The 142,268-nt window shown below is 39.4% G+C and overlaps 10 protein-coding genes and 2 long non-coding RNA genes across 19 annotated transcripts; 11 read left to right on the forward strand and 1 right to left on the reverse strand.

The window, feature by feature from the left end:
- Nucleotides 1–2,279: 2,279 nt before the first annotated feature.
- LOC115729554 (plasmodesmata-located protein 2-like) lies at nucleotides 2,280–3,908 on the reverse strand. Of its 5 annotated transcripts, none has more exons than XM_048281950.1 (2): nucleotides 2,879–3,908; nucleotides 2,280–2,774 (listed from the first exon to the last, which is right to left on the reverse strand). In XM_048281950.1, the coding sequence occupies exons 1-2, from the start codon at nucleotides 3,630–3,632 to the stop codon at nucleotides 2,572–2,574; spliced, it is 957 nt and encodes a 318-aa protein (XP_048137907.1). In that variant the 5' UTR covers nucleotides 3,633–3,908; the 3' UTR covers nucleotides 2,280–2,571. The 5 variants fall into 5 exon arrangements, with proteins under 5 accessions (XP_048137907.1, XP_030516039.2, XP_048137908.1 ...); XM_030660179.2 differs by having other exon boundaries at nucleotides 2,280–2,622; nucleotides 2,879–3,907; XM_048281951.1 differs by having other exon boundaries at nucleotides 2,280–2,660; nucleotides 2,879–3,907.
- Nucleotides 3,909–7,514: 3,606 nt separating this feature from the next.
- On the forward strand, nucleotides 7,515–18,511 carry LOC125315870. Its single transcript, XR_007199150.1, has 3 exons — nucleotides 7,515–7,526; nucleotides 7,792–7,796; nucleotides 18,050–18,511. It is a non-coding gene; the product is annotated as an uncharacterized LOC125315870 (long non-coding RNA).
- A 638-nt stretch (nucleotides 18,512–19,149) lies between these two features.
- LOC125315868 lies at nucleotides 19,150–20,669 on the forward strand. Its single transcript, XM_048281956.1, has 3 exons — nucleotides 19,150–19,247; nucleotides 19,833–19,966; nucleotides 20,197–20,669. Exons 1-3 carry the CDS (start codon nucleotides 19,210–19,212, stop codon nucleotides 20,373–20,375), a joined length of 351 nt encoding a protein of 116 aa, XP_048137913.1. The 5' UTR covers nucleotides 19,150–19,209; the 3' UTR covers nucleotides 20,376–20,669.
- On the forward strand, nucleotides 19,193–77,503 carry LOC115730993 (probable inactive histone-lysine N-methyltransferase SUVR2). Of its 4 annotated transcripts, XM_048281946.1 has the most exons (8): nucleotides 19,193–19,209; nucleotides 31,284–31,312; nucleotides 35,347–35,425; nucleotides 36,594–36,863; nucleotides 36,975–37,007; nucleotides 37,091–37,321; nucleotides 37,382–37,508; nucleotides 77,038–77,503. In XM_048281946.1, the coding sequence occupies exons 2-8, from the start codon at nucleotides 31,284–31,286 to the stop codon at nucleotides 77,187–77,189; spliced, it is 921 nt and encodes a 306-aa protein (XP_048137903.1). In that variant the 5' UTR covers nucleotides 19,193–19,209; the 3' UTR covers nucleotides 77,190–77,503. The 4 variants fall into 4 exon arrangements, with proteins under 4 accessions (XP_048137903.1, XP_048137905.1, XP_048137906.1 ...); XM_048281948.1 differs by lacking the exons at nucleotides 19,193–19,209; nucleotides 31,284–31,312 and having other exon boundaries at nucleotides 35,345–35,425; nucleotides 36,623–36,863; nucleotides 37,091–37,508; nucleotides 77,038–77,500; XM_048281949.1 differs by lacking the exons at nucleotides 19,193–19,209; nucleotides 31,284–31,312 and having other exon boundaries at nucleotides 35,364–35,425; nucleotides 36,631–36,863; nucleotides 37,091–37,508; nucleotides 77,038–77,501.
- LOC115733885 (disease resistance protein L6-like) lies at nucleotides 23,349–25,096 on the forward strand. Its single transcript, XM_030664495.2, has 2 exons — nucleotides 23,349–24,078; nucleotides 24,190–25,096. Exons 1-2 carry the CDS (start codon nucleotides 23,447–23,449, stop codon nucleotides 24,527–24,529), a joined length of 972 nt encoding a protein of 323 aa, XP_030520355.2. The 5' UTR covers nucleotides 23,349–23,446; the 3' UTR covers nucleotides 24,530–25,096.
- On the forward strand, nucleotides 26,457–28,470 carry LOC115733897 (disease resistance protein Roq1-like). Its single transcript, XM_048281955.1, has 2 exons — nucleotides 26,457–27,004; nucleotides 28,147–28,470. The coding sequence occupies exons 1-2, from the start codon at nucleotides 26,825–26,827 to the stop codon at nucleotides 28,468–28,470; spliced, it is 504 nt and encodes a 167-aa protein (XP_048137912.1). The 5' UTR covers nucleotides 26,457–26,824.
- LOC115726773 (disease resistance protein L6-like) lies at nucleotides 54,070–94,615 on the forward strand. The gene is made up of 2 exons (XM_048282585.1): nucleotides 54,070–54,376; nucleotides 93,931–94,615. Exon 2 carries the CDS (start codon nucleotides 93,965–93,967, stop codon nucleotides 94,613–94,615), a length of 651 nt encoding a protein of 216 aa, XP_048138542.1. The 5' UTR covers nucleotides 54,070–54,376; nucleotides 93,931–93,964.
- LOC115726777 (disease resistance protein L6-like) lies at nucleotides 55,948–102,464 on the forward strand. Its single transcript, XM_048281954.1, has 4 exons — nucleotides 55,948–56,404; nucleotides 57,097–57,378; nucleotides 76,449–76,599; nucleotides 102,418–102,464. The coding sequence occupies exons 1-3, from the start codon at nucleotides 56,189–56,191 to the stop codon at nucleotides 76,548–76,550; spliced, it is 600 nt and encodes a 199-aa protein (XP_048137911.1). The 5' UTR covers nucleotides 55,948–56,188; the 3' UTR covers nucleotides 76,551–76,599; nucleotides 102,418–102,464.
- On the forward strand, nucleotides 85,375–86,428 carry LOC115726770 (probable inactive histone-lysine N-methyltransferase SUVR2). The gene is made up of 3 exons (XM_048282584.1): nucleotides 85,375–86,105; nucleotides 86,214–86,246; nucleotides 86,330–86,428. Exons 1-3 carry the CDS (start codon nucleotides 85,830–85,832, stop codon nucleotides 86,426–86,428), a joined length of 408 nt encoding a protein of 135 aa, XP_048138541.1. The 5' UTR covers nucleotides 85,375–85,829.
- LOC115733459 (disease resistance protein L6-like) lies at nucleotides 94,853–99,087 on the forward strand. The gene is made up of 3 exons (XM_048281944.1): nucleotides 94,853–95,806; nucleotides 97,389–97,673; nucleotides 98,810–99,087. The coding sequence occupies exons 1-3, from the start codon at nucleotides 94,883–94,885 to the stop codon at nucleotides 98,972–98,974; spliced, it is 1,374 nt and encodes a 457-aa protein (XP_048137901.1). The 5' UTR covers nucleotides 94,853–94,882; the 3' UTR covers nucleotides 98,975–99,087.
- A 17,898-nt stretch (nucleotides 102,465–120,362) lies between the features above and the next one.
- LOC115726771 (disease resistance protein RUN1-like) lies at nucleotides 120,363–129,223 on the forward strand. The gene is made up of 6 exons (XM_048282586.1): nucleotides 120,363–120,636; nucleotides 120,799–121,464; nucleotides 125,078–125,927; nucleotides 126,996–127,277; nucleotides 127,666–127,706; nucleotides 128,467–129,223. Exons 2-6 carry the CDS (start codon nucleotides 120,833–120,835, stop codon nucleotides 129,221–129,223), a joined length of 2,562 nt encoding a protein of 853 aa, XP_048138543.1. The 5' UTR covers nucleotides 120,363–120,636; nucleotides 120,799–120,832.
- Nucleotides 129,224–134,914: 5,691 nt separating this feature from the next.
- On the forward strand, nucleotides 134,915–136,517 carry LOC125315869. Its single transcript, XR_007199149.1, has 3 exons — nucleotides 134,915–135,212; nucleotides 136,135–136,375; nucleotides 136,485–136,517. It is a non-coding gene; the product is annotated as an uncharacterized LOC125315869 (long non-coding RNA).
- The last annotated feature ends 5,751 nt before the right edge of the window (nucleotides 136,518–142,268 follow it).

Genomic DNA, 142,268 nt, shown 5'->3' on the forward strand with positions numbered 1-142,268 from the left:
AATGTAATTCACTATATCGTCAAAATATACAGCCTTTCGAGAGATTTAATCTTACTTCAATAGGTTGGGACGGGTTTGGAGGAAGGAGGATATTATTCTTAGTTTTAATCCTCTCCTTTGCTATGGCAAATCCAACAAGGTGTAGATTGTTATGGATCCAAATTTGGATTGTTTTTGTGTTAGGATAGATTCATAGTTGGGTTTTTTTTTGGAGGAATGACTCCATATGTAGAAAATAGAAGTCGAAGACATACTTATTTTCATATCCTCTACCGGATGAGCTCAAGGAGATAGATTGAACATCTATGACCAAACCAAAGGTGTTTTGATATGCGTGCAGAAGGTGTGCACGTGTCTGATCAGATGACGCTCCATTTCTGTGTGTGTTTGTTCATGCGTGCTTGAGTTTATATGTTTGTGGTTCTGTGTGTGCCTGCGAGAGAGAGAGAGAGTAAACTAGAAGAGTATGTGCAAGGTAAGCGAGTGTCAAAGGGGAATTTTTCCTAGCCTTGAGTGGATCAAGCAGATGCATCTTAGCAGAGAAACATGGGGGAAAGTTCACCTTCGTTCTATAAATATGATTCACCTACCCTGCCTAAACTCTGCCTTCCAATTTATAACCCGGTAAAAGTACCGGTCTCTATCTGTCAACATTTATGGCGACCAAGAGGAAAATAACTGTGCATACTTGGCAGTGAGTTGCATACGTTCTTAGGATGAACTATTCTTTATTCTGCAAGTGATGTTTGGTATTGTTTTGCATGCATGGATTATATACGCACCTTTACCTTTAACTGGTAATGGTGGGAGCGGTTACTTAAGTCAAATTTGGTTTCTTCCCTCCTATGAAGCTGGTGAGGAAGGTGTTGTTCTTTAGATAAGGCTTTTTACTTCAAGACGATGCCAATATGGTAAAATTAAATTGGGTCATTGGAAGATGTGGATGGAGAGAAGAGCATGACAAGAATCTTCCTCTCCTCCCAATTCTAATAAGCTTACCTTGTACTTGTTAACTGATCAAATGTATTCCCGTCCTCGCCGTTATACTGCATTTCCAATAGACTACAGAAAATATATCCCCCCTCGAGGGTCTAGCAACTAATAGCATGTATCCATCCACTCCGAGCTCGTGTTTTCTCTTGTAATGCAACTTGAGTTTTGTCCGGAGTTGTCAATGCTTTCAATTGCTTTTCACCGTGAATCCGTACCCCACTGTCATTGGGTTATTTAATGCTTTCCATTGCTCTTTTTCCAGAAGTCTGTTTGGGTTGATTTGGCTGGAACCAGCATGGGTTAGTCATTGCAAAGGTAGATGCGTATCTTGAATTTCCTTCTTGATAGAAAATTATATGCAACTTAGCACGAGCAGTAGATGCGGTTGGAAACTTGCCTTGGACATTAGTCTTTGACTTTTTTTCACTGTACAATGTCTACATTGCCGTTGAGTAGTTGGCATACTCAGATGCGTCTTTTAGATAGAATCTTTTCTTCGCCCGAAGTTAGCTATTTGCTGGAAATTGCTCTTCTTTTAGGGTTGCAATTTGTGTCCTTGTTGCGTTCAGGTCGACGTTAGTGTTGATTACGCGGGCATAGCGTTGGCCAGGTTTAACTGGACACAACACGACTAATTCATCATGGCAACTTACGAAACACAGACCCAATCTAAGTATCGGCGTGTTAACCTGACCTGCCTCGCACAGCATTACTAAATAGCAGGTTGGCTGGTTACATAAATACACCACCGATTAGTCATGGTTGAAATGGTTTGGCCTGTATATGAACCTGCTCTCGAAGTGTGACCTATTTTGATTAGTGATCTATCCTTTGTACGAACAACTAAAACCCCCTCAATTACAACGAGCTGTCAATCTGTTAGACCAAGCTTGACCATGAGATTGGTCATATGACACTACAAAACGCATTTTTTTCAAACCGAAATTACAAAAGTTCAAGTCACAAAAGCTTCCAAATTCACATCATCATCAACAAAATAGATAGCTCGTGCCACATTGACTAATCGACAAACAATCATAACCATTCTTCGATTAATGAACCTTCGCGAGTATACCGGGGCCACGCGTTTAAACAGAGTCATTCTCTGGGCGTCGCTTAAGCTGTACGGGAAAGTCGAGAGCTCAAAGCGGGTTATCCTCATTGTATCCGATAAGACAACTAAATACAGATCCGAAGAGCAAGAGTTGTGTACGAAACAAAATGTCATTAAAAACAGCCCTAAATTCCTACTTTACTTTTAACACATAAAGAAGAAAGTGGGTCCGAATGCTAATGGCCTACCCCGCTCATCATCTTTCGAAAAAGAAAGCAATGCAATCTTTGAAACTTTTTCTATGTATATTTACTACTTCTTTGTCTGTCGTGACAAAAACCAAAAATGCACAAATCTCTTTCAATTTCGTTCTGTGTGTAGTCAATCTAATTGGGGACCGATCCACACATGAGGGCGGGGGTGACATCAACTATCGTACTTGCTGGCGTCCCGCTTCTTGAACAGTGACTTCGCGAAGAGCAAGCAGACCACGCCGAACCCCACCGCGGCCGCCCCTCCTACCACTACTGCCACTGTCTTCTGTGTGTGGCGGCCGCCCCCAGTGCCGCCTTCCCCTGTTCCTGGAACAACAACCCGCAAGCCGCTTTTACTCCTTTACTTGCTCGAATCATGTCGCATGCATTGTCGGTGTGCGGAAATGGTGAACTTATGTTACTTCTCGGTAAAGGAAAGATTTTTAAGCGCTTATATGCCTGAGGCCAATTTTCTGGCCAAAGCAACGTAGTTTTGGTGGCCATCGATCTTAAACAATATTCTTTGAAAATAAATTTAAGAGAACAAACTAGAGAGAGAGAGAGAGATTTCTTTTACCTGACAGCGACGCCGACGGAGGTGACACGCCGGCGACGCCGTTGGGGTAGTAGCTGAAGCTCACGTAGCACTTGTTCATGTACACTTGCCCTGAAATCGCCTCGCCGCACTCTGCCTCCACTCTCTCCAACGCATTCTTAACGCACCCCTCACAGTCGCCGCCAATCACAGCGTCGCCCTCGCACTGTCCCAACACATACACATTCCCGTAACTCCCCGTATAGAACCCGCCGCCGTCGACGACGCCGCTCTCCACCATCCCGAACGCCGTCTCCCTCTTCGCTCCGAACCCCGCGTCCTTCTCCGACCCGCAGACCTTGTAAACCACATCCGTGTCCGGCGCCTCCACGAAGCCGCTGATTTGGTACTTCAGATAGCACCCTTTGAGCTGGACCCTCGCGGCGGCAACGGCGCCCCCGCAGAGCTTCCGGGCCAGGTCGGGCGTCTTGCCAATGCAGTCGCCGCACTGGGCGGCGGTGAGGTCGCCCCTGCACTGGAAGAGCCCCGAGACGGCTGTTGTGCCGTCGCCAACGGTGGTGGAGTAGAAGGTCTTCTGGGAGGCCTGCGAGGTGAGTGTGGAGAGGAGGGATTGGAGGTTCTGGGCGGAAGCGTCGGTCGGGTCTGGGAGCTTCTGCTGGGCGCAGCCCTTGAACACCAGGCCGGTGAAGTCGGAAGAGGGCTCAGTGGGCGAGAGCGAGAGGAGGAGGGCGAAGAAGAAGACCCGGATGTTAATCCGAGACAGAAGCAAGCCCATCTCTTTAAGGGATGATATTGATCAGAATTTGGGTCCGGCCATTGATATGTGCTCTGTTCTTGTTGTAGGCTGACTCCTTCCTCGGGGAGTTTCTGGAAATAGGTATTCCGCTTCTTTGTCTCGATTGAAACCGAAAGCGATGAAAACAGAGCAACTTGATTGAAAACAGGGAAATTAGTAAGCGCGTATCCGATGTGTAATTCCAAATTGGTTCTGGCTTTCTCCACAGTACGGTAATTTGGGGTTTCACTTCACCTCTTTTTCGGGGGGGTCCCTTTTGCTTTGCTTTGCTTTGCTTTGGGGTGTTTTTATCTTTGCTGTTGCTTTTCCTCTCATTTTCTTCACAGGTCTGGTTTGACAGCTAAATGACTAAAAGACGATCTCTGTGCTTTGATTAATTCCGATAATGAACTGCTCAAAAGACAAGAACTTTGTGCGGGCTGAGTCTCGAGTTGGTGTGTGTCTCTCTTTTTCAATAATTGGAGTTGTTATTCGACCGCCTTTACTGATGTGGGGACGAAGATTAGTGCAAATCTTGCTGTTTGGACTCTGCAACAAAGCCATAGAGGGGGCAGAGTATGTATGGGAACGGTTTGATCCGATTCAGATTCGATTCTCTGTTTCTGATGCAGGGCTCTCCGGCTCAGGCCGTGACGCCTAACAAGCAACCTGGAATTTCGTTTGATGGGAGTCTGCAATTTCCATTGGAAAACAAAAGGAAAAGGCATGTTTCTCCGTATTGATTTTTGGGACGATGATTCAAATGGTCCCTGAATTTTAGCTCCCTGAATTTTAGCTCAATGTATAACTTTCTTGAACTTTTAATTTGTTCGATATGATTTCTAAACTATAGCTCAATAATCAATGTGATCTCTAAATTGTATGAACATGTACTAAAAGTTTAGTGACTATATTGAATATGTACCGAAAGTTCATAAATTATATTGAATAAATTAAAAATTTCAGGGATCACATTGCACGTTCAGTTAAAGTTAAGGGAATACATTGAACAAATTAAATTGAATTAAAATTCTGGGATCATGTGTATCATTTTCCCTAATTTTTTTTTTATTGCTTTGTGTATTTGCTCTTTTTAGCATGGGTTCCCGCAGTACAAATCTCCTGCTGCTACTAAAATATGCACTGTCTCTCCATTACCAAACAGCTGGGTTCAGGCACACTATCAAAACTCAAATCTAAGGTTCGAATGTTCCCAAAAGTTTCCCCCGTGTATTAAAACATCAATTGGAGACTTTAATAATAGTCATATACTTCAAGTTGCTGCACGAGACGACCGTCCCATGAAATTCCACGCCGATTTCGACGCGGGTGGCGAACCAAAGAAGGCTTATAGGTGCAGAACAGGGGTCCGGGCCAAGGTCTTGAGCTCAATGTTGCCGATCCGTGTGAAAGAAGTTAGTCCGGAAACTTATCGGTTGCGCACGTAACGTCACGAGGATCTTCCTGGAGATGGTCTAGTCAAGTTGCCCTGAACATGACTTTGATTAGCAGCATGCACCTGTCACCCAAAAAAAAAAAAAAAATCGCAGCAAGGATCTTTACCTGAACGAAAGAATAAAAGCGAAAAGTTGCTGAGAGCAACAAGCATTGGGGGGACCCTGATACGAAGAGGTGGCCAAAGAGCATCCCGATGTGTGGCTCTGAACAAAATTCTTGAATGTCACGAGTCGTTAAAGTTCCATGGCTTAACTTCTTATGCATGAAATGTCAACATTTTTAAGTAATGTTGTGTTAATTATTTGGTCATTGCATCCTTGGGCTTTGAAATTAAATCGATAATTAGATTTTTTTTTGTTGGTCGAACGATAATTAGATTTTTGAAAACCATAAAAAAAAAAATACTCTAACAGGGGCATGGGCTTAAACCAGCTCTCACATGATTTAGTTAATTTGATTTGAGCCGATCTAGGTCGATTCGGGCTTGAAACGAGAAAAACACATGACTAATTTAAAACCTATCGTACAAATGCTAATTCGTTTCAGAGTTTCTACTATTGCTATTTTAGTCTTATATCGTCCCGCAAAATTTCAGTATAGTTTTTCTGGCCTATTGACGCCAGAAATAATTGATTAATGGCAGTCCAGTCATTATCCGTAGTCTTACGTGTCATGTCTGTGGATCTGGTGTGTACAACTCTACTCAAAATGACACGGTTTTGCTTATTTTCCTCAATGTTTTTATTTTTTTTCTATTTTCTATTTCTTTGTTTTTTATTTTCTTGAACATCTTTTCCGAATCCTAGGTTCTCCTATTATCCCGGACACGCAGAATAGCTGCCTCTATTTCTTGAGGAAAACGGCGAAGCTGGAATTGTGCATGTACGTGAATGAATGTGCCTGTGCAAGTTGCTCTGTTGCAGATTTTCTGAAGGCTCGGCCATGGCTCGACTGAGACCTGAAAAGGCTTGGCCATGGCTTCTTGAAGCTCGACGGCAAGTCGCTTAGAGGAGGAGTCACCGAGCTCGCCGAGATCCGGAGGCTCGGTCATGGCCATCGAGCTTGCTGAGATCTCAACGACCAGAAGCCCAACAAGCATGCAGAGGGGTGTTGAGCTCACGAGATGGGGTCAAACCGCTTCGTTTGATGGAGGTTTTGCGATCGACAGTGGATTGGTCGTGCTCTACCTTTGTTTTGCAAACATCGTGGTTCTGTTAATCTAAATAGGAAAAAAAATTAGCGAAGCGACGTCGTTTAGTCTAAAATTATTCAAGTCAGATCGCTTGTCAGGTAACGTAGGACGACCCGCGATGGCCGGACGCCATGTCCGCAATTTCCGATGTCAATAGGAAGAATTATATTGAAATGCTGCGCAAATATTTAGGATTACGTTAGCAAAATTTTTAAAAAAATAACAAGTGGATTGTCATCCATATAATAAATTTATGACCAGTTAGATAATTTGGGATAAAAGCTTGGTCGAATCGGTGCGTAAATAGCCGCAGCCACCAAGTTTATGAGATCCGAAAGATGTTGGATATAATGTGATCGTGCCGTTCTATGCTAAATGCGTAATATCCAGGGACACAAAAAATGCCCTATGCAATCAAACACGATGAAGGGGTAATCTAGTCTGTCCCATTTTTTTCCCCTCATAAATCCTTCAACTTTCACTCTAGTCCCAAATCTACCTATACGTCCAAAAATCACCACTAGTATACTCAAAATTACGACATCAGAACCAATTAGAAGTTTATTATCGGAACCCACGTTTTCATCCACACGGGACGTAAAATTGATGTTGATAATAACAACCTTATGTTGTTGATAATATCGAAGAAATTGAATTGAGATTGGACCTAAAATTGATGATTTGTCAGGGAATTAGGCCTCTTATTTTCAGTTGCTAACATAGGTAAAAAGAAAATAAATTGATAAAGAAATCCCAAAAGATGACCTTTTGTGCCTGATTAGTTTTGATAATGAACAGATCAAAAGACAAGAACTTTGTGCGGGCTAAGTCTCGAGCTAGGTGTGTGCTTTCTTTTTCAAAAATTGGAGTTGTTCCTCGACGGCCTTTATTGATGGGGGCAAAAGTTGGTAAAGTGGTGGAAGATTAGTGCATATCTTAGCTTGTTAGTGCGTTGTTGGGACTCTGCAATAAAATAGGGGCAAAGAGCAGCCGTGTCATGATCGAACCGAACTGAAATTTCATGCATTTTCTGTTCAATTTGAGTTTTGGTTCGGATCATAGAAAAATGATCGTTCTTTTTTGCCGGTTTGGGTTATTTCTGTTCGGTTAATCGAACCATACCCGAAATTCTTAACAAAAACTGAACACCCAACTTAAATCTCTCTTCTTTCTCACCCTACTATTCGCCTCTCTTCTCTGTTACAAAAAGCGAAAATCCCGAACCGAATCAAACCTTTCGGTTCGTGTCGCGATTTGATTCGATTCAGCTACTCACCCTATCGGTTCGATTCGATTCAAATTTCTTGAAAATCCGAACCATTGACAGTCCTAGCAAAGAGTATGTATGGGAATGGTATCATCCGATTCGAATCTCCGTACTTAGATGGGTTGCGGTGATGTAATCGTTTCCCGCTATTCGGACACATGAACACCGATAAACAACCCTACAAAAGTAGACCAAGATCCAATAAGACATGAATCTTCTTAAAAGGATGTCAATCGGTTTAGTATATGTTTTCTGGGTACAGACTTTTGGTACTTGATAATAAGTAGGTTTAGCAAAAACCAAAAAAAAAAAATGGCAGAGTTCGTGCATGTATATATGTCTGTGGAAGTACAACATTTAAAATAGGAATAAGTACGTTAAAAGTTCTAAAACTTATCACGAAAGTGAAATCAAGTCCTGAAACTTTTAAATAATATAATTAAGTCCTAAAATTTGTCGAGAAAGTACAATCAAGTTCTAAAACTCGTCAAATTGGTGAAATTAAATCTTTTCGTTGATTGTACTTTTTGAAAGTTTTAGGACTTGATTGTATCTTTTTGATTTGTTGTAAGATTTGATTGCAACTTTTGAAAATTTTACGACTTGATTGCACTTTAGTGATAAGGTTTAAGACTTGATTGCACTTTTTGAAAGTTTTATGACTCAATTGCCTAAATTATACTATTGTGACACCAATGTTCCAAACCTTTATTGTATAGCCAACTATTCTAAGCTGTATTCGCAATGATTTGTCACATCGATATAAGTTTGAAGTACTTATGGCACAAAAACAATGTCGGGTATTGATGTCATCGATGGGCAAAGTTTATGACGACCTTATGGGTAACCAAAGGGCATTTTTATCAAATTTGGTGCAAGAATCTTGATGATGAAAAGAAAGTTTGGGGTATTCATGTCATCATAGACGTAATTTAGGATGTCTGATGATATCTTCTCAATAGTTTAAATAGCTTGGATTAAAGTGAAATTTTGCTTCGTCTATAAGAGTCGATTGATGCTAACAAAAGGCATGCTTTTCTCATTGATATTTTTTGGCTGCTTTGGGACTTCAATGATCAAATGCCATCTTTTGTGCTTTGGGTCCTTGGTTGGAAATCCCCATGTGCTATTTAAATATGCAAGTTGTCCCTACAACACCAAAAACTTTAGTTCGTGCACGCTATCAAAACAAAAATGACATAAAGTTCGAATGTTGCAATAAGTCTCCCCCGTGTACAAATATACAAATTGAACTTTAGAGATTTGGAGAACTACGATAATAATATATTTCATCCTGTTGCACGAGACGAGCCCCCGTGTGATTCTCTGGTGCTTTCGATGCAAGAAGTGAACGAAAGTAGGTCTGTGTATGACAAAAGGGTTCCGGTAATGATCGTAAGCTCCGGTTGCCGATTCACGTGAAAGAAGTTAGTACGAAAACTCATTGCATTGCAAGTAATGATACGAACATTTTACTGGAGGTCGTCTAATTAAGTTGTGCTGAATATGACATTGATTAGTAAAAATTGTACCGTGGTTGTGTTAAAACCGCAAGACTTGTCTCCATGCTTGGCTTCAACTCTCTCTCTCTTGCTCGTTGCTTCATGATTGTTCTCAATATACTCCAAGCGGGGCTAGGTCCAAATTCGATTGGGCCTAAAAGCCCACCAAGGCCCAATCATATTTAAAGAATTAAAGATGCCTTTAAAACGAATTAAAAAAAAAAAGAAAGCTTAGATATCTGAAAATAAGGCCATCTGTCTTTAACTTTTAGCATCCTGATGTGTTGCTTTGGACATAATTTGTGAAAGTCACGAGCCTTTAAAGTTAGATGGCACAGACTCATTAGCTCACAAATGTCTAAGTAATATTACATTAATTATTCGGCACGTGGACGGATTTAGAAACTACATTTAATACTTCGATTTTTGAAAAAGAAGAGATTTTGATTGTGGGCTGGGCTTAACCAGCTCTCACCTAATATGATTAAAATTGGCATACATCTCACATTAATGCATGCAGAATGATATTAGAAGTGTCAAAAATTAGGTACAATGCTCACTTTGTTGCTAATTTTTTTTGATAACTTAAGAGCTAGTTTTTTTTAAAAACAATTATTTAAGTGCCAACTTTGGTGAGCTTTGCTGGAAATCTTTCGTGGCTCGTTGAAGGCCCGGAGGATCCCACTCAACAGTAAAAAAATTAAAAAACTAAAAAAATGAGCTAAAAACTAAAACGATTCAGCTAAAACTAAAAAGAAATAAAAAAGGGTTCAGCCCTTGCTGCTGCTAGCAACCCCCTTTTATGTTTTTGCTTGTTTTAATTTTTTATTTTCTTATTTGTTTAAGCTTATTTTTAAGTTTACGACTATTTTTTTTAATAAAATTGCCACGTGGAGTCCACATGAGCTGATTTTTTTTTAAAAAAAATTGCCAAGTGGACTTATTTCTTAATTATAAATGATGTGGTACTAAAATTATTTAAATATAAGTCCCATGTATAATTTCTGGTTAAAATCTCTTGCCGTTGACACTTAAGTGATCGTTTTTTTTTTTTCGATTTGGTACTTAAGTGGGCTGGTAAAAAATTTTGGCACCAAAAAGAGCGCCTTACATAAATTTTTGACGCTTTAGGTGTCCTTCTGGCCCACTAATGCAGCGACAGAAAAGATTTCAATTGCTATAGATAGCTTTTGGAGAAAACGCCATGGATCATGTAGCTTGTTTTCAAAATCCCTCAGCTAAAATTTTCTTTCTCAACTACAAAAAGACTAAAATTGGCATGCATCTCTGCTTCATATATGCTTCTGGATTTGGAAGGTGTTCTCTAGTAGCATTTATGCCTTTCTTTGATCATGTTTTACTACTGTCTTTTCTCCTTGTAATAGTCAATTATCACCATTGTCGAAAGAGGATTGCCTCATGAGTATTTGATTAATAGCGGGGTCTTGAATCTTGATTGCCTGATTTGTGCCTGTTAAGCTTAAGAGAGTGGACTAGGAGAAAGGGGTTGACCATACCATCGTACATCTTTTTCCGAGTGTATTACGGTAATAACAATGCTAGCGTTGGGAATTGACTTTGAGGCTCAACCTAGCGACTTGTTTTTAAACCCAAACATACGTATGATTTCGTATAGTTTACTTGCCTCTCCTTTTCGGCTTTCCTATATTATTTTCTACTTAGATTTCGTTTGTTTCACGGAAAAAGTTTTCCTAGAAAAAAACATTTTCCACAACTTCTGCTGATTGGGGGGACGAAAATATGTGGTCGAAGAAAATATTTTTTGGTCAATGAAAAATATCTTTCTACGCCCGGAGAAAATGATTTTCATTTTTGAAAGAAGGAAATCATTTTCCTTTTGAGGCGCTTCTTTCGACCCGCAATATGATTTTGTCTTTGTACATGAACATGGCTTTTTGAAATTGTTATTGAATCCCGAACTACATCACAAATTGGTCAACAACTTTGTTGAGCAGACTCGGTCAACATCCCTAATAGGAGAGTACTCTTGAACTCGATTAACTTGTTTGTGTATGACCAGTTGAACTTGATTTAATTGTTATTCCATTCCAACTGATTGAACTAGAGGAATCGGCTTTATTTCGATCAGACTTGCATTGAGAGACTTCAAAAAAGATGCTTTCCACTCGATTTTGGCACTTTAGATTCGAGACTCAAAGCTCTTTGGCTTTTCGCCAAGCTGGTGATGTACACCTGATTGTGAAAACACAGTTATTGACGCGGACAATTCGACAATTATCGAACAAGTAATGCTCACGGCTGCTTTGGAACTTTTAATGGTTTTTTTTTTTTTTGAGACAGGGAACTTTTAATGATCAAATGCCATCTTTTGTGTTTCGGGTCCTGCGGTGGAAATCCCCTTGTGCTATTTGAATATGCAAGCTGTCCTTACGATACCAAAAACTTTAGTTCATGCACTCTATCAAAACATAAATAACATAAAGTTCGAATGTTACAGAAAGTCTCCCGCGGGTACAAACATATAAATCGAACTTTAGAGACTTGAAGAACTACGATAATAATACATTTCATCTTGTTCAACGAGACGAGCAGCCACATGAATCTCTGGTGTTTTCGATGTGTGAAGTAAACGAAAGTAGATTTGTGTGTGAAAAAAAGGGTGCTGTTAATGATCGTAAGCTCTGGTTGCTGATCCACGTGAAAGAAGTTAGAGCCTCAACTCATCCCTCGCATTGCAAGTAATGATACGAGCATTTTACTAGAGATTGTCTAATTAAGTTGTGCTGAATATGACATTGATTAGTAAAAATTGTGCCATGGTTGTGTTAAAACCACAAGACTTGTCTCCATGCTTGGCTCTGACTCTCTCTCTCTGCTCTATGATTGTTCTCAATACGCTAAAAGCGGGGCTAGATCCAAATTCGATTGGGGCTAAAAGCCCACGAAGGCCCAATCATATTTAAAGAATTAAAAATGCCTTTAAAACAATTAAAAAAAAAAAAAGAAAGCTTAGATAGCTGAAAATAAGGCCAGCTGTCTTTAACTTTTAGCATCATGATGTGTTGCTTTGGACATAATTTGCGAAAATCACGAGCCTTTAAAGTTAGATGGCACGGACTTATTAGCTCACGATGTCTAAATAATATTACATTAATTATTAGGCAAGCGGTCGGGTTTTGAAACTACATTCAATACTTCGATTTTTTAAAAAGAAGAGTTTTTGACTGTGGGCTATATGATTAAAATTGGCATGCATCTCATACTAATGCAGGCAAAATGACATAAGAAGTGTTAAAATTTATGTACAACACTCACTTTGATGCTCAAATTATTTTTGAATAATTTAAGTATCAATTTTTTTGAAAAATAATTATTTGAGTGCTAATTCTGAGTGAGTTTTATTGGAAATCTTACATGGCATTTACGTGGCTTGCCGGAAGATCCCAGTCAATAAAAAAATTAAAAAACTAAAAAATGAGCTAAAAACTAAAAGGGTTCAGCTAAAAGCTAAAAAAAAATAAAAAAGGGTTCAGCCCTTGCTGCTGCCAGGAACCCCCTTTTATGTTTTTTCTTGTTTTAACTTTTTATTTTTTATTTTTTTAAGCTTATTTTTAAGTTTAAGACTAATTTTTTTAAATAAAATTGCCATGTGGACTCTTTTTTAATAAAATTGCCGCGTGGAGTCCACATGAACTGATTTTTTTTAAAAGAAATTGCCACAGTGGACTTATTTCTTAATTATAAATGACGTGATACTGAAATTATTTAAATATAAATGCCACGTATAACTTTTGGCCAAAATCCCTTGCCATTGACACTTAAGTGATTGTTTTTTCTCCGATTTGGTACTTAAGTGAGCCAGTAAAAAATTTTGGCACCAAAGTGAGCACCATACACAAATTTTGATGCTTTAGGTTTCCTTCTATCCACTAATACAACTACAAAAAAGATTTCAATTGCAACAGATATAGTCTTTGGAGAAAACGCCATGTATCATGTAGCTTGTTTTCGAAATCTCTCAGCTTTCTCAACTACAAAAAAGATTCGACCAAAAAAAAAAACTACAAGAAAGATTAAAATTGGCATGCATCTCTGCTTCATATATGCTTCTGGATTTGGAAGGTGTTCTCTAGTAGCATTTGTGCCTTTCTTTGAGCATGTTTTACTACTTTCTTTCTCCTTGTGATAGTCAATTATCCCAATTGTCGAAATAGAAAATGCTTGCCCCCAAATTAGAACTTCAAAATTTTACATGTCAGCACATATGCATATAATGTCTTAGATATATAGATCACATATAAATTTGGTTAGATATTCTGAATTCATTTTGATGATATTTAAATTTTACAGGAAACCGAAAAATTTTGCCTAATCCTAAACAACATGCCCTTAATTAATTTTTGGTCATTATAGTTTATCTAGGGTTTCTATTCGACCATTGTGTCATTATCTTGTGGAGTGTATTACGGTAATAAAGATGCTAGCGTTGGGAATTGACTTTGAGGCTCAACCTAGTGACTTGTTTTTAAACCCAAACATACGTAAGATTTCGTATAATTTACTTGTTCCCTTTTTTTCAGCTTTCCTATATTATTTTTTACTTAGATTTCGTTTGTTTCACGGAAAAAGTTTTCCTAGAAAAACATTTTTCCACAACTTCTGCTGATTTGGGGGCCCAAAATATGTGGTCGGAGAAAATATTTTCTGGTCAATGAAAAATATCCTTCTAAGCCCGGAGAAAATGATTTCCATTTTTGAAAGAAGGAAATCATTTTCCTTTTGAGGCGCATCTTTCGACCCACAATATGATTTTGTCTTTGCACATGAACATGGCCTTTTGAAATTGTTATTGAATCCCGAACTACATCACAAATTGGTCAACGACTTTTGTTGAGCAGACTCGGTCAACATCCCTAATAGGAGAGTACTCTTGAACTCGATTAACTTGTTTGTGACCAGTTGAACTTGATTTAATCGTTATTCTATTCCAACTGATTGAACTAGAGGAATCGGCTTTATTTCGATCAGACTTGCATTGAGAGACTTCAAAAAAGATGCTTTCCACTCGATTTTGTCACTTTAGATTCGAGACCCAAAGCTCTTTGGCTTTTCGCCAAGCTGTTGATGTACACCGAAATGTGAAAACACAGTTATTGACGTGGTCAATTCGACAATTATCGAACAAGTAATGCTCATGGGGTCCAATGACATAGCGTATCGACTCCAACAGACATTATCGGGTGCATCAAGGTCATAGAAGCCCCAATGCACCACAATCCTAATATCACGTGGGTCCCGTGTGGGTTCCATGAAAATCAAATGTCATAGCTTATTTTGCCGAATGAAAATGATGTTATACTTAATAGATACAAAAACTTCGTTATAATAATAAGATGTTGTAGTAGTTATTTGCTTTAATTTCTAATCCGACTCTCGATAAAATGGAGGTCTTTAAACCTACTTGTAAAATACATTGGTTTCAGCCATCTATAATTTCAAAAATAATGATTCCATAGGTGTAAAACGTATTTCGAAATATGTGCCATCAATATTTTGAATTCAAACTCAATAACGTATTAAATTTGTGGAGTGCCAAATTTTTTATATCAAAATAACATTACATACTTTTCCTCAAAATACAAGAGAGGAACATCACAATTCAACCGCAAAACAAGACACATCCCGGACAACTTCAAACCAAAACAAGTTCAAGAAAATAAGAGGAATCATGAGAACAAAGTTATGGATCACACGCTCAAGGAGCAGATTTGTGATTTCTTCACGCCAAAATCGACAGCTGATCACCGAATCCGTCTTCAATAATGAGCAAACACCAAGATATTCATCTATTGCTATGGCTTTGTCTTTTGGCGGTGCGCGCCTAGGTTTGGCGTCCCCAACACTAGCATTGAGCTTGAGTAAAAAGGTCGAATGAACACAAATCTGACATATGTAAAAGTGAAATCTTCACGAAGCTCTTTTGATCTCTTTCAAAACTGGACTTATTCACCAACGAAACCCGAGGAAAGCGAAATCCCAAAATATGCATGCAAAAAACCCAAATCTAGACTAGAACGGGAGAGAAGCTTTTGGATCTAAACTAAATAGAAAGAGAAAATCTCCCAAATGGGAGGAAAGCAAGAAAAGGAAATAGAGAATCAAAACAACCTAAGAAAAAGAGGAGGGGAGGGAGAGATCTAGCTCAAACTCTCTTCTCCATGGAGGTTGAAAAAGGAAGTGTGTGAGAATAAGAGGGAGATGAGAGAAGAGGAGAGAGATACTAGGGCCGGCTAGGTTTTTTTTTTGGGGGTTTTGTGGAGTACTAAATCAATAAATTAAAACTTGGTTGAATGTGTGCAACTCTTTCTTCGGATTTAATTATTTGTGATTGGTCAATTATAAAAAGAAAGGTCATGCAACATGTTGAAAATTAATTCGAGGGATATCAAAGTGACTGGGGCAGAGGCATGATGACTATGCAATAAGCATGGCGTGGCATGGAGAAGCCTAGGCTGGAAAATAGTTTCAGACATGCCACACATGTATTTTGGAATTAGATTTCTATCTTGCATAATAAAGTCATCACAGTTCCTCTCGATTCTCACATGTCGTCTAACTAACATATAAAATATGGAATGACTTTCTTATTCAATGTGATTAACTAGTGCTCGTTAAGTACCGGTTAGAACATCTAATCATAGGAATCTCATATGGACCGCACATTTCTAACGGTTGAGATTAAGAAGATATTCTCTTATTATTATTTTTTTAAACAAGACTAATGCGCACCAAACTTCATGCATTTGATTACCGTTCTATTCATCTCACGAGAATCGAGATGTAGACAAATACAAACTCCGAAAGAAAGAACAAAACAATTGAGATGGGACTGTTAATCCCGTGCTTTTGTGCACGGCAACTTTGCCATTCTCTTGTTAGCCACTAAACGCAAGTGTTTTAATGTCAGTAATTAGCATTGTCAGTTGTTCAGGGGCTGGAGGATGAAATCCGGTCGGAGAGGGAGAGGCCGAGCAGGGGAGAGGGAGGATCGGCTGGGGCGAGGGTGGATCCTGCGGCGGAGAGGATGATCTTGAGCTTGTCGATGGCAGATTTGCATGCAGAGACAGCGATTGCGGAGTTACCGGAAAGCATCATGAGACTGCAGAAGTTTAGAATATTGAACGTTTACAGAACTAAGATAGCAGAATTGCCTCGTGACATTGGAATGTCGACAGAACTCCAGGAGTTGAGAGTTTTAGATTGCAAAGACATGGCAGGACTACTGAGTAGTATGGGCGAACTGATTTCGCTAAACAAGCTTGTATTAGACGGGACAGGCATTTCAGGATTGCCAGAAAGCATTTGTAAGCTCCCTTCTCTTCAAATCCTCAGCTTTCGATTTTGCAAGAAGCTTCAAGAAGTGCTGGAACTGCCCTCTGGCTCAAGAGATCTAGGTATAATCTGCCAAAATCGGCCACGGCCACATCTTTCCCAGCTGACCCTTCTCAACAAACTCACCTTGTCGGATTGCCCTTGGCTTGTATGTCTGCCAAATCTTCCAGTTGGACAATCTATGCTTTGCATTACAGATTGTAGCAAACTGAAAGTGTTGACGAATTTGTCAAAATTGGAGCACTTATCTGAATTGATTCTCAAGATGTGCCGTGAGCTAAGAGAAGTCACCGGCTTGGAAGGTTTAGGGTCCGTATCCAACTTACAGGGTCCCTATCCAACTTACAGGTACGGCAATGCCCTAAGATATGTAGGCTTGGTGCGGTCAAATCCTCGGAGTCATTGAGAGGCTTACACGTGGATGAGGCGCTCCAGGATTCTTCCAAGTTAACGAGCGCAAAGGTACCTCAGCTTGAAGGATCGCTACATCTTTCTAATTCAAAGATTCCGGAGTCCCTAGACTTTTCAAGTTTAAAAAGTCTGAGGGAACTACATGTTACAGATTGTACGAATGTAACTGAAATTCGTGGCCTAGATGGATTAGAATCCTTGCAAATTTTGGATATTTTTGGGTGCACATCACTCAGACAATCATTGATCCAGTCAAATTTAAAGAAATTGCATAAATTTTATGCTACAAACTGCCAGAACCTAATTGAAATTCGAGGCCTTGAGGGTTCGGAATCCTTGATAGATTTGGGAATTTCTGGGTGCACGTACCTTACACAATCACCGGACCTGTCAAATTCAAAGAACCTGTAGACATTCGATGCTGCAAGCTGCAAGAACCTAATTGGAATTTGAGGCCTTGAGGGATTAGAATCCTTGGTTGTTTTAAACATTTCTGGGTGCTCGTCCATTGGACCATCACTAGACCTGTCAAATTTAAAGACTCCATGGGAATTATACGCTGCAAACTGCGAGTACCTAAGGGAAATTTGAGGACTGGATAGCTTAAAATCCTTGAGAAAGTTGGATATTTCCGCGTGCACATCCCTCGAAAAATCGCTGAACCTTTCAGAGTTAAAGAAACTACAGGTTATTTGTGCTGCCAATTGCAAGAACATTGTTCAAATTCGAGGTATCGATGGATTAGAATCTTTGAAGAAATTGGATGTTTCTGGGTGCATATCCCTTAGACAATCAATCGACGTGTCGGATTTAAGGTATCTTGAGGAATTAAGTGCTGCAAACTGCAAGAATTTAGTTATATAATTCAAGGCCCTAATCCATCAAAACACTTGAAGTTGGATATTTCTGGGGGCAAGTCCATCAAACAATCACTGAACCAGTGATGTTTATAGAAGCTGAGAAAATTTCAAGCTGCGAACTGTGACAATCTTGTTGAAATTCGAGGCCTTGATGTTTAAGAATCCCTCGAAGATATCTCAGGTTGCTCGTCTTTTGCACAATCACTAGACATTTTGATTTTGTAACATTTTTTGTGGACTGCAAATTGCAATCTAAGTGAATTCCCTGGCCTTCACAGGTTGGAGTTGTTGGTTAGTTTGGCGGTCTTTGGGTGCACGTCCATTCAACAATCACCCGACCCTTCAAGTTTAAGGGTCTGAAGGAATTCTATGCTGCAAACCGCGGTAATCTAGCTGAATTTCGAGACCTTGACAGGTTAGAATCCTTGGAAAACTTGAACATCTCCGGATGCATGTCCATTGCACAATGACCTTTCAAGTTCAAATTATCTGAGGCTATTATGTGTTGCAGATTGCAAGATCTGGCAAGTTTGAATATATCTGTGATTGCATGTCCATCGATGCTTGACCTTTCAAGTTTAAAGAGTCTAAAAGAATTTGGTGCTGCCAACTGCGAGAATCTAATTGAAGTTCGAGGTCTTGACAGGTTAAAATCTCTGGAAAGGTTAAATATCTCTGGATGCCCCAAAATGATTACATGCTGCAAATTGCTGGAATCTTGTTGAAATTCGTGGTCTTTTTACAGTTTGGATTTACTGGCAAGTTTGAATATCTCTGGGTGCATATCTATTGAAAGATGACCAGACCTTTCCAGTTTAAAAAAATTCGACGGGATTTCACGCTGCAAACTGCAAGAATCAAGTTGAAGTTCTAGACCTTGGTTGATTAGAATCTTAGGAAAGCTTTTATCTGGATGCGTCTCCATTGAAAGATTATTACCAGACCTTTTTTATATACATAGAAATATGCTGAAATTCCTCAATTCTCTTTATCCGTTCTATTTCCCAAGTGGCTGGAATTATTTGCGGACGGACATGAACCACTGCTTAAAGCTGCATGAAATTCCAAGCCTACAGGAATTCTCATCCTTCAAATGTTTGTTATTCAGGGATGCAAGTCCTTAGCAAAACTTTCTCAGGAGTTGAAGTTTGGAGATTTAAGAAGCTTGATGGCGTCAGTTTGTTGGGAAACTTTCAGACATCCCACAGCTCGAAAGATTGAGGTACCTAGAAAGAACAGAAATTCCCTGATGCTTGTCAATTGGGACTTTACCAGATTTGTCTGGGTGAAAGAACTTGCTATATTTGGTCGCACAGCTGCGACAGATCTTGGAGATTCTACAAGCTCTGGTCATTTCCAGATGCAAGTCGCTAAAAGGGATACTTGAATTGTCTGGAGCTTTCCTCATACAGAATTATCAGCGCTTGTTACGTCAGGGTGTTCACAAGATCACATTCTGGTGATAGTTTGATAGTGAGATGTCCCCTGACAAAGCAAAATCTTAGTCCTGATAATGGCGGGAATGAAGCTGGCAGTCCTGGTGAATCATCTGTGAGTGATTCTTCTTTGTACTTTACTGAGCGATTCATGTTTCTTAGATAAAATGAAATCTCTCTTGATCATGGAAGGAATGTAACTGGCAGCCCTTGTTGGAGGACTAGATCGTCATAAGAGCGATTTTGTAGAAAATACTTAGTCATGTGTCATCCACTGTGATTCTTCATCCTCGACATGATACGGGAAAACCAGACTTTTGGATGAATAATCTTTTTGCGAGTTCTGTATTTAAAGGTGGTTGTGCTTGCTCGCAAATCATTATAACAGTTTTTTTTTTTGGGTTTATACGGTGAGTTAAATTTTTCTATCTTCCGTTTGATACTTACAATGCCAGGAGTAACAGTTATATATATACGGGTCAAAGGTTTATATCGATGTTGATATGGTGGAAATTACAAGAAGTTGAAAGAATAGGCAACTCTTTAAGGTGGACAATTGAAATATTCCCCTCAGGAATGACGTGAATTTTTCTTGCTTTTCCTGGATGCCTGAATTGGTTTTTCATTGTTAATTCTCCCTTTGATCTGTTCTCAGATAGCTTTTCTAAGGTAATTAATCATTAACATGTGGATTATTAAGGATGGTTCTGGATGCAAAGTACAAAAACACATGGACGAAGGAGAGAGATCATACTGCTGGATTATGGTGCTCTGGAACCCCAGTTCAAGCTAATTTCATAGGATGTGAATTTGATATGCTGCAAGTCTGCAAGAGTGAGTTCATAGTTTCATGGTCATTTTAAATTCTCACCAAACTGTTTATGTGCCGAGTTTTAATCCTAACAAACCGCTTAACCCGTTGGTCATTCCATTGCTGGGAATTTTTCGCCATGCCAGTGAGGACTTCGTTCTAGTGGTGCTCTCTGTTTCTGAATTTCCAGTATGCAATTTTTTGTCTTCTGCTGCTTCGAAATCTGTTAATAGTGTTGGTCTTCATGCTATAGGAACTGCAAATAGAGCCGAATTTTGGAATTTCGGAAGAGAACCAAGTATGTATTTCAAAGAAACTTATGATAAATATTACAAGTTTGAGCAATGTTATCTGTGTGAATCATGCTGGAATTGTGAGAGGAAGCGACCTATATCTTGTGGAAATAATGATCCCTCATGTTTTATGAACTGACACGATAAGCTTATGGCAATGGACATGAGAAGGACCAGCAGTGTGGCGTCGAGGGAGGAAGCATCACTTCTAGATGGGGGCTGACATGTGCTGGTGCCGGTAGTTGGGGCTAATAGTGGTGGGATCTGGCAGGACAGGAGGTCGGGCCATTGGAAGTTTCACTGACGATGACGGCTACTATTAAATTATGTCTCGAGCTTGAATCTCTGTATGAAAAGTGGACGTCTTTGTTCAAGCCGCGTAAGGGAGGAAATCTTCGGTGATTGGTCAACACATACTCGAGATTTTTCAGCACAGGAGACTCTCTCAATGTTAACAACACCTACTTCTCAGCCTTGGAGAGCAATAGTCACCGTTAGCAAAGATGTCGACGGAGTATGTTGGAATAATACAAAATTGGTTATTGGGCACATCAGTTGCTGGATGAGAAGATTGCAAGCGTTAAAGAAGAGCCATAAAGACTTTAAGGTGGCTGCGTTTTCCTAGACAGATTAAGCTGTTTTGGTGTTTAGTATTAATGTCGTCGTTACGTTTTCTTTATTTAATTCTCACTCTTGGCATTTGTAAGATCCAATTCATATATAAAGGAATATAATCATGAGTTGTAAATCAAGCCACAGCACAAAGCCACGTCGCTCAAAGCATTCTCAATAAGAAGCTCTCCCTCCAATTTCTGCTGTGCTCTTTTCCCTAGTTTTCAAAGTTTTAAATTATTCTATTGGTTCCAACAGAGTAATACTCGCCGGCATTTTGAGGATGGAGAAGCGGCAGTGCAGTTGTCATTTTGTCACCCTTTGACGCATTCGCAGCATCGTGTGACCCTTGAGTTGAAGTTGAACACTGCAAAAACGATGGAAGATCATCAGCATTAAAGAAACAGAAACTTGAGATTGATTTTGTTGGCCACTGAAGCTCGAGATTGATTGCACGTATAAGTGATAGAGAATGGAATGGTCGGAGCAAACTGCTTAAAAATTATAATAAAATCAGAAGCAAAAATGAAATCTGACTTACCAGAATCGAAAACACGCTGTAAAACCTTTCATTATCCAAAAACAAAAGCAAAAGCAAAAGAAAAATCTAAAATTTGTAAAAGCAATTTCGGTAACATGTTTTCTAGAGGGGTATGATATTGATCAGAATTTGGGTAAAGCCCATTGGCATGTGCTCCTGTTAATGCGTGTCTCGGAGCTCTCTGGCTTTGTCTCCTTTCGCAGGGAGTTTCTAGAAACTGAGTACTCTGCTCCTAATTCTCGATTGAAATTGAAACTGACGAAAACAGAGCAACTTCGGTTGGAAACAGAGGAATTAGTAACCACGTACTGATGTGTATGTACTTCCTTATTGGTTCCGGCTTTCTTTCACGTATGACTTGAACAGCTCCTCATCTTCATTTTCTTGCCAAAGCATCTATTGTACACTCCCAAATAGTTCCCTACTGTTAGACTTACTTGATTTCTTGATCCAATGATGCCCCTCCTGCGCAGAACTTTCACGTGGGTGTTTCCGTGAACATACTGATTGTGTCGGTGCTTTAAGCTTTCCCCCTTTTTTTCTTTTGTACCAGTTGCGTTTCGCATTGACGCTAAAAAGGAAGAGGTTCATGATGTCTTTGGATGGAGACTCGGAAAGGAGAGTGGGAACGCTTGACGGATTGAGCTTGATTATGTCTTCATTTGAAAACAATTTCAATCGGTGGCCGACATCTGACACTCTCCTAACATCCATTGTAACTTTTTTTTTTTTGAGAAATTTTCCTTTTACTTTTCCCACTTTAATTGAACTAAATACTTTTGCTTTGCTTGCTTTTTGGTGTTTCCATATTTCTGATTAATGAACTGTTCAAAAGACAACAACTTTGTGTGTGTTGTGGGAATGATATGATCCGATTCTCTTTTTCTAATTCAAGCATGGGCTGTGCTTGTGATGACCAGCAAGCATATGGGAATCACAAATAAATAAAATCCAAAGAAAGAGTTGAATATATTCAACCAAGTCCTAGTTTAAATTTTAAATGAACCATCGACTTTTGAACTTATAAATAGCTGAAAACAAATGTATTTTAAATAAAAGTAAGTTTAAAAGTCCCCATTTTTATCGGGAGTTAGACTAGAAATTAAAGCAAACTACTACTACATCTTGTTAATGAAACCAATTATGCAATTATTAAGTGTAACATCATTTTCATCCAGCAAAATCGCGATCCATTTGCATGCAAATTTGTGACGCACGACGAAGGAAAGAGGAAATTACTTGTTTGCCAATCCACCACGAAAATTTTACCAACAACTCCGTGACTCTTCTTGCTTAGATGGTTTTTCAAAGCAATCCGTACATCCTCGGTTGATCTTAATCATGAACTCCAATTGCCTCTTGCGGCGACCGAGTCTCGCAACAAAAGTACCAATTATGGATGTAGTTCGCGAAACAAATTTTTTTTTTTGGTGTCAGTATTCAAAAATAATTTAAAAAGCCATGTTGAGATTTGCACAAAAAAGAAAAAGGAAAAAAATTCATAAAATCCGCCGATTGATAAGCTTTTGTCGTTGGCTCAAGTGCGTTACAGCCAGGAGCATCTGCACACTTCTTCTTCTTCTTCTCTATCTATCTTTATTGACAGAAAAAAGCAAGTCTAAGTCTAAGTCTAAGTCAAGTCAAGAAGCACCTTCCGCGTTATGCAGTTAATTCTCCTTTCCGATGACCATCCATCGCACCGGTTCGATTTAGCGTGAAGATTCTTGTCATCGTTCAAGCACGCCGAACAGAGAGTGTTGCGTGTTAGTACTCCAACGTCCAAGGCTGAGACTAATATCTGGAGATCCCAGCAGTGGGTGGGAGTGGGACCTTGTTGTTTGAGCACTCCATAGGTAATCCATGACTCCTTTCCCCTCCTCTCCTCCTCCTCCTTCTGTTTCCTGCTTTGAGTTCTGAGAGACATTTCTGCATTTCCCAGATCTGGGATTCCATACTTCTCCTCTCTGTTTCCTGCTTTCTTTTGAGGCTCTGCTCCCATCAATCTCTTTTACCGCCTTTTTAGGTGAACTTTGAACGCGGAGCCAAGAAGATCCGATATGGTGGGCGTCTTCCTCAATTTCTTTTACTGGCTTTGTAGCATCTGCTCCACCAATTCTCTCGAGATGGAAAGAGAAGAACCCACTCCTTCAGCAGAAGATCCGACGTACAGGGCGTCTTCCTCGTCGACCTCTCCTAGTGCAGGTGACTATGAAGGCGGAACCAAAAAGACGAAAGGAGATAATTACGAAGTGTTCTTGAGCTTTAGAGGGAAAGACACCCGCAAAGGCTTCACCGATCATCTCTACACGAGCCTTGTCAATGCAGGAATTCACGTGTTCAGAGACGACAACGAGCTCCGTGTGGGTGAGGAGATTGGTCCGGAGCTTCTCTGCAGTATTACGCAGTCCAAGATCTCAATCCCGATTATCTCGGAGAACTACTCTTCCAGCAAGTGGTGCCTTCGCGAGCTAACTCAGATGTTGAAGTGCAGGAAAAGCGGAGGACAAATAGTGCTGCCCATATTTTACAAAGTGGAACCCTCACAAGTGCGGCATCTTACGGGGAGATTGGGAAATGCTATCAATGCACACAGACGGAAATTGGACGAAAATGTTGTGAAGGAATGGGAAGAAGCGCTCAAAGAAGTCAGTTCCTTGAAAGGATGGGAATCGAAGAAAATTGATAATGGGTACATTATTCTCCACCAACATATTGTTTAATTTGTCACAAGTAGATCTTTTTTCAAAACTGATTTAAACTATTTGCCATCCTATACTCAAAATTTTATGTTATTTGATAGGCATGAAGCAGCACTGGTTAAGATTGTTGTTGGGAAAGTCATGAGCGAATTAAATAGAAATTTTCAGCTAACTCTTCCCAAAGAGTTGGTTGGAGTTGATGATCGTGTGGAAGAGATTATGAGCCTGATAGATGCTAAATTTACAAATACAGCGATTATCGGAATCTGTGGAATGGGCGGCATCGGTAAGACAACTCTAGCAAAGGTCCTGTACAACAATCTCTCTAGTCATTTCGAACATCGTAGCTTCTTGACAGATATTCGAGAAACATGTGCACGCAAGGGTATTGAATGCCTGCAAAATCAGCTCATTCGCGATATACTAGGAAGCTCCATATGACGTGTCTAATGTCGAGGAGGGAATCAATGTCATAAGGTCTCGCTTTACAAGTAAGAAAGTCCTCATTGTCCTTGATGATGTGGATGATCATACTCATTTGAATGCTTTGGCCGGAGACAGTAGTTGGTTTGAAGCTGGTAGTATAGTCATCATAACAACTAGAAACAAGAGTATTCTTGAGGAGGCTACGACAAGCCACATCTACCAACTCAAAGAGTTGCGTTTGGCTCAATCGCTGATTTTATTCAGTAGACATGCTTTTCGAAAGGATTCTCCTGAGAGCGATTATGAGGATATCTCTGCTGATGTTGTATCGACTACTTGGGGGCTTCCCTTAGCGCTCGAAGTTATAGGTTCGTTTTTATGTGGAAAGGGAAAAGAAGTATGGAAAGATACATTAAAGAAATTAAAGAAGGTGCCTCAAAAGAAAGTGCAAGAGAAGTTGAGGATAAGTTACGATGCGTTAGATCGTGAGGACAAACAGATATTTCTGGATATTGCATGTTTTTTTATTGGGTGGCATAAACAAAGTCCAATTTATATGTGGGATGCCTGTGATTTTTTCCGGCGAAGAAGGAGATATCCCTAATAAGAATTGATGAAGACGGCAATCTAATGTTGTGACCAACTCAGAGATTTGGGAAGGAAATTGACAAAGAAAATGCAAAGGAGCTGGAAGTAGATGTATGGAATCAGATTAAGATGATCTTGCAAAGAAGGTAAGAGTTTTCTTTGCTTGTCTTAAGAATTAATCCAATGCGAGTCCTCCTCTTTCTGTTTGACAGCAAAATAGTTGTCAAGTTTTCCCAAATTGGGCTTATACCAAAAGAGCTAGTTCGATTAATTGCCCTTGAAGAATTCAAGGACATAATTGAAGAGCAATTTCTTGGTTATTGGTGGTAAGAGTTTTGTTTTGTTTTTTTTTTTTTATCTTAATGAATGAATGTGAGGCCATCTTCTTCTTTCCATTGTCGGTCTTTTTTCACGATCTGATTAATATGTTTAATGTTGGATTTTTTTTGATTTCTGTTAGGTCATTTCTTTTTTTCTTTTACTGAGTATCGACTTCTTATAAGTTGTTTAATGCAATAAATGAGTCCATCATTTCTTTCTTGATGATTTGCTACTGCTTTGTGCGTTTTCAGGTTGGGTCAATCTACACATTCAGTCCTTTTCAGTCTTACTGTTTTCCATTATAATTTATGATTTTTTTTTTTTTTGCATAATCCTTTATCTTTATGAATGTTCTTTATTGTACTTCTTACGTATTTGCTGTCTTTTTATTTTATATGGTTTAATACTTTTTATTGTTTCTTGACTTTATTATATTGTAATTTTTTTCTATGCATTTGCTATAAAATACTTAATTTTTTTGCGAACATGGATAAGTTTTATATCAATCCCCTTCTAACATTCATTTGTTAAACATAGGCTATCATGTGATTGCAATTATTTCTAAATTGTTCAGCTCTTATTCAGCATCTTATTTAGCAAATATTTAGTTAGTTTTGATATCATCATTTGTTAAATATGGTCTATCATGTTACATAAATGTGTTATGGATATTGTTTATGTCAAGTATTGACCACCACATGACCATAGATATTTCTACATGGATCACCTCTTGGTGATATTTAGCACATATTTAGTACATTTACATCATTTATTTGTTAAATATGGTTTATCATTTAAGATAATTTGTTTGTCCTTTTGTTAATGTCATTTACATATGAAAAACGAAAAAATATTTTCTCATAATGAGTATCCATAAAAATATCATACATTTGGTTATACTTATCATTGAAGATATGTAGCCAACCCTCTAAACATATGTTCTTTTATCTTTAACGATGGACACTTTTGTTATATTCTTCTCTTTGGTAACGCATGTTCAAAAATTTTTTGGTGGTCATCGTGTTCATCGATCTTTTAGTATTATTTAGGTTGTCAAATATTAGCCTAATATAATATTGATATTTTGATATATTTATTTGACCAATACGGTGTTTGTGTTATTTTTTTGTCCAATATGAGCCCATTTCACGTAATAAATTATAGCTCCATAAATTGTTTCAATTGCTATAAGATATGTATGTAACCATTACTTAATATAGACGTACAACTCAATGGCATATCTTATGTGGTAAGATTTATAATTCAAAGCTAACAGTCCGCAATGTTTCCTAGTTGCAGGGTACTAGAAAGATTGAGGCCCTTTGTCTTGACAAGTCTGATAGGGGAAGAAGTTATACGGCTGAACAATTTAAAGAGCTGGCCAACTTGAGGTTCATTCAAATGAAAGGTGGGAATTTCACTGGAGATTTCCAGAACTTGCTTCCTCAATTAAGATGGCTCCAATGGCAGAATTGTCCGTCAGATTTCGCAGCAGCCAACTTTCATCCGAAGAAATTAGTCGTGCTCGATCTATCGTATAGTCAGATTTCTGAGGATTGGGGAGGATGGGGTCCACTAAAGGTAAGATATAGAGAAGACATATGTCTTGTGAATAATTACATATTCTCGAAGGTCCAATTGCACCAAATTCTCCTTCTTTTTTTTTGGAATGGTTTTAATGTCCTTCCTCAAATGAAGGACTTTCCTCTATAAATAAGAGGAATTTATAGGCACCTAAATATACTGGAAGCTTATGCCCTTTAAAATCTTAACCAGTCATGCTTAACATTAGACATACTAATTACCATCTATTAAAATTATAATTACAATATTTGTGCCTATTTTGAATTTTTTTTTAATGATTTTTGGTCTTCTCTTTTTTTTTTGTTTTTTCAATTTCTCCCCAAGCAAAAAGTATGTCGTTTTTTTAGCGATTCTTGTTGTATGTCTATGTCCATCTTCTTTCATAGTTTCAAGGAGAAACAGAAACTCCGTCACAGTGGCTTGTGTTGTATATACATACTAAAATTCTAAATTCAATTTTATCTTAGAGAAACAGAAATCATTTATTAATTGCTCTCACTTCTTGCACGCATTATCTAATTATTTATTAATGTTGATTATTGAAATCACCGTATAACACATTCATAAGCTATTAATCTAACAAGAGTAACAAAATTATCCTTCCAGTGACGTTTAAATACTTTCGAACCTAACATTTTTTTTAAATCTTGCACATATAAAACTTAAAAATTGCTTTTCGTAATTAAACTACCTGTTTCTCTTTAATTTCATACTATTGAAAGAAAAAGTGGCGCCCAGTGAATGATTCTCTCTTCCATTTGAATTTCTCATCTGCTTTTTCATGATAAAATTTCCTTTATGTCTAATCAACAAAACAAGGCATCGCCATAACTTTTAAAAACTAATTATATTTTTTCCTCTGAAAAAAAAACAGTTATCCGTAACTAAATGCAGTTAGCATAACATTCTTTTCGCAATGGATATGCTTAAAAAACATTTATACGATGGTGTACCCAAATTCTACTAAAAGAAACACTTAAAAGTAAATAAGAAACTGTCAAAGAGTAGCGGAGCATGAATATTTTTGAGGAACTTTCAAAAGTCCAAAGGAAAAAAAAAAAACACACTAGTAGTGGAAAATCATAAGTTATAGTGGTCCAATCACAATGAGGTATTCTTTCTTTCTTTCTTTCTTTCAGGTGGCAACCGAACTCAAAGTTCTCAATCTCACGAGGTGTCACTCTTTGAAAGGAACTCCTGACTTGTCCGCTTTCAAAAGCTTGGAGATTTTGATTCTTGAATATTGTTGGTATCTGGAAGAGATTCATCCTTCTATTGGAGACCTCAAGACCCTCGTCTCCTTGAATGTCAGGGGTTGTCGTAGATTGAAGGAGCTACCGGCTGGAGTAGGCAAAATGGAAAATTTGAGGGAGCTTATCTTAGATGAAACTGCCATACAAGAGATTCCTATTTCGAGAGGTTGTTTGACGAAGTTGGAGAATCTAAGTGCCAGGCGATTGTGAAAAACTTGCTCAATTGCCAAAATCCATGGGCTCTCTTGTGTCGTTAACTTGGCTGGACCTATCTTATTCGGGGATCGAAGGATTACCCGAATCAATTGGTTCTTTGAAGGGGCTCGAGACTCTTGATGCCTCTTGTTGTGAATCGTTAACCCGCATACCTAGCTCCATAGGCCATCTAGCATCTCTTTTCGTCCTTGACCTAAGTGAATGCAGTAAACTTGCTCAACTTCCGGTCTCCATATTCTCCCTCACGTCTTTGATTGAATTGAATTTAGCATGGACAGCAATTGCGGAATTGCCCGAAAGCATTGTGAATCTGCAGAATTTGAGGATTTTGGACATTAGTGGGACCCACATAACAGAATTGCCTCGTGACATTGGAATGTTGGCGAAACTCCAAGAGTTGAGAGCTTGAGGGATGCAAAAATCTGGAAGGACTGCCTGATAATATAGCCCAACCGACTTCGCTAAAGGAGCTCGTATTAGAAAAGTCGGGCATCTCGGGCTTGCCGGAAAGCATTTCTAAGCTCTCTTCTCTCCAACTCCTCGCTTTCAACATCGCGAGAAGCTTCAAGAAATACCGGAATCGCCCTCTGGCTTGAGAGATCTACGGATAACTCCGCGTAGTCCGTCATTGCCACATCTTTCCCAACCGAGCCTTCTCAACGAACTCACTCTTTCTGATTGCAGTCGGCTTGATTGTCTCCCGAAGCTTCCGGTTGGACTATCAAAGCTTCAAATTAAAGGTTGCGGAAAATTGAAGGCCTTGCCCCATTTGTCAAGCTTGAAGCGCTTATCTCAATTGATTGTCGAGGAGTGCTATGAGCTAATAGAAGTCACCGGCTTGGAAGGTTTACAGTCCCTATCCACCTTAGAGGTACGGGAATGCCCTAAGATATGTAGGCTTGGGGCGGTCGAATCCTTGGAGTCATCGAGAGGCTTACACATTGATGAGGCGTTCCCAGATTCTTCCAAGTTAACGAGCGCAAAGGTATCTCGGCCTGAAGGATCGCTACATCTTTCAAATTCAAAGATTCTGCAGGAAACAATCGCTGGAAGTTGCGAAAATTTAGCAGAAATTGAAGGCCTTGGTGGATCAAAATCCTCACCGACGTCGGATATCTCTGAGTCCACTTCCGCTGGACAATCTCAAGACCTTTCGGGTTTGGAATGTGTGAGGGAATCGCATTTTACAAATTGCCTGGATGGATTAATATCCTTGAAAACTTTGGATGTCTCTGGTTGCACATCCCTTGGACAATCATTGGACCTGTCAAATTTAAAGAGTTTGAGGACATTTTCATGCTGTAGGTTGCAAGAACCTAGTTGAAATTCGAGGCCTTGATGGATTGGAATCCTTGGTAACTTTGTCAATTTCTGGGTGCACGTCTCTTGGACAATCACTGGACTTGTCAAATTTAAAGAATCTGCATATGCTCAAAGTTGCAAACTGCAAGAAACTAGTTGGAATTCGAGGCCTTGATATATCGGAATCCTTGAAGGATTTGGATATCTCTGGGTGCACATCTCTTGGACAATCATTGGACTTATCAAAGTTAAAGATATTTCGACAAACACTTGCAAATTGCAAGAAACTAGTTGGAATTCAAGGCCTTGATGTATTGGAATTCTTGGAGTATTTGGATATCTCCGGGTGCACATCTCTTGGACAATCACTGGACTTATCAAAGTCAAAGTATCTGCAGACACTCAAAGCTGCAAACTGTAAGAAACTAGTTGGAATTCGAGGCCTTGATATATTGGAATCCTTGAAAGAATTGTGAATATCTCCGGGTGCACGTCTCTTGGACAATCACTGGACTTTGTTAATAAAGAAGTTTTGTCGGACACTCAAAGCTGCAAACTGCGAGAACCTAGTTGGAATTCGAGGCCTTGATATATCGGAATTCTTGAAGGATTTGGATATCTCCGGGTGCACGTCTCTTGGACAATCATTGGACTTATCAAAGTCAAAGTTCTGCGGACACTCAAAGCGCAAACTGAGATAGTTGCTTGATGTATTAGAATCTTGATATATAAATCTTGAAGGATTTGAGATATTTTGCACGTCCCTTGGACAATCACTGGACTTGTCAAAGTCAAAAATTCTGCATACACTCAAAGCTGCAAACTGCAAGAACCTAGTTGGATTTCGAGGCCTTGATAGGTTAGCATCTTTAAAGAATTTGGATATTTTTGGGTGCACATCCCTTAGACAATCACTTAACATTTCAAATTTAAAGCATCTTCTTGAGACTATCCGTGCTGCAAAATGCACAAACCTAGTTGAAATTCAAGGTCTTGATGGGTTAGAATCTTTACGGATTTTGGATATTTCGGGTGCACATCCCTTAGACAATCACTCAACCTTTCAAATTTGAAGCATCTTTCGACTATCCGTGCTTTGCAAGGATGCACAAACCTAGTTGAAATTCGAGGTCTTGATGGGTTAGAATCTTTAGGAAATTTGGATATTCCTGGGTGCACATCCTTAGACAATCAAGTGGTAGTCAACTTTAAGATATTTGCGGAAATTCTTTGCTGCAAGCTACGAGAACCTAGTCAAAATTCAAGGCCATGATAGATCAAAATACTTGAGAGATTGGGATATTTCTGGGTGCAAGATCAAATGAACAATCACCGAATCTATGAAGTTTAAGGAAGTTGAGGATATTCCAAGTGCAGCAAAGTGAGAATCACTCGAAGCCTTGATATTTTGGGCATCTGTCGTTACACTTCCCTAGGAATATTACATGACCTATGGTGCTTGAAAACCCTCATACAGTTGAACATCAACCTCTATGAAGGCAAAAATGGCAGGAATGAAGCTGGCGGTCCTGGTGAATCATCTGTGAGTGATTCTTCTTTGTACATTACCGAGTGATTCATGTTTCTTAGTTGGAATGAAAACTCTGTTGATCATGGTAGGAATGTAACTGGCAGCTCTCGTTGGAGGACTAGACCGTCACAAGCGTGACTTTTTGTAAAATGCTTTTGCAAATCTTGTGTTTTAAGGATGTTGTGCTTGCTCGCAAATTATTATAACGTGTTCTTATTTTGTTTCCACGGTGAGTTGAGCTTTTCTATCTTTAGTAATGCCAAGAATGACGTAACTTTGCTTGCTTTTCCCGATTGCTTGAATTGGCCTTTTTTTTTTCCTTATTGTTCTGCGATATTTGAACTGTAATTCTCTCTTTTGTCTGTTCTTGTATGACTGCTAATTTAATTATTAACATGTGGATTATTAAGGATGGTTCGGGAGGCAAAGTGCAAAAGCACAGAGGCAAAGGAGAGAGATCATTCTGCTGGATCATGGTGCTCTTGAACCAGAATTCGTCGGGTTCTTTCAAGCTAAATTCATGTAGTCTGCAAGAGTGAGTTCACGGAATCATTGTCATTTTAAATTCCTCGCTGAACTGTTTATTCCTTGGGTTTTGATCCTAACAAGATTTACACCGCTTAGCCTGTTGGTCATTCCGATGCTGGGATTTTTTTTGCCATGCCGGAGAGGAATTTTTTCCTAGTGATGTTGTGTTTCTGACTTTCCAGTATGCGAGTTTTTATCTCCTGCTGCTTCAAAATCTGTCAATAGTCTTGGTCTTCATAGGAACTGCAAATAGAGCCGGATTTTGGAATTTCGTAAGAGAACCATATATTTTGCAAGAAAAGTTATGAACTATTACAAGTCCGATCGATTTTCATTGTGTTAATCATGCCGAAATTGTGAGAGAAAGCCTCCTATATCTTGGGGAAATAATGATCCTCATGTTTTATGAACTGACATGATAAGCTTATGGCAATGGACATGAACAGGACTAGCAGTGTGGCACCTGGAGATGAAGCCTCGCTTCTGGATAGGGGCGGAGATGTGCTGGCGCCGGTGGTTGGGGCGGACAGTGGCTGATCTAGCTGGACAGGAGGTCGGGCCATCGGAAGTTTCACCGATGATGACCGCTGCTCTTAAATTATATCTCGAGCTTGAGTCTGTGTATGGAACGTGGGCGTCTTTGTTCAAGTCGCGTAAGGGAGGAGATCTTCAGTAATTAGTCAATCTATAAATACTCGAGATTTTTTCTGCACGGGAGAGACTCTTAATTCAGCCACATATTGAAGTCCTTTATTGAGCTGCACAGAGTGGAGCGTTTCTTTGGGTCGTACATAAGAAAGCTCCGGACACATGGAAGATTTGTGCTGTAAATTCTACATTTGATTGAGTTGTTTTTTTGCACAGCGTGGATTTGGGCTTAATCTAGATGTGGGAAACACTCAAGTGTGTGAACGATTATAACTCTAATTCTTCGATTATTAGTGGATGATTTGCTGCTGGCTCTTCCCGTTGAGTAGGTACCGACACTCGAGGATCGAACCACGTAAATCTCTAATATCCTTTATGGTTCCTCGCTTATTTCTCTAGTGATTTTGCATCGACTTAAATTGCAAGACACTGTAAATTTCCGCATTAATGTTACAATAGCTACTTTTTCACCCTGAGAGCAATGGTCGCCATTAGCAAAGAAGTAGATGGAGTAATACTTCCTGGTTTTGCTGAGGGTGGCGGGTCTAAGTGGTCGGGATGGTGAACGGAGAGGCGGTCTTGCGGTTGTCATTAAAGATATTAATTTCCCAGCTATTTTCTCCCCCAAAAATCAAGGAAAAGAATAAAATCTAATTACCAGACAATCCAAACACTGAAAAAAAAAAAAATCTAAAATCTGTCTTACACGTTAGAGGATACAATATGTAGGAGATAGTATCTCTCCTGGTACTTCATGTAGTGTTTTTTTTTTTTTTTTGGGACCATGGTACTTCAAAGGACTGAGGCCACTGTAAATCAAATTGTAATTGTTATTTGAACTTCTTGCAAGACAACCTCCGACAATACGCCACACTTGCTAATTTGTCATCCATGTTAAAGCATCATAGCAGCGGAGATCAATTTATGCGACATTATGTGAATTTGGAAATTAACGGCAAGGAGTAATGAATTTGACGGAGTAAAATGCTCACTTAAAACCCAGCCGACCACGCGGTAACGTTATATTAAATGATAGTAAGTAAATATATAAGTTTTACATGAAAGTTTCGGAGAGCATGAACCAAAATGTTTTATCGTAGACATAGTCAAGCCCTTCACATACAAAGGGAGTTTGAAATGGAGTTGGGGATTTGTCTTAATGGGCTTTGAGAGTGTTGATCAAATAGGGCATTCTCACATTTGAAAGTGAAATTTCACAAAGGAAAAGAGAAAACAATAGATAATTTAATACGCATGTACTTTAATTATCAAATATTATATATGGTTCCTTATACCTTTCTATAGGGAACCTTGCAAACAACGTAGAGGGTGGGTGCACGGTGGTATCAGCCGAGACCTTGGAACCTATCGTATACCTACCGGTTTCGTAATTTTGGGAACTTGAAATTTACTCTGCAAGTTCTAATATTCATCCTGGAACCTACCCAATCATCTCATTAAGTAGATTTTGCAGATTTTCTACACATAAGAAACATTTTTAGTTCACGAGGCATTCATAATTGGAGAAATTCTAGCCAAACTAATTACGTGGCATTTATAATTAAAATTTTAATCTAACATGTTTTTTTAAAAAGATCAGTTCATGTGGATCGCGAAAACTAAAAATATGCTGGAAAAAATTAAAACGGGAGTTGCACAAGCGGCGAGGTTGGGGGATGGCCGGCCCTCGCTGTGATTAGCAACCCCCACCGGCCATTCCCCACTCTTGCCGCCTATGCAATCGGTCTCTCTTCTCTCTTTTTTTTTTTTTTAATTCTATCTTAACTTTAGATTATGTTTATTTTTTTAATCTAATTAATTTTTTTATTTTTAATATTTTTTGGAAATTTTATCTTTTTTTTTATTGCTTATCGGACTCTGGTGAGCCGGATAGGCTTCAGATATTAATAAAAAATATCACGATAGATTTCCGGCCAAGCTAATCAAAGTTGGCGGATCGTTCCGAAGGTAGTTGGTCATTATCCCATAAAAAACTCAAACCCTAATAGAGTTGAAGATCGGGAGTTTAAATTTTTCTGGATTCTTTATTTAACTTCCCAAGCTTTTAGGATCATTGAGAGCCGTCTCTTAGAATTTAATGCCAACTCTAGGAGAGAGAGGAGAGAGGTCGACAAGATGTTCCGTGATATGATAATCAACATAAAGAAGATGACGATTGTTTGAAACACACGACTCTCTCGCAAGTCTTATTACTATAGTTTAAAAAAAAAGTTCAAGATTTTTTTTTTTATGTCAAACGACACAAACCCATGTCTGTTTATGTACGTGATAATATTCTTATTATTTTTATCCTTTTCATGTTTCATTAAACTGTGTTTGGCTTTGCAACTTTTATTGTTATGAGCATACACATTTCTTTGTCCAAATTTGAACCCTGATGTCCAAACTACGATGCACTTCTTCCATGAGCTTTGTGCGATTTGAAAACTTAACTGCACTTATTATTGCAATTTGATTCGTTTCGGTTTCGATTGTAAAATGAATTGTTTTTTAATTTAGCCGGGTGAAATAAATTAGTCCGATTACTAATTTCGCCGGACTCTGATTCGGTTTGATCTTCAAAGCCAAACCGGGTGTGATTTTACGGTTCGGGACGATCCGGTTCACTGGCATTTTCAGATCATCCACGGAAAAACCTGCCCCAGCAACCAAACAGGGTTTGCACTTTGCACCACCGGATTGCGAGCCAAACAGAGCCGAGGGGAGTTGGACCGGGAATTGGAAGAGAATTTAAAGCAGGGACAAGACTATCCTTTTCCTGGTGTAGGTTTTGAAAAAACCGAAATCCAATCAGTGTCCTTCGTCTTCCTCTCGGAAGCGTTTTATATAGACAAGGGGAAGAAAATGTTAGTGTCCTTTTTGGCGAGTGTGGCCACTGCTGTTGGTACCCTATTAGACTCCCACTCTGCGCATGAACTGGTAAGCCTCGCCCTTCAGTCTCTCTCTCCTTCTCGTAGCTTTCTCTTTTCGATTTTTGCTTGCATTTGGGATGGGAGATGGTGCTTGTTCGAACGACCGATTGCTGTTCCTCCCGAAAGTTTCGTGTCGTTCGTGGGTTGGCTTGTCTCCGCTGGAGAGGTCTAGTTTCGCTGTAATTGCTTAGTACATTTGAGCTTTTGGGGAGAGTGGTTGCCGATCATTTGGTCCCTCTCTGGTCTGGCGAACGCATGCGCGCGAGAAAGTCGATAGCGGGTTAGTCGAAAATGTGGGTTCTCTGGTTTTGTTCGGTGGTGGAGCTCTTTTGCCTTGAGAAAGCCTAACGAGCTGCGTGTAGCTGTTTCTGAGCTCTACGTTCGGTCTCAAGTGTGGTCATTTATTGAGATGATCTTTTGGGTGGAAAGTCTGTGTTATGGTACTGCATTTACATTTCTGTAAAAACTTGAGGCAACACTCTTCCGGGGATTTGTTATGCAAAGTACTTTTGCTGACCCTTTTGGCCTTGCATTTACTGTAGAACTTTGGTGCTTGTTATATTTGTTGGTAACTTGGTAAGGGTGGAAATTATCTGGCTTTAATGTGTTGCAAGAAGATCGAAAGCAACTTTGGGAATTTTCATTAACATGCAGGAATCTGCCCCAACCCTCTCATGGCAATAAGCCATGTGTGCTCGGGAACCCTTTTCACACGAATATACAGAAATGGTCAACATTGTCACAATTGTCATCAGAATTCATTTAATATTTTCAAAACATGCTTCACTTCGTTGTCTTTTAATGCCTATCTTCTGGCACCTCTTTATGTTAATTTTTCATTGCTTAAATGAAACTTGCTTATTTAAACTGGTTGAGCTTTTTCCCTTGTGCCTCGTGGTGCATTGGGAAAGAATGAGAATGCAATGGAAGATAGTTTGAGGGATCAGAGTCTTCACATTCTTCAGCTTTTGCTTTGTAAAGCATTTATGGGATGCATGCTCTCGTCTCACTTAGTATTGGTGTTGTTGGGTTATTTAATTTTTCTTTTAAATGTTCTTATTGGTAATGCACCTTTTGATGGCTTTAAAAGGTCACTGCAGGCTAGCATTTTGATTTTTTCTTGGTATGATCTTTTTTGACTCGAAGTTGTGTGTTTTGTGAAATTATATATGGAGCTCTCTGAAGCTTGTATCTCACAATTCAGATATCTAGGCTCTTCCAACAATTGTAAGCCCTCTTTACTTCCAAGAGCTCGAAGAGTTATGGCACCTAACCCCAGAGTAAAGGCAGCCTTTATGGCAATGAGGGATATCGGAATCAGTGAAGACAAGTTGAAGCCAGTGCTGAAGAAACTCCTGAAAGTATATGACAAAAAATGGGAGCTGATTGAAGAAGAAAACTATAGAGTTCTTGCAGATGCTATATTCGATGAGGAGGATGATAAGGTGCAGTATACGCAGAACTGGTCTCTATTTACTTCATCAATGTTTCCCTCTCTTTTGCACCTCTTCTTTCCTGCTTGTTTTTCTAATCTTTGTTTATGATCTGCTGTAGAGGTTGAGGTGCAAAAGCGAAAAAGTACTGCAGATGTATGTGATCCACTCCATATTGTAACTACAACTTTTTGACCATCTTTAAAATAACCTTTGTTCTTCTCTTTTTGGCTCTGAAGGAGGATGACTTGGAGGAAGAAGCACAAATGCATGAGGTTGAACGCCCGTTAAAAAGACTGAGGTTGAGAAACCAAGAATCTCAGGGCTTAGCTTCTCCTAGTAATCAAAACTCTCAATTAGGTGGAACTTCGTTCCAGCCTGTGGTTGAGCAGCAAGAAATCCAATCTTCTTCAGTCCAGCAAAATAACATGGACAAGGGAAAACAACCCATTTCTCCCATGGCTTTGGCTGTAATTGAAAGAAACAACCTGTCACTGCTATCTACTATTAAAGCTAGTGGAACACGTTCAGTAATGTCCTCCGATACTTCTATCAGAATTCTCATAGACAAAGGAAAGGGGCCTCTCTCTCCCCATTTTATCGATAGAAGCTTTATACATGAGAGGCCATGCAACGAACCAAAGGATGAGACATATGGTGATGGTGAGCCCCTAAATGAAACTCCTATTGCAACTATACTTCCAGGTCCATGTTTACTTGATAATTTGTTTGTTTGACTGGCCTTTTAGTTTTGTTAACTCATCTGCATAATGACTATAGTTTGTCAGTTTCTTTCGGGTGAGGGAAGGGAATGATTACTGGGGCTTGTAGGTGAGTGAGATCACTGTTGAAGATGAGGAAAAGAAACTACGTTCTCCGGCTTTTCATACCCTTTGCCTGCTCCCCATCTCTTTCTTCCATGTTCCCTCCATCATTTTTCTGTTCCTTCTCTCGTGTTCTTGAGCAGAAGGAAATGCTGCCGGTGATGTCTATGCATGTTCAATGACAATAGAATCCTCTTCTTATATGGTTAAGTAGACTTTAGCAGCTCGATATCTTTCAATTAATTTATGGATCTACTGACCACTTAACAAAGACTAGTATATACGGTTCCTGGTTTTTCATTCACTTGGTGCTTTTGGTTCAGCTCTCAACTAATTCCACTTAGTCAGGATAGTCTCCCTTCTCACTTCAACTAGGAAGTTATTGAGCAAAGAGGCAAGGGGGTGCCCCTCATACATACTTAAACTGTCTGCAGGGTAAAGTATCGATCTATATGACAAAAGCATTTAGAATATGCCGTTCTGAAAGCAAAAATGTAGATGGAGTAACACTCGCCGGCCTTTCGAGGATGGAGAAGCGGTGGTGCAGTTGTCATTTTGCCACCCTTTGACACATTCCCAACGTCATGTGACCCCCAAGTTGAAGTTGAACACTGTAAAAATAATGGAAGATCATCGGCATTAAAGAAACGATTGCACGTATAAGTAATAAAGAATGGAATGGTTGGGGCAAACTACTTAAAAATTATAATAAAATCAGAAAGCAAAAGTAAAATTGAATTACCAGACAATCGGAGCACACTGTAAGAACCTTTCAATTCATTATCTCATGTTGCTCTGTCCCAAAAAAAAAAAACAACAAAAGAAAAATCTAAAATCTGTCTTACATGTCAGAGGATACAATAAGTAGAAAATTGTAATTGTTATTTGAACTTCTTACGATACCACCTCCCGCCTCCACGTCCACGGAACCTCCCATTGTATCATTCGTTGCTTTTGCACTCGATAAAAATGTTTTTGCAACCGCTCGGAACAATGGGAGTGTAAATGTTATGCTGAGATTGAAAATAATGGAAAACGTCATAGTCACTTTTACAGAAAGTTTCCAAAAGCACAGCAGAGTCATTTTAAGGCTTTTTCAATGAAATAGACTAATTAAAAGATTCTCGAACAAAACTTTCACACCGGCGTTTCTATGAACATACTGATTGGGTTGGTGCTTCAAGCTTTTCCCCATGTTTCTCTTTTGGCCAATTTGCGTTTCACATTAACGCTAAAGAGAAGAGGTTGATGATGGCTTTGGATGGAGACTGAGAAAGAAGAGTGGGAATGCTTGACGGATTGAACTTGCTTATGTCTTTATTTGAAAACAACTTCAATCGGTGGTGGCTGACATCCGAAGCTCTCTCGTAACATCTATTCTAACTTCCTTTTGAGAAATTTTCCTTTTACTTTTCCCACTTCAATTGAATTAACTAAATACTTTTGCTTTGCTTGCTTTTTGGCGCTTTCATATTCGCTGGTGCTTTTCCTCTCATTTTCCTCCCTCCTCGGGTCTGACAAAGAAATGACAAAATATGATCTCCTGTGCTTGATTAACTCCGATAATGAACTCTGCCCAAAAAACAGAAACTTCGTGCGGGCTGAGTCTATGTTGAGTGTCCGGTCTCTTTTACCATGTTGCTTTTTCTCTCATTTTCTTCACAGCAGTGTTGGTTTAATAGCGAACCGAATGCTAGATCAATTCTGATTGATGAACTGCTCAAAAGGCAACAACTTGGTGGTGTGGGACTCTGCACGAACCCCTGAGGAGCAAAGTGTGTATGAGAATAATATGATCCGATTTTCTATCCGGGCCTGTGATGAGTGACCCGTGAGCATATGGGAATCACGGAAAAATAAAATCTGAAGAAAGAGGTGCATACATTCAACCAAGTCTTAATTTATTGATTTGTTATTCTACAAATTTAATCGGTTATGTAGTTTGAATTCCAAATGAACCATCGACTTTTGAATTTATAAATGGCTGAAAACAATTGTATACTAAATAAAAGTAAGCTCAAACATCTCCTTTTTATCGGGAGTTAGACTAGAAATTAAAGCAAACGACTATCTACTACTACTACTACTACATCTTGTTAATGAAACAAATTAAGTATCACATCATTTTCATTCAGCAAATTCGCGACACATTTGCATGCAAATTTGCGATGCACGACGAGGGGAAAAAGAAGTTGCTTGCCAGCCCACCACGAGAATTTCAGCTAACATCTCCACCGTCGACCCTTCTTGTTTGGGTGGTTTTTCAAAGCAATCTACGTCGTTGAATTGGTACATCCTTGGTTGATCTTAGTCATGAACTCTACTTGCCTCTGGTGGGTCGGGGAGCACGTTGACCGAGTCTGCTCAACAGAAGTTGCTCGACCAATTACAGATGTAGTTCGAGATTCAAAAATAGGTTTTTTTTTTGTCAGTATTCAAAAATAATTTAAAAAGCCATGTTGATGTGCAAGAAAAAAAAAAAAATCACATAATTCGCCGATTGGTAAGTTTTTGTCGTTGGCTCTTGTCCGTTTTGCGTACTTTTTCTTCTCTATCTTTCTTTGTTAACAGAAATAGCCAGTCAAGTCTAAGTCAAGAAGCACCTTCCGGGTTATGCTGCTAGTTCTCCTTTCCAATCACCATCCGTCGCAGCGGTTCGATATAGCGTGAAGAGTCTTGAATCGTTGGACGGCAAGAGCAAAGCATCGTTCAAGCACGCCGAACATAGTGTAATCCATGGCATTTTTGAAATTCTTAGATTTGGGATTCCCGAAAAAGGACACTTTTAATGCCAAAAGTTGTGTACGGAGATCATTTCGGTGCCAAAAGTTTCCGCCGGATCACTTCAGTACTAAATCGGAGACAAAAGGGTCATTTTTGTGCCTTCGACCAAATATTCTAGCCAAAACTGCTACGTGTCATCAATAATAATTTTTTAATTTAAAATGATATTTAAAAAAATAAATCCACGTGGGCTACCACGAGGACTTCTACACTTTAAAATAAATCAAATTTAAAAATTAGATAAAAATTAAGTTCGTTTAAAATGCAAATTTTATGTAAAATAAAATTAAAAATAAGCTTAAAAGTTAACAAAAAAACCTTAATTTTTTAAACAAAAAAAGAAAAAAAAAAATTGGTTGCCAGGTGGCAATGACATTCACAAGCCCTCGCCCCCACCATCGTCGGCAATGGTCGGCGGTGTTGGGGCATGGCCATCAGGGGTTGCCAAGCCTTGGCCAAGGGCTTAGCATTGTTCAAGCACGCCGAACAGAGAGATCCGATATGGTGGGTCTTCCTCAAATTCTTTTACTGGCTTTGTCGCATCTGCTCCACCAATTCTGTCAACACTCATTCAGAAGATCTGATGTACAAGGCGTCTTCCTCATCGACCTCTCCTGGTGCGGGTGACTATGAAGGCAGAAGCAAAAAGCCGAAAGGAAATAATTAGGAAGTGCTCTTGAGCTTTAAAGGGAAAGGCACTAGCCAAGGCTTCACCGATTATCTCTGCACTAGCCTTGTCGATGCAAGCATTCGTGTGCTCAGAGTGGACCAGTCAAAATGGGTTCAAAATCCATTTAATAACTCACAAGCATTTAAATGGATCATAAATTGGTCATAACAAACTTAACAAATTAATATATAAGATAATTCATTTAAGAAGCCCAAATAAGTGGGTTGTAAATGGATCTATTATGAACCCATTTATAACTCATTTAAGACAATCCGCTTAATGCCTCTATCTTTCTTTTACTTTTCTTTTCACTTTTCTTTTTTCTTTCTTTTACTTTTTGTTTCACCTCAACGTGGAACTCGGATGAGACCATCTTTTCCCCCTCTGCCTCTTCTGCCGGAGACAGAATTCGCAACGAGGAGGCGGCGCTCTGGTGGGCCGCCCTCGAGTAGCTCCCCACCTAATAGAAGGTGAATTTGACCAGCCGCGTGAGCTCCACAGCGGAGCTTGGCCATGGCGGTTATGGCCAAGGGAGCTCTATAGCAAAGCTCAGTTTTAGTGGCCATGGACGCGAGAGCTCTGCCCCAAAGGTCGGGCATCATCGCGGAAGAAGAAGCAGATAAAGGGAATGAAGAAAAGTTGCAGTATGGAGAGAGAGAGAGTCTTACCAATGAAAAGGACAAAAGAGGAGACAGGGACGTGCACCTCTTCAGTTATTTTCATTTTTTTACCCATAAAAACTATTTTCTCTATTTTTTGAACAGAATTTTTACATGGGGACAACGATCATGTCGCGAAAACCATGGGAGCAAAGCAGGTTAAATCAGGTCAAAGTCATTAAAAATAAAAAAAATTATCCACAATGATTTAGTAACATAATTATTTCAAAAATTTATAAAAAGTAATTTTCCTTAGATTGGATTAAATATACTAATATTTTAATAATACGAGTCCGGTCGAGTATGGGTTGGGCATGAATCTGGTATGGGTCCGGTCCAAGATGGGCTAATAAATTGGCATTAAGCATAAATGAGTCATAAATAGGTTAATGGGTCAATTTGGGTCGAACCATTTATAAACGGACCCAAACTTGACCCAACCCATCTGTTTGACAAGTCTAGTTCAGAGTGAGGAGATTGGTCCGGAACTTCTCTCTAGTATTACATAGTCTAAGATCTCGATCCCGATTATCTCAAAGGACTACTCTTCCAACAAGTGAGGTGCCCTTGCGAATTGACTCGGATGTTGAAGCGCTAGAAAAGTGGAGGACAAATGGTGTTGCCCATATTTTACAAAGTGGAACCCTCGCAATTGCAACATCGTATGGGGAGATTGAGAGATGCTATCAATGCACACAAAGAGAATTGTGAAGGAATGGGAAGAAGTGCTCAAAGAAATCAACACCTTGAAAGTATGGGAATCCGAGAAAACCGATAATGGGTACCTTACTCTCCATCGAAAGAGGCTGGTTAGTTTCTCACACCTAGATCTTGTTGGGGCTCTCTTCAACCATCTCACTCTCGGTGCATTCACACGTCGTTCCCGCTGGCAAATCTACCATCCACAAGCTCGAGACCATCCCCTCCGCCGCAAGACCCACCCCTGCCCGGCCGATCCTCCCTCTCCCCTACTTGGCCTCTCCCTCTCCAACCAGATTTCGTCCTCCACCCTCGAACAACCGGCAACGCTAATTACCGACATTAAAACACTTGCGTCATATGGCTAACAAGAGAATTGCAAAGTTGCCATGCACAAAATCACGATATTATGTTGTCCGCCATGTTCGTATATATATAGAGAAAGTACAATACAAAATGAACATACAAAATCGAAATTACTAACCTGATTCAAAAGCAAACGCAGCAATCAGAATATTGATCCGAGCCCAACGAATTCTTTGTGTCCTTAAGACAAATTTGTCCCCTCAATTTGGTACCCGAGGACGTCGGACAATTGTCTCCCAGGATAGAACGGATCGCGTCCCTTTGAATCGGCACTTATTCAAAGGGCTCCGGTGAACTTAACTTTGTGGAACAGGATCGCACGGAATGGAAAATGAGAGTGCAGATTTCGGGAAAATGAAGTTACTTTTAAAAATGAAACTGCTTCCAAGACTATTTATATTGAAAGTTTGAGAAAAAAACGAAGAGGCACGAAGCTTGGGTCCGGATGATGGTTAACATAACCGAATATAACTTCTTCTTGAAATGACATAACTCTTCAAAAGAATTTCCGAACGAACGCATCTGTTCGTTTCAGGACGAATGTCCAACGGTTGTGTTAAGTGTCTATTTGGTAAAATAAACAAATGGGCAAATAAAAAATTAAATGGAATAAGAGAACCCAGGCCGGGCCGGAACCGGAACCGAGCCGAGCCGGCCGGACGGACGGCGGCGGCGGTGCGCGCGTGTGGGCCGAAGTCCATTTGTGTAGGTCCTCCCTCCTCCACAAAAGTGGGGTGCCCCTTGGGGCCCAAACCCATTTGTGAGGTTCCATTTAATAAACCCATCTCCCATCTACCTTTCATCCTATGTGGGACTCCCACATTTTCTTCTCATTCACCCTTAGAGGGATAAAATCCCCAACAATCCCCCACATGAATGAGATATTCGGATATCATGACTCTTCGTATATGCATGAAATGCAATGTGCGATTATTCCTTGAGAAATAGTTACATCGGGATAAGTAGTCCGAAACTTTGAACTTTCCTTAGTGAAACTTATCGGACTTACTCGGTCAATCAGTAGACTTGATGTCTTTGAACTGTCGACCTTTGGTGTAAGCCTAGACAATAAAAATCACATAACTTTCTCTCGAACAAAGTTAGTTCTCACCGTTGTGTTCGTTTTGGCCATGAACACCGCCTGGTCTCATGAGTGTTTTAGAGAATTCGGCCTTTCCAATTCTCACAGAAGCGGCCCTCACTTCACACTCACATAGGTGATTTCTGAACATATAGTATATCATATACTCAATTCGGAATCATTAAAAGTTTTTCGCTTAACCTTCACATATTAGTATTGTCTTCATCTAGGAATGAGTAATAAATTACAAGTACTCTGCCACGTCTTCATAACTTGGTTGTCCCTTTGAACCTAGATCTTGGGATCTCCAATCAACAAGGTAGGGTATCCGCTACGAGGACTTATTTATAGGCCTTAAACCCATTCCTTTCGATGTTTTCACAACTATCTCTCTAGTTAGGCCTTTTGTTAATGGATCCGCAATATTATCTTTTGACTTCACATAGTCAATTGTGATAATTCCACTAGAAAGAAGTTGTCTTACAGTATCATGTCTTCGACGTATATGTCGAGACTTACCGTTATACATGACATTCCTTGCCCTTCCTATTGCCGCTTGACTATCACAATGTATACACACGGCTGGCACTGGTTTAGGCCAATTAGGAATATTTTCCAGAAAGTTCAAGCCACTCGCTTCTTCACCGCTTTATCCAAAGCTATAAATTCTGATTCCATAGTTGATCTAGCAATACAAGTTTGTTTGGATGATTTCCATGACATCGTTGCCCTACCAAGTGTGAATACATATCCACTTGTCAATTTTGTGTCTTTAGTGCCGGTTATCCAATTTGCATCACAGTATCCCTCAAGTACCATTTGGATACTCTGTATAATGCAAAGCATAATCTTGAGTATGCTTCAAGTAGCCCAATACACGCTTCATAGCTTTCCAATGATTTTCATTTGGACTAATTGTAAATCGGCTTAGCTTGCTTACCGCGCAAGCTATGTCCGGTCTAGTACAGTTCATGACATACATTAAACCGCCTAGTATACTTGCATACTCATTTTGGGCCTTGCTCTCACCGGTATTCTTTGAAAGATGTAGATTAATATCTATCGGAGTCTTTACGGGTACGATGTCTAGATTCTTGCACTTTTCAAGAATATTTTTTATATAGTGAGACTGTGATAGTGCTAATCCTTCGGATGTTTTGAGAATTTTAATTCCTAAAACAACATCTGCAACCCCCATGTCTTTCATATCAAATTTGCTTGTGAGCATGCGTTTGGTCGTCTTGACGACCTCACTATCACTGCCCATTATAAGCATGTCGTCTACATAGAGACATAAAATGACAAAGATATTATGAGTGTTCTTAACATATACACATTTATCGCACTCATTAATCTTGAAACCATTCGACAACATAACTTGGTCGAATTTAGCATGCCATTGTTTTGGTGCTTGTTTCAAGCCATATAGTGACTTGATAAGCCGACATACCTTATTCTCTTGTCCCGAAACAATGAACCCTTCAGGTTCTTGTATATATATTTCTTCTTCCGGATCCCCATTTAGAAAAGCTGTTTTGACATCCATTTGATGAATTTCAAGTCTATATAAGGCTGATATAGCAATTAACATACGTATAGATGTAATTCTCGTGACAGTGAATAAGTGTCAAAATAATCCAAACCTTCACGTTGTGCGTAACCTTTACGACAAGCCCAGCCTTATACTTATCAATAGTACCATCTACTTTCATTTTCCTCTTAAATATCCACTTACATTGTAATGGTTTATTGCCAGGAGGAAGGTCAACCAATTCCCAAGTATGGTTTGACAAGATGGATTCAACTTCACTATTGATAGCTTCTTTCCGAGCGAGGCTTCCGGAGATGTCCCGACTTCCTTATATGTCCGAGGTTCATTCTCTAACAAATATGTCGAAACTCGGGTCCAAAAGACGTAGAAGTCCTTTGCCTTTTACTACGTCTAGGTTCATCCTCCATTGGATCACTTCTAGATGTAGTATCTCGAGACCTCTTATTATTTTCAATTGGCTCATATACTATGTTATATGGAAATATATTTTCAAAGAACGAAGCGTCTCTTGATTCAATGATCGTATTAACATGTATATCGGGATCTCTCGATTTATGAACAAGAAAACGATATGCATTGCTATTTTGAGCATATCCGATAAAAATACAATCAACAGTCTTTGGTCCTATTTTAACCTTTTTAGGCTTAGGAACCGCAACCTTAGCCAAACACCCCCACACTTTAAGATAATTCAGGTTAGGCATTCTGCCTTTCCATTTCTCATAGGGAGTTTGTTTTGTCTTTTTGTGGGGTACTCTATTTAAAATAAGATTTGCTGTCAAGACAGACTTCCCCCACAAATTCTGCGGTAAAACAGAGCTGTTTAACAATGCATTCATTGTTTCCTTTAATGATCGATTCTTTCTTTCCGCCACACCATTCGATTACGGTGTATAAGGGGCGGTAGTTTGGTGAACGATACCGAACTCAGTACAAATTTCCTCAAAAGGAAATTCATATTCACCTCCTCTATCACTTCTTAACACTTTTATTTTCTTATTCAACGATTTTCAACTCGGATTTATAAGTTCTAAAAGCATTCACAGCTTCATCCTTACTACTAAGTAGATAGATATAGCAATATCTCGAACAGTCATCTATGAACGTGATAAAGTATTTCTTACCGCCTCTAGAAGGTATTGCTTTCATATCACAAATATCTGTGTGTATTAAATCTAAAGGTTTTGTAACTCTATTATCTACGTAATGGAAATGAGGCTTAGAAAACTTAGATTCAACACATACTTGGCATTTTTCACTTGGACAATCAAACTTCGGCAATAGTCCCATACTAATTAATTTCTTTATCGACTTATAGTTAACGTGTCCTAGTCTAGCATGCCAAATATTAGGAGACTCCAACACATAAATAGAAGCGACTTTATTCATATCATCTTTGGTTACAACGGTCATTACATTCAACTTGAACAAACCATCACTCGGATAACCCTTTCCTACATACATCTCATTTTTGGAGAGTACAAACTTATCGGATACAAAAATCAACTTGAAGCCATTCTTACTAAGGAGAGATCCGGACACTAAATTCTTGCGAACATTTGGCACATGCAGAACATTATTTAGTGTCACAATCTTTCCAGATGTCATCTTCAGAGCAATCTTTCCGACATCTTCAACCTTAGAGGTTGATGAATTACCCATATAGAGTTTTTCATCACCCCCCACAGTTGTGTAGGACGAGAACATCGATCTGTTCGCACGTATATGACGAGTTGCTCCAGTATCAATCCACCACTCCTTGGGGTTTCCCACCATATTACACTCGGATATCATAGCAGTCAGATTGATATCGTCAACACCATTGGAAATCTCTTCCACCACATTTGCCTGAGTTTTCTGTCTTTTCTTGGCTCTGCAATCTTTGGCTCGATGTCCAGGCTTTCCACAGTTAAAGCATTTGCCAACAAACTTTTTCGGACCTTGGGTGAATCCCTCTCCAGACTTGGTAGGCATTTTCCTCTTCTTGTTGGGATTCGATCTTTCTTCGACAACATTGGCCCTTGAGACCTCCAGATTTTTTCCAACTTTCTTCTCGGAAGATCTATTATCTTCCTCTATCCTCAACCGAACAATCAAGTCTTCAAGTGACAATTCCTTTCTCTTGTGTTTGAGATAATTTTTGAAATCTCTCCAAGACGGTGGCAGGTTTTTCAATGAAGGCAGCCACTTGAAATGACTCACTTAGAGTCATTCCTTCAAGATGAATATCATGCATAATCACTTGAAGCTCTTGAACCCGACTTAATACGGTCTTTGAATCAACCATCTTGAAGTCCAGAAATTTACCGACAATGAATTTCTTCAGTCCGGCATCTTCGGTTTTATATTTCTTGTCCGGACTATCCCATAACTCCTTAGCCGTTTTTAGTGGACTATAGACGTTATAGAGTGTATTATCCGGACCGTTGAGGACATAATTGCGACACAGGAAATCAAAATGCTTCCATGCGTCTATCGCAGCAAACCTTTCCTTGTCTACCTCTCCTTCATCCAACTTAGGAGCATCCTCATTGAGGAACCTTGCCAAGTTCAATGTCGTAAGATAGAACAACATTTTTTGTTGCCATCTCTTGAAATCTATACCATTGAACTTTTCTGGCTTTTCTCCGTGATTCGGAATAGGATTGACCGGAGTCGAAGTCGAAGCCATTTCTATTATACAACAAATCACAGAATGATAATTATAAAACACAAACGAGTGCCGACAAAATAAACAAGCAACAGTCTCGGCACAAAACAGAAAAATAATACCGTGATTATGTTAGTTGCTCGGCAAGAATTGAACTAAGTGACAATGGACTATTAATATGTTAAGTGCACGAGAACAGAGATTCACCGGAACGAAAATCAATCTAATGAGGAATTATACGTTGAAGACAAAATGAGAAACAAATAGATTGATATTGAACGATGCAATAGAATTTTCGACAAAACATATGTGCACTAATTCTGATTCAGAACTTCCATGATATAGTAATGGAGGACAGAATATTTTCAACAAAAAATATCATACAACAGGCTTTGCACACGACACAATAACGGTTGAACAGAATACTTTCACTAAAAATATTATACGAACTAAGCACAATGATCATGAATGAACGAAAACAAAATTTGTCTTAAGATTGTTGTCTGCCATGTTCGTATATATATATATCGAAAGTACAATACAAAATGAACATACAAAATCGAAATTACTAACCTGATTCAAAAGCAAACGCAGCAATCAGAATATTGATCCAAGCCCAACGAATTCGCTGTGTCCTTAAGACAAATTTGTCCCCTCAATTTGGTACCCGAGGACGTCGGACAATTGTCTCCCGGGATAGAACGGATCGCGTCCCTTTGAATCGGCACTTATTCAAAGGGCTCCGGCGAACTTAACTTTGTGGAACAGGAGCGCACGGAATGGGAAATGAGGGTGCAGATTTCGGGAAAATGAAGTTACTTTTAAAAATGAAAGCGCTTCGAAGACTATTTATATTGAAAGTTTGAGAAAAAAACGAAGAGGCACGAAGCTTGGGTCCGGATGATGGTTAACATAACCGAATATAACTTCTTCTTGAACGGACATAACTCTTCAAAAGAATTTCCGAACGAACGCATCTGTTCGTTTCGGGACGAATGTCCAACGGTTGTGTTATGTGTCTATTCAGTAAAATAAACAAATGGGCAAATAAAAAATTAAATGGAATAAGAGAACCCAGGCCCGGGCCCGGGCCCGAACCGAACCGAGCCGGCGGCGCGCGCGCGGGCCGAAGTCCATTTGTGTAGGTCCTCCCTCCTCCACAAAAGTGGGGTGCCCCTTGGGGCCCAAACCCATTTGTGAGGTTCCACTTAATAAACCCATCTCCCATCTACCTTTCATCCTATGTGGGACTCCCACATTTCCTTCTCATTCACCCTTAGAGGGATAAAATCCCCAACATATTAATGGTCCCATCTCAATCTTTTTGTTCTTTCTTTCTTTAGTAGTTTGTATTCGTGTACATCACAATTCTCATGAGATGAATAGAACGGTAATCAAATGCATGAAGTTTGGTGCACATTACTCTTGTTAAAAAAAGAGAGACGTTGGAAATGTACGGCCCATATGAGATTCACATGATTAGATCTCCTTAACCAATACTTAACGAGCACTAGTCAATCACATTGAATAAGAAAGTCATTCCAGTTTTGATAGACTAGTTAGACGACATGCGAGAGTCGAGAGGAACTGTGATGAGTTTATTACTCAAGATAAAAATCTAATTCCAAAATAAATCTCTCCCGAAACTAGGCTTCTCCATGCCACACCATGCTTATTTCATAGTTATCATGCCTCCGTCCCGGTCACTTCATTATCCCTCCTCGAATTAATTATAATTAACCAATCACAAATAATTAAATCCGAAGAAAGAAGTTGCACACTTTCAACCAAGTTTTAATTTATCAATTTAGTACTCCACAAAACCCTCAAAAAGAACCTAGCCCCCAAACAGTCTAAAAAAGGAGAGGGAGGGAGAGATCTAACTCAAACTCAAACTCTCTCCTCTTCTCTTCTCTCCCTCTTATTTTCACACCCTTTCTTTTTCAACCTCTATTGAGGGGGGAGTTTCTGTTAGATCTCTTCCTTTTTAGATTGCTTTGATTTTCTATTTCCTTTTCTTACTTTCCTTCTGTTTGGGAGATGTTCTCTTTCTATTTAGTCTAGATCTAAAGCTTCTATCTCCCATTCTAGTCTAGATTTGGGTTTTTTGAGTGTATGTGGTTGGGATTTAGCTTTTCTCGGATTTCGTTGGTGAACAAGTCAAGTTTCAAAAGAGATCAAAAGAGCTTCGTGAAGATTTCGCTCTTCTAGATGTCGGATCTACGCTCATTTAACCTTTTTACTCCGCTCGGTGATGATGCTAGGGATGCCGATGCTAGGCGAGCAAAGCCGTAGCAATAAATGGATATCTTATTGTGTGCTCATTATTAAAGACGGATTCGGTGGTTAGCCGTTGATTTTGGTGTGAAGAAAATCATAGATATGCTCTTTGAGCTTGTGATCTATAATTTTGTTTCGACGATTTCTCTTATTTTTCGGAGCTTGTTTTGGTTTGAAGTTTTTCGGGATTTGTCTTGATTTGCGGTTGAATCGCATTGATCCTCTCTTGTATTTCGAGGAAGTGTATGAAGTGTTATTTTGATATAAAAAGATTTGGTACTCCACAAATTTAATACGTTTTTAATTCAAAATATTGATGCCGCACATTTCGAAATGCAGTTCACACCTATGGAATCATTAAGTTTGTAATTATAAATGGCTGAAACGTATGAATTTTAAAAGTAGGTTAAAGACCGCCATTTTATGGACAATCAGACTACCTATTAAAGTTCGACCAAAAAAAAAAGGACTACCTATTAAAGCAAATAACTACTACATCTTATCATTAGTTACGAAGTTTTTGTATTTATTGAGTATAACGTCATTTTCAATCTGCTAAATAAGATATTACATTTAATTTTCATGGGACCCACACGAGACCCACGTGATATTAAGATTGTGGTGCACTGGGGCTCATTATGACCTCGATGCATCCGATAATATCCGTTGCAGGCAATACACTATGTCATCGAAGCCCGTGAGCATCACTTTTTCGATAACTTTCGAGTCGACTAATTAAATAACCATGCTTCCACATTTCGGTGTACCTCATAGCTCGGCGTGAAGCCAAAGAGCTTTGTGTCTCGAATGTGTCCGAGGATCGACAACAGCAAGTGACAAAATAGAGTGGAAAGCATCTTTTTTTGAAGTCTCTCGATGCAAGTCTGACCGAAATGGTGCCGTTTCCTCTTGTTCAATCAGTCGAAATAGGATAACGATTAATCAAGTTCAACTGGTTACAGATAAATTAATCGAGTTCGATAGTACTCTTTTATTAGCGATGTTGACCGGATCTACTCAACAAAAGTCGGTCGACCAATTAGTAATATAGCTCGGGATTCAATAATAATTTCAAAAAGCCATGCTGTTGTGCAAAAGAAATCATATTTTGTAGGCAGAAAAACCATACCAATCACATTTATAGATGCCAAAAAAAATTTTGCGGTATGTTAGTGGAACTTGTGATCATGGAATTTTTTACTCTTATACCGACAATTTTAGTTTGGTTGGGTACATAAATAGTGATTGAGCTGGTGATGTCGAGACTCGAAAGAGTATTTTTGGAAACATTTTCTTTTTCGTACCAGGAGTGATTTTTTGGTCATCGAAAAAAAAACAAGTCGTTGAACTCTTGACAACTGAAGCAGAATACTTAGCGTTAGCTTCGGCGACATGTCATGTGGCTTCACAAGATGCTATGTGAATTGATGCATGAATAGACATGTCCTACCAAAATATGGACAATAATAAATAGGCTATGGCTTTATCTAAGAATCATGTTTTTCATGGCAAGAGCAAACACATTGACATCAAGTGATCTATATTCGTGAGCAAGTAAAAAGATGAAATTGCACATATTTTGACTAAACCATTGATGGCGGATTCGTTCGAAAAATTATAGATGATGCTTGGTGTTGTTGATTTCCAAAATCAATTTTGAGTGAGGCTATTGGAATAATACAAAATTGATTATTGGGCACATCAGTTGCTGGATGAGAAGATTGCAAGCGTTAAAGAGAGGCATGAAGACTTTAAGTGGCTACATTTTCCTAAACAGATTAAGTTGTTTTGGTGTTTAGTATTAATGATTTGTGGTTGTTATGTTTTCTTCGTTTAATTCTCAATTCTTTTTGTAAGATCCAATTCATAAATAAAGGAATGTAATCATGAGTTGTAAATCAAGCCAAAGCGCAAAGCCACATACCGCATTCTCAGTAAGAAGCTCTCCCTCCACTTTCTATTGTGCTCTTTTCCCTAGTTTCCAAGGTTTTAAATTATTCTTCTGGTTCCAACAACCTAATACCCGCCGGCGTTTCGAGGACGGAGAAGCGGCAATGCAGTCGTCACCCTTTGACACATTTGCAACGATGTGTGACTCCCCGAGTTGAAGTTGAACACTGCAAAAATGATGGAAGATCATCGGCATTAAAAAAACAGAAACTTGAGATTGATTTTGTTGGCCACTAAAGCTCGAGATTGATTAAACTTATAAGTGATAGAGAGTAAAATGGTCGGAGCAAATTGCTTAAAAATTATAATAAAACCCGAAGCAAAAATAAATTGGACTTACTAGAATCGAAACACACTGTAAAAACCTTTCATTACCGAAAAACAAAAGCAAAAGAAAAATCTAAAATTTGTAAAAGCAATTTCGGTAACATGTTTTCTAGGGGGGATGATATTGATCAGAATTTGGGTAAGGCCATTAATATGTGCTTCTGTTTTTGCGTGTCTTGGAACTCTATGGCTGTTTTCTCCTTTCTTAGGGAGCTTCTGGAAATTGGGTATTCTGCTTCTAATTCTCGATTGAAATTAAAACTGATGAAAACAGAGCAACTTTGATTTGGAAACAGAGGAATTAGTAAGCACGTATTGATGTGTACTTCCTAATTGGTTCCGGCTTTCTTTCATTGCAGTACAAATTTGGGTCCACATTTATATGTTTGGGGGATTGCTTTTGCTTTGCTTGCTTTTTGGTGTTTTCACATTTGTTGTTGCTTTGATTAACTCCGATAATGAAATGCTCAAAAGACGAGAACTTTGTGCGGGCTGTGTCGAGTTGGGTGTGTGTCTGTCTTTTTCAACAACTGGCATTGTTGCTCGATGGCCTTTATTGACGTGGGAAAAGTTGGTAAAGGGGACGTGGATTGAAATCTAAAGTGATGAAAAACAGAGCAAACTTTGATTGAAAACAGAGGAATCACTAAGCACGTATTTTTTGGGTGTTGCTTATCTTGGATTGCGGAATGGCAAAAGACGATCCCTTTGTGCTTGATTAATTCCCATTAATGAACTGCTCAAAAGATAGCAACTTTGTGGGGGCTGAGTCACAAATTTAATAAGTTATTAATTTGAATTTCAAATGTGGATGGCAACACAGTCTACAAGTGTGGAACCATCGATTTTTGAATTTATAATTGGACGACAACAAATGTATACCCAATAAAACTAAGTTTAAACGTCTCCATTTTATTTTATAGAGAGCTAGACTACAAATTAAAGCAAACAACTACCACTACATCTGCTTCTTGTTAATGGAACAAATTTTGCAATTATTAAGTATAACATCATTTTCTTTGAGCAAAATCGCGACCCGTTTGCGTGCAAATTCGCGGCGCACGACCAAGGAAAAAGAAGCTACTTCTTAGTCAGTCCACCATGTCAATTTTAGCCAACGTCTCCGATGTGGACTCTTCTTGTTTAGATGGTTTATCCAGCAATCTACGCCGTTGAATCAGTACATCCTCGGTCAGTCTTAATCATGAACTCCAATTGCCACTAGTGGGTCGGGGAGCACGTTGACCGAGTCTTCTCCACAAAAGTCGCTCAACCAATTTCGGATGTTGTTCGGGATTCAAAAATTATTTGAAAAGCCACGTTGATTTGCAAAAAAAAAAAAAAAAGAAAAAAAAAAAAAATCATATAATCCGCCGATTGATAAGTTTTTGTCGTTGGCCCATGTGCGTTACATCCAGGAGCATCTGCACAAATTTTTGCTCTCTTATATTTCTTTATTAGCAGAAAAAGCAAGTCTAAGTCAAGTCAAGAAGCACCTTCCGCGTTATGCTGCTAGTTCTCCTTTCCGATCACCATCCGTCGCAGCAGTTCGATTTAGCGTGAAGAGTCTTGAATCGTTGGACGGCAAGAGCGAAGCATCGTTCAAGCACGCCGAACAGAGTGTTTTGTGAATCTCTGGAGATCACAGCAGTGGGTGGATTGTGTTGTCTGAGCATTCCTCAGGTAATCCATGACTCGCTCTATTTTCTTCTGATGACTTCCGGATCGAGCTCCGGGAGACGTTTCTGCAATCCCCAGGTCTGGGGTTCCATATTTCTCCTCTCTGTTTCCTGCTTTCTTTTGAGGCTCTGTTCCCATCAATCTCTTTTACCGCCTTCTTAGGTGAATTTTGAACGCCGAGCCAAGAAGATCCGATATGGTGGGCGTCTTCCTCAATTTCTTTTACTGGCTTTGTAGCATCTGCTCCACCAATTCTCTCGAGATGGAAAGAGAAGAACCCACTCCTTCAGCAGAAGATCCGCTATACAGGGCGTCTTCCTCATTGACCTCTCCTAGTGCAGGTGACTATGAAGGCGGAACCAAAAAGCCAAAAGGAGACAATTACGAAGTGTTCTTGAGCTTTAGAGGGAAAGACACTCGCCAAGGCTTCACCGATTATCTCTACACGAGTCTTGACGATGCAGCAATTCACGTGTTCAGAGACGACAACGAGCTCCGTGTGGGTGAGGAGATTGGTCCGGAGCTTCTCTGCAGTATTACGCAGTCCAAGATCTCAATCCCGATTATCTCAGAGAACTACTCTTCCAGCAAGTGGTGCCTTCGCGAGCTAACTCAGATGTTGAAGTGCAGGAAAAGCGAAGGACAAATAGTGCTGCCCATATTTTACAAAGTGAAACCCTCACAAGTGCGGCGTCTGAGATTGGGAAATGCTATCAATGCACGTGGAGAGAAATTGGACGAAAATATTGTGAAGGAATGGGAGAAAGCACTTGAAGAAGTCAGCACCTTGAAAGGTTGGGAATCCGAGGAAATTGATAATGGGTACGTTATTCTCCACCAACATATTGTTTAATTTGCCACAAGTAGATCTTTTTTTTCAAAACTGATTTAAACTATTTGCCATCCTATACTCAAACTTATATGTTATTTGATAGGCATGAAGCAACACTGGTTAAGATTGTTGTGGGGAAAGTCATCAGCGAATTAAATAGAAATTTTCAGATAACTATTCCCAAAGAGCTGGTTGGAGTTGATGATCGTGTGCAAGAGATTATGAGCATGATAGACGCTAAATTTACAAATACAGTGATTATCGGAATCTGGGGAATGGGCGGCATCGGCAAGACAACTGTAGCAAAGGCCCTCTTCAACAATCTCTCTAGTCATTTCAAACATCGTAGCTTCTTGACAGATATTCGAGAAACAGGTGCACGCAAGGGTATTGAATGCCAGCAAAATCAGCTCATTCGCGATATACTAGGAAGTCGATATGACGTGTCTAATGCCGAGGAGGGAATCGCTGTCATAAGGTCTCGCTTTACAAGTAAGAAAGTCCTCATTGTCCTTGACGATGTGAATGATCGTACTCACTTGAATTATTTGGCCGGAGATAGTAGTTGGTTTGAAGCTGGTAGTATGGTCATCATAACAACTAGAAACAAGGGTATTCTTGAGGAGGCTATGGTAAGCCACATCTACCAACTCAAAGAGTTGGCTTCGGCTCAATCACTGATTTTATTCAGTAGACATGCTTTTCGAAAGGATTCTCTTGAGAGCGGTTATGAAGATATCTCTGCTGATGTTGTATCAACTACTGGGGGGCTGCCCTTAGCTCTTGAAGTTATAGGTTCGTTCTTACATAGAAAGGGAAAAAAAGTATGGAAAGATACATTAAAGCAATTAAAGAAAATGCCTCACGAGAAAGTGCAAGAGAAGTTGAGGATAAGTTAAGATGCATTAAATCGTGAGGGCAAACAGATATTTCTGGATATTGCATGTTTTTTTATTGGATGGCATAAACAAAGTCCGATTTATATGTGGGATGCCTGTGATTTTTTTCCGGCGAAGGAGATTGAACTATTATGTCTTTTGTCCCTAATTAAAATTGACAAAGACGGCAATCTATTGATGCATGATCAATTGAGAGATCTTGGAAGGGAGATTGTTCGTCAAAAAAAAGCCAATGGAGCCTCGAAGCACAGTAGATTATGGAATTATATGGAAGCCGAAGATGTGCTTGACAACAGCAAGGCAAGAGTTTTCTTTTTTTTATCTTAATGAATGAATGTGAGGCCATCTTCTCTTTCTTGTTTGACAGAAAGATTGTTGTCAATCTACACATTTTTTCTTTTCATTCTATAATTAATGAATGTGAGTCCATCTTCTCTTTCTTGTCCGACGGAAAGATTGTTGTCAATCTACACATTTGTTCTTTTCATTCTATGGACTTTCCATTATAATTTATGATTTTTTCCTATGCATTTGCTAATACTTAATTTTTTTCGACCATCGATAAGTTTTATATCAATCCCCTTCCGACATTTATTTGTTAAACATAGGCTATTATGTGATTACAATTATTTCTAAATTGTTCAACCCTTAGTGAGCATCTTATTTAGCAAATATTTAGTTAGCATTGATATAATCATGCGTTAAATATGGTCTATCATGTTACATAAATGTGTTATGGATATTGTATATGTCAAGTATTGACCACCACATGACCATATATATATATATATATATATATATATATTTCTACATGGATCACCTCTTGGTGATATTTAGCACATATTTAGTACATTTACATCATTTATTTGTTTCAATTGCTATGAGATATGTATGTAACCATTACTTAATATAGACGTACAACTCAATGGCATATCTTATGTGATATGATTTATAATTCAAAGCTAACTGTCTGCAATGTTTCCTAATTGCAGGGTACTAGAAAGATTGAAGCCCTTTGTCTTTACAATTCTGATAGGGGAAGAAGTTATACGGCTGAACAATTTAAAGAGCTGGCCAACTTGAGGTTCATTCAAATGGATGGTGTGAATTTCACTGGAGATTTCCAGAACTTGCTTCCTCAATTAAGATGGCTCCAATGGCCGTATTGTCCGTCAGATTTCGCAGCGGCCAACTTTCATCCGAAGAAATTAGTCGTGCTCAATCTATCGTATAGCCACATTTCGGAGAATTGGGGAGGATGGGGTCCACTCAAGGTAAGATATAGAGAAGACATATGTATTGTTGAATATTACATATTGTCGATGGTCCAATTGCACCAAGTTCTCCTTCTTTATTTTGGAATGGTTTTAATGGCCTTCCTCAAATGAAGGACTTTCCTCTATAAATAAGAGGAATTTATAGGCACCTAAATATACTGGGAAGCTTATGCCCTTTAAAATCTTAACCAGTCATGCTTAACATTAAACATACTAATTACCATCTATTAAAATTATAATTACAATATTTGTGCCTACTTTGATTTTTTTTAAATGATTTTTGGTCTTCTCTTTTTTTGTTTTTTCAATTTCTCCCCACGCAAAAAGTATGTCTTTTTTTTTAACGATTCTTGTTGTATGTCTATGTTCATCTTCTTTCATAGTTTCAAGGAGAAACAGAAACTCCGTCACAGTGGCTTGTGTTGTACATAGTATACATACTAAAATTCTAAATTCAATTTTATCTTAGAGAAACAGAAATCATTTATTAATTGCTCTCACTTCTTGCACGCATTAACTAATTATTTATTAATGTTGATTATTGAAATCACCGTATAACACATTCATAAGCTATTAATCTAACAAGAGTTACAAAATTATCCTTCCAGTGACGTTTAAATACTTTCGAACCTAACATTTTTTTTAAATCTTGCACATATAAAACTTAAAAATTGCTTCTCTTTAATTTCATATTATTGAAAGAAAAGTGGCGCCCAGTGAATGACTCTCTCTTCCATTTGAATTTCTCATCTGCTTTTTTCATGATAAAATTTCCTTTATGTCTAATCAACAAAACAAGGCATCGCCATAACTTTTAAAAACCAATTATATTTTTTCCTCTGAAAAAAAAATGTAGTTATCCATAACTAAATGCAGTTAGCATAACATTCTTTTCACAATGGATATGCTTAAAAAATATTTATACAATGGTGTACCCAAATTCTACTGAAAGAAACACTTAAAAGTAAATGAGAAACTGTCAGAGAGTAGCAGAGCATGAATATTTTTGAGGAACTTTCAAAAGTCCATAGGAAAAAAAAATAACACACTAGCAGTGTAAAATCATAAGTTATAGTGGTCCAATCAAAATGAGGTATTCTTTCTTTCTTTCAGGTGGCAACTGAACTCAAAGTTCTCAATCTCACGTGGTGCCACTCTTTAAAAGGAACTCCTGACTTGTCCGCTTTCAAAAGCTTGGAGATTTTGATTCTTGCAAGTTGTAGGAGGCTGGAAGAGATTCATTCTTCTATCGGAGACCTCAAGACCCTCGTCTCCTTGAATGTCCAGGGTTGTTGTGGATTGAAGGAGCTACCGGCTGGAGTAGGTAAAATGGAAAATTTGAGGGAGCTTATCTTAGACCGTACTGCCATACGAGAGATTCCTATTTCGAGAGGTTGTTTGACGAAGCTGGAGAATCTAAGTGCTAGGCGTTGTGAAAAACTTGCTCAACTGCCGGAATCCATGGGCTCTCTTGTGTCGCTAACTCGGCTAGACCTATCATATTCAGGGATTGAAGGATTACCTGGATCAATTGGATCTTTGAAAGAGCTCGAGACTCTTAATGCCTCTGATTGTAAATCGTTGGCCCGCATACCGAGCTCCATAGGACATCTAGCATCTCTTTCTGTCCTTGACCTAAGTGGATGCAGTAAACTTGCTCGACTTCCGGTCTCCATATGCTCCCTCACGTCTTTGATTGAATTGTATTTAGAATGGACAGCAATTGCGGAATTGCCCGAAAGCATTGTGAATATGCAGAATTTGAGGATTTTGGACATTAGTGGGACCCACGTAACAGAATTGCCTCGTGACATTGGAATGTTGGCGAAACTCCAAGAGTTGATAGCTCGGCGATGCAAAAATCTGGAAGGACTACCCAGTATTATAGCCCAACTGACTTCGCTAAAGGAGCTTGACTTAGACGGGTCGGGCATCTCGGGCTTGCCAGAAAGCATTTCTAAGCGCTCTTCTCTCGAACTCCTCTGCTTTCGACAGTGCAAGAAGCTTCAGGAAATACCGGAACTGCCCTGTTACTTGGGAGATCTGTGGCGTCCGTCATTGCCACATCCTTACCAACTGAGCCTTCTCAACAACCTCACTCTTTCTAGATGCAGTCGGCTTGAATGTCTCACAGAGCTTCCGGTTGGACTATCAACACTTTGGGTTACACGTTGCGGAAAATTGAAGGCGTTGACGAATTTGTCAAACTTGAAGCGCTTGTCTGAATTGGTTGTCGAGGAGTGCTTTGAGTTAACAGAAGTCACCGGCTTGGAAGGTTTACAGTCCCTATCCCACTTAGAGGTACGGGAATGCCCTAAGATATGTTGGCTTGGGGCGGTCGAATCCTTGGAGTCATCGAGAGGCTTACACATTGATGAGGCGCTCCCAGATTCTTCCAAGTTAACGAGCGCAAAGGTATCTCGGCCTGAAGGATCGCTACATCTTTCAAATTCAAAGATTCTGCGGGAAACAATCGCTGGAAGTTGCGAAAATTTAGCAGAAATTGAATGCCTTGGTGGATCAAAATCCTCACCGACGTCGGACATCTCTGAGTCCACTTCCGCTGGACAATCTCAAGACCTTTCAGGTTTGGAGTGTGTGAGGGAATCGCATTTTACAAATTGCCTGGATAGATTAATATCGTTGAAAACTTTGAGAATTTGGGGGTGCACATTCCTTGGACAATCATTGGACCTGTCAAATTTAAAGAGTTTGAGGGAATTTTGTGCTACAAATTGCAAGAACCAAGTTGAAATTCGAGGCCTTGATGGATTGAAATCCTTGGTAACTTTGTCAATTTCTGGGTGCATGTCTCTTGGACAATCACTGGACTTGTCAAATTCAAAGAATCTGCGGACGCTCGGAGTTGCAAACCGCGAGAAACTAGTTGAAATTCGAGGCCTTGATATATCGGAATCCTTGAAGGATTTGGATATCTCCGGCTGCACGTCTCTTGGACAATCACTGGACTTGTCAAAGTTAAAGAATCTGCAGACACTCAAAGCTGCAAACTGCAAGAACTAGTTGGAATTCAAGGCCTTGATGTATCGGAATTGTTGAAAGAATTGAGAATTTCTGGGTGCACGTCTCTTGGACAATCACTGGACTTGTCAAATTCAAAAAATCTGCATACACTCGAAGCTGCAAACTGCAAGAACCTAGTTGGATTTCGAGGCCTTGATAGGTTAGCATCTTTACAGAATTTGGATATTTCTGGGTGCACATCCCTTAGACAATCACTTAACATTTCAAATTTAAAGCATCTTCTAACTATCCGTGCTGCAAAATGCACAAACCTAGTTGAAATTCAAGGTCTTGATGGGTTAGAATCTTTACGGAGTTTGGATATTTCTGGGTGCACATCCCTTAGACAATCACTCAACCTTTCAAATTTGAAGCATCTTTCAACTATCCGTGCTGCAAGGATGCACAAACCTAGTTGAAATTCGAGGTCTTGATGGGTTAAAATCTTTACAGAATTTGGATATTCCTGGGTGCACATCCTTAGACAATCAAGTGGTAGTCAACTTTAAGATATTTGCGGAAATTCTGTGTTGCAAGCTACGAGAACCTAGTCAAAATTCAAGGCTATGATAGATCAAAATACTTGAGAGATTGGGATAATTCTGGGCGCAAGATCGAATGAACAATCACCGAATCTATGAAGTTTAAGGAAGCTGAGGATATTCCAAGCTGCAAACCGTGAGAATCACTCCAAGCCTTGATATTTTGGGCATCCGTCGTTACACTTCCCTAGGAATATTACATGACCTATAGTGCTTGAAAACCCCGATACAGTTGAACATCAACCTCTATGAAGGCAAAAATGGCGGGAATGAAGCTAGCGGTCCTGGTGAATCATCTGTGAGTGATTCTTCTTTGTACATTACCGAGTGATTCATGTTTCTTAGTTGGAATGAAAACTCTGTTGATCATGGTAGGAATGTAACTGGCAGCTCTCGTTGGAGGACTAGACCGTCACAAGCGTGACTTTTTGTAAAATGCTTTTGCAAATCCTGTGTTTTAAGGTGGTTGTGCTTGCTCGCAAATTATTATAACGTGTTCTTATTTTGTTTCCGCGGTGAGTTGAGCTTTTCTATCTTTAGTAATGCCAAGAATGATGTAACTTTGCTTGCTTTTCCCGATTGCTTGAATTGGCTCTCTTTTTTTTCCTATTGTTCTGCGATATTTGAATTGTAATTCTCTCTTTTGTCTGTTCTTGTATGACTGCTAATTTAATTATTAACATGTGGATTATTAAGGATGGTTCGGGAGGCAAAGTGCAAAAGCATAGAGGCAAAGGAGAGAGATCATTCTGCTGGATCATGGTGCTCTTGAACTAGAATTCGTCGGGTTCTTTCAAGCTAAATTCATGTAGTCTGCAAGAGTGAGTTCACGGAATCATTGTCATTTTAAATTCCTCGCTGAACTGTTTATTCCTTGGGTTTTAATCCTAACAAGATTTACCCCGCTTAGCCTGTTGGTCATTCCGATGCTGGGATTTTTTTTGCCATGCCAGAGAGGAATTTTTTCCTAGTGATGCTGTGTTTCTGACTTTCCAGTATGCGAGTTTTTCTCTCCTGCTGCTTCAAAATCTGTCAATAGTCTTTGTCTTCATAGGAACTGCAAATAGAGCCGGATTTCGGAATTTCGTAAGAGAACCACATATTTTGCAAGAAAAGTTATGAACTATTATAAGTCCGATCAATTTTCATTGTGTTAATCATGCCGAAATTGTGAGAGAAAGCCTCCTATATCTTGGGGAAATAACGATCCTCATGTTTTATGAACTGACATGATAAGCTTATGGCAATGGACATGAACAAGACTAGCAGTGTGGCACCTGGAGATGAAGCCTCGCTTCCGGATAGGGGCGGAGATGTGCTGGCGCTGGTGGTTGGGGCAGCCGGTGGCCAATCTAGCTGGACAGGAGGTCGGGCCATCGGAAGTTTCACCGATGATGACCGCTGCTCTTAAATTATATCTCGAGCTTGAGTCCGTGTACGGAACATGGGCGTCTTTGTTCAAGTCGCGTAAGGGAGGAGATCTTCAGTAATTTGTCAATCTATAAATACTCGAGATTTTTTCTGCACAGGAGAGACTCTTAATTCAGCCACATATTGAAGTCCTTTATTGAGCTGCACAGATTGGAGCGTCTCTTTGGGTCGTACATAAGAAAACTCCGGACACATGGAAGATTTGTGCTGTAAATTCTACATTTGATTGAGTTGTTTTTTTGCACAACGTGGATTTGGGCTTAATTTAGATGTGGAAAACACTCAAGTGTGTGAATGATTATAACTCTAATTCTTCGATTATTAGTGGATGATTTGCTGCTGGCTCTTCCCATTGAGTAGGTACTGATACTAGGGACCAAACCACGTAAATCTCTAATATCCTTTATGATTCCACACTTATTTCTCTAGTGGTTTTGCATCGACTTAAATTGCAAGACACTGTAAATTTTCGCATTAATGTTACAACAGCTACTTTTTCACCCTGAGAGCAATGGTCGCCACTAGCAAAGAAGTAGATGGAGTAATACTTCCTGGTTTTGCTGAGGGTGGCGGGTCTAAGTGGTCGGGATGGTGAACGGAGAGGCGGTCTTGCAATTGTCATTAAAGATATTAATTTCCTAGCTATTTTCTCCCACAAAAATCAAGGAAAAGAATAAAATCTAATTACTAGACAATCCAAACACTGTAAAAAAAAAAATCTAAAATCTGTCTTACACGTTGGAGGATACAATATGTAGGAGATAGTATCTCTCCTGGTACTTCATGTAATGTTTTTTTTTTTTTTTTTGGGGCCATGGTACTTCATAAGACTGAGACCACTGTAAATCAAATTGTAATTGTTATTTGAACTTCTTACAAAACAACCTCTGACAATACGCCCCACTTGCTAATTTGTCATCCATGTTAAAGCATCATAGCAGCGGAGCTCAATTTATGCGACATTATGTGAATTTGGAAATTAACGGGAAGGAGTAATGAATTTGACGGAGTAAAATGCTCACATAAATGTTATATTAAATGATAGTAAGTAAATATATAAGTTTTACATGAAAGTTTCGGAGAGCATGAACCAAAACGTTTTATCGTAGACATAGTCAAGCCCTTCACTTACGAAGGGCGTTTGAAATGGAGTTGGGGATTTGTCTTAATGGGCTTTGAGAGTGTTGATCAAATAGGGCATTCTCACATTTGAAAGTGAAATTTCATAAAGGAAAAGAAAAAACAATAGATAATTTAATACGCATGTACTTTAATTATCGAACATTATGTATGGTGCCTTATACCTTTCTATAGGGAACCTTGCAAACAATGTAGATGGTGCACGGTGGTATCAGCCGAGACCTTGGAACCTATCGTATACCAACCGGTTTTAGATTTTGGGAACTTGAAATCTACTCTGCAAGTTCTAATACTCATCCTGGAACCGACCCAATCATCTCGTTTGGTAGATTTTGCAGATTTTCTACACATAAGAAACATTTTTAGTTCACGAGGCATTCATAATTGGAGAAATTCTAGCTAAACTAATTACGTGGCATTTATAATTAAAATTTTAATCTAACATATTTTTTTAAAAAGATCAGTTCATGTGGTTCGCAAAAACTAAAAATATGTTGGAAAAAATAAAAAACGAGAGTTGCACGGGCGGCGAGGTTAGGGGATGGCTGGCCCTCGCCCGTGATTGGCGACCCCTGCCAACCATTCCCCACTCTTGCCGCCTATGCAATCGCTCTCTCTCTCTCTCTCTCTTTAAATTCTATCTTAACTTTAGATTATGTTTATTATTTTTAATCTAATTATTTTTTTATTTTTAATATTTTTTGAAAATTTTATTTTTTTTATTGCTTATCGGACTCTAGTGAGCCGGATAGGCTTCAAATATTAATAAAAAATATCACGATAGATGTCTGGCCAAGCTAATCTGAGTTGACGGATCGTTCCGAAGGTAGTTGGTCATTATCCCATAAAAACTCAAACCTTAACAGAGTTGAAGATCGAGAGTTCAAGTTTTTCTGGATTCTTTATTTAACTTCCCAAGCTTTTAGGATCATTGAGAGCCGCCTCTTAGAATTTAATGCCAACTCCGGGAGAGAGAGGAGAGAGGTCGACGAGATGTTCCGTGATATGATAATCAACATAAAGAAGATGATGATTGTTTGAAACACACGACTCTCTCGCAAGTCTTATTACTATAGTTTAAAAAAAAAGTTTGAGATTTTTTTTTATGTCAAACTACACAAACCCATATCTGTTTATGTACGTGATAATATTCTTATTATTTTTATCCTTTTCATGTTTCATTAGACTGTGTTTGGCTTTGCAACTTTTATTGTTATGAGCATACACATTTCTTTGTCCAAATTTTTGAACCCTGATGTCCAAACTACGATGCACTTCTTCCATGAGCCTTGTGCGATTTGAAAACTTAACTGCACTGATTATTGCAATTTGATTCGTTTCGGTTTCGATTGTAAAATGAATTGTTTTTTAATTTAGCCGGGTGAAATAAATTAGTCCGATTCGGTTTGATCTTCAAAGCCAAACCGGGTGTGATTTTACGGTTCGGGACGATCCGGTTCACTGGCATTTTCACATCATCCACGGAAAAACCTGCTCCAGCAACCAAACAGGGCTTGCACTTTGCACCACCGGATTGCGAGCCAAACAGAGCCGAGGGGAGTTAGACCGGGAATTGGAAGAGAATTTAAAGCAGGGACAAGACTATACTTTTCCTGGTGTAGGTTTTCAAAAAACGGAAATCCAATCAGTGTCCTTCGTCTTCCTCTCGGAAGCGTTTTATATAGACAAGGGGAAGAAAATGTTTAAGTGTCCTTTTTGGCGAGTGTGGCCACTGCTGTTGGTACCCTATTAGACTCCCACTCTGCGCATGAACTGGTAAGCCTCGCCCTTCAGTCTTTCTCTCCTTCTCGTAGCTTTCTCTTTTCGATTTTTGCTTGCATTTGGGATGGGAGATGGTGCTTGTTCGAACGACCGATTGCTGTTCCTCCCGAAAGTTTCGTGTCGTTCGTGGGTTGGGTTGTCTCCGCTGGAGAGGTCTAGTTTCGCTGTAATTGCTTAGTACATTTGAGCTTTTGGGGAGGGTGGTTGCCGATCATTTGGTCTCTCTCTGGTCTGGCGAACGCATGCGCGCGAGAAAGTCGATAGCGGGTTAGTCGAAAATGTGGGTTCTCTGGTTTTGTTCGGTGGTGGAGCTCTTTTGCCTTGAGAAAGCCTAACGAGCTGCGTGTAGCTGTTTCTGAGCTCTACGTTCGGTCTCAAGTGTGGTCGTTTATTGAGATGATCTTTTGGGTGGAAAGTCTGTGTTATGGTACTGCAGTTACATTTCTGTAAAAACTTGAGGCAACACTCTTCCGGGGATTTGTTATGCAAAGTACTTTTGCTGACCCTTTTGGCCTTGCATTTACTGTAGAACTTTGGTTCGTGTTATATTTGTTGGTAACTTGGTAAGCGTGGAAATAGTCCGGCTTTAATGTGTTGCAAAAAGATCGAAAGCAACTTTGGGAATTTTCATTAACATACAGGAATCTGCCCCAACACCCTCGTGGCAATAAGCCATGTGTGCTCAGGATACCCTTTTCACACGAACATACAGAAATGGTCAATATTGTCACAATTGTCATCAGAATTCATTTAATATTTTCGAAACATGCTTCACTTCATTGTCTTTTAATGCCTATCTTCTGGCACCTCTTTATGTTAATTTTTCATTGCGTAAATGAAACTTGCTTATTTAAACTGGTTGAGCTTTTTCACTCGTGCCTCGTGGTGCATTGGGAAAGAATGAGAATGCAATGGAAGATAGTTTGAGGGATCAGAGTCTTCACATTCTTCAGCTTTTGCTTTGTAAAGCATTTATGGAATGCATGCTCTGGTCTCACTTAGTATTGGTGTTGTTGGCTTATTTCATTTTTCTTTTAAATGTTCTTCTTCGTAATGCACCTTTTGATGGCTTTAAAAGTTCACTTCAGGCTAGCATTTTGATTTTTTCTTGGTATGATCTTTTCTGACTCGAAGTTGTGTGTTTTGTGAAATTATATATGTAACTCTCTGAAGCCTTTATCTCACAATTCAGATATGTAGGCTCTTCCAACAATTGTAAGCCCTCTTTACTTCCAAGAGCTCGAAGAGTTATGGCACCTAACCCCAGAGTAAAGGCAGCCTTTATGGCAATGAGGGATATCAGAATCAGTGAAGACAAGTTGAAGCCAGTGCTGAAGAAACTCCTGAAAGTATATGACAAAAAATGGGAGCTGATTGAAGAAGAAAACTATAGAGTTCTTGCAGATGCTATATTCGATGAGGAGGATGATAAGGTGCAGTATATGCAGAACTGGTCTCTATTTACTTCATCAATGTTTCCCTCTCTTTTGCACCTCCTTTCCTGCTTGTTTTTCTAATCTTTGTTTATGATCTGCTGTAGAGGTTGAGGTGCAAAAGCGAAAAAGTACTGCAGGTGTATGTGATCCACTCCATATTGTAACTACAACTTTTTGACCATCTTTAAAATAACCTCTGTTCTTCTCTATTTGGCTCTGAAGGAGGATGACTTGGAGGAAGAAACACAAATGCATGAGGTTGAACGCCCGTTAAAAAGACTGAGGTTGAGAAACCAATAATCTCAGGGGTTAGCTTCTCCTAGTAATCGAAACTCCCAATTAGATGGAATTTCGTTCCAGCCTGTGGTTGAGCAGCAAGAAATCCAATCTTCTTCAGTCCAGCAAAGTAACATGGACAAGGGAAAACAACCCATTTCTCCCATGACTTTGGCTGTAATTGAAAGAAACAACCTGTCACTGCTATCTACTATTAAAGCTAGTGGTTCAGTAATGTCCTCCGATACTTCTATCAGAATTCTCATAGACAAAGGAGAGGGGCCTCTCTCTCCCCATTTTACCGATAGAAGCTTTATACATGAGAGGCCGTGCAACGAAGCAAAGGATGAGACATATGGTGATGGTGAGCCCCTAAATGGAACTCCTATTGCAACTATACTTCCAGGTTCATGTTTACTTGATAATTTGTTTGTTTGACTGGCCTTTTAGTTTTGTTGACTCATCTGCATAATGACTATAGTTTGTCAGTTTCTTTCGGGTGAGGGAAGGGAATGATTACTGGGGCTTGTAGGTGAGTTAGATCATTGTTGAGGACGAGGAAAAGGAACTACATTCTCTGGCTTTTCATACCCTTTGCCTGCTCCCCATCTCTTTCTTTCATGTTCCCTCCATCATTTTTCTGTTCCCTCTCCTGTGTTCTTGAGCAGAAGGAAATGCTGCCGGTGATGTCTACGCATGTTCAATGACAATAGAATCCTCTTCTTATATGGTTAAGTAGACTTTAGCAGCTCGATATCTTTCAATTAATTTATGGATCTACTAACTACTTAACAAAGACTAGTACATACGGTTCCTGGTTTTTCATTCACTTGGTGCTTTTGGTTCTCTCTTTTCAAGGGAAATTTGGCTGGGCCTCTTTCAGCTCGCAACTAATTCCACTTAAGTCAGGATAGTCTCCCTTGTCACTTCAACTAGGAAGTTGTTGAGCAAAGAGGCAAGGGGGTGCCCCTCATACATACTTAAACTGTCTGCAGGGCAAAGTATCGATCTATATGACAAAAGCATTTAGAATATGCCGTTCTAAAAGGAAAAATGTAGACGGAGTAACACTCGCCGACCTTTCGAGGGTGGAGAAGCGGTGGTACAGTTGTCATTTTGTCACCCTTTGACACATTCTCAATGTCATGGGACCCCCAAGTTGAAGTTGAACACTGTAAAAATACCGGAAGATCATCGGCATTAAAGAAACGGTTGCATGTATAAGTAATAAAGAATGGAATGGTCGGAGTAAATTGCTTTAAAATTATAATAAAATCAGAAGCAAAAATAAAATTGGATTACCAGACAATCGAAACACACTTTATAGCCTTTCATTTCATTAAATAATAATAAAAGAAAAATCTAAAATCTGTCCAAAAATAATAATAATAAAAGAAAAAATCTAAAATCTGTTTTACATGCTAGAGGATACAATAAGTAGGAAATCGTAATTGTTATTTGAACTTCTTACGATACCACCTCCCATCTCCACGTCTACAGAACCTCCCATTGTATCATTCGTTGCTTTTGCACTCGATAAAAATGTTTTTGCAGCTGCTCGGAACAATTGGGGCGTAAATGTTATGCTGAGATTGAAAATAATGGAAAACGTCATAGTCAATTTACGGGAAGTTTCCAAAAGCACAGCGGAGTCATTTTATGGCTTTTTCAATGAAGCAGACTAATTAAAAGATTCTCGAACAAAACTTTCACACGGGCGTTGCAATGAACATGCTGATTGTGTTGGTGCTTCAAGCTTTTCCTCATGTTTCTCTTTTGGACCAGTTGGGTTTCACATTGACGCTAAAAAGAAGAGGTTGATGATGGCTTTGGATGGAGACTGGGAAAGAAGAGTGGGAATGCTTGACGGATTGAACTTGCTTATGTCTTTGTTTGAAAACAACTTCAATCGGTGGTGGCTGACATCCGAAGCTCTCTCGTAACATCGATTCTAACTTCCTTTTGAGAAATGTTCCTTTTACTTTTCCCACTTCAATTGAACTAAATACTTTTGCTTTGCTTGCTTTTTGGTGCTTTCATATTTGCTGCTGCTTTTCCTCTCAGTTTCCTCCCTCCTCTGGTCTGACAGCGAAATGACAAAAGATGATCTCCTGTGCTTTGATTAACTCTGATAATGAACTCTGCCCAAAAGACAGAAACTTTGTGCGGGCTGGGTCTATGTTGGGTGTCTGGTCTCTTTTACAATGTTGCTTTTTCTATCATTTTCTTCACAGCAGCACTGGTTTAATAGCGAACCAAATGTGAGATCAATTATGATTAATGAACTGCTCAAAAGGCAACAACTTGGTGGTGTGGGACTCGCACGAACCCCGTGAGGAGTAGAGTGTGTATGAGAATGATATGATCCGATTCTCTATCCGGGCCTGTGATGAGTGACCCGCGAGCATATGGGAATCACGGAAAAATAAAATCTGAAGAAAGAGTTGCATACATTCAACCAAGTCTTAATTTATTGATTTGTTACTCTACAAATTTAATTGGTGATGTAGTTTGAATTCCAAATGAACCATCGACTTTTGAATTTATAAATGGCTAAAAATAATTGTATACTAGATAAAAGTAAGCTCAAACGTCTCCTTTTTATCGGGAGTTAGACTAGAAATTAAAGCAAACGACTATTATTACTACTACTACATCTTGTTAATGAAACAAATTAAGTATCACATCATTTCATTCAGCAAATTCGCGACCCATTTGCATGCAAATTTGCGATGCACGACGAGGGGAAAAAGAAGTTGCTGGCCAGCCCACCACGAGAATTTCAGCTAACATCTCCACCGTCGACTCTACTTGTTTAGGTGGTTTTTCAAAGCAATCTACGTCGTTGAATTGTTACATCCTTGGTTGATCTTAGTCATGAACTCCACTTGCCTCTGGTGGGTCGGGGAGCACGTTGACCGAGTCTGCTCAACAGAAGTTGCTCGACCAATTACGGATGTAGTTCGGGATTCAAAAATAGGTTTTTTTTTTTTGTCAGTATTCAAAAATAATTCAAAAAGGCCATGTTGATGTGCAGAAAAAAGGGAAAAAAAAATCATAGAGCGTGAAGAGTCCTGTTTTGTCGTTGGCTCATGTGCGTTTTGCATACTTTTTCTTCTCTATCTTTTTTTGTTAACAGAAACAGCAAGTCAGTTCTAAGTCGAGAAGCACCTTCCGGGTTATGCTGCTAATCCTCCTTTCCAATCACCATCCATCGCAGCGGTTCGATATAGCATGAAGAGTCCCGAATCGTTGGACGGCAAGAGCAAAGCGTCATTCAAGCACGCCGAACAGAGTGTTGTCCGAGCATTCCTCAGGTAATCCATGACATTTCTGAAATTCCCAGATCTGGAATTCCCGAAAAAGAATACTTTTAATATCAAAAGTTGTGTACGGAAATTACTTCGGAGCCAAAAGTTTCTGTCGGATCACTTGAGTACCAAATTGGAGATAAAAGGATCACTTTGGTGTCTCCAACCAAATACTCCGGCCAAAACTGCCACGTGCCATCAATAATAAATTTTTTAATTTAAAATGATATTTAAAAAAATAAATCCACGTGGGCTACCACGGGGACTTCTACACTTTAAAATAAATGAAATTTAAAAATTAGTTAAAAATTAATTTCGTTTAAAATACAAATTTTATGTAAAATAAAATTAAAAATAAGCTCAAAATTTAAGAAAAAAGAAAAAAACAATTCTGGTTACTAGGCAGCGAGGGCTTTCACAAGCCCCCCCTCCCCACCATTGTCGGCAATGGCCGGCGGTGCTGGGGCATGGCCCGCGAGGGTTGCCAAGCCTCGGCTAGGGGCTTAGCATTGCTCAAGCATGTCGAACAGAGAGATCCGATATGGTGGGCGTCTTCCTCAATTTCTTGTACTGGCTTTGAGGCATTTGCTCCACCAAACACTCATTTAGAAGATCCGATGTACGAGGCGTCTTCCTCATCGACCTCTCCTAGTGCGGGTGACTATGAAGGCAGAACCAAAAAGCCGAAAGGAAATAATTAGGAAGTCTTCTTGAGCTTTAGAGGGAAAGACACCAGCCAAGGCTTCACCGATTATCTCTACACTTGCCTTGTCGATGCAGGAATTCATGTGTTCACAGTGAGGCGATTGGTCTGGAGCTTCTACGTAGTATTACATAGTCTAAGATCTCGATCCTGATCATCTCAGAGGATTGTGCTTCCAATAAATGGTGCCTCCATGAGCTAACTCAAATATTGGAGTGCAAGAGAACCAGAGGGCAAAGAGTGTTGCCCATATTTTACAAAGTGGAACCCTCGCAAGTGCGATATCTTATGGGGAGATTCGGAGATGCTATCAATGCACACAAAGAGAATTGTGAAGGAATGGGAGCACTGATAATGGGTACCTTACTCTCCATCGAAAGAGGCTGGTTAGTTTCTCACACCTAGATCTTGTTAGGGCTCTCTTCGACCCTCTCACTCTCAGTGCATTCACACGTCGTCCCCGCTTGCAAATCTACCATTGACAAGCTCGAGACCATCCCCTCCACCGCAAGACCCACCCCTGCCCGGCTGATCCTCCCTCTCCCCTGCTCGGCCTCTCCCTCTCCGACCGGATTTCATCCTCCAACCCCCGAACAACTGGCAACGCTAATTACTGACATTAAAACACTTGCGTCATATGGCTAACAGGAGAATTGCAGAGTTGCCATGCACAAAAGCACGATATTAATGGTCCCATCTCAATCTTTTTGTTCTTTCTTTCTTCAGTAGTTTGTATTCGTGTACATCACGATTCTCATGAGATGAATAGAACGGTAATCAAATGCATGAAGTTTGGTGCACATTAGTCTTGTTAATAAAAGAGAGACATTGGAAATGTACAGCCCATATGAAATTCACATGATTAGATCTCCTTAATCAATACTTAACAAGCACTAGTCAATCACATTGAATAAGAAAGTCATTCTAGTTTTGATATACTAGTTAGACAATATGCGAGAGTCGAGAGGAACTGTGATGAGTTTATTACTCAAGATAAAAATCTAATTCCAAAATAAATCTCTCCCGAAACTAGGCTTCTCCATGCCACACCATGCTTATTTCATAGTTATTATGCCTCCGTCCCGGTCACTTCGATATCCCTCCTCGAATTAATTATAATTAACCAATCACAAATAATTAAATCTGAAGAAAGAAGTTGCACACTTTCAACCAAGTTTTAATTTATTGATTTAGTACTCCACAAAAACCCCCCAAAAAGAACCCAGCCCCCAAACAGTCTAAAAAAGGGGAGGACGGGAGAGATCTAACTCAAACTCTCTCCTCTTCTCTTCTCTCCCTCTTATTTTCACACTCCTTCTTTTTCAACCTCTATTGAGGGGGGAGTTTGTGTTAGATCTCTCCCTCCCTCCCCTTTTTAGATTGCTTTGATTTTCTATTTCCTTTTCTTACTTTCCTTCCGTTTGGGAGATGTTCTCTTTCCATTTAGTCTAGATCTAAAGCTTCTATCTCCCATTCTAGTCTAGATTTGGGTTTTTTGAGTGTATGTGGTTGGGATTTAGCATTCCTCGGATTTCGTTGGTGAACAAGTCAAGTTTCAAAAAAGATCAAAAGAGCTTCATGAAGATTTCGCTTTCACGGATGTCGGATCTGCGCTCATTTAACCTTTTTACTCTTCTCAATGATGATGCTAGGGATGCCAATGCTAGGCGCGCAAAGCCGTAGCAATAAATAGATATCTTATTGTGTGCTCATTATTAAAGACGAATTCGGTAGTTAGCCATCGATTTTGGTGTGAAGAAATCATAAATCTGCTCTTTGAGCGTGTGATCTATAACTTTGTTCTGACGATTTCTCTTATTTTTTGGAGCTTGTTTTGGTTTGAAGTTTTCTGAGATTTGTCTTGGTTTGCAATTGAACCGCACTAATCCTCTCTTGTATTTCGAGGAAGTGTATGAAGTGTTATTTTGATATAAAAAGATTTGGTACTCCACAAATTTGATACGTTTTTAATTCAAAATATTGATGTTGCATATTTCGAAATGCAGTTCACACCTAAGGAATCATTAAGTTTGTAATTACAAATGGCCGAAACCTCAGTATTTTAAAAGTAGGTTTAAAGACCTCCATTTTATGGAGAGTCAGACTGCATATTAAAGCAAATAAGTAGTACATCTTATCATTGTTTACGAAGTTTTTGTATTTATTGAGTATAACGTCATTTTCATTCGGCCAAATAAGATATGACATCTAATTTTGATGGGACCCACACGAGACCCACGTGACATTAGGATTGCGCCAATGTGGTGCACTGGGGCTTCTATGACCTCGATGCACCCGATAATATCCGTTGGAGTCGAAGCCTGGGAGCATCACTCTTTCGATAACTATCGAGTCGACTACTTAAAGCATATTTTTTTGAAGTCTCTCGATGCAAGTCTGACCGAAATGGTGCCGATTCCTCGAGTTCAATCAGTCGAAATAGGATAATACTCTTTTATTAGTGATGTTGACCGGGTCTGCTCAACAAAAGTCGGTTGACCAATTAGTGATATCGCTCGGGATTCAATTTCCATTAAAATATGACCAAAAAGACAATTCGATTAAAATTTTTATACAAATCATATTTTTAACACTGTTTCGACCAAAAAAAAAAAAACACTGTCGATTTTTTTTTTTTTTATCAATCCTATCTCTAACTCCCTTTTATTTGATTTTTGCTATGTCTTTTTATAGAGGGCAGCAATCGAATCCTGCAGTTGTGATATTAGCATCTTCACCTCAATCTCTTTACTAGCAAGATTGCATATCAACTCGATAAATATTTTATTTTTGTAATTTTAACGCTTGATGGATAACGCTCCCAAGTATAGCTCATCCAATATTAAAGACAAGAATAATGTTGAATATATTTGAAGCATTTTAATTAACGGAGGGAAAATTTTTAAATAAAGACTCTAAGTGCTCTTGTTTTTTCAAATAAAAACCTGCAAATTGAAACCGACGAGAAGAGAGCAACTTCGATTGGAAATAGAGGAATTAGTATAGCCCGTACTAATGTGTACGTACTTCCTTATTGGTTCCCGGCATTCTTTCACGTATGACTTGAACAGCTCCTCATCTTCATTTTCTTGCCAAAGCATCTATTGCACGCTCCCAAACAGCTCCCTACTATTGGACTTACTTGGTTTCTCGATCCAATCGGAGGGAAATGAGCCTTCTCGAACAAAACTTTCACACGGGCGTTTCTGTGAACATACTATTTTTTTTTTCCTTTTGGACCAGTGCGTTTCACATTGACGCTAAAAAGACGGGTTTTGTATTTGCTGCTGCTTTTTCCTCTCATTTTCTTCCCTCCTTTGGTCTAACAGCAAAATGACAAAAGATGATCTCCTGTTCTTTGGTTAACTCTGATAATGAAAATGCTCAAAAGAAGACTGAGAACTTTGTGCGGGTTGAGTATCGAGCTGTATGTGTCTCTCTCCATGGCCTTTATTGACGTGAGAAAAGTTGATAAAGGGGACGCGGATTGAAATCGAAAGTGATGAAAAACGGAGCATACTTTGATTGAAAACAGAGGAATCAGTAAGCACGTATTGATGTGTACTTTCCTTAGTGGTTCCTACTTTTCTTCACTGTAGCACAAGTTGGGGGTTTGTCTTATTTTTTGCGGGATTGCTTTTGCTTTGCTTTGGGGTGTGCTTATCTTTGATAGCGAAATGGCAAAAGACGATTCCTTTGTGCTTTGACTAATTCTAATTAATGAACTGCTCGAAAGATAACAACTTTGCGCGGCTGAGTCAGTTGAACATCAACCATTATGAAGCCAAAATCTTATCTCGATAATGGCAGGAATGAAGCTGGCAGTCCCGGTGATCATCTGTGAGTGATTCTTCTTTGTATATTACCGAGTGATTCATGTTTCTTAGTTGGAATGAAAACTCTGTTGATCATGGTAGGAATGTAGCTGGCAGCCCTTGTTGGAGGACTAGATTGTCATAGGCATGACTTTTTAAAAAATAATTTGTCGTGTGTCATGAACCAGAATTTTTGAGATTATAATTTTTATGCAAGTTCTGTATTTAAAGGTTGTTGTGCTTGCTTGCAGGTCATTTATAACGTGTTCTTTCTCTACATGGCAAGTTAAACTCCTGTCTTCTGTTTGATTCCTGGCGTACTGGTTTATATGCGATGTTGATACGGTGGAAGAACGGGCAGCTCTCTAAGAAATCCCATCGACCATAGTCATCTCAGGCATACTGGACATTTTGATTTTGAAACATGTTTTGTGGGCTGCGAATTGCAGTAACTGAATTTTATGGCCTTGATGGGTTGGAGTTGTTGGTGGTAGTCTATGGGTGCACGTCCATTCAACAATCACTCGACTTTCAAGTTTGAAGAGTCTGAGGGAATTCTTTGCTGCAAACTGTGATAATCTAGTTGAAATTCGAGATCTTCACAGGGTAGAATCCTTGGAAAACTTAAACATCTCCAGATGCATGTCCATTGCACAATGACCTTTCGAGTTCAAAATATCTAAGGGTAGTATGTGTTGCAAATTGTAAGCTGGTAAGTTCGAATGTCTCTGTTTGCATGTCCATTCAATACTTGACCTTTCAAGTTTAAAGAGTCTAAAAGAATTAGATGTTGCCAAATGCGAGAATCTATTCAAAGGAATTCTTTGCTGGAAATTGCTGGAGTGTAGTTTTAACTTCACAGTCTTGACAGGTTGGATTTACTGGAAAGGTTGGATATATCTGGTTGCACATCTATTGAAAGGTTACCAGACATGTCTAGTTTAAAGAAATTGGGGGAATTTCATGCTGCCATCTGCAAGAGTTGAGTTGAAATTGGTGGCTTCTACGGGGCTGGAATTACTGGTAATATTGGACATCTATGGTTCCACTTCCCTGGGAATACTACCGGACTTATTGTGCTTGAGAACCCTGATACAGTTGAATATGAACCATTATGAAGGCAAAATCTTAGTCTTGATAACAGCAGGAATGCAGCTGGCAGTCTTGGTGAATCATCTGTGAGTGATTGTTCTTTGTACATTACCAAGTGATTCATGTTTCTTAGTTGGAATGAAAACTCTGTCGATCATGGTAGGAATGTAACTGGCAGCCCTTGTTGGAGGACTGGATTGTCATTAGTGTGACTTTTTAAAAAATAATTTGTCATGTGTCATCAACTGTGATTCTTCATCCTCGGCATCCTATGGAGAACCAGAATTTAATTTTTGTGCAAGTTGTGTATTTGAAGGTGGCTGTGCTTGCTTGCAGGTCATTTATAACGTGCTCTTTCTCTATAGGGCAAGTCAAACTCCTGTCTTCTGCTTGATTCCTGGCATACTGGTTTATATGCAATGTTGATACGGTGTATTTGAACTGTAATTCTCTCTTTTGTCTGTTCTCATATGACTTCTCAAGGCAATTTACTTATTAACATGTGGATTATTAAGGATGGTTCTGGAGGCAAAGTGCAAAAACACATAGGCAAAGGAGAGAGATCATTTTGCTGGATCATGGCGCTCTTGAACCACAGAATTCGCCGGGTTCTTTGAAGCTGATTTCGTATAGGGTGTGAATCCGATATACTGCTAATCTGCAATAGTGAGTTCACAGAATCATTGTCATTGTAAATTCCTCGTTGAACTGTATATTCGTTGGGTTTTAATCCTAACAAGATTTACACCGCTTAGCCTGTTGGTCATTCCAATGCTTGGATTTCTTTGCCATGCCAATGAGGATTTTTTTTCTAGTGATGCTCTGTTTCCGACTTTCCAGTATGCGAGTTTTTGTCTCCTGCTGCTTCAAAATCTGTCAATAGTCTCGGTCTTCATAGGAACTGCAAATAGAGCCGGATTTTGGAATTTCATAAGAGAACCATATATTTTTCAAGAAAACTTATGAACTATTACAAGTCTAAGTGATTTTCTTCGTGTTAATCATGCTGAAATTGTGAGAGGAAGCCACGTATATCTTGTGGAAATAATGATCCTCATGTTTTATGAACTGACATGATAAGCTTATGGCAATGGACATGAGCAGGACTAGCAGTGTGGCACCTGGAGATGAAGCCTTGCTTCTGGGTGGGGGCGGAGATGTGCTGGCGCGGGTGGTTGGGGCTGACAGTCGCGGGAACTAGCTGGAAAGGAAGTCAGGTCATCGGAAGTTCCACTGATGATGACCGCTACTCTTAAATTATATCCCGAGCTTGAGTTTGTGTGTGAAAAGTGGACGCCTTCGTTCAAGTCGCATAAGGGAGGAGATCTTCAGTAATTGGTCAATGTATATACTCGAGATTTTTTCTACACAGGAGACTTTCTTAATCCGGCCACATATTGAAGTCCTTTATCAAGCTGCACAGAGTGGAGCGTTTCTTTGGGTCGTACATAAGAAAGCTCCAGACGCATGGAGGATTTGTGCTGTGAATTCTGCATTTGATTTGAGTTGTTTCTTTACACAGCTTGGTTTTGGGCTTAATCTAGGTGTGGAAAACACTCTAGTGTATGAGTAATTGTAGTTCCAATTTTCCGATTATCGGTGGATGATTTGCTACTGGCTCTCCCTGGGGAGTAGGTACCGACACTAAGGACCGAATCACGTAAATCTATAGTGTCTTTTATGGTTCCTCATTTATTTATTTGGATGATTTCGCATAGACTTAAATTACAAGATATTGTCAATTTCCGCATTAACGTTACAAAGTTACTTTTTGACCCTTAGAGCAATGGTCGCCGTTAGCAAAGAAGTAGATGGAGTAATACTTTCTGGTTTTGCCGGGGGTGGCGGGTCCAAGTGGTCGGGATTAGGGGTGTCAAAACTGCACCACAAACTGAACCAAAAATTGAATTGAACTGAACTGAACTGAAATTTCGCATATTTTCAGTTCAGTTCAGTTTTTGGTTCAGATAGCAGAAAAAACCAAAAAAAAAATTTCCAGTTCAGATATTTTCAGTTCGGGTACAGTTCGATTCAATTAGTGAACGTGGATCCATGAAAAGCCCAAACACTAAAACGACGATAGCAGCCCAAACTCCATCAATTGAGGTCTCTCGTCTCTCGTCCGGTCGTCTTCGTCTCCAACACCCACTTTCCAATCTCCATCGCATTCGAACGAGCCTACTCTCCAATCTCCATCATACTCTCTCTCGTTCGGACACACGTGCAAGAGGACGACGTCAGTTTGTCTCTGTATCTTGGTGTCGCAGGCAGGCGAACAGTGCTCAAGATCGTCGTTCTTGGTGACAGCGGGTGCGCTTCTAGGGTTTCCTTTGATTGCTCTGTTTCTTTTTGTCGCAGGGGAGGGGAATATTTCTTGTGTTGTTAATCTGTTCTTGTCTGGATAGTTGTTGATTTCTTCCCCACCACACCCAAATCTCTGGTGGGTCTAGGGTTTCTTCTGCACTTGTTGCTAGTTGCCCGGATCAATTCAGGGTCCGGATCTTCTCTCTCTCTCTGTGTTGTCATCTGGGATTTGCTTGGGGGGATTTGACCTAATTTTAATTTATACATATTTTGAGCAGCAGCGGAGAGGAACAGCGATATCCCCCTCCCCCACGTCCTTGATAGGTTAGGGTTAGGGTTTAGATCTGCTTAATTTCGATTTTGGAAACTTTGGGTCCTTTTTTTTTTTTTTTGTGTGTGGGTGTAACTTGGGGTTGCTGATGTTTGTCCTTACATTTGTCAATTATCTCCACTGCCGTTTGGAGTCGAATGAAAAGGAAAAGGAAAGCTGGTTTTGTAAATAATACATTTCGACGTTGCTGCATTTTTGTTTTTGGTGGTGACAGGAGGTGGAGTTCAAGCTGGATTTGTTCGATGAAAAAGAATGGAGAACGGCCAGGGACATAGTCTTTGAATATGCAGGTATAGATCAGATGAAGCTTTCTTCTCGCCTCGGTCTCTCTATTTCTTGTGAAAGAACAAACCCCGAGATCTCAATATTTGACCGAGTCAATACGGAGTGTGAATCTCGCTACTTATGTGCAGGTAATTGTAGGATTAGCCAGAGCAGGAGCAACAAGAAGCTGACGGTGACCGGTGCCGTAGATCCGGTGGAGCTCTTACGAAAGCTGGGGAAGCGGTATGACGCGTACATACTCTCTGTCAGACTGTACTGTGACCCTTTTCCATCGTTCATGTAGATTAATTTGTAACGGTCCTCATTGACGGGATTTTCACGTACAGGTAGTTGAGAACCGATTCGATTTTAATCAACAAGACATGGTTTTGGGTAAGCTGCATCTGCCCAACTCCAGCTCCAACTCCAAAAATCAGAGACTCTGGATCATGACAACGTAAGATTGAACCTCGGTTCCCGGGTTATTTTTGGGAATAAAATCTGATTTTCATTGATTTAATTTGGGCTGTGTGATGGTGAGGTGATTCGTCATTGTTGAGATTTGACTTTGGGATGGAACTGTGATTTATCTAAAATTTTTTAGGCAATTCGAGGTCGATACGATGTCAAATGCTGCTTGTGATACTCATGCTCATGTTCTTTCTACTGATCTGACGTGGTATCAGTGGGGGTGGGATTGTGTCTCATGGCTTGTCTAAATTTGGAAGTTGCTGCTGTGCATGTTTGTTGTTCGATGCATTGAGGATATTTTGGGTAAAAAATTAGCTATGCTATCTATGAAATTGTATTTCATGGACCCTGCTTGCAGATCCTGAATGCTGCCTTAGAATCTTTATGGGGATTACCAGTGGATTCCCGAGCTAAAGCATTACGCGCCTAGTGTCCCAATTGTTCTTGTTGGGACAAAGCTTGGTAAGACCACTTCTCATTACCATACAGGGGCAGATTTGCTTTTCTCCTCTTATGCTGCACTTGATACCCATATTAGCCAAAAAAAAAAAAAGATTACAACTGACAGAAGTAAACTGATATGGAAACTGATATCGATTCTTTGGCATAACACCACACTTGCAGCGAAGCTATATGGACTCCTAGCAAAGCTGCGATTGTCTTAGAGCGGTTTAGTTTAGTTAGTAGGAAATTCGAGATTGATTTTGCAGGGCATCGTCTATAATCTTTGATGAACCTGCGTTTACTCACTATGGGATTTGTAATGGTTTTTGCAGTGAAAGACTTTGAATCATTCTACTGTAAGCAAGACTTCGGATTAAGGCACTTCCTGTGGACCAAGACCTCATGAAGTTGTTCAGGGGTAAGATGAAAGCATGGAAGGATTTTGTGCTTGATGTTGACGGCAACTGGATGCTGCAAGGCTGGAGAGATCCGATTATTTATGGCTCCTTCTGTTGGGTGCCCACTTAGGATGGTCGAAATTTTTTTTTTCTGTCATGACCTGTACATTGCAGGGATTCTTCCCAAGTCGACAGGTCAAGGAGTTTTATTGGAGTAGCTCAGAATGTACCTATTTCCCGCTCTTCTGTTTGGACATGTATCTTTTGACTTGCAAACAATTTTGAGTCTGGAATGTTTGCTTGCTATTTATCTAATTCTTGAGATAGAAAGTTACACTTTGTAACTTCTGTGCCACACAGCATTGTGAATTTTCCTGATAATGTGAATCGGGTTGAAGCTGATGATGGGTATGGGTGCAGCATTGTCGTGTATGGCTTGTGCTGTTCTCTTGATGGCTCTGTTGTTTACTAGTCTCCTATGATACCGAAGGCCGTTTAGCTCTATTCAGAGCTTGAGGAGCCAAGAAGGGTCTCATGGAGGATGCGTTTCAAAATAGGATGCAGACAGAAATAGTAATGCGAAAGTTGGTTCTGTCTTCAAGTAACTTTAGGGCAATTTGAACTTCTGTATAATTTTTCTGCTCTAGCATTCAGGCGTTACATTCATAACTCCAGTTTGATTTTTCTGTGAAGAAATTCGATCGGTCAAATTGTTGGTTCATATACAAGGGAGATCGAGTACTTTATTAAATAAAATATTTTTTGTATAATTGAATTCTCATGCAAGTCAGGCTCCATTTGGGAACCACGCTCCCGAGGCCCCTTGTGAAATTTAGGTGTTTGATGGAATTTTTAGAAACCATCTTCATGAAAAGTGAAGAGCAAAAATACAAATAAATAAAAAATAAATAAAAAAAAGGAAACCGAAAACTGAACCGAACCGAACCGAACCAAACTGAGTTTTTCAATTCGGTTCGGTTCAGTTCGAACGGAATTTGGTTCAGTTCAGGCATATTCCTTAATGGTTCGGTTCAGTTCAGTTATTTGAATAACTGAACCGAACCGAACCATTGACACCTCTAGTCGGGATGGTGAACGGAGAGGCGGTCTTGCAGTTGTCCTTAAAGATGTTTAGTTCCTAGCTATTTTCTCCCCAAAAAATCAGGGAAAAGAATAAAATCTAATCACCAGACAATACAAGCAGTAGCATACTGTGAAAAATAAAAAAATCTAAAATATTAGAATGATGGCAATGTCGGCTATGCAGTGTATATTCTGAATTCTCAATTTACCCATGTTTGTACTATATCTCCGCAGGAGGAAGCTAAAACAAGAAGCAGAGAACGACGGAGAACGACTTCAAGAAATGAGGCTCATTTACCAAATGCCACTTTCAGATTCCAATCTGAGAAGTCAAGATGCTTATTCTCAGCAATGGTATTGGTCAGATTTGAACATTACAAGGAAGTTTAATTGTTCACCACGCAAGACAACAATTAAACTCAAAACGACCGTCATTGCCGGTCTTAGCTTCACTTTTGAGGATCAAAACGACCTAATCTCATGAAGGAAAGTATATGTCATGGATGAACTGCTTGCACCGGCCTTGATCATCCTTTGCTCCACAACTTTTTTCACACTGGTAGAGATGCTAAATTATTGCCTTTGTTAGATTGAATTTGCTAACATTCCTAAGTTATCGGTCCAATCTTAGTGCACTCAAATAATGGAGTTATTGCAGAAGTTGCCATCATGTAATTCGCTTCAGTCTAGATGACTTCTGGTAAAGAGTTAAATATCAGACATAGTTGCTTTGATATGACCGACCAATTACAAGCCTGAGAATCGAACAGCTTCCTGACCCACCCTGCCGCAGAGCAAAGTCCATGGAGCCCATGTGAGGCATTGTGAGGACACGAGCTGGGGCCTTAAACTCGTCAATCCTCATGGTAATTGATAGGTGCGTTCTTGCATTTTAAGTGGATTAATGCAGTAGTACTCACTGTTATAATTGCAGATGTTCCCGGGAAGCGGCAATACTTTCATGTGGTACTAGTCCTTCAACAACGGCACTCACCGTGTCCGAGCAAAGGTTCTTGAAAAAGAGTTTCATGAGTTTGGTAAATGAGTCTAGAACATGGTCCTCAGTTTGAAGTTTTATCAAGTGCTCTGATCGCAGAAAAATCGATCTCGGGAAGACTTCTGTTTGCTAGCAAAGCAGTTTGTAACATCGACTATTGCCGAATACATGAATTGAGAAGGTGGCAACTGCTGCTGAAACAGAGGTTTTTACGAGGGAGAAGTGGCTCATAACGAGTTTCAACCGAGATGAATGTGGGCAAAATCGAAGTCAGCAACAATGATAGAGAAATGCATATGAGGGGCTAAGAAATGCTTAGAGACAGCAACAATGGCTACTTCAGGCGCGGTTCGCTCGGTGTTATCCTTCCTACGATCCCCTCTTATTGGCGAAGCCAGGAAAGGAAAGAAGGTCTTGAACCAGGGTATGACTTCCCACGTTTCCACACGGTCTGGTCCAGTCCCTTTACTAATTGTTAATTGCCATGACCTTGGACATCCAGTAACATGGCCTCTATGTATAAATAGAGAAAACAAGGTTTTTGGAAAATCAAGAAAACACGTGGCAAATTTAGCCATCCAAGAACCGAATTCACAAGTTTAACTCTGTCCTCACCCTCTTTCTCCGTCTTATTTCTTACTTATTTGACATTTGAGTTAGCGGGTGTGTCAAGGGTAGAAGATATTTGAGTTCGTTTCCAAAATCAGGCTGAGAATAAAATTTTACCAGACAACCAAAACACAAAAAAAAAAAAAAGAACTAAATTTTAGTTAGAGGATCCAATACGTAGAAGATAGTATCTCTCCCGGTACTTCATGTAATGTTCTTTGGCCATGGTACTTCATAGGATTGAGCCCATTGTAAATCAAATTGTAATTGTTATTTGAACTTCTTACAAGACAACCTCCGACAATACGACGCACTTGTTAAGTGTCATCTATGTTGAAGCATCATAGCAGCGGAGATCAATTTATGCGGCATTATGTGAATTTGGAAATTAACGGCAAGGAATAATGAATTTGATGGAGTAAAATGATCACCTAAAACCCGGCCGACCTTGCGGTAACGTAATATTAAAATGATAGTAAGTAAATATGTAAGTTTTACATGAAAGCTATTGAGAGCATGAACCAAAACGTATCATCGTAGACATAGTCAAGCCCTTCACATAGAAAGGAAGCGTGAAATGGAGTTGGAAATTTGTTTCAATGGGTTTTGAAAGTGGTGTTCAAATAGGACATTCGCACATTTGGATATGAAATTTCATAAAGGAAAAGAGAAAATGATAGATAATTCTTAATACGCATGTATTTTAATTATCAAACATTATATATGGTATCTTATACCTTTCTATAGGGTACCTTGCACAATGCAGAGGGTCCACAGTGCTATGAGCCGAAACCTTGGAACCTATTGTATACTTTCAAGTTCCGAAATTTAAGAACTTGAAATCTACTCCGCAAGTTCTAATACTCAACCTGGGACCTACCCAATCTTCTCATTCTGCAGATTTTTCTACACAAAAATAACATTTTTAGTTCATGTAGCATTTATAATTAGAGAAATTCTAGCCAAACTAATTGCATGGCATTTATAATTAAAATTTTAATCTAATGAGATTTTTTATTTAACTTCCCAAGCTTTTAGAACCATTGAGAGCCTTCTCTTAGAATCTAATGCCCACTCTAGGAGAGAGGTCGACGAGATGTTCCGTGATAATCAACATAAAGAAGATGACGATTGTTTGAAACATATGACTCTCTCGCAAGTCTTATTACTATAGTTTAAAAAAAAAGTTCAAGATTTTTTTTATGTCAAACGACACAAACCCATGTCTATTTATGTACGTGATAATATTCTTATTATTTTTATCCTTTTCATGTTTCATTAAACTGTGTTTGGCTTTGCAACTTTTATTGTTATGAGCATACATATTTCTTTGTCCAATTTGAACTCTGATGTCCAAACTACGATGCACCTCTTCCATAAGCTTTGTTTGAAAGCTTTAGCCAACTCAAATGTTTTCCCTTTGTGCGATTTGAAAACTTAACTGCACTTATTGTTGCAATTTCGCACGTTTCGGTTCAGATTGTAAAATGAATTATTTTTTAATTTGGGCGGATGAAATAAATTAGTCCGATTTCTAATTTCGCCGGATCGAATTTTTATGCTCTGATTCGGTTTGATCTTCAAAGCCAAATCGGGTGTGATTTCACGGTTCGGGACGATCCGGTCCACTGGCATTTGCAGATCATCCACGGAAAAATCTGCCCCAGCAACCGAACAGGGTTTTGCAGCACCGGATTGCGAGCCAAACAGAGCCGAGGGGAATTGGAAGAGAATTCAAAGCAGGGACAAGACTATGCTTTTCCGGGTGTAGTTTTTGAAAAAACCGAAATCCAATCGGAGTCCTTCGTCTCCCTCTCGGAAGCGTTTTATATAGAGAAGGCGAAGAAGATGTCATTGTCCTTTTCGGCGACTGGTAAGCCTCGCCCTTCAATCTCTCTCTCCTTCTCGTAGCTTTTTCTTTTCGATTTTTGATTGCATTTGGGATGGGAGATGGTGCTTGTTCGAACGACCGATTGCTGTTCCTCCCGAAAGTTTCGTGTCGTTCGAGGATTGGCTTGTCTCCGCTGGAGAGGTCTAGTTTCGCTGTAATTGCTTAGTACATTTGAGCTTTTGGGGAGAGTGGTTGCCGATCATTTGGTCTCTCTCTGGTCTGGCGAACGCATGGGCGCGAGAAAGTCGATAGCGGGTTAGTCGAAAATGTGGGTTCTCTGGTTTTGTTCGGTGGTGGAGCTCTTTTGCCTTGAGAAAGCCTAACGAGCTGCGTGTAGCTGTTTCTGAGCTCTACGTTCGGTCTCAAGTGTGGTCATTTATTGAGATGATCTTTTGGGTGGAAAGTCTGTGTAATGGTACTGCATTTGCATTTCTGTAAAAACTTGAGGCAACACTCTCTTCCGGGGATTTGTTATGCAAAGTACTTTTGCTGACCCTTTTGGCCTTGCATTTACTGTAGAACTTTGGTGCTTGTTATATTTGTTGGTAACTTGGTAAGGGTGGAACTTTGGGAGTTTTCATTAACATGCAGGAATCTGCCCAAACCCTCTCATGGCAATAAACCATGTGTGCTCAGGCCCTTTTCACAGGAATATACAGAAATGGTCAACATAGTGGCAATTGTCATCAGAATTCATTCAATATTTTCGAAGCATGCTTCACTTCGTTGTCTTGTAATGCCCATCTTCTGGCACCTCTTTATGTTAATTTTTCATTGCTTAAATGAAACTTGCTTATTTAAACTGGTTGAGCTTTTTCACTTGTGCCTCGTGGTGCATTGGGAAAGAATGAGAATGCAATGGAAGATAGTTTGAGGGATCAGAGTCTTCACATTCTTCAGCTTTTGCTTTGTAAAGCATTTATGGAATGCATGCTCTGGTCTCACTTAGAATTGGTGTTGTTGGTTTATTTAATTTTTCTTTTAAATGTTCTTCTTGGTAATGCACCTTTTGATGGCTTTAAAAGGTCACTGCAGGCTAGCATTTTGATTTTTTCTTGGTATGATCTTTTTTGACTCGAAGTTGTGTGTTTTGTGAAATTATATATGGAGGTCTCTGAAGCTTGTATCTCACAAGTCAGATATATAGGCTCTTCCAACAATTGTAAGCCCTCTTTACTTCCAAGAGCTCGAAGAGTTATGGCACCTAACCCCAGGGTAAAGGCAGCCTTTATGGCAATGAGGGATATCAGAATCAGTGAAGACAAGTTGAAGCCAGTGCTGAAGAAACTCCTGAAAGTATATGACAAAAAATGGGAGCTGATTGAAGAAGAAAACTATAGAGTTCTTGCAGATGCTATATTAGATGAGGAGAATGATAAGGTGCAGTATACGCAGACCTGGTCTATATTTACTTCATCAATGTTTCCTCTCTTTTGCACCTCCTTTCCTGCTCGTTTTTCTAATCTTTGTTTATGATCTGCTGTAGAGGTTGAGGTGCAAAAGCGAAAAAGTACTGCAGATGTATGTGATCCACTCCATATTGTAACTACAATTTTTTGACCATCTTTAAAATAACCTTTGTTCTTCTCTTTTTGACTCTGAAGGAGGATGACTTGGAGGAAGTAGCACTAGTGCGTGAGGTTGAACGCCCGTTAAAAAGACAGGTTCAGAAACCAAGGATCTCAGGGCTTAGCTTCTCCTAGTAATCAAAACTCTCAATTAGGTGGAACTTCGTTCCAGCCTGTGGTTGAGCAGCAAGGAATCCAATCTTCTTCAGTCCAGCAAAATAACACGAACAAGGGAAAACAACCCATTTCTCCTATGGCTTTGGCTGTAATTGAAAGAAACAGCCTGTCACAAGTATCTGCTATCAAAGTTAGTGGAACACGTTCAGTAATGTCCTCCGATACTTCTATCAGAATTCTCATAGACAAAAGGAAAGGGGCCTCTCTCTCCTCAATTTATCGATAGAAGCTTTATACATGAGCAGCCATGCAACGAACCAAAGGATGAGAGATATGGTGATGATGAGCCCCTAAATGAAACTCCTATTGCAACTATACTTCCAGGTCCATGTTTACTTGATAATTTGTTTGTTTGACTGGCCTTTTAGTTTTGTTGACTCATCTGCATAATGACTATAGTTTGTCAGTTTCTTTCGGGTGAGGGAAGGGAATGATTACTGGGGCTTGTAGGTGAGTGAGATCACTGTTGAGGATGAGGAAAAGAAACTACGTTCTCCGGCTTTTCATACTCTTTGCCTGCTCCCCATCTCTTTCTCCCTTCTTCCGTGTTCCCTCCGTCATTTTTCTGTTCCCTCTCTCATGTTCTTGAGCGGGAGGAGGAAATGTTGCTGGTGATGTCAATGCATGTTCAATGACAATAGAATCCTCTTCTTACATGGTTAAGTAGACTTTAGCAGCTCGATATCGTTCAATTAATTTATGAATCTACTAATACTTAACAAAGTACAAATGAACTGCAAGTACAAGAAATTGCCAAGACTAGAAAGTATCTCGGTTCCTGGTTTTTCATTCACTTGGTGCTTTTGGTTCTCTCTTCTCAAGGGAAATTTGGCTGGGCCTCTTTCAGCTCGCAACAAATTCCACTTAGTCAGGATGGTCTCCCTTTCTCACTTCAACTAGGAAGTTATTGAGCAAAGAGGCAAGGGGATGCCCCACATACATATTTAAACTGTCTGCAGGGTAAAGTATGGATGTATATGACAAAAGCATTTAGAATATTCCGTTCTGAAAGCAAAAACGTAGACGGAGTAACACTTGCCGGCTTTTCGTGGATGGAGAAGCGGTGATGCAGTTGTCATTTTGCCACCCTTTGATACATTCCCAACGTCATATGACCCCCAAGTTGAAGTTGAACACTGTAAAAATAATGGAAGATCATCGACATTAAAGAAACGATTGTACGCATAAGTAATAGAGAATGGAATGGTCGGAGCAAACTGCTTAAAAATTATAATAAAATCAGAAAAAAAAAATAAAATTGAATTACCAGACAATAGAAACATACTGTAAAACCTTTCAATTCATTATCTCATGTTGCTCTGTCAAAAAAAAAAAACAACAAAAAGAAAATTTTAAAATCTGTCTTACGTGTTAGAGGACACAATAAGTAGAAAATTGTAATTGTTATTTGAACTTCTTACAATACCACCTCCCACCTCCACGTCCACGGAACCTCCCATTGTATCATTTGTTGCTTTGCACCCGATAAAAATGTTTTTGCAACCGCACGGAACAAACGGAGTGTAAATGTTATCTTGAGATTGAAAATAATGGAAAAAGTCATAGTCAATTTACGGAAAGTTTCCAAAAGCACAGCAGAGTCATTTGTAAGGCTTTTTCAATGAAATAGACTAATTAATAATTTCATTTATTAAATTACGCTTTCATCTAACAGTTCAAGTTTTTAGAACAGTTAAAGATATTCATGATAGCTCTAACGGTAGGGTGTTTCAGAGTTAATTTTATCCAATTTGTAAAAGCAAATTTCAGTAACATGTTTCACGTATGACTTGAATAGCTCCTCATCTTCATTTTCTTTCCAAAGCATCCCAAATGGTTCCCTACTATTAGACTTACTTGATTTCTCGATCAAATGATGGCCCTGCTGCACTTAAGTTCCAACTGGAGGATATCAGCCTTCTCGAACGGAATTTTCACGTGGGCATTTCTGTGAACATTACCGATTGTGTTCTTGCTCTAAGCTTTTCCCTTTTTCCTTTCGGACCAGTTTGTGTTTCACAAAAAGAAGAGGCTCATGATGGCACTCGGAAAGAAGAGTGGGAATGCTTGACGGATTGAACTTGCTCATGTCTTTATGTGAAAACAATTTCAATCGGTAGCATGACATCCGACACTCTCCTAACATCTATTCTAACTTCCTTTTGAGAAATACCCTTGCTTTGCTTGCTTTTTGGTGTTTTCTTATTTGTCTGTGCCTTTGATAACCCAACGGACAGATGGGAATCACAAATAAATAAAGTTTGAAGAAAAAGTTGCGTACATTCAACCAAGTCTTAATTTATTGATTTGTTACGCCACAAATTTAATAGGTTATGTAGTTTGAATTCCAAATGAACCATCGACTTTTGAATTTATAAATGGCTGAAAACTAATGTATACAATTACTACCATTACATCTTGTTAATGAAACAAATTAAGTGTTACATCATTTTCATTCAGCAAAATTGCGACCCATTTGCTTTCAAATTTGCCACGCACGATGAGGGAAAAAATGAAGGTACTTGTTTGCCAGCCCACCACGAGAATTTTGGCCAACATCTCCACCGTCGATTCCTCTTGTTTACATGGTTTTTCAAAGCAATCTGTGCCGTTGAATCGATACAAAAGTCGATCGTCCAATCACGGATGCAGTTCGGGATTCGAAAATAATTTAACAAGCCATGTTGATGTGCACAAAAAAGAAAAAGAAAAAGAAAATCTTATAATGCGCTGATTGACAAGTTTTTGTCGTTGGCTCACGTGCATTACATTACAACGAGGAGCATCTTTATCAGAAAAAGCAAGTCAAGTCTAAGTCTAAGTCTAAGTCAAGAAGCACCTTCCGCGTTATGCTGCTAATTCTCCTTTCCGATCACCATCCGTCGCAGCGGTTCGATTTAGCGTGAAGAGTCTTGAATCGTTGGACGGCAAGAGCTCAGCATCGTTCGAGCACGCCGAACAGAGTGTCGTTTGAGCATTCCTCAGGCAATCCATGACATTTCTGCAATTCCCAGATCTGGGATTTCGGGAAAAGGACCTTTTTGATGTCAAAAGTTTTGTAAGGATATCACTTTGATGTCAAAAGTTCCTTGTTAGATCACTTCAGTGCTAAATTAGACACAAAAGGATCACTTTGATGCCTTCAACGAAATATTCTAGCCAAAACTGCCACGTGTCATTAGTAATTAAGTTTTTAATATAAAATGACATTTTTAAAAAATAAGTCCACGTGGACTTCTACACTTTAAAATAAATCAAATTTAAAAATTAGCTAAAAATTTAATTCGTTTAAAATACAAATTTTATTTAAAATAAAATTAAAAATAAGCTTAAAATTTAACAACAAACCTTAAAAAATATTTTCAAAAAAGGGAAAAAAAAAGTTTTCTAGTTACTAGGCGGCGAGGGCTTTTGGAGGCCTTCATTGTCGCCGCTCCCCCCAACGCCGGCAACGGCCGGTGGTGGGGCATGGCCAACAGGGGTCCCTAAGCCCTAGGGGCCGATGACCCCCACTGGCTATACCCCACCCTCATGCGCCTGTTATGCGACTTTTTTTTTTTTAGCTTTTACTTTATTTTGTTAATTTTTAACCAACTTTTTTTAGTTTACTTTAAATAAAATATGTGTTTTTTTTATTTTTTTCCCAATTTTTATAATTTTTTTTTTTTTGCAAACTAATTAAGTTTGTATTTTTAATTTTTAATTATTTTTCTAAAATTTACCTTTTTTAATTGCTGATTTTTAAAAATTTTAAGATTTTCATTAATTAAATTAGGGTTAATATCACGAAAAATTCTAAAACCGGTACATCAGTGATAAATTTATTCAAAATTATTTTTTTGACTACGAAAGACTCCAAAATAGTACACTTATGACAAATTTACTACAAATTGATATACCAGTGATAAATTTATCCCAAACTATTTTTTTGATCACAAAACATCCTAAATTGATACACTTGTGACAAATTTACTCCAAATTGATATAACAATGATAAATTTACCCTTCGTTAGTTTTTATTAAATTTAACCGTTAAATTACTAAGTTAGATGGCACATGACAGTTCATGTGTGTATCACTTTAGGATTTTCACCCTCTGTTTGTCACAAATTAATTTGTGGTAAATTTATCACTAGTATATCAATTTAAGATTTTTATTGCCAAAAAAATAGTTTGAGGTAAATTTATTACAAGTATATCAATTTGAAATTTTTAGTGATTAAAAAAATAATTTAAAATAAATTTATTATAAATATATTAATTTAAAATTTTTCGTAATATTAATTCATTAAATTACGCCTTCTTTTATCTTCTTTTGGTGGGAGTGAAGAGGAATTTGAGAGAGAGTGAGTAAGCAGATTTGTCGTGGAATGTAAAAGAGAGATCGTGCGCAGAATGAAGTCTTGCGAAGACAGACGCAAAGAGAGAGGAGAGAAGAGAGTTAACGGAATTCACGAAGAAAGAGGATCTCGAGAATTTTGAAAATTTGCCGATAGTGGGACCCGTGGGACACGTAAGGACATTTTTATGGTCTGGCTCAATGATGGTATGGCACTCCATTATTGAGGAGACATTAGCAAACGAAGTACTCCAACTGGTTCTTATCTTCTCGACTGAAAAGTAAGTGGCGATTTGACACCCAAGCTGTGTATGTTCCCCTTGGATCTTATGAAAGGACTCGGGGAGTATTCCTGACCCCAAAAGAAAATAGTAAAATATAATTAAAAAAAAGAAAATAGAATAAAATGAGAAAGTAAATCCAATGTCAAATTCATGGGATATAATTTTCATATCGGAGTCAATTATTGACCCAAGCGTCGTCTTCGATCTACCTCAGGTTGCAGATGGCAGTACGACTACCATACAGGTGGACCCCAACATCAGGCCACGCTGAAACTCCGTGGGACCCAGCTCCACTGTAATGTCCTATTTTTGTTTGCACATGCTGCCCATTCAGGAATCGCCACGTGCCCGTGGGATCTCCGCCCGGAAATGAATTATGGTCTCCGTTCCCCCCACCCGAAAGGGACTTTTTTGCGAACGGAGCATACTAGCATCGTACGACGTTCTTTTTGGTCCCTTTTTTTTTTTTTAACTCTAATTGATTTTCCTTTTCTTTTTTTCTTTTGGGTGAAGTTCTCTGATTGATTTGAATATTCAAACTCTTCTTTTGTTAATTTCCTACACCTCGTCAATTTCGATTAAAATATGACAAAAAAAACAATTCGATTAAAATTTTTATTCAACTCATATTTTTAACACTGTCAAAATTTTTTTTCTGTTAATCCTATCTCCAACTCCCTTTTATTTGATTTTTGCTATGTCTTTTTATAAAGCGCAACAATCGAATCCGACAACTGTAATATTAACGTCTTCACCTCAATCTCTTTATGAGCAAGATCGCATATCGATTCGATAAATATTTTATTTTTGTAATTTCAATGCTTGATGGATAACACTCCCAAGTATAGCGCATCCAATGTTAAAGACAAGAATAATGTTGAATATATTTGAAGCATTTTAATTAACAGAGGGAAAATTTTTGAATAAAGACTCTAAGTGCTCTTGTTTTTTCAAATAAAAACCTGCAAATTGAAACTGACGAGAAGAGAGCAACTTCAATTGGAAATAGAGGAATTAGGAAGCCCGTACTGATGTGTACGTACTTCCTTATTGGCTCTTGGCATTCTTTCACGTATGACTTGAACAGCTCCTCATCTTCATTTTCTTGCCAAAGCATCTATTGCACGCTCCCAAACAGCTCCCTACCGTTAGACTTACTTGGTTTCTCGATCCAATCGGAGGGAAATGAGCCTTCTCGAACAAAACTTTCACACGGGCGTTTCTATGAACATACTTTTTTTTTTTCTTTTGGACCAGTGCGTTTCACATTGACGCTAAAATGACGGGTTTCGTATTTGCTGCTGCTTTTTCCTCTCATTTTCTTCCCTCCTCCGGTCTAACAATGAAATGACAAAAGATGATCGCTTGTGCTTTGATTAACTTCGATAATGAAAATGCTCAAAAGAAGATTGAGAACTTTGTGCGAGCTGGAGTATCGAGTTGGGTGTGAGTCTCTCTTTTTCAATAATTGGAATTGCTGCTCCATGGCCTTTATTGACGTGAGAAAAGTTGATAAAGGGGACGCGGATTGAAATCGAAAGTGATGAAAAACGGAGCATACTTTGATTGAAAATAGAGGAATCAGTAAGCACGTATTGATGTGTACTTTCCTTAGTGGTTCCGACTTTTCTTCACTGCTAGCACAAGTTGGGGGTTTGTCTTATTTTTTGGGGGATTGCTTTTGCTTTGCTTTGGGGTGTGCTTATCTTTGATAGCGAAACGGCAAAAGACAATTCCTTTGTGCTTTGACTAATTCTGATTAATGAACTGCTCGAAAGATAACAACTTTGTGTTGCTAAGCCACAAATTTAATGTGTTATTTAGTTTGAATTCCAAATGTGGAGGTCAACACAGTTTACGAGTGTGGAACCATCGACTTTTGAATTCGTAAATGACTAACAATAAGTGTATACGGAATAGAAGTAAGTTTAAACATCTCCATTTTATTTTATCGAGAGAAAGACTAGAAATTAAAGCAAACAACTACTATTACATCTACTTCTTGTTAATGGAACAAATTTTGCAATTATTAAGTATAACATCGTTTTCATTCAGCAAAATGGCGACCCGTTTGCAACGCACGACAAAAGAAAAAGAAGTTACTTGTTTGTCAGTCCACACCCACGACAATTTTAGCCATCATCTCCACCGTAGAGTCTTCTTGTTTAGATGGTTAATCTAGGAATCTACGCCGTTGAATCGGTGGTCAATCTTAATCATGAACTCCAATTGCCTCTGGTGGGTCGGGGAGCGCGTTGACCGAGTCTTCTCAACAAAAGTCGCTCGACCAATTTCGGATGTTGTTCGGGATTCAAAAATTATTTAAAAAGCCATGTTGATGTGCACCAAAAAAAAAAAAATTCATATAAGTCTTGGTCGTTGGCCCATGTGAGCTACAACCAGGAGGGAGCATCTGCGTACATTTTCTTCTCTCTCTTTCTTTATTAACAGAAAAAGCAAGTCAAGTCTAAGTCAAGTCAAGAAGCACCTTCCGCGTTATGCTGCTAGTTCTCCTTCCTGATCACCATCCGTCGCAGCAGTTCGATTTAGCGTGAAGAGTCTTGAATCGTTGGACGGCAAGATCTCAGCATCGTTCAAGCACGCCGAACAGCGTGTGTCGTGAATCGTCGGAGATCACAGCAGTGGGTGGATTGTGTTATCTGAGCATTCCTCAGGTAATCCATGACTCCTCGCTCTATTTTCTTCTGATGACTTGCGGATCGAGCTCCGGGAGACGTTTCTGCAATCCCCAGATCTGGGGTTCCATATTTCTCCTCTCTGTTTCCTGCTTTCTTTTGAGGCTCTGCTCCCATCAATCTCTTCTACCGCCTTTTTAGGTGAATTTTGAACGCGGAGCCAAGAAGATCCGATATGGTGGGCGTCTTCCTCAATTTCTTTTACTGGCTTTGTAGCATCTGCTCCACCAATTCTCTCGAGATGGAAAGAGAAGAACCCACTCCTTCAGCAGAAGATCCGACTTACAGGGCGTCTTCCTCGTCGGCCTCTCCTAGTGCAGGTGACTATGAAGGCGGAGCCAAAAAGCCGAAAGGAGATAATTACGAAGTGTTCTTGAGCTTTAGAGGGGAAGACACCCGCAAAGGCTTCACCGATCATCTCTATACGAGCCTTGTCAACGCAGGAATTCGCGTGTTCAGAGACGACAATGAGCTCCGCGTTGGCGAGGAGATTGGTCCGGAGCTTCTCTGCAGTATTACGCAGTCCAAGATCTCGATCCCGATTTTCTCGGAGAACTACACTTCTAGCAAATGGTGCCTTCGCGAGCTAACTCACATGTTGAAGTGCAAGGAAACCAACGGGCAATTAGTGTGGCCCATATTTTACAAAGTGGCACCCTCACAAGTGCGGCATCTTACAGGGAGATTGGGAAAGTCTATCAATGCACGTGGAGAGAAATTGGACGAAATGGTTGTGAAGGAATGGGAGAAAGCACTCAAAGAAGTCGGCTCCTTGAAAGGATGGGAATCCGAGAAAATTAATAATGGGTACGTTATTCTCCACTAACATATTGTTTAGTTTGTCACAAGTAGATCTTTTTTCCATACGGATTTAAAATATTTGCCATCCCATACTCAAAATTTTATGTTATTTGATAGGCATGAAGGAGCACTTGTTGACATTGTTGTCCGGGAGGTTTTGCGCGAATTAAATAGAAATTTTCGGCTAACTCTTCCCAAAGAGTTGGTTGGAGTTGATGATCGTGTGCAAGAGATTATGAGCCTGATAGACGTTAAAAAATTTACAAATACAACAATTATCGGAATATGTGGAATGGGCGGCATCGGTAAGACAACTCTGGCAAAGGTCCTATACAACAATCTCTCTAGTCAATTCGAACATCGTAGCTTCTTGACAGATATTCGAGAAACATGTGCACGGAAGGGTATTGAATGCCTGCAAAAGCAACTCATTTGCGATATACTAAGAACTCCATGTGACGTGTCTAATGTCGAGGAGGGAATCGGTGTCATAAGGTCTCGCTTTACAAGTAAGAAAGTCCTCATTGTCCTTGACGATGTGGATGATGATACTCACTTGAATGCTTTGGCCGGAGAGAGTAGTTCGTTTGAAGCTGGTAGTATGGTCATCATAACAACTAGAAACAAGAGTATTCTTGAGGAGGCTACGGCAAGCCCTATCTACCAACTCAAAGAATTGCCTTCGGATCAATCGCTGATTTTGTTCAGTAGATATGCATTTCGAAAGGATTCTCCTCAGAGCGATTATGAGGTTATCTCTGGTGATGTTGCATCAACCACTGGGGGGCTTCCCTTAGCGCTTAAAGTTATAGGTTCGTTTTTATGTGGAAAGGGAAAAGAAGTATGGGAAGATACATTAAAAAAATTAAAGAAGGTGCCTCACATAAAAGTGCAAGAGAAGTTGAAGATAAGTTACGATGCGTTAAATCCTGAGGAGCAACAGATATTTCTGGATATTGCATGTTTTTTTATTGGATGGCATAAACAAAGTCCGACTTATATGTGGGATGCCTGTGAGTTTTTTCCGGCGACAGGGATTGAAGTATTAAGTCTTTTGTCCCTCATTGAAATTGATGAAAGCGGCAATCTAATGATGCATGATCAACTGAGAGATTTGGGAAGGGAAATTGTTCGTCAAGAAAATGCAAAGGAGCCTTGGAAGTGGAGTAGATTATGGAATCATAAGGACGCCGAAGATGTGGTTGACAACAGCAAGGTAAGAGTTTTCTTTGCTTATCTTAATTAATGAATGCGAGTCCATCCTCTCTTTCTTGTTTGACAGAAAAATTGTTGTCAAGTCTTCAGTCCCCAAAACTTGTGGCTTCTACCCGGAAAAGAGCTAGTTCGATTAATTGCCGTCCTTGCAGAATTCAAGGACATAATTGAAGAGCAATTTCTTGGTTATTGGTGTATGTATGTATGTATGTATGTATGTATGTCTGTCTGTCTCGTAGAATTGTGACGATGACAGTCTCCCTTGACGTACCACTTTCGGAGAAAACCTAACACTTGCCATTGTTCGGGCCCATGCTTTTCCCACATATCTGATTAATGCACGTGTTTAATGTATGGATTCTTCTTTTGATTTCGTGTTAGGTCATTTCTTTTTTTATCTTTTACTGAGTATTGACTTCTTATGAGTTGTTTGCTGCAATAAATGAGACCTTCATTTCATTTCTGATGATTTGCTATCCTGCTTTGTGCGTTTCTCAGGTTGGGTCAATTACAGATTCAGTCCCTTAAGTATTACTGTTTCTGAGATTTACTTCCTGTATCTATTTTTTTTTTTGGCTCAACGTAATCCTTTATCTTTTATGCAATCGAGTTCTTTATTGTCAACCAGTATCTAATACCGTCAATTTGCTGGTGTGGCTTCCTTATTTATTTTTTATATGCGCAGCTGTGTAAGATAAACGTCTAGACATTTATTAGTCTCATTCTATAGACTTTGCATTATGGTTGATAATTTTTTTCTATGCATTTGCTAATACTCAAATTTTTTGCGAAGATGGATAGTTTTTATATTAATCCCCTTCTAACATTCATTTGTTAAACATAGGCTATCATGTTCAGCTCTTATTCAGGATCTTAGTTAGCAAATATTTAGTTAGTTTTTATATCATCATTTGTTAAATATGGTCTATCATGTTACATAAATGTGTTATGGATATTGTTTATGTCAAGTATTGACCACCACATGACCATAGATATTTCTACATCGTTCAACTCTTGGTGATATTTAGCACATATTTAGTACATTTACATCATTTATTTGTTAAATATGGTTTATCATTTAAGATAATTTGTTTGTCCTTTTGTTAATGTCATTTACATATGAAAAACGAAAAAGTATTTTCTCATAATGAGTATCCATAAAAATATCATACATTGGGTTATACTTATCATTGAAGATATGTAGCCAACGCTCTAAACATATGTTCTTTTATCTTTAACGATGGACACTTTTGTTATATTCTTCTCTTTGGTAACGCATGTTCAATAATTTTTTGGTGGTCATCGTGTTCGTCGATCTTTTAGTATTATTTAGGTTGTCAAATATTAGCCTAATATAATATTGATATTTTGATATATTTATTTGACCAATACGGTGTTTGTATTATTTTTTTGTCCAATATAAGCCCATTCCACGTAATAAATTATAGCTTCATAAATTGTTTCAATTGCTATGAGATATGTATGTAACCATTACTCAATGTAGACGCATAACTCAATGGCATATTTTATGTGGTAAGATCAAACATTCAGAGCTAACAATCCACGATGTTTCCTAGTTGCAGGGGACTAGAAAGATTGAGGCCCTTTGTCTTTGGAATTATGGTGAGGGAGGAAGAAGTTATACGGCTGAACAATTTAAAGAGCTGGCCAACTTGAGGTTCTTTCAAATGAATGGTGGGAATTTCACTGGAGATTTCCAGAACTTGCTTCCTCAATTAAGATGGCTCCAATGGCAGGATTGTCCGTCAGATTTCGCAGCGGCCAACTTTCATCCGAAGAAATTAGTCGTGCTCGATCTATCGTATAGCGACATTTCGGAGGACTGGGGAGGATGGGGTCCACTAAAGGTAAGATATAGAGAAGACATATGTATTGTTGAATATTACATATTGTCGATGGTCCAATTGCACCAAATTCTCCTTCTTTTTTTTGAATGGTTTTAATGTCCTTCCTCAAATGAAGGACTTTCCTCTATAAATAAGAGGAATTTATAGGCACCTAAACATACTGGAAGCTTATGCCCTTTCAAATCTTAACCAGTCATGCTTAACATTAGACATACTAATTACCATCTATTAAAATTATAATTACAATATTTGTGCCTATTTTGAATTTTTTTTAATGATTTTTGGTCTTCTCTTTTTTTGGTTTTTCCAATTTCTCCCCAAGCAAAAGTATGTCTTTTTTTTAACGATTCTTGTTGTTTGTCTATGTCCATCTTCTTTCATAGTTTCAAGGAGAAACAGAAACTCCGTCACAGTGGCTTGTGTTGTATATACATACTAAAATTCTAAATTCAATTTTATCTTAGTGAAACAGAAATCATTTGTTAATTGCTCTCACTTCTTGCACGCATTATCTAATTATTTATTAATGTTGATTATTGAAATCACCGTATAACACATTCATAAGCTATTAATCTAACAAGAGTAACAAAATTATCCTTCCAGTGACGTTTAAATACTTTCGAACCCAACATTTTTTTTAAATCTTGCACATATAAAACTTAAAAATTGCTTTTCGTAATTAAACTAGCTGTTTCTCTTTAATTTCATACTATTGAAAGAAAAAAGTGGCGCCCAGTGAATGATTCTCTCTTCCATTTGAATTTCTCATCTGCTTTTTTCATGATAAAATTTCCTTTATGTCTAATCAACAAAACAAGGCATCGCCATAACTTTTAAAAACTAATTATATTTTTTCCTCTGAAAAAAAAAAACGTTATCCGTAACTAAATGCAGTTAGCATAACATTCTTTTCGCAATGGATATGCTTAAAAAACATTTATACGATGGTGTACCCAAATTCTACTAAAAGAAACACTTAAAAGTAAATAAGAAACTATCAAAGAGTAGCGGAGCATGAATATTTTTGAGGAACTTTCAAAAGTCCAAAGGAAAAAAAAAAAAACACACTAGCAGTGGAAAATCATAAGTTATAGTGGTCCAATCACAATGAGGTATTCTTTCTTTCTTTCTTTCAGGTGGCAACCGAACTCAAAGTTCTCAATCTCACGTGGTGTTGGTCTTTGAAAGGAACTCCCGACTTGTCCGCTTTCAAAAGCTTGGAGATTTTGATTCTTGAAAATTGTAGCGGTTGGAAGAGATTCATCCTTCTATCGGAGACCTCAAGACCCTCGTCTCCTTGAATGTCCGGCGTTGTGTTAAATTGAAGGAGCTACCGGCCGGAGTAGGCAAAATGGAAAATTTGAGGGAGCTTATCTTAGATGAAACTCCCATACGAGAGATTCCTATTTCGAGAGGTTGTTCGTTAACTCGGCTGGACCTATCATATTCGGGGATTGAAGGATTACCCGAATCAATTGGTTCTTTGAAAGAGCTCGAGACTCTTAATGCCTCTTGTTGTGAATCGTTGGCCCGCATACCTAGCTCCATAGGACATCTAGCATCTCTTTTTGTCCTTGACCTAAGAGAATGCAGTAAACTTGCTCAACTTCCGGTCTCCATATGCTCCCTCACGTCTTTGACTGAATTGAATTTAGCAAGGACAGCAATTGCGGAATTGCCCGAAAGCATTGTGAATCTGCAGAATTTGAGGATTTTGGACATTAGTGGGACCCACATAACAGAATTGCCTCGTGACATTGGAATGTTGGCGAAACTCCAAGAGTTGAGTAGCTTGGGGATGCAAAAATCTGGAAGGACTACCCAGTAATATAGCCCAACCGACTTCGCTAAACGAGCTTCGATTAAGTGGGTCGGGCATCTCGGGCTTGCCAGAAAGCATTTCTAAGCTCTCTTCTCTCCAACTCCTCGACTTTGACATACTGCGAGAAGCTTCAAGAAATACCGGAAGCGCCCTCTGGCTTGAAAGATCTAGGGATAACCTACCGTAGTCGGTCATTGCCACATCTTTCCCAACCGAGCCTTCTCAACAAACTCGCTCTTTCTGATTGCGGTCGGCTTGATTGTCTCCCAGAGCTTCCGGTTGGACTATCAACACTTTGGATTACACGTTGCGGAAAATTGAAGGCGTTGCCGAATTTGTCAAGCTTGAAGCGCTTATCTGAATTGATTGTCGAGGAGTGCTATGAGCTAACGTAAGTCACCGGCTTGGAAGGTTTACAGTCCCTATCCTACTTAGAGGTATGGAATGCCCTAAGATATGTAGGCTTGGGGCGGTCGAATCCTTGGAGTCATCGAGAGGCTTACACATTGATGAGGCGTTCCCGGATTCTTCCAAGTTAACGAGCGCAAAGGTATCTCGGCCTGAAGGATCGCTACATCTTTCAAATTCAAAGATTCTGCAGGAAACAATCGCTGGAAGTTGCGAAAATTTAGCAGAAATTGAAGGCCTTGGTGGATCAAAATCCTCACCGACGTCGGATATCTCTGAGTCCACTTCCGCTGGACAATCTCAAGACCTTTCGGGTTTGGAATGTGTGAGGGAATCGCATTTTACAAATTGCCTGGATAGATTAATATCCTTGAAAACTTTGGTTGTCTCTGGTTGCACATCCCTTGGACAATCATTGGACTTGTCAAATTTAAAGAGTTTGAGGGAATTTTATGCTGTAGGTTGCAAGAACCTAGTTGAAATTCGAGGCCTTGATGGATTGGAATCCTTGTAATTTGGATTTGGGTTATGCGTCTCTTGGACAATCATTTGACTTGTCAAAGTTAAAGAATCTGCAGACACTCAAATGCAAACTGCAAGAAACTAGTTGGAATTCTAGGCCTTGATGTATCGGAATCATTGAAAGAATTGAGAATTTCTGGGTGCACGTCTCTTGGACAATCACTGGACTTGTCAAATTCAAAAAAGAATCTGCATACCAAAGTTCAAGAACTAGTTGAAATTCGAGGCCTGCATATATTGGAATCTTGAAGGATTTGGAAATTTTTGGGCCCTTGGACAATCACTGGACTTAAAATCTGTACACTCAAAGCTGCTGCAAGAACCTAGTTGGATTTCGAGGCCTTGATAGGTTAGCATCTTTACAGAATTTGGATATTTCTGGGTGCACATCCCTTAGACAATCACTTAACATTTCAAATTTAAAGCATCTTCTGACTATCCGTGCTGCAAAATGCACAAACCTAGTTGAAATTCAAGGTCTTGATGGGTTAGAATCTTTACAGAGTTTGGATATTTCTGGGTGCACATCCCTTAGACAATCACTCAACCTTTCAAATTTGAAGCATCTTTCGACTATCCGTGCTGCAGGATGCACAAACCTAGTTGAAATTCGAGGTCTTGATGGGTTAGAATCTTTACAGAATTTGGATATTCCTGGGTGCACATCCTTAGACAATCAAGTGGTAGTCAACTTTAAGATATTTGCGGAAATTCTGTGCTGCAAGCTACGAGAACCTAGTCAAAATTCAAGGCCATGATAGATCAAAATACTTGAGAGATTGGGATATTTCTGGGTGCAAGATCAAATGAACAATCACTGAATCTATGAAGTTTAAGGAAGCTGAGGATATTCCAAGCTGCAAATAGTGAGAATCACTCGAAGCCTTGATATTTTGGGCATCTGTCGTTACACTTCCCTAGGAATATTACATGACCTATGGTGCTTGAAAACCCTGATACAGTTGAACATCAACCTCTATGAAGGCAAAAATGGCAGGAATGAAGCTGGCGGTCCTGGTGAATCATCCGTGAGTGATTCTTCTTTGTACATTACCGAGTGATTCATGTTTCTTAGTTGGAATGAAAACTCTGCTGATCATGGTAGGAATGTAACGGGCAGCTCTCGTTGGAGGACTAGACCGTCATAAGCGTGACTTTTTGTAAAATGCTTTTGCAAATCCTGTGTTTTAAGGTGGTTGTGCTTGCTCGCAAATTATTATAACGTGTTCTTATTTTGTTTCCACAGTGAGTTGAGCTTTTCTATCTTTAGTAATGCCAAGAATGACGTAACTTTGCTTGCTTTTCCCGATTGCTTGAATTGGCCCTTTTTTTTTTTTCCTATTGTTCTACGATATTTGAACTGTAATTCTCTCTTTTGTCCGTTCTTGTATGACTGCTAATTTAATTATTAACATGTGGATTATTAAGGATGGTTCGAGAGGCAAAGTGCAAAAGCACAGAGGCAAAGGAGAGAGATCATTCTGCTGGATCATGGTGCTCTTGAACCAGAATTCGTCGGGTTCTTTCAAGCTAAATTCATGTAGTCTGCAAGAGTGAGTTCACGGAATCATTGTCATTTTAAATTCCTCGCTGAACTGTTTATTCCTTGGGTTTTGATCCTAACAAGATTTACACCGCTTAGCACGTTGGTCATTCCGATGCTGGGATTGTTTTTGCCATGCCGGAGAGGAATTTTTTCCTAGTGATGTTGTGTTTATGACTTTCCAGTATGCGAGTTTTTATCTCCCGCTGCTTCGAAATCTGTCAATAGTCTTGGTCTTCATAGGAACCGCAAATAGAGCCGGATTTCTGAATTTCGTAAGAGAACCATATATTTTGCAAGAAAAGTTATGAACTATTACAAGTCCGATCGATTTTCATTGTGTTAATCATGCCGAAATTGTGAGAGAAAGCCTCCTATATCTTGGGGAAATAATGATCCTCATGTTTTATGAACTGACATGATAAGCTTATGGCAATGGACATGAACAGGACTAGCAGTGTGGCACCTGGAGATGAAGCCTCGCTTTCGGATAGGGGCGGAGATGTGCTGGCGCTGGTGGTTGGGGCGGCCGGTGGCTGATCTAGCTGGACAGGAGGTCCGGCCATCGGAAGTTTCACCGATGATGACCGCTGCTCTTAAATTATATCTCGAGCTTGAGTCTATGTATGGAACGTGGGCGTCTTTGTTCAAGTCGCGTAAGGGAGGAGATCTTCAGTAATTAGTCAATCTATAAATACTCGAGATTTTTTCTGCACAAGAGAGACTCTTAATTCAGCCACATATTGAAGTCCTTTATTGAGCTGCACAGATTGGAGCGTTTCTTTGGGTCGTACATAAGAAAGCTCCGGACACATGGAAGATTTGTGCTGTAAATTCTACATTTGATTGAGTTGTTTTTTTGCACAGCGTGGATTTGGGCTTAATCTAGATGTGGGAAACACTCAAGTGTGTGAACGATTATAACTCTAATTCTTCGATTATTAGTGGATGATTTGCTGCTGGCTCTTCCCGTTGAGTAGGTACCGACACTAGGGACCGAACCACGTAAATCTCTAATATCCTTTATGGTTCCTCGCTTATTTCTCTAGTGATTTTGCATCGACTTAAATTGCAAGACACTATAAATTTCCGCATTAATGTTACAATAGCTACTTTTTGACCCTGAGAGCAATGGTCGCCATTAGCAAAGAAGTAGATGGAGTAATACTTCCTGGTTTTGCTGAGGGTGGCGGGTCTAAGTGGTCGGGATGGTGAACGGAGAGGCGGTCTTGCGGTTGTCATTAAAGATATTAATTTCCCAGCTATTTTCTCCCCCAAAAATCAAGGAAAAGAATAAAATCTAATTACCAGACAATCCAAACACTGAAAAAAAAAAAAAATCTAAAATCTGTCTTACACGTTAGAGGATACAATATGTAGGAGATAGTATCTCTCCTGGTACTTCATGTAGTGTTTTTTTTTTTTTTTGGGACCATGGTACTTCATAGGACTGAGACCACTGTAAATCAAATTGTAATTGTTATTTGAACTTCTTGCAAGACAACCTCCGACAATACGCCACACTTGCTAATTTGTCATCCATGTTAAAGCATCATAGCAGCGGAGATCAATTTATGCGACATTATGTGAATTTGGAAATTAACGGCAAGGAGTAATGAATTTGACGGAGTAAAATGCTCACTTAAAACCCAGCCGACAACACGGTAATGTTATATTAAATGATAGTAAGTAAATACATAAGTTTTACATGAAAGTTTCGGAGAGCATGAACCAAAACGTTTTATCGTAGACATAGTCAAGCCCTTCACATACAAAGGGCGTTTGAAATGGAGTTGGGGATTTGTCTTAATGGGCTTTGAGAGTGTTGATCAAATAGGGCATTCTCACATTTGAAAGTGAAATTTCACAAAGGAAAAGAGAAAACAATAGATAATTTAATACGCATGTACTTTAATTATCAAATATTATATATGGTTCCTTATACCTTTCTATAGGGAACCTTGCAAACAACGTAGAGGGTGGGTGCACGGTGGTATCAGCCGAGACCTTGGAACCTATCGTATACCTACCGGTTTCGAATTTTGGGAACTTGAAATCTACTCTGCAAGTTCTAATATTCATCCTGGAACCTACCCAATCATCTCATTAAGTAGATTTTGCAGATTTTCTACACATAAGAAACATTTTTAGTTCACAAGGCATTCATAATTGGAGAAATTCTAGCCAAACTAATTACGTGGCATTTATAATTAAATTTTTAATCTAACATGTTTTTTTTAAAAAGTTCAGTTCATGTGGATTGCGAAAACTAAAAATATGCTGGAAAAAAAATTAAAAATGGGAGTTGCACAGGCGGCGAGGTTGGGGGATGGCCGGCCCTCGCTTGTGATTAGCGACCCCCGTCGGCCATTCCCCACTCTTGCCGCCTATGCAATCGGTCTCTTTTAAAATTTTTTATAAATCTCTATCTTAACTTTAGATTATGTTTATTTTTTTTAATCTAATTAATTTTTTTATTTTTAATATTTTTTGGAAATTTTATCCTTTTTTTAAATTGCTTATCGGACTCTAGTGAGCCAGATAGGCTTCAGATATTAATAAAAAATATCACGATAGATTTCCGGCCAAGCTAATCAGAGTTGGCAGATCGTTCCGAAGGTAGTTGGTCATTATCCCATAAAAAACTCAAACCCTAATGGAGTTGAAGATCGGGAGTTTAAATTTTTCTGGATTCTTTATTTAACTTCCCAAGCTTTTAGGATCATTGAGAGCCGTCTCTTAGAATTTAATGCCAACTCCAGGAGAGAGAGGAGAGAGGTCGACGAGATGTTCCGTGATATGATAATCAACATAAAGAAGATGACGATTGTTTGAAACACACGACTCTCTCGCAAGTCTTATTACTATAGTTTAAAAAAAAAGTTTAATTTTTTTTTAATGTCAAACGACACAAACCCATGTCTGTTTATGTACGTGATAATATTCTTATTATTTTTATCCTTTTCATGTTTCATTAAACTGTGTTTGGCTTTGCAACTTTTATTGTTATGAGCATACACATTTCTTTGTCCAAATTTGAACCCTGATGTCCAAACCACGACGCACTTCTTCCACGAGCTTTGTGCGATTTGAAAACTTAACTGCACTTATTATTGCAATTTGATTCGTTTCGGTTTCGATTGTAAAATGAATTGTTTTTTAATTTAGCCGGGTGAAATAAATTAGTCCGATTACTAATTTTGCCGGACTCTTTCTGATTCGGTTTGATCTTCAAAGCCAAACCGGGTGTGATTTTACGGTTCGGGACGATCCGGTTCACTGGCATTTTCAGATCATCCACGGAAAAACCTGCCCCAGCAACCAAACAGGGTTTGCACTTTGCACCACCGGATTGCGAGCCAAACAGAGCCGAGGGGAGTTGGACCGGGAATTGGAAGAGAATTTAAAGCAGGGACAAGACTATCCTTTTCCTGGTGTAGGTTTTGAAAAAACCGAAATCCAATCAGTGTCCTTCGTCTTCCTCTCGGAAGCGTTTTATATAGACAAGGGGAAGAAAATGTTAGTGTCCTTTTTGGCGAGTGTGGCCACTGCTGTTGGTACCCTATTAGACTCCCACTCTGCGCATGAACTGGTAAGCCTCGCCCTTCAGTCTCTCTCTCCTTCTCGTAGCTTTCTCTTTTCGATTTTTGCTTGCATTTGGGATGGGAGATGGTGCTTGTTCGAACGACCGATTGCTGTTCCTCCCGAAAGTTTCGTGTCGTTCGTGGGTTGGCTTGTCTCCGCTGGAGAGGTCTAGTTTCGCTGTAATTGCTTAGTACATTTGAGCTTTTGGGGAGAGTGGTTGCCGATCATTTGGTCCCTCTCTGGTCTGGCGAACGCATGCGCGCGAGAAAGTCGATAGCGGGTTAGTCGAAAATTTGGGTTCTCTGGTTTTGTTCGGTGGTGGAGCTCTTTTGCCTTGAGAAAGCCTAACGAGCTGCGTGTAGCTGTTTCTGAGCTCTACGTTCGGTCTCAAGTGTGGTCATTTGGAGGGCTTCCGATTGTATTGAGATGATCTTTTGGGTGGAAAGTCTGTGTTATGGTACTGCATTTACATTTCTGTAAAAACTTGAGGCAACACTCTTCCGGGGATTTGTTATGCAAAGTACTTTTGCTGACCCTTTTGGCCTTGCATTTACTGTAGAACTTTGGTTCTTGTTATATTTGTTGGTAACTTGGTAAGCGTGGAAATAGTCCGGCTTTAATGTGTTGCAAAAAGATCGAAAGCAACTTTGGGAATTTTCATTAACATGCAGGAATCTGCCCCAACACCCTCATGGCAATAAGCCATGTGTGCTCGGGATACCCTTTTCACACGAATATACGGAAATGGTCAACATTGTCACAATTGTCATCAGAATTCATTTAATATTTTTGAAACATGCTTCACTTCATTGTCTTTTAATGCCTATCTTCTGGCACCTCTTTATGTTAATTTTTCATTGCTTAAATGAAACTTGCTTATTTAAACTGGTTGAGCTTTTTCACTTGTGCCTCGTGGTGCATTGGGAAAGAATGAGAATGCAATGGAAGATAGTTTGAGGGATCAGAGTCTTCACATTCTTCAGCTTTTGCTTTGTAAAGCATTTATGGAATGCATGCTCTGGTCTCACTTAGTATTGGTGTTGTTGGTTTATTTAATTTTTCTTTTAAATGTTCTTCTTCGTAATGCACCTTTTGATGGCTTTAAAAGGTCACTGCAGGCTAGCATTTTGATTTTTTCTTGGTATGATCTTTTTTGACTCGAAGTTGTGTGTTTTGTGAAATTATATATGTAACTCTCTGAAGCTTGTATCTCACAATTCAGATATCTAGGCTCTTCCAACAATTGTAAGCCCTCTTTACTTCCAAGAGCTCGAAGAGTTATGGCACCTAACCCCAGAGTAAAGGCAGCCTTTATGGCAATGAGGGATATCAGAATCAGTGAAGACAAGTTGAAGCCAGTGCTGAAGAAACTCCTGAAAGTATATGACAAAAAATGGGAGCTGATTGAAGAAGAAAACTATAGAGTTCTTGCAGATGCTATATTCGATGAGGAGGAGGATGATAAGGTGCAGTATACGCAGAACTGGTCTCTATTTACTTCATCAATGTTTCCCTCTCTTTTGCACCTCCTTTCCTGCTTGTTTTTCTAATCTTTGTTTATGATCTGCTGTAGAGGTTGAGGTGCAAAAGCGAAAAAGTACTGCAGGTGTATGTGATCCACTCCATATTGTAACTACAACTTTTTGACCATCTTTAAAATAACCTTTGTTCTTCTCTTTTTGGCTCTGAAGGAGGATGACTTGGAGGAAGAAGCACAAATGCATGAGGTTGAACGCCCGTTAAAAAGACTGAGGTTGAGAAACCAATAATCTCAGGGCTTAGCTTCTCCTAGTAATCAAAACTCTCAATTAGGTGGAATTTCGTTCCAGCCTGTGGTTGAGCAGCAAGAAATCCAATCTTCTTCAGTCCAGCAAAGTAACATGGACAAGGGAAAACAACCCATTTCTCCCATGGCTTTGGCTGTAATTGAAAGAAACAACCTGTCACTGCTATCTACTATTAAAGCTAGTGGAACACGTTCAGTAATGTCCTCCGATACTTCTATCAGAATTCTCATAGACAAAGGAAAGGGGCCTCTCTCTCCCCATTTTATCGATAGAAGCTTTATACATGAGCGGCCATGCAACGAACCAAAGGATGAGACATATGGTGATGATGAGCCCCTAAATGGAACTCCTATTGCAACTATACTTCCAGGTCCATGTTTACTTGATAATTTGTTTGTTTGACTGGCCTTTTAGTTTTGTTGACTCATCTGCATAATGACTATAGTTTGTCAGTTTCTTTCGGGTGAGGGAAGGGAATGATTACTGGGGCTTGTAGGTGAGTTAGATCATTGTTGAGGATGAGGAAAAGGAACTACATTCTCTGGCTTTTCATACCCTTTGCCTGCTCCCCATCTCTTTCTTTCATGTTCCCTCCATCATTTTTCTGTTCCCTCTCCCGTGTTCTTGAGCAGAAGGAAATGCTGCCGGTGATGTCTACGCATGTTCAATGACAATAGAATCCTCTTCTTATATGGTTAAGTAGACTTTAGCAGCTCGATATCTTTCAATTAATTTATGGATCTACTAACTACTTAACAAAGACTAGTATATACGGTTCCTGGTTTTTCATTCACTTGGTGCTTTTGGTTCTCTCTTTTCAAGGGAAATTTGGCTGGGCCTCTTTCAGCTCGCAACTAATTCCACTTAGTCAGGATAGTCTTCCTTCTCACTTCAACTAGGAAGTTGTTGAGCAAAGAGGCAAGGGGGTGCCCCTCATACATACTTAAACTGTCTGCAGGGTAAAGTATCGATCTATATGACAAAAGCATTTAGAATATGCCGTTCTGAAAGCAAAAATGTAGACGGAGTAACACTCGCTGGCCTTTCGAGGATGGAGAAGCGGCGGTGCAGTTGTCATTTTGTCACCCTTTGACACATTCCCAACGTCATGTGACCCCCCAAGTTGAAGTTGAACACTGTAAAAATAATGGAAGATCATCGGCATTAAAGAAACGGTTGCACGTATAAGTAATAGAGAATGGAATGGTCGGAGCAAATTGCTTTAAAATTATAATAAAATCAGAAGCAAAAATAAAATTGGATTACCAGACAATCGAAACACACTTTAAAACCTTTCATTTCATTATCTCATGTTGCTCTGTCCAAAAAAAAAAAAATAATAATAAAAGAAAAATCTAAAATCTGTTTTACATGTTAGAGGATACAATAAGTAGGAAATTGTAATTGTTATTTGAACTTCTTACGATACCACCTCCCACCTCCACGTCTACAGAACCTCCCATTGTATCATTCGTTGCTTTTGCACTCGATAAAAATGTTTTTGCAACTGCTCGGAACAATGGGAGCGTAAATGTTATACTGAGATTGAAAATAATGGAAAACGTCATAGTCAATTTACGGGAAGTTTCCAAAAGCACTAGCGGAGTCATTTTAAGGCTTTTTCAATGAAGCAGACTAATTAAAAGATTCTTGAACAAAACTTTGACGCGGGCGTTTCCATGAACATGCTGATTGTGTTGGTGCTTCAAGCTTTTCCCCATTTTTCTCTTTTGGACCAGTTGGATTTCACATTGACGCTAAAAAGAAGAGGTTGATGATGGCTTTGGATGGAGACTGGGAAAGAAGAGTGGGAATGCTTGACGGATTGAACTTGCTTATTTCTTTATTTGAAAACAACTTCAATCGATGGTGGCTGACATCCGAAGCTCTCTCGTAACATCTATTCTAACTTCCTTTTGAGAAATTTTCCTTTTACTTTTCCCACTTCAATTGAACTAAATACTTTTGCTTTGCTTGCTTTTTGGTGCTTTCATATTTGCTGCTGCTTTTCCTCTCAGTTTCCTCCCTCCTCTGGTCTGACAGCGAAATGACAAAAGATGATCTCCTGTGCTTGATTAACTCTGATAATGAACTCTGCCCAAAAGACAGAAACTTTGTGCGGGCTGGAGTCTATGTTGGGTGTCTGGTCTCTTTTACGATGTTGCTTTTTCTCTCATTTTCTTCACAGCAGTCTTGGTTTAATAGCGAACCGAATGCTAGATCAATTATGATTAATGAACCGCTCAAAAGGCAACAACTTGGTGGTGTGGGACTCTGCATGAACCCCAGAGGAGCAAAGTGTGTATGAGAATGATATGATCCGATTCTCTATCTGGGCCTGTGATGAGTGACCCGCTAGCATATGGGAATCACGGAAAAATAAAAGCTGAAGAAAGAGTTGCATACATTCAACCAAGTCTTAATTTATTGATTTGTTACTCTACAAATTTAATCGGTTATGTAGTTTGAATTCCAAATGAACCATCGACTTTTGAATTTATAAATGGCTGAAAATAATTGTATACTAAATAAAAGTAAGTTCAAACATCTCCTTTTTATCGGGAGTTAGACTAGAAATTAAAGCAAACGACTATTACTACTACTACTACATCTTGTTAATGAAACAAATTAAGTATCACATCATTTTCATTCAGCAAATTCCCGACACATTTGCATGCAAATTTGCGATGCACGACGAGGGGAAAAAGAAGTTGCTTGCCAGCCCACCACGAGAATTTCAGCTAACATCTCCACCGTCGACTCTTCTTGTTTAGGTTGTTTTTTCAAAGCAATCTACGTCGTTGAATTGGTACATCCTTGGTTGATCTTAGTCATGAACTCCACTTGCCTCTGGTTGGTCGGGGAGCACGTTGACCGAGTCTGCTCAACAGAAGTTGCTCGAGCAATTACGGATGTAGTTCGGGATTCAAAAATAGGTTTTTTTTTGTCAGTATTAAAAAATAATTTAAAAAGCCATGTTGATGTGCAGAAAAAAAAAGGAAAAAAAAATCATATAATTCGCCGATTGATAAGTTTTTGTCGTTGGCTCATGTGCGTTTTGCGTGCTTTTTCTTCTCTATCTTTCTTTGTTAACAGAAACAGCCAGTCAAGTCTAAGTCAAGAAGCACCTTCCGGGTTATGCTGCTAGTTCTCCTTTCCAATCACCATCCGTCGCAGCGGTTCGATATAGCGTGAAGAGTCTTGAATCAATGGACGGCAAGAGCAAAGCATCGTTCAAGCACGCCGAACATAGTGTAATCCATGGCATTTTTGAAAATTCTTAGATTTGGGATTCCCGAAAAAGAACACTTTTAATGCCAAAAGTTGTGTACGGAGATCATTTCGGTGCCAAAAGTTTTCGTCGGATCACTTCAGTACCAAATCGGAGACAAAAGGGTCATTTTTGTGCCTCCGACCAAATACTTCGGCCAAAGCTGCCACTTGCCGTCAATAATAATTTTTTAATTTAAAATGATATTTAAAAAAATAAATCCACGTGGGCTACCACGAGGACTTCTACACTTTAAAATAAATCAAATTTAAAAATTAGATAAAAATTAAGTTCGTTTAAAATACAAATTTTATGTAAAATAAAATTAAAAATAAGCTTAAAAGTTAACCAAAAAACCTTAATTTTTTTAACCAAAAAAGAAAAATAAAATTGGTTGCCAGGTGGCAATGGCATTCACAAGCCCTCGCCCCCACCATCGTCGGCAATGGTCGGCGGTGTTGGGGCATGGCCATCAGGGGTTGCCAAGCCTCGGCCAAGGGCTTAGCATTGCTCAAGCACGCCGAACAGAGAGATCCGATATGGTGGGTCTTCCCCAATTTCTTTTACTGGCTTTGTAGCATCTGCTCCACCAATTCTCTCAACACTCATTCGGAAGATTCGATGTACAAGGCGTCTTCCTCATCGACCTCTCCTGGTGCGGGTGACTATGAAGGCAGAACCAAAAAGCCGAAAGGGTTGGATTAAATAAAAAAATTATCCACAATGATTTAGTAACATAATTATTTCAAAAATTTATAAAAAGTAATTTTCCTTAGATTGGATTAAATATAGAAATATTTTAATAATATGAGTCGAGTCGAGTATGGGTTGGGTATGAATCGGGTATTGGTCTAGTCCAGTATGGGTTAATAAATTGGCACTACGCATAAATGAGTCATAAACAGGTTAATAGGTCAATTTGGGTCGAACCATTTATAAATGGACCCAAACCTGACCCAACCCATCTGTTTGACAAGTCTAGTTTAGAGTGAGGAGATTGGTCCGGAACTTCTCTCTAGTATTACATAGTCTAAGATCTCGATCCTAATTATCTCAAAGGACTACTCTTCCAACAAGTGTGGTGCCCTCGCGAATTGACTCGGATGTTGAAGGGCCAGAAAAGCGGAGGACAAATGGTGTTGCCCATATTTTACAAAGTGGAACCCTCGCAATTGCAACATCTTATGGGGAGATTGAGAGATGCTATCAATGCACACAAAGAGAATTGTGAAGGAATGGGAAGAAGTGCTAAAAGAAATCAACACCTTGAAAGGATGGGAATCCGAGAAAACCGATAATGGGTACCTTACTCTCCATCGAAAGAGGCTGGTTAGTTTCTCACACCTACATCTTGTTGGGGCTCTCTTCGACCATCTCGCTCTCGGTGCATTCACACGTCGTCCCCGCTGGCAAATCTACCATCCACAAGCTCGAGACCATCCCCTCCGCTGCGGGACCCACCCCTGCCCGGCCGATCCTCCCTCTCCCCCGCTCGGCCTCTCCCTCTCCAACCAGATTTCGTCCTCCAGCCCCTGAACAACCGGCAACGCTAATTGCTGACATTAAAACACTTGCGTCATATGGCTAACAAGAGAATTGCAAAGTTGCCATGCACAAAAGCATGATATTAATGGTCCCATCTCAATCTTTTTGTTCTTTCTTTCTTTAGTAGTTTGTATTCGTGTACATCACGATTCTCATGAGATGAATAGAACGGTAATCAAATGCATGAAGTTTGGTGCACATTAGTCTTGTTAAAAAAAGAGAGACGTTGGAAATGTACGGCCCATATGAGATTCACATGATTAGATCTCCTTAACCAATACTTAACGAGCACTAGTTAGACGAAATGCTGGCATCGAGAGGAACCGTGATGAGTTTATTACTCAAGATAAAAATCTAATTCCAAAATAAATCTCTCCTGAAACTAGGCTTCTCCATGCCACACCATGCTTATTTCATAGTTATCATGCCTCCGTCCCGGTCACTTCGATATCCCTCCTCGAATTAATTATAATTAACCAATCACAAATAATTAACTCCGAAGAAAGAAGTTGCACACTTTCAACCAAGTTTTAATTTATTGATTTAGTACTCCACAAAACCCCCAAAAAGAACCTAGCCCCTCGGTAGTCTAAAAAAGGGGAGGGAGGGAGAGATCTAACTCAAACTCTCTCCTCTTCTCTTCTCTCCCTCTTATTTTCACACCCTTTCTTTTTCAACGTCTTTTGAGGGGAGAGTTTCAGTTAGATCTCTCCCTCCCTCTCCTTTTTAGATTGCTTTGATTTTCTATTTCCTTTTCTTGCTTTTCTTCCGTTTGGGAGATGTTCTCTTTCTATTTAGTCTAGATCTAAAAGCTTCTATCTCCCATTCTAGTCTAGATTTGGGTTTTTTTACGTATGTGATTGGAATTTCGCTTTCCTCGGATTTCGTTGGTGAACAAGTCAAGTTTTAAAAGAGATCAAAAGAGCTTCGTGAAGATTTCGCTCTCACGGATGTCGGATCCGTGCTCATTTAACCTTTTAACTCTACTCGGTGATGATGCTAAGGATGCCGATGCTAGGCGCACAAAGCCGTAGCAATAAATGGATATCTTATTGTATGCTCATTATTAAAAACGGTTTCAGTGATTAGCCGTCGATTTTGGTGTGAAGAAATCATAGATGTGCTTTTTGAGCGTGTGATCTATAACTTTGTTCTGACGATTCCTTTTATTTTTCGGAGCTTGTTTTGGTTTGAAGTTTTTTTAGATTTGTCTTGGTTTGCGGTTGAACCGCATTGATCCTCTCTTGTATTTCGAGGAAGAGTATGAAGTGTTATTTTGATATAAGAAGATTTGGTACTCCACAAATTTAATACGTTTTTAATTCAAAATATTGATGTCGCATATTTCGAAATGCAGTTCACACCTATGGAATCATTAAGTTTGTAATTACAAATGGCTGAAACCCCTGTATAAAAGTAGGTTTAAAGACCTCCATTTTATGGAGAGTCAGACTACATATTAAAGCAAATAGCTTCTACATCTTATCATTATTTACGAAGTTTTTGTATTTATTGAGTATAACGTCATTTTCAATCGGCTAAATAAGATATGACATTTGATTTTGATTGGAACCACACGATACCACGTGATATTAAGATTGTGGTGCACTGGGGCTCCTATGACCTCGATGCATCCGATAATATCCGTTGCAGGCAATACACTATGTCATCGAAGCCCCGTGAGCATCACTTTTTCGATAACTATCGAGTCGACTAATTAAATAACCATGCTTCCACATTTCAGTGTACCTCACAGCTCGGCGTGAAGCCAAAGAGCTTTGTGTCTCGAATATGTTCGAGGATCGACAACAGCAAGTGACAAAATCGAGTGGAAAGCATCTTTTTTTGAAGTCTCTCGATGCAAGTCTGACCGAAATGGTGCCGATTCCTCGAGTTCAATCAGTCGAAATAGGATAACGATTAATCAAGTTCAACTGGTGACAGATAAATTAATTGAGTTCGATAGTACTCTTTTATTAGTGATGTTGACCGGGTCTGCTCGACAAAAGTCGGTTGACCAATTGGTGATATCGGTCGGGATTCAATAATAATTTAAAAAAGCCATGCTGATGTGCAAAAGAAATCATATTTTGTAGGTAGAAAAATCATACCAATCACATTTACAGGCACCAAAAAAAATTTTGCGGTATGTTAGTGGAACTTGTGATCATGGAATTTTTTACTCTTATACCGACAATTTTAGTTTGGTTGGGTACATGGATAGTGATTGAGCTGGTGATATCGAGACTCGAAAGAGTATTTTTGGAAACGCTTTCTTTCTTGTATCAAGAGTGATTTTTTTGCCATAAAAAAAAAAAAAACAAGTCGTTGAACTCTCGACAACTGAAGCAGAATACATAGTGTTAGCTTCGGCGACATGTCAGGCAATATGGCTTCACAAGATGCTATGTGAATTGATGCATGAACAAACAGGTCCTACCAAAATAATGGGCGATAATTAATCGGCTATGGCTTTATCTAAGAATCATGTTTTTCATGGCAAGAGCAAACACAGTGACATCAAGTGATCTATATTTGTGAGCAAGTCAAAGATGGTGGAGTTGAGCTTAATTTTTGCAAATCAAAAGATCGGATTGCAGATATTTTAACTAAACCATTGAAGGCGGATTCGTTCGAAAAATTACAGATGATGCTTGGTGTTGTTGATTTCCAAAATCAATTTTGAGTGAGGCTATTGGAATAATACAAAATTGATTATTGGGCACATCAGTTGCTGGATGAGAAGATTGCAAGCGTCAAAGAAGAGGCATAAAGACTTTAAGTGGCTGCATTTTCCTAAACAGATTAAGCTGTTTTGGTCTTTAGTATTAATGATTTGTGGTTGTTATGTTTTCTTCATTTAATTCTCATTCTTTTTGTAAGATCCAATTCATATATAAAGGAATGTAATCATGAGTTGTAAATCAAGCCAAAGCACAAAGCCACATCCCGCATTCTCAACAAGAAGCTCTCCCTCCAATTTCTACTGTGCTCTTTTCCCTAGTTTTCAAGGTTTTAAATTATTCTTCTGGTTCCAACAGACTAATATCCGTGGGCTTTTCGAGGATGGAGAAGCGGCAGTGCAGTCGTCACCCTTTGACACATTCGCAACATTGTGTGACTCCCAAGTTGAAGTTGAACACTGCAAAAACGATGGAAAATCATCGTCATTAAAGAACAGAAACTTGAGATTGATTTTGTTGGCCATTGAAGCTCGAGATTGATTGCACGTATAAGTGACAGAGAGTGGAACGGTCGGAGCAGACCGCTTAAAAATTATAATAAAACCAGAAGCAAAAACAAATTCGACTTGCTAGAATCAAAACACACTGTAAAGCCTTTCATTACCGGAGAACAAAAGCAAAAGAAAAATCTAAAAATTGTAAAAGCAATTTCGGTAACATTTTTTCTAGGGAGCTTCTGGAAATTGGGTATTCTGCTTCTAATTCTCGATTGAAATTAAAGCTGATGAAAATAGAACAACTTCGATTTAGAAACAGAGGAATTAGTAAGCATGTATGGATGTGTACTTCCTAATTGGTTCCGGCTTTCTTTCATTGCAGTACAAATTTGGGTCCACATATATATGTTTGGGGGATTGCTTTTGCTTTGCTTGCTTTTTGGTGTTTTCATATTTGTTGTTGCTTTGATTAACTCTGGTAATGAAATGCTCAAAAGACGATGTCAAGATCCGAACCCCGCGAGCTCGTAAACATCCTCTCTGGCCAAGACTGTGTATAGTTCTCTATGATCCAAAAGGCCAACAAAACATAAAACATGCGGAAGCAACAACAATCTTCGTACAAAAACTAACAACACTACGATAATTTGGGATGGTAAAACACATTTATGTACATATATACATAGTTGTTACAAACTTCCAAACCTATGGCTTGAGAGGCCTTTGTACAAGCCTGTGACCACCAAACAAAAAGGACTACGTGGTCGAAGCCCACTACACTTCCAAAAGAAAACTCTCTCTATCAAAGCCAAGAGGCCAACTATCCTAAGCCTCGTCCTCGCTATCCGGCATTATCTCATCTACAGATGCTAGCTCATACTCGTCCATCTCTGGTGGTTGCTCCGCATCCGAAGGCTCCACAACTTCCCCATCTTCTTTAGGCGCCACAGCATCTGGGCTGGGCTCTACGTCATCGGGACCAGCGTCCGAGTGCACCACTACGCCATCTGGAGGTGGAGTACTAGTGGGGTCCCATTCCCCAACACCATCGTAGGGAATATCGAAACCAATCAACGGACCCACTGTCAAGTCCCCATGACGGTACGTCCACGCCATGTATGTGTGGGTCTTCCAAAAGAGCTCTCCGGTGTCCACCCAAATCGTAGTTACGTGCCTATAATACACCTTATCTTCTCCCACCGGATACTCGGTAACTACCGTATTCATGTCTCGTGGGATCCCGAACCTCCGGGGCGGATCATTCATTACTAAGGCGGAGGGTCCGAAAAGAGAAAGCCCACGACGGGGTGAGAATAAATCTCGGTTAGCCAATCCCTAATCCTAGGTTAGGGTGCTAGTGCCTCCAGACACAACCTCCGGGAACAATTTCCCACAATTCTTCCTTGAGTCAAAAATTCCACAAATAAATTCCAAAATAATCCATTCTTTTTCTAAAAATTGCCACACCTTCCCAAATATTCTACGTTGCTCCCATATCGGCGTTCCACGCCTCAGATTGTCAATAAAATATTCCACGTTGCTCAAATGCCTACGTTCCACGCCTCAGGCTATAATATAAATATTCCACGTTATTCAAATGCCCGCATTTAACGTATCGGGCTATCATATAAAATTCCACGTTGGTCCAGAGCCCGCATTGAATGCATCGGACTATATTATAACTAGACGGACCCGCGTAATAACGCCTCAGGCCATTATAAATTTTCCATATTGATCCAAGGCCCGTGTTTAACGCATCAGGCCATCATATAAAATTCTACATTGGTCCGGAGCCCGCGTTTAATGCATCAGGCTAAATTATAACTGGACGGACCCACATAATAACGCCTCAGGTCACTATTCCACGTTTAACGCCTCATGATATTATAATAAGCACAACCCCGCGTTTAATGCCTCAGGGTAAAATAATAATAACCGAGCCCGCGTCATAACGCCTCAGGCTAAATATGGTCTTAAAATCACGAACCCCACGTAATAACGCCTCGGGGTATATCTCCACACTTCCTCCCAATTATTCCACTTAAGACCATATAGCAACAATAATTCCTCGATTGCTCATCCAATACCACACGATCACTTAAATCCTTTCGATCGATCAATCTTCATCACGTGGCCATGCTAAATTTCCTGATCAGCAGATCGAGACCACCCGGTCTCACCAATTTCCTCCGATGACAGATCAAAATCACACGAGCTTCTCAATTTTTCTCCAACAATAGATCGGGACCACACGATCTTTCCAATTTTCCTTATTTGCCCAATCGAGACCACTCGATTAAATTGTACTGGGCAAATACTTGATTGGGACCACGTGATTCACTCACGTTGAACAAACGAGTAATCAGGACCACCCGATTAAATCACGCACAAGTCGTCAGCCAATCGGGCCGCACGACTAATTTTTGTCACCATAAAAATTAATCTACGCCACATGATCGAAATTATTCTAACATGGCAATTATTAATCACCGTCCGATCGAAATTCCACTAACGTACGGTTAATACGCACCAATTAATCAAACTATACTAACATGGCAATTAATCGTGGCCATAAGATTAAAATATCTTCACGTGCGATTATTCTCCACCACTCGATTAATCTTCACTAAGCAGGAAATAATCTTGGCCGTCGGATCAATCTTCCTAAACAAGCTTCAGTATGAGCCGTCGGATTAAAGCATGATAAGCTAGATTAAATCCTAGCCATCCAATTCTAATCATGCATTTTCACTATTCATGCAAGAACACATTTCTCTCTCCTCCCTTCATCTTCATTTTCGGCCAAGGCATGATCCAAGGGCAAAACCAACCAATTTTTCACCAAATCTTCTCCTTTTTATGTCTATTAGCAACCTAGATACCTAATTTAAGGTTAGAGACCAACTTACTACTATTCTAGTAAGTTTTCCGGCAAGAAATCGAGAGAGGTTTTGACCCCAATCCGGCGGCACCGGCGACTCTCTTTGCCAGGCTAAAAACCCACAAGATCCGGCCGTTCCTGGTAACTCACGGCGGTAGTCGAGCTCCGGCGGTTTAAGGCGACACCGACAGCGGCTTGGAAAAATTTCGGTGAGAGAGAGTGAGGGAGAGAGGATTTTCGGCTAAGGAGTGAGGTAGAGAGAGAGTGAGGTAGAGTGAGAGTATTCTTGAAAAATAAAGAAGAAGGCCAAAAACATTACTTAATAAAAGGTTGGATATTTTTGGCATAGATATTTTTGGTGTCTTGAATGCAAGAGGGCAAAAAAGTAATTTCCCTCCACAAGACTAGTCAAATTTCGACCAACGGGGAGAAACAACCAAAATGCCCTTCGGTCCAAGTGAAAAATTGGGTATTCTTCAAGGAAAAATGGGTCTTTTCCCATTTCCAGTCCAAATTTTATTTTTCCTGAACCCTTTGGGGAGAACCGCGAAGAAATTATACACTGGATGACGAACCGTCCAAAATTTAATTATTGAAACCCCTGAAGGTCCGATGTCAAATTCTGAAGCTCGATTCGCGATCAATCTCGATCAATTGAAATTTCAGCGTATCTCAAACTAACGGGCGATTTTTAGGAGTTACGCGAATCGATCCGTGATTAATATCACGTTTAATAATTACCCGAGCCATGGCGACTTTGGTTGTCATTCAATTGCGAGGGTCAATCACTAGTCCCGATGGACAAGATCGTTAGAAAATAATTTAGGGACATTCGGAACCCACACGAGGTCAAACGGAATCGGAACCCACACGAGGTCAAACGGAATCACCCGTGACCAAGCGTAGGGTATTATCCAAATCGTTCCTTAATCATTCTAGAATCGGCGTATATTGGTTCAAAATATTCCTTCGATAATTTTCATGGTCAAAGAGTCAATGCATGATCAAGTTCTTAGGTCCACGTACATGATTTTCGTAGCTAGCCATTCCCATTTGGTTAATCTACTCAAGATGGACCATTCCCGAGTGAGATTAGACTGAAATACATCAATGAGACCTTTCATTTATTCAAGACTTCGAAAACGAGTCGGAATACGGGATGTTATAGACGAGAACTTTGTGCGGGCAGAGTATCGAGTTGGGTGTGTGTCTCTCTTTTTCAACAACTGGCATTGTTGCCCGATGGCCTTTATTGACGTGGGAAAAGTTGGTAAAGGGGACGCAGATTGAAATCGAAAGTGATGAAAACAGAGCAAACTTTGATTGAAAACAGAGGAATCACTAAGCACGTATTTTTTGGGCGTTGCTTTTGCTTTGCTTTGCTTTTCTTTGGGGTGTGCTTGTCTTGGATAGGGGACCGCAAAAGACGACCCCTTTGTGCTTGATTAATTCTGATTAATGAACCGCTCAAAAGACAATAAATTTGCGCGGGCTGAGTCACAAATTTAATATGTTATTTGGTTTGAATTCCAAATGTGGATGGCAACACAGTTTATAAGTGTGGAACCATCGACTTTTGAATTTATAATTGGATGACAACAAATGTATATGCAATAAAACTAACTTTAAACATCTCCATTTTATTTTATAGATATTTAGACTAGAAATTAAAGCAAACAAATACCACTACATCTACTTCTTGTTAATGGAACAAATTTTGCAATTATTAAGTATAACATCGTCTTCATTCAGCAAAATGGCGACCCATTTGCGTGCAAATTCACGGCGCACGACCAAGAAAAAAGAAGCTACTTCTTTGTCAATCCACGACGACAATTTTAGCCAACGTCTCCGATGTGGACTCTTCTTGTTTAGATGGTTTATCCAGCAATCTACACCGTTGAATCAGTACATCCTCGGTCAGTCTTAATCATGAACTCCAATTGCCCCTAGTGGGTCGGGGAGCACGTTGACCGAGTCTTCTCCACAAAAGTCGCTTGACCAATTTCGGATGTTGTTCGGGATTAAAAAATTATTTGAAAAGCCACGTTGATTTGTAAAAAAAAAAAAAAGAAAGAAAGAAAGAAACAAAAAAAATCATATAATCCAGCCGATTGATAAGTTTTTGTCGTTGGCCCGTGCGTTACAACCAGGAGCATCTGCACAACTTTTTGCTCTCTTATCTTTCTTAATTAACAGAAAAAGCAAGTCAAGTCTGAATGAAGAAGCACCTTCCGCGTTATGCTGCTAGTTTTCCTTTCCGATCACCATCCGTTGCAGCGGTTCGATTTAGCGTGAAGAGTCTTGAATCGTTGGACGGCAAGAGCTCAGCATCGTTCAAGAACGCCGAACAGAGTGTGTTGTGAATCGTTGGAGATCACAGGAGTGGGTGGATTGTGTTGTCTGAGCATTCCTCAGGTAATCCATAACTCCTTACTCTTTTTTCTTCTGATGACTTCCAGATCGAGCTCCGGGAGACGTTTCTGCAATCCCCAGATCTGGGGTTCCATATTTCTCCTCTCTGTTTCCTGCTTTCTTTTGAGGTTCTGCTCCCATCAATCTCTTTTACCGCCTTTTTAGGTGAATTTTGAACGCGGAGCCCAGAAGATCCGATATGGTGGGCGTCTTCCTCAATTTCTTTTACTGGCTTTGTAGCATCTGCTCCACCAATTCTCTCGAGATGGAAAGAGAAGAACCCACTCCTTCAGCAGAAGATCCGACGTACGGGGCGTCTTCCTCATCGACCTCTCCTAGTGCAGGTGACTATGGAGGTGGAACCAAAAAGACGAAGGGAGATAATTACGAAGTGTTCTTGAGCTTTAGAGGGAAAGACACTCGTCAAGGCTTCACCGATCATCTCTACACGAGCCTTGTCAATGCAGGAATTCGCGTGTTCAGAGACGACAATGATCTCCGCGTTGGCGAGGGGATTGCTGAGGAGCTTCTCTGCAGTATTACACAGTCCAAGATCTCGATCCCGGTTTTCTCGGAGAACTACACTTCTAGCAAATGGTGCCTTCGCGAGCTAACTCACATGTTGAAGTGCAAGGAAACCAACGGGCAATTAGTGTGGCCCGTATTTTACAAAGTGGCACCCTCACAAGTGCGGCATCTTACAGGGAGATTGGGAAAGTCTATCAATGCACGGGGAGAGAAATTGGACGAAATGGTTGTGAAGGAATGGGAGAAAGCACTTGAAGAAGTCGGCTCCTTGAAAGGATGGGAATCCGAGAAAATTCATAATGGGTACTTTATTCTCCACCAACATATTGTTTAGTTTGTCACAAGTAGATCTTTTTTCCAAACGGATTTAAAATATTTGCCATCCCATACTCAAAATTTTATGTTATTTGATAGGCATGAAGGAGCACTTGTTAACATTGTTGTCGGGGAGGCTATGTGCGAATTAAATAGAAATTTTCGGCTAACTCTTCCCAAAGAGTTGGTTGGAGTTGATGATCGTGTGGAAGAGATTATGAGCCCGATAGATGCTAAATTTACAAATTCGACGATTCTCGGAATCTATGGAATGGGCGGCATCGGTAAGACAACTCTGTTGACACCTAAATTTTGATTTTTCTTAAATTATTTTCACAAAAATGAGAATTAGCCTTGATTCTCACAAAAAAAATTAGTTTTCATGTATTGCTATATAACTTAAGCATGCATTGCATTTGTGCTATTTCGCGCCGATGACAGGATTTGGATTCGGATTGACATGCGGAAGACCGGAGCCCATATTCCATAATTCGGCCATCATAAGGGAGCAAGTGTCGAAAATCACAAGGCCTTAGGGTCTAATTTTCAGTCCACTAAATTTTGATTTCGAAAAAGGCTTTTTAATTAAAGTTCACTAACCAAAATAAGGCCAAAACTTGAGCCCGCATTATCAGACTTTGACCTAGGGTTTCTCTATATAAACATGGCTAGGTCACGTGAAAGAGGGAGGCCAATAAAATTCCACACACGGCACATTTTGGAGAGAGAAGGGGAGGCGTCGTTCATTGTTCTGAGCATACAAGGGAAGTCTCAATTGGGCTCCCAGTGGAGATCATGGAGTCTTGAAAGCCAACTTCTTTTTTTCCTCTATCATGGTTAATTGGTTATTGGTACCGTTAATTTTTTCCTCCATCTTGGCTCTTCCTTGTTTTGTTTTCTTGCTGATTACACAAAATTGAAAGACACGGCATATTGGAGGGCCACGAAGTGGAAGACGCACATCTCTCTCCCTCTGGTCTTCATCGACAATGGTAGATTCATGGCGACAAAAAGGAGGATTGAGGTTCTCCACGGAAAAGAAGTGGTGGTTTTGATCTGGAGGGGTCCACGAGATACATTGGAGAGGATATGAACGAAAAAACTGTTTCGGCCGAGTCCTCTGCTTGCTACGCCAGCCAAGCTTCAAGGATGGATTATTGCTAATCTGTCATATCACTACAAACCGCTTGGAGGACACGTTCTGATCAACTGAGATGAGAAGGCCAGAAGTTTAGAGGATGAATCGTCCACCGCGAGAAGAAGAAGACAAAAAGGGATCTCCCCATCATCACTTTTTGTCTTTTTGTTTCCTCTAATTTCAACATACAGGTCTCGCATGAATACTAGGAGATTTTGAAAAGCAGACTTTCACCGGGACTCTCTCATTGGTATCAACAATAGCCTAGTCATCCTCGACGATCCTGACGAGCCTAGCAGCCTCGCCGATCGCTCGTCACAGACGCTGGGGAGCAAACCTTCGAGTCTCTATCAATAGTCTCGTTGTGACTAACTCGGTGTTGATTCGCTCGCGTTGGCCTACAAGCTGTTGCTGTTTGGGATGCACCATTGGTCTCCCTCGTCCTTTAACAATTTCGTGCTTTGAAGTCATAATTATGTTTAATTTCGGGCAGAGTCTGTGGTGCTTATTTTGCAAATGCAAACTTATTGTTGCTTTTGTAATATCAATTGCCTACAAGTGAAGACCATGCAGGATTGTTATTACATAAAATTCAGGATCTGGCGTGTGTCCTCTTAGAGTCAAAAGAGGAATTCATGCAGTTCACAGTGAAGGCCGTTGTTAAAAAAGGAAGAGAAAGTTCTTGTGCTTCATGCAGATTTTGAAGGTGGGGTGGACAACTGAAGCCACGCAATTTCTCATGCACGGCCTCATGAGGAGGAAAACAAGTTGAATCAAAAGGAACAATCGAAGAAGTTTACGGCATAGATTTTCCTCTGACGAAACTCACACTTCGAGACCGTCGCCACCATAATTTCACGAATCACTTGGGGTTCAGGCCTTGTTTTTTTAAGTTTTTCCCTTCTTGATTCTTTCCTATTTTATTTTATTTTTAGATTGTCCATGCCAAAAGGAAACGAGAGAATTAAGGGGTTTCTTCGCACATGTTCTGAAGGTCCGCACAAAGAGGACTCCCCAAAGAGATTGGTTCTGAATTCGAATTCGGAAAGTTATCCGCGAATTAGGTAACAATCGTAATCTGAATATATTTTAGATACATTGTTGCCTATTTTGAGTTATTCTTATATAATCATATCTTGAGCAGGTTGTTATTTCTAATATATCTTGCAGAGATTGTTGCTTGTATTTGGAAAGTGCAGTTTTATAGAAAAGACAATATTGTGTTAGAGATGGCGCAATATTCCCTTATAGATAAATTGCCACAACATCGAATAACTCCTGATCTGGCTGATTTCTTTTACTTTTTTTTTTTCCATCTTATCCTTTTTTATCTCATGTTTATTTTATGCTCATCTTTATAATTGTTATTTAAGGATTGAACATTATTAAACAATCTTCCCATAATATATGCTCCCCTATGTGCCTTGTCCCTCGGAAAACGTACATTAAAGGCAACATATGACTTCGATCTCGAAGTACGATCGTGCCCGTACGTGTGAATTAGATATCAAATCCTCGATCTTGAGGAGCGGATCGCTAATTCCTAAATAGAATTTCAAGGTTTGCCCTATGTATATAGGGACGACGGTAATTCTATAATATATTCACTTGCTAACCCTAATCTCGGGGGATGTTGTGAATAAAAATCGGAATTTCGGATTTGAAGGTGTTTTATGGGCAATATTGTTTATTTTTGTTCAAATTTCACTGTTTTCATGGTTTAAATAATTTCTTAAAAAATCCCAAAAAAGATGTCACGTTTTCTTAAGTTAAATCACATTTCTCTTCACTTCTTGCATGAAAATAATGTCTAATAAAATTAGGACTTTGAGAAATCAATTTCTTAAGTTAAATTAGATGTTACTTCACATTAGAGTAGTTTTTACCTTTATTTTTTCATGAATCCGAAAATACACCAAAATATACCAAAAAATACCATCCACGTTGCATAGCATTATAGTTTAGTTTGCATTATTATATTTTCTTTGTCATGCATATTTGCCACGTCATTATGCCATGTCACGTAGTTTTGCCATGTCATTACATCTCATTTGTCATATAGGTAGATTGCATTAGCATTGCATTTAATAAAAGAAAACCCCAAAAAAATTTTAATTCAAATCATCATCAAACTAAGGATTTTTCATGAAAATCGGGTACCGAAAGGGCATTAATTGAAAAGTTAATGTAACCAAGTCCCCGAATCCATTTAATCTCTGGTTCGTATGAAATAAAGTATTTTCTCCCGAATACTTTATTTAGGTTTCTAATCTACCTACCATAAAAGATTAGTGGCGGCTCCAATTTAAAATCTCGACGTGTAATTGAACCTAAGTTGCGATTCGGTAGGACTTGGGAGAGTCCGAATTAGGTTAGTTAATCTAATTAACCAATTTTTAGGTCGTGACAAACTCTAGCAAAGGTCCTGTACAACAATCTCTCTAGTCATTTCGAACACCGTAGCTTCTTGACAGATATTCGAGAAACATGCGCACGCAAGGGTATTGAATGCCTGCAAAATCAGCTCATTTACGATATACTAAGAAGTACATATGATGTGTCTAATGCTGAGGAGGGAATCGCTGTCATAAGGTCTCGCTTTACAAGTAAGAAAGTCCTCATTGTACTTGACGATGTGGCTGATAATACTCACTTGAATTGTTTGGCCGGAGACAGGAGTTGGTTTGAAGCTGGTAGTATGGTCATCATAACAACTAGAAACAAGGGTATTCTTGAGGAGGCTACGGCAAGCCACATCTACCAACTCAAAGAGTTGCCTTCGGATCAATCGCTGATTTTGTTTAGTAGATATGCTTTTCGAAAGGATTCTCCTCAGAGCAATTATGACATTATCTCTGCTGATGTTGCATCAACCACTGGGGGGCTTCCCTTAGCACTTAAAGTTATAGGTTCATTCTTATGTGGAAAGAGAAAAGAAGTATGGAAAGATACATTAAAAAAATTAAAGAAGGTGCCTCACATAGAAGTGCAAGAGAAGTTGAAGATAAGTTACGATGCGTTGGATTCTGAGGACAAACAGATATTTCTGGATATTGCATGTTTTCTTATTGGATGGCGTAAACAAAGTCCGACTTATATGTGGGATGCCTGTGAGTTTTTCCCGGCGAAGGGGATTGAAGTATTAAGTCTTTTGTCCCTCATTGAAATTGACGAAGGCGGAAAGCTAGTAATGCATGATCAATTAAGAGATCTTGGAAGGGAGATTGTTCGTCAAGAAAATCCAATGGAGCCTCGGGAGCACAGTAGATTATGGAATTACAAGGATGCCGAAGATGTGTTTGACAACAGCAAGGTAAGAGTTTTCTCTACTTATCTTAATAAATGAATGTGAGGCCATCTTCTCTTTCTTGTTTGACAGAAAGATTGTTGTCAATTTACACATTTTTTTTTCATTCTATAATTAATGAATGTGAGTCCATCTTCTCTTTCTTGTTCGACAGAAAGATTGTTGTCAATCTACACATTTGTTCTTTTCATTCTATGGACTTTCCATTATAGTTTATGATTTTTTTCTATGCATTTGCTAATACTTAATATTTTTGTGACCATCGATAAGTTTTATATCAATACCCTTCTGACATTTATTTGTTAAACATAGGCTATCATGTGATTACAATTATTTCTAAATTGTTCAACTCTTAGTGAGCATCTTATTTAGCAAATATTTAGTTCGTATTGATATAATCGCGTGTTAAATATGGTCTATCATGTTACATGAATGTGTTATGGATATTGTATATGTCAAGTATTGACCACCACATGACAATAGATATTTCTACATGGATCACCTCTTGGTGATATTTATCACATATTTAGTACATTTACATCATTTATTTGTTAAATATGGCTTATCATTTAAGATAGTTTGTTTGTCCTTTTGTTAATGTCTTTTACATATGAAAAACGAAAAAATATTTTCTCATAATGAGTGTCCATAAAAATATCATACATTTGGTTATACTTATCATTGAAGACATGTAGCCAACCCTCCAAACATATGTTCTTTTATCTTCAACGACGGACAGTTTTGTTATATTCTTCTCTTTGGTAATGCATGTTCAAAAATTTTTTGGCGGTCATCGTGTTCATCGATCTTTTAGTATTATTTAGCTTGTCAAATATTAGCCTAATATAATATTGATATTTTGATATTGTTATTTGATCAATATGGTGTTTGTGTTATTTGTTTGTCCAGTGTTAGCCCATTTCACGTAATAAATTATAGCTTCATAAATTGTTTCAATTGGTATAAGATATGTACGTAACCATTATTTAATATAGACGTACAACTCCATGGCATATCTTATGTGATATGATTTATAATTCAAAGCTAACTGTCCGCAATGTTTCCTAATTGCAGGGTACTAGAAAGATTGAGGCCCTTTGTTTTGACAAGTCTGATAGGGGAAGAAGTTATACGGCTGAACAATTTAAAGAGCTGGCCAACTTGAGGTTCATTCAAATGAAAGGTGGGAATTTCACTGGAGATTTCCATAACTTGCTTCCTCAATTAATATGGCTCCAATGGCAGTTTTGTCCATCAGATTTCGCAGCGGCCAACTTTCATCCGAAGAAATTAGTCGTGCTCGATCTATCGCATAGCGACATTTCAGAGAACTGGGGAGGATGGGGTCCACTAAAGGTAAGATATAGAGAAGACATATGTATTGTTGAATATTACATATTGTCGATGGTCCAATTGCACCAAATTCTCCTTCTTTATTTTGGAATGGTTTTAATGTCCTTCCTCAAATGAAGGACTTTCCTCGATAAATAAGAGGAATTTATAGGCACCCAAATATACTGGAAGCTTATGCCCTTTCAAATCTTAACCAGTCATGCTTAACATTAGACATACTAATTACCATCTATTAAAATTATAATTACAATATTGGTGCCTATTTTGAATTTTTTTAAATGATTCTTGGTCCCTTCTTTTTTGGTTTTTTCCAATTTCTCCCCAAGCAAAAGTATGTCTTTTTTTTTTTTAACGATTCTTGTTGTTTGTCTATGTCCATCTTCTGTCATAGTTTCAAGGAGAAACAGAAACTCTGTCACAGTGGCTTGTGTTGTATATACATACTAAAATTCTAAATTCAATTTTATCTTAGAGAAACAGAAATCATTTATTAATTGCTCTCACTTCATGCATGCATTTATTAATGTTGATTATTAAAATCACCGTATAACACATTCATAAGCTATTAATCTAACAAGAGTAACAAAATTATCCTTCCAGTGACATTTAAATACTTTCGAACCCAACATTTTTTTTTTAAATCTTGCACATATAAAACTTAAAATTTGCTTCTCTTTAATTTCATACTATTGAAAGAAAAAGTGGCGCCCAGTGCATGATTCTCTCTTCCATTTGAACTTCTCATCTGCTTTTTTCATGATAAAATTTCCTCTATGTCTAATCAACAAAACAAGGCATCGCCATAACTTTTAAAAACTAATTATATTTTTTCCTCCGAAAAAAAAATGCAGTTATCCATAACTAAATGCAGTTAGCATAACATTCTTTTCGCAATGGATATGCTTAAAAAACATTTATATGATGGTGTACCCAAATTCTACTAAAAGAAACACTTAAAAGTAAATAAGAAACTATCAAAGAGTAGCGGAGCATGAATATTTTTGAGGAACTTTCAAAAGTCCAAAGGAAAAAAAAAAAACACACTAGCAGTGGAAAATCATAAGTTATAGTGGTCCAATCACAATGAGGTATTCTTTCTTTCTTTCTTTCAAGTGGCAACGGAACTCAAAGTTCTCAATCTCACGAGGTGTGACTCTTTGAAAGGAACTCCTGACTTGTCCGCTTTCAAAAGCTTGGAGATTTTGATTCTTAAAGAATGTATGAGGCTGGAAGAGATTCATTCTTCTATCGGAGACCTCAAGACCCTCGTCTCCTTGAATGTCGGGGGTTGTCGTAAATTGAAGGAGCTACCGGTTGGAGTAGGTAAAATGGAAAATTTGAGGGAGCTTATCTTAGATGGTACTGCCATACGAGAGATTTCCATTTCGAGAGGTTGTTTGACGAAGCTGGAGAATCTAAGTGTTTGGCATTGTGAAAAACTTGCTCAACTGCGGGAATCTATGGGCTCTCTTGTGTCGCTAACTCGGCTGAACTTATCACAGTTATGGATTGAAGGATTACCCGAATCAATTGGTTCTTTGAAAGAGCTCGAGACTCTTAATGTCTCTGGTTGTAAATCGTTGGCCCGCATACCCGGCTCCATAGGACATCTAGCATCTCTTTCTGTCCTTGACCTAAGAGATTGTGGTAAACTTGCTCAACTTCCGGTCTCCCTATGCTCCCTCACGTCTTTGATCGAATTGAATTTAGCATGGGCAGCAATTGCGGAATTGCCCGAAAGCATTGTGAATCTGCAGAATTTGAGGATTTTGGACATTAGTGGGACCCACATAACAGAATTGCCTCGTGACATTGGAATGTTGGCGAAACTCCAAGTGTTGAGAGCTTGGGGATGCAAAAATCTGGAAGGACTGCCCGATAATATAGCCCAACCGACTTCGCTCAAGTATCTCGACTTAGACAAGTCGGGCATCTCGGGCTTGCCGTAAAGCATTTCTAAGCTCTCTTCTCTCCAACTCCTCGACTTTGAATCTTGCGAGAAGCTTCAAGAAATACCGGAAGCGCCCTTTGGCGTGAGAGATCTAGGGATAACCTGCCAGAGTCCGTCATTGCCACATCTTTCCCAACCGAGCCTTCTCAACGAACTCATTCTTTTTGATTGCGGTCGGCTTGATTGTCTCCCGGAGCTTCCGGTTGGATTATCAACACTTTGGATTATACGTTGCGGAAAATTGAAGGCGTTGCCGAACTTGTCAAGCTTGAAGCGCTTATCTAAATTGATGGTCGGGGAGTGCTATGAGCTAACAGAAGTCACCGGCTTGGAAGGTTTACGGTCCCTATCCTATTTAGAGGTATGGGAATGCCCTAAGTTATGTAGGCTTGGGGCGGTCGAATCCTTGGAGTCATCGAGAGGCTTACACATTGATGAGGCGTTCCCGGATTCTTCCAAGTTAACGAGCGCAAAGGTATCTCGGCCTGAAGGATCGCTACATCTTTCAAATTCAAAGATTCTGCAGGAAACAATCGCTGGAAGTTGCGAAAATTTACTAGAAATTGAAGGCCTTGGTGGATCAAAATCCTCACCGACGTCGGATATCTCTGAGTCCACTTCCGCCGGACAATCTCAAGACCTTTCGGGTTTGGAATGTGTGAGGGAATCACATTTTACAAATTGCCTGGATAGATTAATATCCTTGACAACTTTGGTTGTCTCCGGTTGCACATCCCTTGGACAATCATTGGACCTGTCAAATTTAAAGAGTTTGAGGGAATTTTATGCTGTAGGTTGCAAGAACCTAGTTGAAATTCGAGGCCTTGATGGATTGGAATCCTTGGTAACTTTGTCAATTTCTGGATGCACGTCTCTTGGACAATCACTGGACTTGTCAAATTCAAAAAATCTGCATACACTCCAAGTTGTATACTGCAAGAACCTAGTTGGATTTCGAGGCCTTGATAGGTTAGCATCTTTACAGAATTTGGATATTTCTGGGTGCACATCCCTTAGGCAATCACTTAACATTTCAAATTTAAAGCATCTTCTGACTATCCGTGCTGCAAAATGCACAAACCTAGTTGAAATTCAAGGTCTTGATGGGTTAGAATCTTTACAGAGTTTGGATATTTCTGGGTGCACATCCCTTAGGCAATCACTCAACCTTTCAAATTTGAAGCATCTTTCGACTATCCGTGCTGCGGGATGCACAAACCTAGTTGAAATTCGAGGTCTTGATGGGTTAGAATCTTTACAGAATTCGGATATTCTTGGGTGCACATCCTTACACGATCAAGCGGACGTCAACCTTCAGATATTTCTGGAAATTCAGTGCTGCAACCTACGAGAACCTAGTCAAAATTCAAGGCCATGATAGATCAAAATACTTGAGAGATTGGGATAATTCTGGGTGCAAGATCAAATGAACAATCACCGAATCTATGACGTTTAAGGAAGCTGAGGATATTCCAATCTGCAAACCGTGAGAATCACTCGAAGCCTTGATATTTTGGGCATCTGTCGTTACACTTCCCTAGGAATATTACATGACCTATGGTGCTCGAAAACCCCGATACGGTTGAATGTCAACCTCTATGAAGGCAAAAATGGCGGGAATGAAGCAGGCGGTCCTGGTGAATCATCTATGAGTGATTCTTCTTTGTACATTACCGAGTGATTCATGTTTCTTAGTTGGAATGAAAACTCTGCTGATCATGGTAGGAATGTAACTGGCAGCTCTCGTTGGAGGACTAGACCGTCATTAGGGTGACTTTTTGTAAAATGCTTTTGCAAATCTTGTGTTTTAAGGTGGTTGTGCTTGCTCGCAAATTATTATAACGTGTTCTTATTTTGTTTCCACAGTGAGTTGAGCTTTTCTATCTTTAGTAATGCCAAGAATGATGTAACTTTGCTTGCTTTTCCCGATCGCTTGAATTGGCCTTTTTTTTTTCCTATTGTTCTGCGATATTTGAACTGTAATTCTCTCTTTTGCCTGTTCTTGTATGACTGCTAATTTAATTATTACCATGTGGATTATTAAGAATGGTTCGAGAGGCAAAGTGCAAAAAGCACAGAGGCAAAGGAGAGAGATCATTCTGCTGGATCATGGTGCTCTTGAACCAGAATTCGTCGGGTTCTTTCAAGCTAAATTCATGTAGTCTGCAAGAGTGAGTTCACAGAATCATTGTCATTTTAAATTCCTCGCTGAACTGTTTATTCCTTGGGTTTTGATCCTAACAAGATTTACACCACTTAGCCTGTTGGTCATTCCGATGCTGGGATTGTTTTTGCCATGCCAGAGAGGAATTTTTTCCTAGTGATGCTGTGTTTCTGACTTTCCAGTGTGCGAGTTTTTATCTCCTGCTACTTCGAAATCTGTCAATAGTCTTGGTCCTCATAGGAACTGCAAATAGAGCCGGATTTTGGAATTTCGTAAGAGAACCATATATTTTGCAAGAAAAGTTATGAACTATTACAAGTCTGATCGATTTTCATTGTGTTAATCATGCCGAAATTGTGAGAGAAAGCCTCCTATATCTTGGGGAAATAATGATCCTCATGTTTTATGAACCGACATGATAAGCTTATGGCAATGGACATGAACAGGACTAGCAGTGTGGCACCTGGAGATGAAGCCTCGCTTCCGGATAGGGGCGGAGATGTGCTGGCGCTGGTGGTTGGGGCGGCCGGTGGCTGATCTAGCTGGATAGGAGGTCCAGCCATCGGAAGTTTCACCGATGATGACCGCTGCTCTTAAATTATATCTCGAGCTTGAGTCTATGTATGGAATGTGGGCGTCTTTGTTCAAGTCGCGTAAGGGAGGAGATCTTCAGTAATTAGTCAATCTATAAATACTCGAGATTTTTTCTGCACAAGAGAGACTCTTAATTCAGCCACATATTGAAGTCCTTTATTGAGCTACACAAATTGGAGCGTTTCTTTGGGTCGTACATAAGAAAGCTCCGGACACATGGAAGATTTGTGCTGTAAATTCTACATTCGATTGAGTTGTTTTTTTGCACGGCATGGATTTGGGTTTAATCTAGATGTGGGAAACATTCGAGTGTGTGAACGATTATAACTCTAATTCTTCCATTATTAGTGAATGATTTGCTGCTGGCTCTTTCCATCCGTGGACTAGGTACCGACACTAGGGACCGAAGCACGTAAATCTCTAATATCCTTTATGGTTCCTCGCTTATTTCTCCAGTGATTTTGCATTGACTTAAATTGCAAGACACTGTAAATTTCCGCATTAATGTTACAATAGCTACTTTTTGACCCTGAGAGCAATGGTCGCCATTAGCAAAGAAGTAGATGGAGTAATACTTCCTGGTTTTGCTGAGGGTGGCGGGTCTAAGTGGTAGGGATGGTGAACGGAGAGGCGGTCTTGCGGTTGTCATTAAAGATATTAATTTCCCAGCTATTTTCTCCCCCAAAAATCAAGGAAAAGAATAAAATCTGATTAGCAGACAATCCAAACACTGCAAAAAAAAAAAAAAAAAATCTAAAATCTGCCTTACACGTTAGAGGATACAATATGTAGGAGATAGTATCTCTCCTGGTACTTCATGTAGTGTTTTTTTTTTTTTTTGGGGACCATGGTACTTCATAGGACTGAGACCACTGTAAATCAAATTGTAATTGTTATTTGAACTTCTTGCAAGACAACCTCCGACAATACGCCACACTTGCTAATTTGTCATCCATGTTAAAGCATCATAGCAGCGAAGATCAATTTATGCGACATTAGGTGAATTTGGAAATTAACGGCAAGGAGTAATGAATTTGACGGAGTAAAATGCTCACTTAAAACCCAGCCGACAACGCGGTAACGTTATATTAAATGATAGTAAGTAAATACATAAGTTTTACATGAAAGCTTCGGAGAGCATGAACCAAAGCGTTTTATCGTAGACATAGTCAAGCCCTTCACATACAAAGGGCGTTTGAAATGGAGTTGGGGATTTGTCTTAATTGGCTTTGAGAGTGTTGATCAAATGGGGCATTCTCACATTTGAAAGTGAAATTTCACAAAGGAAAAGAGAAAACAATAGATAATTTAATACGCATGTACTTTAATTATCAAATATTATATATGGTTCCTTATACCTTTCTGTAGGGAACCTTGCAAACAACGTAGAGGCTGGGTGCACGATGGTATCAGCCGAGACCTTGGAACCTATCATATACCTACCGGTTTCGTAATTTTGGGAACTTGAAATTTACTCTGCGAGTTCTAATATTCATCCTAGAACCTACCCAATCATCTCGTTAAGTAGATTTTGCAGATTTTCTACACATAAGAAACATTTTTAGTTCACGAGGCATTCATAATTGGAGAAATTCTAGCCAAACTAATTACATGGCATTTATAATTAAATTTTTAATCTAACATGTTTTTTTTAAAAAGATTAGTTCATGTGGATCGCGAAAACTAAAAATATGCTGGAAAAAATTAAAAACGGGAGTTGCATAGACGGCGAGGTTGGGGGATGGCCGGCCCTCGCCTGTGATTAGCAACCCTCGCCGACCATTCCCCACTCTTGCCGCCTATGCAATCGGTCTCTCTTTTTTTTTTTGATAAATTCTATCTTAACTTTAGATTATGTTTACTTTTTTTAATCTAATTAATTTTTTTTATTTTTAATATTTTTTGGAAATTTTATCCTTTTTTTTTATTGCTTATCGGACTCTGGTGAGCCAAATAGGCTTTAGATATTAATAAAAAATATCACGATAGATTTCCAGCCAAGCTAATCAGAGTTGGCAGATCGTTCGAAGGTAGTTGGTCATTATCCCATAAAAAACTCAAACCCTAACAGAGTTGAAGATCGGGAGTTTAAATTTTTCTGGATTCTTTATTTAACTTCCCAAGCTTTTAGGATCATTGAGAGCCGTCTCTTAGAATTTAATGCCAACTCCAGGAGAGAGAGAGAGGAGAGAAGTCGACGAGAAGTTCCGTGATATGATAATCAACATAAAGAAGATGACGATTGTTTGAAACACACGACTCTCTCGCAAGTCTTATTACTATAGTTTTTTGTTTAAAAAAAAGTTCAAGATTTCTTTTTTTAAATGTCAAACGACACAAACCCATGTCTGTTTATGTACGTGATTATATTCTTATTATTTTTGTCCTTTTCATGTTTCATTAGACTGTGTTTGGCTTTGCAACTTTTATTGTTATGAGCATACACATTTCTTTGTCCAAATTTGAACCCTAATGTCCAAACTGCAGTTTGATTCGTTTCGGTTCCGATTGTAAAATGAATTGTTTTTTAATTTAGCCTGGTGAAATAAATTAGTCCGATTACTAATTTTGCCGGACTCTGATTCGGTTTGATCTTCAAAGCCAAACCGGGTGTGATTTTACGGTTCGGGACGATCCGGTTCACTGGCATTTTCAGATCATCCACGGAAAAACCTGCCCCAGCAACCAAACAGGGTTTGCACTTTGCACCACCGGATTGCGAGCCAAACAGAGCCGAGGGGAGTTGGACCGGGAATTGGAAGAGAATTTAAAGCAGGGACAAGACTATCCTTTTCCTGGTGTAGGTTTTGAAAAAACCGAAATCCAATCAGTGTCCTTCGTCTTCCTCTCGGAAGCGTTTTATACAGACAAGGGGAAGAAAATGTTAGTGTCCTTTTTGGCGAGTGTGGCCACTGCTGTTGTTAACCTATTAGACTCCCACTCTGCGCATGAATTGGTAAGCCTCGCCCTTCAGTCTCTCTCTCCTTCTCGTAGCTTTCTCTTTTCGATTTTTGCTTGCATTTGGGATGGGAGATGGTGCTTGTTCGAACGACCGATTGCTGTTCCTCCCGAAAGTTTCGTGTCGTTCGTGGGTTGGCTTGTCTCCGCTGGAGAGGTCTAGTTTCGCTGTAATTGGTTAGTACATTTGAGCTTTTGGGGAGAGTGGTTGCCGATCATTTGGTCTCTCTCTGGTCTGGCGAACGCATGCGCGCGAGAAAGTCGATAGCGGGTCAGTCGAAAATGTGGGTTCTCTGGTTTTGTTCGGTGGTGGAGCTCTTGCCTTGAGAAAGCCTAACGAGCTGCGTGTAGCTGTTTCTGAGCGCTACGTTCGGTCTCAAGTGTGGTCATTTATTGAGATGATCTTTTGGGTGGAAAGTCTGTGTTATGGTACTGCATTTACATTTCTGTAAAAACTTGAGGCAACACTCTTCCGGGGATTTGTTATGCAAAGTACTTTTGCTGACCCTTTTGGCCTTGCATTTACTGTAGAACTTTGGTTCTTGTTATATTTGTTGGTAACTTGGTAAGCGTGGAAATAGTCCGGCTTTAATGTGTTGCAAAAAGATCGAAAGCAACTTTGGGAATTTTCATTAACATGCAGGAATCTGCCCCAACACCCTCGTGGCAATAAGCCATGTGTGCTCGGGATACCCTTTTCACACGAATATACAGAAATGTTCAACATTGTCACAATTGTCATCAGAATTCATTTAATATTTTTGAAACATGCTTCACTTCATTGTCTTTTAATGCCTATCGTCTGGCACCTCTTTATGTTAATTTTTCATTGCTTAAATGAAACTTGCTTATTTAAACTGGTTGAGCTTTTTCACTTGTGCCTTGTGGTGCATTGGGAAAGAATGAGAAGGCAATGGAAGATAGTTTGAGGGATCAGAGTCTTCACATTCTTCAGCTTTTGCTTTGTAAAGCATTTATGGTAGGCATGCTCTGGTCTCACTTAGTATTGGTGTTGTTGGTTTATTTAATTTTTCTTTTAAATGTTCTTCTTGGTAATGCACCTTTTGATGCCTTTAAAAGGTCACTGCAGGCTAGCATTTTGATTTTTTCTTGGTATGATCTTTTTGACTCGAAGTTGTGTGTTTTGTGAAATTATATATGTAACTCTCTGAAGCTTGTATCTTGCAATTCAGATATCTAGGCTCTTCCAACAATTGTAAGCCCTCTTTACTTCCAAGAGCTCGAAGAGTTATGGCACCTAACCCCAGAGTAAAGGCAGCCTTTATGGCAATGAGGGATATCAGAATCAGTGAAGACAAGTTGAAGCCAGTGCTGAAGAAACTCCTGAAAGTATATGACAAAAAATGGGAGCTGATTGAAGAAGAAAACTATAGAGTTCTTGCAGATGCTATATTCGATGAGGAGGATGATAAGGTGCAGTATACGCAGAACTGGTCTCTATTTACTTCATCAATGTTTCCCTCTCTTTTGCACGTCCTTTCCTGCTTGTTTTTCTAATCTTTGTTTATGATCTGCTGTAGAGGTTGAGGTGCAAAAGCGAAAAAGGACTGCAGGTGTATGTGATCCACTCCATATTGTAACTACAACTTTTTGACCATCTTTAAAATAACCTTTGTTCTTCTCTTTTTGGCTCTGAAGGAGGATGACTTGGAGGAAGAAGCACAAATGCATGAGGGTGAACGCCCGTTAAAAAGACTGAGGTTGAGAAACCAATAATCTCAGGGCTTAGCTTCTCCTAGTAATCAAAACTCTCAATAAGGTGGAATTTCGTTCCAGCCTGTGGTTGAGCAGCAAGAAATCCAATCTTCTTCAGTCCAGCAAAGTAACATGGACAAGGGAAAACAACCCATTTCTCCCATGACTTTGGCTGTAATTGAAAGAAACAACCTGTCACTGCTATCTACTATTAAAGCTAGTGGTTCAGTAATGTCCTCCGATACTTCTATCAGAATTCTCATAGACAAAGGAGAGGGGCCTCTCTCTCCCCCCATTTTACCGATAGAAGCTTTATACATGAGAGGCCGTGCAACGAACCAAAGGATGAGACATATGGTGATGGTGAGCCCCTAAATGGAACTCCTATTGCAACTATACTTCCAGGTTCATGTTTACTTGATAATTTGTTTGTTTGACTGGCCTTTTAGTTTTGTTGACTCATCTGCATAATAACTATAGTTTGTCAGTTTCTTTCAGGTGAGGGAAGGGAATGATTACTGGGGCTTGTAGGTGAGTTAGATCATTGTTGAGGACGAGGAAAAGGAACTACATTCTCTGGCTTTTCATACCCTTTGCCTGCTCCCCATCTCTTTCTTTCATGTTCCCTCCATCATTTTTCTGTTCCCTCTCCCGTGTTCTTGAGCAGAAGGAAATGCTGCCGGTGATGTCTACGCTTGTTCAATGACAATAGAATCCTCTTCTTATATGGTTAAGTAGACTTTAGCAGCTCGATATCTTTCAATTAATTTATGGATCTACTAACTACTTAACAAAGACTAGTATATACGGTTCCTGGTTTTTCATTCACTTGGTGCTTTTGGTCCTCTCTTTTCAAGGGAAATTTGGCTGGGCCTCTTTCAGCTCGCAACTGATTCCACTTAGTCAGGATAGTCTTCCTTCTCACTTCAACTAGGAAGTTGTTGAGCAAAGAGGCAAGGCGGTGCCCCTCATACATACTTAAACTTTCTGCAGGGCAAAGTATCGATCTATATGACAGAAGCATTTAGAATATGCCGTTCTGAAAGCAAAAATGGAGACGGAGCAACACTCGCCGACCTTTCGAGGATGGAGAAGCAGTGGTGCAGTTGTCATTTTGTCACCCTTTGACACATTCCCAACGTCATGGGACCACCAAGTTGAAGTTGAACACTGTAAAAATACCGGAGGATCATCGGCGTTACAGAAACGGTTGCATGTATAAGTAATAAAGAATGGAATGGTCGGAGCAAATTACTTTAAAATTATAATAAAATCAGAAGCAAAAATAAAATTGGATTACCAGACAATTGAAACACACTTTATAACCTTTCATTTCATTATCTCATGTTGCTCTGTCCAAAAAAAAAAAATAATAAAAGAAAAATCTAAAATCTGTTTTACATGTTAGAGGATACAATAAGTAGGAAATTGTAATTGTTATTTGAACTTCTTACGATACCACCTCCCACCTCCACGTCTAGAACCTCCCATTGTATCATTCGTTGCTTTTGCACTCGATAAAAATGTTTTTGCAACTGCTCGGAACAATTGGAGCGTAAATGTTATGCTGAGATTGAAAATAATAGAAAACGTCATAGTCAATTTACTAGAAGTTTCCAAAAGCACAGCGGAGTCATTTTAAGGCTTTTTCAATGAAGTAGACTAATTAAAAGATTCTTGAACAAAACTTTGATGCGGGCGTTTCCATGAACATGCTGATTGTGTTGGTGCTTCAAGCTTTTCCCCATGTTTATTTTTTGGACCTGTTGGGTTTCACATTGACGCTAAAAAGAAGAGGTTGATGATGGCTTTGGATGGAGACTGGGAAAGGAGAGTGGGAATGCTTGACGGATTGAAATTGCTTATGTCTTTATTTGAAAACAACTTTAATCGGCGGTGGCTGGTGGGGGCTGACATCTGATGCTCTCTCGCAACATCTATTCTAGCTTCCTTTTGGGAAATTTTCCTTTCACTTTTCCCACTTCAATTGAACTAAATACTTTTGCTTTGCTTGCTTTTTGGTGCTTACATATTTGCTGCTGCTTTTCCTCTCATTTTCCTCCCTCCTCTGGTCTGACAGCGAAATGACAAAAGATGATCTCCTATGCTTGATTAACTCTGATAATGAACCCTGCCCAAAAGACAGAAACTTTGTGCGGGCTGAGTCTATGTTGGGGGTCTGGTCTCTTTTACGATGTTGCTTTTTCTCTCATTTTCTTCACAGCAGTGCTGGTTTAATAGCGAACCGAATGCTAGATCAATTCCGATTAATGAACTGCTCAAAAGGCAACAACTTGGTGGTGTGGGACTCTGCACGAACCCCGGAGGAGCAGAGTGTGTATGAGAATGATATGATCCGATTCTCTATCCGGGCCTGGGATGAGTGACCCGCGAGCATATGGGAATCACAGAAAAATAAAATCTGAAGAAAGAGTTGCATACATTCAACCAAGTCTTAATTTATTGATTTGTTACTCTACAAAATTAATCGGTTATGTAGTTTGAATTCCAAATGAACCATCGACTTTTGAATTTATAAATGGCTGAAAACAATTGTATACTAAATAAAAGTAAGCTCAAACGTCTCCTTTTTATCGGGAGTTAGACTAGAAATTAAAGCAAACGACTATTACTACTACTACTACATCTTGTTAATGAAACAAATTGAGTATCACATCATTTTCATTCAGCAAATTCGCGACCCATTTGCATGCAACTTTGCGATGCACGACGAGGGGAAAAGGAAGTTGCTTGCCAGCCCACCACGAGAATTTCAGCTAACATCTCCACCGTCGACTCTTCTTGTTTTGGTGGTTTTTCAAAGCAATCTGCGTCATTGAATTGGTACATCCTTGGTTGATCTTAGTCATGAACTCTACTTGCCTCTGGTGGGTCGGGGAGCACGTTGACCGAGTCTGCTCAACAGAAGTCGCTCGACCAATTACGGATGTAGTTCGGGATTCAAAAATAGGTTTTTTTTTTTTGTCAGTATTCAAAAATAATTCAAAAAGCAATGTTGATGTGCAGAAAAAAAGGAAAATAAAATCATATAACGTGAAGAGTCCTGTTTTGTCGTTGGCTCATGTGCGTTTTGCGTTCTTTCTTTGTTAACAGAAACAACCAGTCAAGTCTAAGTCAAGAAGCACCTTCCGGGTAATGCTGCTAATTCTCCTTTCCAATCACCATCCATCAGCGGTTCGATATAGCGTGAAGAGTCTTGAATCGTTGGACGGCAAGAGCAAAGCATCGTTCAAGCACGCCCAGCATAATGTTGTTCGAGCTTTCCTCGGTAATCCATGACATTTTTGAAATTCTCAGATCTGGGATTCCCGAAAAAGAACATTTTTAATGCCAAAAGTTGTGTACGGAAATCATTCAGGTGCCAAAAGTTTCCGCTGCATCATTTCAATACCAAATCGGAGACAAAAGGATTATTTTGGTACCTCCGACCAAATACTCCGACCAAAATTGCCACGTGCCATCAATAATAATTTTTTAATTTAAAATGATATTTAAAAAAATAAATCCACGTGGGCTGCCACGGGGACTTCTACACTTTAAAATAAATCAAATTTAAAAATTAGATAAAAATTAAGTTCGTTTAAAATACAAATTTTATGTAAAATAAAATTAAAAATAAGCTTAAAACTTAACAAAAAAACCTTAATTTTTTTAAAAAAAAAAAAAAAAAAAAATTCTGGTTACCAGGCAGCAAGGGCTTTCACTAGCCCTCGCCCCCACCATCGTTGGCAATGGCGGGAGGTGCTGGGGCATGGCCAGCAAGGGTTGCCAAGCCTCGGCCAAGGGCTTAGCATTGTTCAAGCACGCCGAACAGAGAGATCCGATATGGTGGGTCTTCCTCAATTTCTTTTACTGGCTTTGTAGCATCTGCTCCACCAATTCTCTTAACACTCATTCAGAAGATCTGATGTACAAGCCGTCTTCCTCATCGACCTCTCCTAGGGCGGGTGACTATGAAGGGAGAACCAAAAAGCCGAAAGGAAATAATTAGGAAGTGTTCTTGAGCTTTAGAGGGAAAGGCACTAGCCAAGGCTTCACCGATTATCTCTACACTAGCCTTGTCAATGCAGGAATTTGTGTGTTCATAATAGATCTGTCAAAATGAGTCCAAAACCCATTTAATAACTCACAAGCATTTAAATGGATCATAAATATATCATAACAAACTTAGCAAATTAGCATATAAGATAATCCATTTAATAAGCCCAAATAAGTGGGTTGTAAATGGATCCATTGTGAATCCATTTATAATCCATTTAAGATAACCCGCTTAATGTCTCTATTTTTTTTTTTTACTTTTCTTTTTTTTACCTTTTGTTTCGCCTCAACGTGGAACTCAGATGAGACCGTCTTCGCCCCCTCTGCCTCTTCTGCCGGAGACAGCATTCGCAACGAGGAGGCGGCGCTCTGGTGGGCCGCCCTCGAGCAGCTCCCCACCTAATAGAAGGTGAACTTGACCAGCCGCGTGAGCTCTGCAGTGCAGCTTGGCCATGGCTGTTATGGCCAAGGGAGCTCTATAGCAAAGCTCAGTTTTAGTGGCCATGGACGCGAGAGCTCTGCCACAAAGCTCGGGCATCATCGCGGAAGAAGAAGCAGATAAAGGGAATGAAGAAAAGTTGCAGTATGGAGAGAGACAGTCTTACCAATGAAAAGGACAAAAGAGGAGACAGGGGCGTGCACCTCTTCAATTATTTTCATTTTTTTTACGCCAAAAAAACTATTTTCTCTATTTTTTTAACAGAATTTTTACATGGGGACAACAATCATGTTGCGAAAACCATGGGAGCAAACCAGGTAAATCAGGTCAAAGCCATTAAAAATAAAAAAAATTAAAAATCATAGTTTTTCAAAATTAAAAAAATAAAAAAATTATCCAAAATGATTTAGTAACATAATTATTTCAAAAATTTATAAAAAGCAATTTTTCTTAGATTGGATTAAATATAGAAATATTTTAATAATATGAGTCGGGTCGGGTATGGATTGGGTATGAATCGGGTATGGGTCGGGTCTAGTATGGGTTAATAAATTGGCACTACGCATAAATAGGTCATAAATGGATCAATTTGGATCGAACCATTTATGATCGGACCCAAACCCGACCTAACTCATCTGTTTGACAAGTCTAGTTCAGAGTTAGGAGATTGGTCCGGAACTTCTCTCTAGTATTACATAGTCTAAGATCTCGATCCCGATTATCTCAAAGGACTACTCTTCCAACAAGTGTGGTGCCCTCGCAAATTGACTCGGATGTTGAAGCCCTAGAAAAGCGGAGGACAAATGGTGCTGCCCATATTTTACAAAGTGGAACCCTCACAATTGCAACATCTTATGGGGAGATTGAGAGATGCTATCAATGCACACAGAGAATTGTGAAGGAATGGGAAGAAGTGCTCAAAGAAATTAACACCTTGAAAGGATGGGAATTCGAGAAAACCGATAATGGGTACCTTACTCTCCACCAAAAGAGGCTGGTTAGTTTCTCACACCTACATCTTGTTAGGGCTCTCTTCGACCCTCTCGCTCTCGGTGCATTCACACGTCGTCCCCGCTTGCAAATCTACCATCCACAAGCTCGAGACCATCCCCT

This window comes from Rhodamnia argentea, chromosome 7 (genome assembly GCF_020921035.1).
Source record: "Rhodamnia argentea isolate NSW1041297 chromosome 7, ASM2092103v1, whole genome shotgun sequence".
NCBI classification, from domain to species: domain Eukaryota; kingdom Viridiplantae; phylum Streptophyta; class Magnoliopsida; order Myrtales; family Myrtaceae; genus Rhodamnia; species Rhodamnia argentea.

Excerpts from the sequence above, each read along its gene's own strand:
- LOC115729554 (XM_048281950.1), bottom strand. The coding sequence starts at position 3,632 with ATGGGCTTGCTTCTGTCTCGGATTAACATCCGGGTCTTCTTCTTCGCC. Across the intron at positions 2,775-2,878 it reads TCCGTCGGCGTCGCTGTCAG|AAAATTGGCCTCAGGCATAT; the intron begins GTAAAAGAAATC and ends TGCTTTGGCCAG.
- LOC125315868 (XM_048281956.1), top strand. The coding sequence starts at position 19,210 with ATGGCGGGAATGAAGCTGGCAGTCCTGGTGAATCATCT. Across the intron at positions 19,248-19,832 it reads GCAGTCCTGGTGAATCATCT|GATGGTTCTGGATGCAAAGT; the intron begins GTGAGTGATTCT and ends TGGATTATTAAG. Across the intron at positions 19,967-20,196 it reads TATGCTGCAAGTCTGCAAGA|GAACTGCAAATAGAGCCGAA; the intron begins GTGAGTTCATAG and ends TTCATGCTATAG.
- LOC115733885 (XM_030664495.2), top strand. The coding sequence starts at position 23,447 with ATGGTGGGCGTCTTCCTCAATTTCTTTTACTGGCTTTGTAGCATCTGC. Across the intron at positions 24,079-24,189 it reads TCGAAGAAAATTGATAATGG|GCATGAAGCAGCACTGGTTA; the intron begins GTACATTATTCT and ends GTTATTTGATAG.
- LOC115733897 (XM_048281955.1), top strand. The coding sequence starts at position 26,825 with ATGAAAGGTGGGAATTTCACTGGAGATTTCCAGAACTTGCTTCCTCAA. Across the intron at positions 27,005-28,146 it reads GAGGATGGGGTCCACTAAAG|GTGGCAACCGAACTCAAAGT; the intron begins GTAAGATATAGA and ends TCTTTCTTTCAG.
- LOC115730993 (XM_048281946.1), top strand. The coding sequence starts at position 31,284 with ATGGCAGGAATGAAGCTGGCGGTCCTGGT. Across the intron at positions 31,313-35,346 it reads ATGAAGCTGGCGGTCCTGGT|GAAAATGTTAGTGTCCTTTT; the intron begins GAATCATCTGTG and ends AGACAAGGGGAA. Across the intron at positions 36,864-36,974 it reads TCGATGAGGAGGATGATAAG|GTTGAGGTGCAAAAGCGAAA; the intron begins GTGCAGTATACG and ends TCTGCTGTAGAG.
- LOC115726777 (XM_048281954.1), top strand. The coding sequence starts at position 56,189 with ATGTGGGATGCCTGTGATTTTTTTCCGGCGAAGGAGATTGAACTATTA. Across the intron at positions 56,405-57,096 it reads ATGTGCTTGACAACAGCAAG|GGTACTAGAAAGATTGAAGC; the intron begins GCAAGAGTTTTC and ends TCCTAATTGCAG. Across the intron at positions 57,379-76,448 it reads GAGGATGGGGTCCACTCAAG|GATGGTTCTGGAGGCAAAGT; the intron begins GTAAGATATAGA and ends TGGATTATTAAG.
- LOC115726770 (XM_048282584.1), top strand. The coding sequence starts at position 85,830 with ATGGAGGTCTCTGAAGCTTGTATCTCACAAGTCAGATATATAGGCTCT. Across the intron at positions 86,106-86,213 it reads TAGATGAGGAGAATGATAAG|GTTGAGGTGCAAAAGCGAAA; the intron begins GTGCAGTATACG and ends TCTGCTGTAGAG. Across the intron at positions 86,247-86,329 it reads AGCGAAAAAGTACTGCAGAT|GAGGATGACTTGGAGGAAGT; the intron begins GTATGTGATCCA and ends TTGACTCTGAAG.
- LOC115726773 (XM_048282585.1), top strand. The coding sequence starts at position 93,965 with ATGGTGGGCGTCTTCCTCAATTTCTTTTACTGGCTTTGTAGCATCTGC.
- LOC115733459 (XM_048281944.1), top strand. The coding sequence starts at position 94,883 with ATGGGCGGCATCGGTAAGACAACTCTGGCAAAGGTCCTATACAACAAT. Across the intron at positions 95,807-97,388 it reads ATGTGGTTGACAACAGCAAG|GGGACTAGAAAGATTGAGGC; the intron begins GTAAGAGTTTTC and ends TCCTAGTTGCAG. Across the intron at positions 97,674-98,809 it reads GAGGATGGGGTCCACTAAAG|GTGGCAACCGAACTCAAAGT; the intron begins GTAAGATATAGA and ends TCTTTCTTTCAG.
- LOC115726771 (XM_048282586.1), top strand. The coding sequence starts at position 120,833 with ATGGTGGGCGTCTTCCTCAATTTCTTTTACTGGCTTTGTAGCATCTGC. Across the intron at positions 125,928-126,995 it reads ATGTGTTTGACAACAGCAAG|GGTACTAGAAAGATTGAGGC; the intron begins GTAAGAGTTTTC and ends TCCTAATTGCAG. Across the intron at positions 127,707-128,466 it reads CTGTCACAGTGGCTTGTGTT|CTTGGAGATTTTGATTCTTA; the intron begins GTATATACATAC and ends CGCTTTCAAAAG.